This window comes from Trichosurus vulpecula, chromosome 6 (assembly GCF_011100635.1).
Source record: "Trichosurus vulpecula isolate mTriVul1 chromosome 6, mTriVul1.pri, whole genome shotgun sequence".
Taxonomy (NCBI): domain Eukaryota; kingdom Metazoa; phylum Chordata; class Mammalia; order Diprotodontia; family Phalangeridae; genus Trichosurus; species Trichosurus vulpecula.
This window is the reverse complement of record NC_050578.1, coordinates 264845589-264989767: the sequence shown is the minus strand read 5'-3', so window position 1 is coordinate 264989767 and position 144179 is coordinate 264845589. Positions and strand designations below refer to the sequence as shown.

Sequence of the window (144179 nt, the reverse complement as noted above, 5' to 3'; positions counted from 1 at the left end):
AAATGAACACAATGAGGAAACTAAGCCAAGAGGATTCCATCCTAGATAGAGACTAAGTTTGTCCTCCCAGCCTTTCCCCAGATGTACAAAGGAACACAATGGGAAGACTAAACCAAGAGGATCCCATCCTAGATAGAGACTAGGATTGTCCTCCCAGCCTTTCCCCAGATGTACAATCTTTCATCTGTTAATCACACAAGGTCACCTTCCCTCTGAGTGCCTTGTGGAAATTACCAGCATCAGCCATACCTGTGGAGTCCATGAATCTATTATTATAGCCCTATTCATGGTAAAATATATGGTTCAGGGGTACGATTTGTAATTATTTTCCCCTGAATAGACAACTGTTACAGTGTTGTCCTTCCCATGGGCTATGACTTCTGCAGCCTTTGGAATAACATCTGGCTTTCGTTTTACCCATACCTTAGCTCCCAACTTTATTCTATCAATGAAGCAAGACTCTTTTTCCCCTCTAGTAGTTCTTTTGGGAGGAGGGTTAGTTTTCACAAAGGGTATTTTTTCAAAGGGGATAATAATCTCCTATCATTTCAACAAAATTGTACAGTGTTTTTACCCAAATTCTGGAGTGTCACAACAATTTCTTCATGATAATTAGAATCTATCACTCCAGCCAATACATGTACTCCTTCAGCTGCTAATCCTGGTTTAGGTAATATCCATCCAAAATGATTCTTGGGGATTCTCATACATACTCCAGTAGGGAGTTTTCTTATCTCTTTCTTATTCAACCTAAAATTCTCTATACAACGTAAATCATATCCTGCCGAACCAGGTGTTCCTGGACATGGTAGTGGGACATCTTCCCTCACAGTCCAAAATTCAATATTTTGGATCTCACGTGTTTGCTGTTCTCTAATCTGCAGATTTGGTGTCATCATTCATGTACTCCCCCCTAAGGGCCTATTATTCAAATTACGTAAGGCAATAGACAAATTATCCTTCCAATGTCGATATGAATTATTAGAGCTTAATTTTCTCAGCTGTTCTTTCAACAATCCATTCATTCTTTCAATTAGCCCAGATGCTTGTGGGTAATATGGAATATGATATATCCATTCTATATTATTCAACACACAATATCTTTTCACTTCTTTGCCCTTGAAATGTGACCCACTGTCACTTTGAATCAGAATTGGGGTTCCATAGTATAAACTTACAATATCTAGGGTTTTACAGGTGTTTTTCCGCATTGCATCCTTATAAGGAGAAACCACTAGTACACCTGAATAGGTGTCAACACACGTACATACCTATTTACATCCTTTATCCTGGGGTAGTGGGCCAATATAATCTATCTGCCAAATTTGGGCTGCAACTTTTCCCCTCACTATTTCTCCAGTTAGTATCCTAGGAAGAGTTTGTTCTTTTTTAATTGGCATATACAACACTCCTCAATTATTTGTTTTAACAACGCATGAGAGATAATGATACCTCGATCCTGTGCACATCAATGAGTGGCCTGGACCCCTAAACGGATGGCGGTCTGGTGGACCCATCTTGCTAAGGCCGGGTCATCACTTGGAGTCAGAGTAGGGACAATACATTCAGTAGCAATCTTTGCTAGTTGATCCGCATGTGCATTGTACTCACGTTCTGGTGTGGTCAGGGTCGTGTGAGCATCAACATGAAAAACTGACAAATCCATAACCAAAGACATGTCCCACATATTTTCCCATAACTCTTTACCCCAAACTTGTTTGCCATGAATTTCTCAATTGTGATTCCTCCATATAGGCATCCACGTAGCTAATCCATTAGATACCACCCATGAGTCAGTAAATATATGACACTGTCCTCCTTTCTCCATTCTGATGGCCTGATGCACTGCATTCAGGTCAGCATATTGGCTACTTCCACCTATCCCAGAACTTTCCAAAGTTCACCTAGTACAGGGGTTATAGGCTACTGCTTTCCAATGTCTGTTCTGTCCCAAATATTTTGCTGTCCCATCAGTAAACCAAGCATGTTTCTTCTGTTCCTCATTTAGTCCATCATACCCGTTATTCCATTTCACTAAGGATGGTATCATCTGTTGCTTAGATTCAAGGGGTTTTTCATTCCCCTCAGTGTCAGTGTTCACCACAGATTCACATAGAGCAGAAACTCCACTTTTGCCTGCTCTGGACCTATTCTGAATATACCATTTGATTATGCTTGCCTCTTGTGCGTGTCCAATTCTGTGAGAAGCTGGGGTACTCATTACCCAAGTCATAATTGGAATTCCAGGCCCTAATACCACTTCATGACCCAGAGTTAGTTGCTCAGTTTCCACTAAAGCCCAATATGCAGCTACCAGCTGCTTCTCAAAAGGTGTATATTGCACTCCAGATGAGGGCAGTTTCTTTGACCAAAAGCCTAAAGGTACACTTCAGCTTTGTTGTTTTTGCCACAGACTCCAATTTGCATAGTCATCTTGTACAGTCACTCGTAACTCCACTGGCTCATTTTGCATAGGCCATAACTCCAGAGCTCATTGTATAGCAGCCTTTGCTTCCTCAAAAACTCTACTTTGTTCAAGTTCCCAATCAAATTCATATTTTTTTCTGTTGACTTTATACAAGGGTTTTAAAATCTGTCCCAAATGTGGGATGTGGTATCTTCACTAACCAAATTGCCCTATGAACTTTTGGGCCTCTTTCTTATTAGTAGGGGTGGGAAAACCTGGGATTTTTTGTCAAGCTTGTGGGAGAATTTCTCGCAATCCTCTATTCCACTGTATCCCCAAGAATTTTACAGTTTGAGCTGGCCCTTGAGCCTTTGCAGGGTTGATTTCCCATCCTTTGCTTTTCATATGGTCAATTAATAATGCTAAACTCTCCTCCACTTTTTTATATTCTTTCCCTGTATCATGATGTCATCTATGTAATGTGTAAGCTGTACACCAGGTAACTTTAATTCATCCAAATGCTTAGCTACAATTCTGTGGCAAATAGTTGTGCTATGAATATATCCTTACAGCAGGCATGTAAATGTATACTGTCAGCCTTGCCAAGTAAAAGCAACCTGTTTCCATTGTTTAGGCTCTATTGGGATCATAAAGAAGGCATTGGCCAAATCGATAAGTCCCTTCATGTTTTTGCATTCTCTCTGTTAAAGTAAACATGTCTGCAACAGCAGCATACAAGGCAGGAGTCACTTTGTTCAGCTGTCTATAATTTACTGTCATCCTCCACGTCCCATCTGACTTTCGGACTGGCCAGACAGGGTTGTTCCATTGAGTAGTTGTAGGGACTAACACTCCTGCTTCAACATATTCTCTTATGGTGTTGGCAATTTCATCTTGGCCACCTGGCACACGATATTGCCTCCAAGTAATTACTTCAGAAGGTTCGGGCAAAGTGATTGGATCCATCTTGTTTTTCCCCACTAAGACTGCATTAATGCCTATTTTCCTCACAACAAATTGGTATTTCCTTTAAGGCAAATTTAAGGTCATACCCTTCAATATGTCTATTCCAATGACGTATTCAGGAATAGGCACAATAACCACACTATAATCTTTCTTGGGCAACTGTCCAATTTTCATCATCAATTTAACTTGTCTGGCTGATATTTCAGTCCCTCCTAATCCTGTGATGGTAATAGGAGTTCCATGGCTGAACTTGCCTGGATTTCCATAAATAAGGGTGGCCTCAGCCCCAGTATCTATTAATGCCTCAGTTACCATACTTGACCCATTTTTCCAATATATGGTCAAGTTAATGTGAGGTCTGCAATCGAGCATGTGTATTTCCTTAATTTGGGCTGGGGCTCAGCCTGTTTCCTAGTATTCCCTAACATGTGATTCACTTGGGTATGAAGGTTCAACATCTGTAGCGTTTGCAGGAGCGGTTCTTATTTCCCTATCTCTTCTGTTATCGAGTCCTTTATCTTGGTACATTCTGTACAATTCATTGGTTGGAATGCCATCTATCATTTCAAAACCTACCCCTGCTCTCAATAGAGCAGTGAACATTTCTTTTCTTGTCACTCCATTCTGGTGCCAAATTTGCTGGCTATTCACCCTTCTCTCTCGAGGAGACCTATCCCTTCCCCAGTCTCCTAAGTCATGTAATGATAAAATCTTATTTATCACATCTGTAAGATGGCTCCCTACTTCCCCAAGTAACAGATTCAAACATAGCTGTTTATAAGCAGGGGGAGCTGTCCTAATATTAAATTCCTATAAGGGATTCCCATGGGATCATTGTAATATTTGTCTGCAGTTCCTATCATAATAGCAGTCTTCATTACCTCCTCCTTCGGTCTTGTGATACACTCTCTAAATGAATACCAGGGTCTATGCTCAGTGGGCCACATAGAATCAGTAGTATAGCTCTCATTGCATCCTGCAGCAGCTAACACCAACAGAGTAGTCCTGCTATCACCATCTCCTCACTGATGATGTTCCCTAAAAGCTTGCTGAACTAGAGGATCTTGGCTAAGAGGATACATATGAATCTCACACACTCTGTCCTGTCTACTGATATTGCACTGGCCCCTTGATCACTGAGTATTACCATCCAAGATATTAATGGTTCTGCTGTTCTTAGGTTGAATCTACTCAAAATATCTGTGACCTCTTGCTGTGAGAAATCTTCCTGAATTTCCCTCATAACTGAATTGTCAGCTTGGGTTTCTGTCTTCCTCCTTTGTACGGGATGAACCCTTGTCTGAGTATTTAACCATCTCCCATTCTCTATGCGAGGGACATCCTGAGCCCTAATAGCGTTTTGTGCCTCAGCCCCTAACATTGTCTCATTTTCCCCCCACTCACTTCCCCTGCCACCATGGCAAGGACAAAGCAGGCAGTCAGGCTTGGTCTGGGCTGAGTTGGAATGCACTCTTGGCTTATTTGGCCTCCTGTTGCTCCTAGCCACATTAATAGAAAAGTTCTCATTTGAGTCAGTTTGTTCTCCTGCTATCTGAGATTCCCCTTCTTGCCATGGGGTACGAGTGCCCCCATCTCTTTCACTTCATCTCAGTCTTTCATATACTAGCAGGTAGGCTGATAACACTATCCAGCTTTGCCTAGATAGTGATGCCCCTGAGTGAATCCCAACCTCATGTAAACACCTTTCCAAATCCCTAGGATCTCCTCTCCGTAGCCTTGGTTCCCTGTTTTCACAGGGTCAGGCTTTTTTAGCCAATTCCTTTGCTAGGGAGGAATAAAATGGATCCCCCCAACCTGGGATATTCATCTCTTCCTCTGAAGTGCTTCTGCTTCTAAATAGAGATCTTATACCTAATGATCCCATCCTCATCACCAAATGTATTATGAAGGCAGATTTTATAATTTCAAAGAGAATCATATATATGTCTGAAAAGTTTGGAACTGCAGGATATAAGGAATTCTCAAGGTAGGAGGCAGAAGAATTAAAGCATGTATTTAAGCTCCAGAGTAACAGACCCACAAACCAGCATCCCCATTTTGATATTTTGATCAAAAGCCTCTAGGCCCAATAAGTCCACCTCACAAGAGTAACCAGGAGGCCACAGAGAAGCATGATGGTATAAATATAATTCTGATGCTCTGATTTTACACAAAAAATTTCCTCATCCCTCAAGTTGGAATAAATCTTTATTACACCTAGTTTTACAGATTATTTGTCTTTTATGTGCTTAGTACATTTTATTTTCTATTTGATCTAAAAGTATAAAAACCTTATATCTCCTGGTGGATTCTCTGTTCCCTTTCCAATAGTTAGGTCAGTTGCCAAAAACAATGGTGCTCTTAAAGTGATTGTATGTATTTCCATTGAAACAGACTGATATTAAAGTTATGTAAAATATAGTGGTTGGTTCTAGTCCAGGGGGAATATCTGGTGTGAAATTGAAAAATACAACCACCTCAGGGGAATATTTATTTATACTCATTAAGACTTAGCTATCTCTTTCATGACAAACACCATTTCATTTTTGCTTTTATGCCTATAGCACAGGTTTTTTTTTGCATACAGTAGGTGCTTCAAAAATTATTTTGTATTAAATACAAGCTTCATGAGAACAGAAGCCTTCCTTCTTTTAACTTTATATTCATCTAACTGCTAGCATAGTATGTCTTTCTTAGGAAGCAAATTTATAAAAAAAACTTGTTCACTTGAATATCTGAAGAGAGAGATAGAGAGAGAGAGAGATTTTAATATGAATAAAAGGAGGAAAGATTTTACAGAGAAAAAGCATTCCTTACATACTCATTTTTATGCATTTTAAAGTGCTAGAGATTGCTAAAGATAGATGGCAAAGTAAAGACAGAAACTCACCTGAGCTCTTCCAAATTCCCTTCCTAAGAAACTTAAAAAGATGTGTAAAATTGAATTCTAGATTGGCATAATCATCAAAAGGTCAGGATAAGAGAATTTTCCTGTCCAAGATAATTTAGGAGGTAGGCAGTAAATGCCTGTTTTATCAGGGTGATGGTCAGGCCTAGAATGCAGTGCAGTGTAGGCTACATCCTGGAAAGCCAGCAGTGGACCATCAGAGTGGCTGCATTGTTTCTAGGTTTTGGGACAAGAAATCACTATTTAACAAGAATTTCTGGGAAAACTGGAAAGCATTTGCTCAGAAACTAGGTGTAGAGGAACATCTCACATCATATACCAAAATAAAGTGAAAATGAGTACAAGGTTAAGACATAAAGGCTGATATCATAAGTGAATTTTGGGAGCATGGAATATTTCACCTGTCAAATCTTTGGATAAGGAAAGAATTTATGAATAAATGAGGTACAGAGCATAATAGAATGCAAAATGAATAATTTTAATTGCATCACAATAAAAAATATCTGTCCAATTAGAACCAACATAGCTAAGATTAGAAAGGAAGCAAGAAAGTGGGTGAAAAATTACTGCAAATTTCTCTGTTAAAGGCCTCATTTCACAAAATACGTAGAATCAAATTTAAAGTAAGTGAAGTCATTCCCTACTTGATAAATGTTCACTATTGATTAATGAAAGCAACTCTGAACTCATAACTGTCAGATTTATATCTATGATAGAAAAGGAAAATGATAAATGTTGCAGTGGTTATGGAAAAAATATGACACTTATGCACTGTTGGGTGAAGCTGTGATCTAGTCCTACCATGTTAGAGAACAATTTGGAACTATGCCCAAAGGGACTTAAAAGTGTGCTTGTTTTTGCCCCACCATCCTGCTATAAGACATGATGAGCAGGAGGATTTCAGAGAAACTTGTGAAGGCTTATATGAACTGCTACAAAGTGAAGTAAGCAGAAGCATAACATTTTACTCAGTAATAGCAACACCGTAAGATGATCCACTGTGAATTATTTACTATTCTCAGCCATCCAATGACTACGAATTAAAAGGAAAAGTACTATCTACTTGCAGAGCAGAACTGATACAGTCCAAATGCAGACCAAACTCTACTTTTTTTTTTTTTTGCTTTCTTTATTTCTCTTGTTTTGTTTCCTTTTTGGTTGGGATTTTTGATGGTGTTTTATTTTGCAACATGGCTAATATGGAAAGAAATTTTGCCCTACTGAACATGTATAATCTATGTCAAATTGCTTACCTTTCCAAGGTGGAGCTGAAGATGGATGGAGAAAGTGAGAGAATTTGGAACAAATTTTTTTAAATGTTAAAAATTATTCTTACAATTATTTTGAGAGAAAGGTTGTGGCTGAATTTTATATGATGGGGTGATTCTAAAAAAACAAAATCATGTATGAAAGGGTAAATAGGAGCAATTATCTCATAAAATGGAACATGAAAGGAAAAATTAAATCAGTGGAAGCAGACGGGGTGGGGGGCTGATAGTAGTGGAACCTTATTCTCCTCTGTGTTGAAGATGAAACAGAGTGTACATATGAAGAGGTTTAGAAGTCTTGTGAACTTATAGAGAGGTTAGAAATTGGGGGATAGGGTGAGAGAGGAACTTTTAAGTGGTTGTTTAGAATAAGATTAGAAGGGGAAAAGGTAAAGGGAGGGATTCTAAAGGGGTGGGTAAAATAAGGAGTAAGAGGGTAAGAGGAAAAGATAAGGTAACAGTGATAGGGTAAAAAGAGGCTGAGATGGAAAAGAGTGAATAAAATGAGATGCAGAGAAATTCACAAAGGGTAATTTGAATTTTGACAAATCTATAAGAATACAAGGCATTCCCTAATGGATAAATGATCAAAGGAAATGAAGAGGCACTTTTCCAATGAAAAATCAAAATAAATTAGACTCATATAAAATACTCTGTATCATTATTGAATACAAAAATGTGGATTAAAACAACTTTGAGATATAATTTCACCGATTCCAGATTGGTTAAAATGATTGAAGGAGAAAGTGACAAATCTTGGAGAAGATATGTAAAAATTAGGAAAAGAATTTATTGTTTGTGGAATTGTCAAATGAGTCACCATTTTGGAGTGTAATCTGGAATTATGCTCAAAAAGTTATTAAAATAACTATAGTCTTTGGTGATAATAAGGGAACATTGTATACAGTAACAGCAATATTGTTTTAGGAATGACTTTGAGTGGAAAATTATTTTGTCTATTGTAAATACCGGAATTAACTATTAAGGGCTTATGAAGAAAGATGTTATCTGCATCCAGAGAACGAACTGGTAAATTGAAGTATGCATAAAATAATTTCACACATGCATTCACACAAGCACACACACCTATTTGTGTTTAATGGTAGCCATCTATGGGGTGAGTTGGGGTGGAAGGAAAAAAAAAGCAAAAAGATGATAATTTTTTTTTTATATTTGAAAGGAAAACCAATTTTACACAGTCGATTTTTAGTTTATGTACAATAGTCTTTAATTATACTGCTTTGGAAATGCTTGTTTTTATCCACAAATTAAAAATAAAATTTAAAAATGCATATTAAATTTAAAAATGTTACTACATGTAATTGGAAAAATAAAACATAGAATTTATCATTTATAAAAATAAAAATCTAGAGCTACAAACAAACTCAATCCAGCCATCTCTAGGGTATTTCATTCTAATAAAAAAGTCAAAATATAAAGGAAACTAAAAGAGTGGTTGTCTAAAAGGGCAATGATGATAGTAAGAAGCTAATGAAGTCCAGGGAATGAGTTGACCCCATAGTGAAGTCAGCATTACCGGGGTCCCTCATTAAATAATTGTTCCTTTTCCTCCTCATAGCCTTTTCTCTGAGATGTTAAAAGAACTTAGTTTTTCAATCTCAAATGCATCCATACACTCTCATTTTTCATGATATTTGTTGTGTAATTCATCATGTAAGTCATGGTGATGCCAAGATGCCAGCACATTATCTTTGGGCAGCTGTTGTCTCATCATCCATGCCCTGAGCAACCAGAGTGTCACAGTTGCCATTGCCAAGATAATTCAGAGGACCTTTTTCCAAAGAAATAATGTCCATCCTTAAAGCTATAACAAAGCTAAGAAATATAGGTTTGGATTGTGCATGATGACACAAGAGTTGCTTAAAATGGTTACATATAGCAGCAAAATAGTGCTCCCCAGAAAAACACCCCCTCAGACATAATATTCCATTGAATAGAGTAAATCAATCATGTATTATAACACAATGTAGACCCATCCTACAAGTGATTATTATTTACATTCTAATTATCATGACACCAGCCCATTTACATTAGGCAACGTTGCCATCAGAGGAATGGATGGAGCACTAATTGATCCCCTGAGCAACAATAAATAAGTTTAACCAAACGCTGCCATCAGAATGATTGTGTTGTTTCTCTACCAAGACATATAGATAATTCACACTTTCATGTCTTTGCTTCCACTCATCATTATGATGGCCATGTCCTTCGGCCAAGTGTGCCATAGCAACAATTCATAGACTGCTGCAAAGGCAGTCCTTGGTTTGAATCTACAAAGTATTTATGTTTCCCTGGGTAAGTAAAAGTGGTTTAATCTCTTTTGACCTAAGAGTCCCCATTTTTAAATGAGGAAGTTGGACATGGTGACGTCTAGGGTCTAAAGCATTTTATGTCAGTCAATTTTCCCCAAAACAGTAAGTCAGCCTGAAATCACATTCCACCCAGAAAGGAGTACAAAAATGATATCAGTCCATTAAGGTTAAGGAATGCTCACTCTGTCACTCAGTAAACATTCTTTAACCACAAATTGTGCCACAAGTTATGTGCTAAGCCCTGAGAATTAAAAGAAAGGCCAAAGACAGTCATGGTTCTCTAGAGTCTCATAGTCCAGTGGGGAAGACAATAGATATAGATAAACAGATAGATAGATAGATAGATAGACAGACAGACAGGTAGAGTGCTCTCTCCTCCAAAAAAATAACAAAGTTCCTAAACTCAGGGAGCTTACTTTATAATAGAGGAACAAAAAATATGAAGGGGTAGAAATATGGTCACCATATCTTGTACAGCCATTACCCGATTCATGGGGCTTAAATTGGGAAAGAAATGAGTAGCATGGCTGAGACACCCTCAGAAATTATAATCTTGCCCAATCATTCACCAATTAAAAGAACAGGATTCAGAGCAACATCACCCCAAAGAAGGTAGGCAAGAAATCTGGTCAGAAGTCATAGTAGACTAGAGAGACAACTACATAGAGTCAAGTAACTTGACTAGAACTTCCTCATGAACTAGAGCTTTGAGAAAAGTACTTTGGATATTATAAAGTGAAAATGAATCAAAATTACCTGATGCAAAAAAGAATCTGGAAAAATTCAGAGATTATATAATTAAAAACATGACCTTACAGGTATTAAAAAAAAGAATTATGTAATTAATTTACCTTTTCATTGGCCACAAAATTCTTTATTTGGTAAAATCATTACCCATTAAACATTACCAATAAGTTATCTCTCATGCATATGTTCAATTCATCTAATGAGATTGGCAAACGGAATGACTGCTATAACATAGATGCAAAAATTGTAGAAAGAAACTGTAAAAATGATTGTAATTTCAACTTTGCAAAAGAGAAATCCTTGAGTCAGAATCCTAGATGGACTTATCCAGGGACAGAAATTTGATAAATGCTAAATCAGGAATTGGAAACACAATCATCCTATTGTAAAATTTATTTATTTTTTCCATATTACAATGTAGTCTTTATTCAATACATATGCATGTATGTAGGTATGTATGTATTTATGAAACCTCAACACAACAATTTTTGAAATTCTACCTCCACTCAGAAATTCCCCAATGTGACTGCCTTCACAAGGATAATAGATTTAAATGAAAAATAAAGAGATGATGAAAACTGAAAATACATGCTACTAGTGATAGACACATTTGAAAAACTTTTTAAGACTACAGGAGGTCAGGAGTTACCTCTGTGACTAAGTGGGCTGAGAACACCTTAAGCCCCCAGAATTAGCTTTACTTTTCAGTATCTCCAGGGTATTTCTGTCTGCCCTCAGAAGGATCACATAGCACTTGGGAGCAAAGATGCAAGTTAGAATCCCAGCACTGGAGGTCAAGATGGAAAAGACTTCCACAGCCACCATGGCCTTGCCCTTGGTGCTCTGATATGTGGGCAGAAAGGATATCCAGACACTGCAGAATACAAGCATGCTGAAGGTCAGGTACTTGGCTTCATTGAAAATGTCTGGTAGGTTCCTTGCCAAGAAAGCTGTTGTGAAGCTCCCCAAGGCCAGAAAGCCCATATAGCCCAGGACACAGTAGAAGGCAAGGATGGAGCCTTCATTACACTGAATGACAATGTGACCAAGCTCAGAGTGCATATCCATCTCCAGGAATGGGGGATATGTCCCAAGCCAGATGCCACAGAGACACATTTGGAGTAGAATACAAGTAAGGATGAGAGAAAAAGATGCTGTGGAACTCAGGTACCTCCTCAGGTTACTTCCTGGCTTTGTGGCCTTGAAGGCCAGGACTACAGTGATGGTTTTTGCTAAAATGGATGCAATGGCACATGTAAACACAATTGCAAAAGTGGTTTGTCGCAGCAGGCAGGTGGCTGTGGTAGGACGACCAATGAAGAGCAAGGAACAGAGGAAGCAGAGGGTGAGGGAGATGAGCAGAGTGTAGCTGAGACCTCGGTTATTTGCTTTGACTATGGGAGTGTCTCTGTGCTTCACAAAGACTCCAAGGACCAGAGCAGTGAGGAAGGAGAAGCAGATAGCAGTACAGGTCAGAGTCATTCCAAGAGGTTCTTCAAAGGCCAGGAAGATCACATTCTTGGAGAGGCATCGATCTCTCTCCCTGCTTGGGAACTGATCTTCAGAGCATTTCAGACACACTTCTGCATCTATGGAGAGTGATAGAGAGAGAGAGACAGAGAGAGAGAGAGAGAGAGAGAGAGAGAGAGAGAGAGAGAGAGAGAGAGAGAGAGAGAGAGAGAGAGAGAATCTCAGTATATCCCATAATATACTCATAATATAATCAACATAACGTTTAATCTTTCTATGAAGGTAATTAATTTTTCAGCAAGTGGTCCTCAAGTTCTTGTTTTTTGCCAGGCACTGAGCCTGGTTTTAGAAATAGTGGGGAAAAAAGACAAAAGTGCTACTCTTATAATTCTTCCACTCAGTTTTGTAGCATGTAGTTACTGATGATAATAATAACTGAAATTGGCATAGTGCCTTAAGGTATCCAAATGTCTTTAAATATACTAGGATATTTGATTGTCTCAAAACCCCTGGAAGCAAAATTCGAGCTGATATATCAGTACTGCAAGATTCATGATATCAATTTTGACCATGAATCTACCTGTATAGTTTGGAATTACAAAATATAAGAGACTCTCTATATAGAAAGCAGAAGTCAAATGTTTATTCGGACACCAAAGGGTCAAATCCTAAAACCAATAATTCCAAATTGACATAGCAACAGTTGTATCCCAAAGCCAGTAAGTCCACTTAAATGTAACAGCAAGGAAATTAGAACATAATACCACAGCAAGGAAGTAAGCAATCCTGAAACTTCCCTCTGTTAGGGCCTTCCCTTAAAACACTGACTCATGAATTCTGTCTGCTTGCCTGCATCCTCTCTTCCTGAAGTTCTGAGAACTTGCAGGTCTGAGAGCCCTTGCAGTCCTCTGTCTCTTTCTCTGTGTCTCTCAGTCTCTTTGTCTCTGTTTCTGTGTCTGTCCTCTTTTAAAAATTTATTTTATATATTAAGTTTTCAGCATTGATTTTCACAAGAGTTTGAATTATGAATTTTCTCCCCATTTCTACCCTCCCACCCAATCCAAGATGATTCTGGTTGCCCCATTCCCCAGTCAGCCTTCCCTTTGGTCAACCCACTCCCCTCCCATCCCCTTTTCTCTCACTTTCTTGTTGGGCAAGATAAATTTCTATGCCCCATTGCCTCTGTATCTTATTTCCTACTTGCATGCAAAAACGTTTTCTTTTTGTTTTTTTTTTTGTTTTTGAACATCTGTTTTTAAAACTTGGAGTTGCAAATTCTCTGCCCTCTTCCATCCCCACCCATACTCCCTAAGAAGGCAAGCAATTCAGCATAGGCTAAATGCGTATCATTGTGTATAACCATTCCACAGTACTCATGTTGTGAAAGACTAACTATATTTTGCTCCTTCCTAAACTATCCCCCTTTACTGAATTATCTCCCTTGACCCTGTCCCTTTTCAAAAGTGTTTGTTTTTGATTACATCCTCCCCATCTTCTCTCCCTTCTGTCATCCCTGCATTTTTTAATCTTTTTCTTGCTTATTTCCTGCGTGTGAAGAAACCCAACTGGGTGTGTATATTATTCCCTCCTCATGTCAAATTCGATGAGAACAAGATACACTCATTCCTTCTCACCTGCTCCCTCTTCTCTTCTTACAGAACTGCTTCTTATTGCCACTTTTATGCGAGATTATTTACCCCATTTTGTGTCTCCCTTTCTGCATCTATCAATGTATTCCTCTCTCATCCCTTAATTCGATCTATTTTTATAGATATCATCTCTTCTTTTTCAACTCACACACACACACACACACACACACGTATATATTCCCTTCAGCTACCCTAATACTTAGGTGTCATGAATGCTACACATCATCTTTCCATGTAGGAATGTAAACAAAACAGTTCAACTTTAGTAAGTCCCTTGTGAATTCTCTTTCTTGTTTACCTTCTAATGCTTCTCTTGATTCTTGTGTTTGAAAGTCAAATTTTTGTATTCGGTTCTGGTCTTTTCACTGACAAAGCTTGAAAGTCCTTTATTTTATTGAACACCCATATTTTGCCCTGGAGCATGATACTCAGTTTTGCTGGGTAGGTGATTCTAAGTTTTAATCCTAGCTCCATTGACCTCTGGAATGTTGTATTCCAAGCCCTTTGATCCTTTAAAGGAGAAGTTGCCAGATCTTGTATTATTCTGATTGTGTTTCCACAATACTCAAATCGTTTCTTTCTGACTGCTTGCAGTATTTTCTCATAGATCAGGGAGCTCTGGAATTTGGCGACACTATTCCTGAGAGCATTCTTTTTGGAATCTTTTTGAGGAAGCCATCAGTGGAGTCTCTCAATTTCTATTTTACTCTCTGGCTCTAGATTATTAGGGCAGTTCTTCTTGATAATTTCTTGAAAGATGATGTCTAGGCTCTTTTTTTGATCATGGCTTTCATGTAGTCCAGTAATTTTTAAATTATATCTCCTGGATCTCTTTTCCAGGTCAGTGGTTTTTCCAATGAGATACTTCACATTGTCTTCTGCTTTTTCATTCCTTTGGTTCTGTTTTGTAATATCTTGATTTCTCATAAAGTCACAAGGTTCCACTTGCTCCAATCTCATTTTTAAGGTAGTATTTTCTTCAGTGGTCTTTTGGACCACCTTTTCCATTTGGCTAATTCTGCCTTTCAAGGAACGCTTCTCCTCAGTGGCTTTTTGGAGCTCTTTTGCCATTTGAGTTTATTTTTGAGGTGTTGTTTTCTTCAGTATATTTTTGTGTCTTATTTAGCAAGTCAGTGACTTATTTTTCATGGTTTTCTCACACCACTCTCATTTCTCTTCCCTGTTTTTCCTCTACTTCTCTAATGTGCTTTTCCAAATCCTTTTTGAATTCTTCCACGGCCTGACACCAGTTCACGTTTTTTTGGAGGCTTTTGATGTATGCTCTTTGACTTTGTTGACATCTACTGGCTGTCTGCTTTGGTCTTCTTTGTCACCAAAGGAATACTCCAAAGTCTGAGTTTGAATCTGAGTCCATTTTCGCTGCCTGGCCATGTTCACAGCCAAGTACTTCACCCCCGAGTTTTTCGTCGGGGTATGACTGCTTGCAGAGTAGAGAGTACTTTGTTCCAAACTTGAGGACATGTGCTATTGTTTTCAGAGCTATTTCTATACAACCAGCTCTGCCACACCAGCACTCCTCTTCTCCCAAGAACTGCCAACCCAGACTAGACTCAGGTCTTAAGCAGGCCCTGCACTCCTGCTCTGATCCACCACTTAATTCCTGCCACCAGGTGGGCCTGGAGCCAAAAGAAACTGCAGCTGTAATTCTGTAGCTGCACCTCCCCCACTGCTGCCGGGGCAGTGGCCAAACTGCAAGCTCCTTCATTCTGTCCCCTGCAGCTTTTCCCACTAATGTTCTCTATTATCTTTGTTGTTTGTGGGTTGAGAAGTCTGGTAACTGCCACAGATCACAGATCCAGGGTGCTGGGGCCTTTCTGCCCAGCTCCTGGTCTGGTTGGTCCAGGTGCAGCGTACACTGGGCTCTGCTCCTTCCACTCCCCGCTTCATGCATGATAGATCTTACCCAGTGACCATCCAGGCTATCCTGTGTTAGAACCCTGCTTCCCTCTGCTATTTTTTGGGTTCTGCAGTTCTATAATTGGTTCAGAGCCTTTTTTATATGTTTTTAGAGGGACGAGGCATGGGAGCTCACACAAGTCCCTCCTTTCCAACCGTCATCTTTGCTCCACCCCTGTGCATCACCTCTTTGTCTCTTTCTCTTTGCCATTCTCATGTTGTGCCAAAAAAAAGCAAGCAAGACCCAGATATAAATTTTGATGTGGATTCATTCAATTGCAGGACTGTTAAGAGTAAAGATTCAAGTTGAACAGCCCTGAGCAGGGGTAGGGTCAGATTATTTAAAGGGAAAAAAACACAAACTGATTTCAGTGGAGATGGGAACACTAACAGTGAGACAAGCTGGTGCAGAATTATTTCCGTGGAGAAGGGAACACAAACAGTGGGGTCCATGGAGATGAGAGCACAAACACTGGGGTGATCTGGGGCAAGATGGAGGGTAAACTGGGGGGAGGGAGGGCAGGGCACAACATTCTCAGCCATTCCAGTTCTCTTTCTCTCCATCTCTGTGGCTTTTCCAGTTATCTGTCTCTCAACTTAATGGCTACTCTCGGGATACATACATATATAAATACACACGCATATGGTTGCACGCATGCACACACACACACACACACACACACACACACCCACACACACACGCACACACACACACACAGCCTGAAGGCTTCAAACCTAATCAACAAAAGACTGTGGGCTTGGGGCTTCACATCTAATCAGCGAAAGGTTGGGGGCCTTCCTACAAACAAGCCTCCCATAACAAATCTTTCCTAAACTATCTACACTTGAGGCCTACTAACTGGGTGGGAGAGATAATTAATCACATTAATATCACAGATGCGTCTTCAAAAAACCTTCATGAAGAATAATTGAGATGGCAGATGACTCCTGGAATGAGGTACAGTATATACGGAGGGACAGAGTCAGGCTATACACTGTTGAATGTGAGAAAGGTTCATAATTAAGTACAGAGTCAAGGATATCAGAAAATCCCTACCATATGTCAATATTTATCCCCTCCATACAGCTCTTGGAACTGGCATTTCTAACAATGAAGCACCACAAGGAAAGGGGTCTGTAGACAAGATTTAGAAGGTAATTACATGGACAATATTTAAAAGGGAAAATCTAAAATAGATATCTTGAAATCTAAAGATTCCATGAGGAATACAGAGACTAATGAAGTTAAGTTAAAGAATCAAGAATCAAAGAAAAAAAGTCTAAAAAACACAGAAAGGGAAGATAAATAATGAAAAAAGGAAGGAATTTGAGACTCCATTAAAAGTATAGAAAAGATAATTTAAAAACTAACAATCAATAAAAATTACAAAACAGGAGAATATTTCACTTGACTTACTAAGAGAAAAAAAGGGGGAAGGAATAAATAAGTAGATAAAATAAAGGAAAAGAAACTAATAAATTAAGCAATATTACAAAAACAATGAAAGCCTTCACAAGTAGGAGAGGAGAGGAGAGTAAGTGGAAGAAAACAGGTATTGACTTAAATTACCTCAAGCTAAAATATTGGAGACAAAGTACTTTGTTTAAAAAGGAAAATAAAAAGGGGGAGTATCCAATTATGGCGGAGGCAAATAACAGATAAAAATGAAGAAAAAATATAATTCAAAATCTCATAAAAGTAAAAAAGTCAGATTCAATTGGAAAATAAAACAATACTAATTTGCATAAAATAAAATGAGTCAAATTCAATAGGTAAATAAAACAATGTTCATTTGCATAAAATAAAAACTTCTAAAAATGAAATTGTACACACAATGACAGTCCGGAAAAAAAATTACTCTGCATCAAATGTGTTCTGACAAAGTCACATTGCAATCATGAATGCAGATATAATAAAAAACATCATTCACAAGAAAACAGGGACTAACAAGGAAACTACCTTATTTTGAAGAGAATCATAGAGTATGAAATAATGATATTATTATACATATGTGCTCTACTTGCCTTAGCCTCTAAATTAATAAAAGAAAAAAAAAACAAGTACTAGAAAAATAGACATTAAAATAGTTCTAGGAGACGTAGATGTTCCTCCATAATTTTTAAAGAAGACTAAAATAACATCTAAATATAAATGAAACAAAATATGGATTTGAGGAAAGTAAGGAAGTATCAGAACTTAATGGCTTATGATGTCTTCTAAATGGAACTATTAAAGAAATATCTGTTAGGACAGTATGAAACTTTTAAAAATAAGAAGTTTAAAGACCATATCATTCAAAATAGCAATAGTGTAGACGGTTTGGGGATGAGAAATAAAAGACATGACATCAAATAATGATTTAGCAATAAAATCCTAAATGTCAAATAAAAATATAGAAACAGTTAATAATTATGTGATACAAAGTGACAATCCTGATAAAATACTGCAAGATTTCTAAGATGAGGCTAAAGCACTACCTGAGGGAAAACAATGTTCTTACTAACACAGATTCACCAAAGGAAAAAAAAAAAGATTAGTGAAATAAAAATAAAAAACACCTAACAAATGAGCAAACATAAATAATATAAAAACATTAAATATAAGAGAAATTGATCAATTGAAAAGAAAACAACCTACAGAAATGATAAATAAATGTACCAAGTGGTTTCTTGAAAAGAGTAATAAAATTGGTAAGGATTTCACTAATCTGATAAAAAAAGAACAAAATATTCAAATCAGCAAAAAGCATAGAAACAATGAAATCACACTTATACTAGAGTGGACATTATTTTCAGAATATATTTTGAAAAATTATATTATTTGAACCAAAACTGTAAACATACATGATATGAAAGCACAATCAAACCAAAATATTAAATATTCTAACAGAAGATGAAATAGACATCTTAAATAATCTACTATCCAGAAAAAGATAAAATTATTTGTAAGGGAATTACAAAGGAAGGGAATTCATGCTCCTGAAATAATCATTGGAAAATTTTTGTGAACAACTGAAGAACAATTAGTAACATTGTTGAACAAATAATTCTTGAAAATGGAGAAATCTCCCAGTAAATACCTTTTGTGAAGCATATGTAGTCCAATACTTAAACCAAGGGAAAACTAACTCTGAAAAGGACCAATACACTATTATTATTTATAAGTCAACATAGATTTTAAATAATATCCTTATCCCTCATAAATCAAGTTGGATTTTTGTCAGTGATCCAAAGTTGGTTCACCATTACAAAAAACAATCACTATTAAATAGTATTAAAATAAAAAATCTAAAACCATATGATTATCTTAGTAGATTTTCTACAAAAGCTGTTGTCATAGTGTCACTTATTTATGTAGAAAATATACAGAGTCTTGACACAGAGGGATTTATTTATCTAGTCTAGCCTTGTGTTGTCCAGCTACTTCCCACCTTTGATCTCATCAAAATCCCATTCTCTTTTTCCTAGAGTCTTCACCTCTAGTCACCCCAGTCCCATAAAGATCCTCCTTAGACCCCTCCTCAACACCCTCCCTAAACTCCTCCTCTAGTCAGCCCAGACTACTTGACTACCCCTCAATCCTTCCCACAATCTTTCTGTATGTAAGCTCCATCTTGCCTCCATGAAGGTGCTAAGTGCTAGACTTTTGCGCCTCGTCGACCTTATTCGAATGCTGGCCCATACTCATATTGTTCACTTCAGTTCTGGACAGTGTCAGGATATTGCTCTGCTTACCCGAGAATATACTGCAGGGATGGCAGGTCTGCAGACAAAAGGCAAGGCCATAGTCAAAAACAGGCATTTGGACTGCACTGAACCAGATAGTTCAGAAGTATCCAGACGAAGATAGCCAGCCCCACTCAATGGGACACAAACTGCTGCTTTCGCTAAGTTTCCTGGTGCGGGCATTGCTTAACTATTGCAATGGCATACCCCTGTTCTTCATTTGCCCTGCTACAGCCACCAGAGACAAAACCATTTCTTCCACTACACCATCTAGTCCCCTTTCAGGAATTATATGAGGGATCCACATGGTAAAAAATGCATACTCTGTTTCTGACTCCTCTGCCCCCTAAAAGTTAAGACACGGTGAATTATATGATTATTGGGACTATTCCTGTTCCTCATTGAATATTCAAGAGCCAGGCCAAGATTGAGTTGGGAGATCCCTTATGTTATTTCTGAGTACAATTTTTCTATTTGGGGATCAGGAAAACTCAGTCAGGAAACTCCTTCAAAGAAGAGAATGCCTTTAATCACCAATGAACTTTTCACTGAAGAATTAGCAGGGAGCTCTTGGTTTTAATGAGGGAGGGAGATGCCAAAACTTCACACAGTTTCTCTCACTGTGCCGGCAGGGTTAAGTGGAATGATATGAACAATTCTCCAGCCAAAATATTGTTACTAGTTTACAAATAATTTTGTATTAAAATATTTTCTGTAAATCCTTCTCAAAATTACATGTGATCTGAAGTGTAACCTGTAAATACTATCCTCAGCACGTCCAGAGAGAGAAGCACTGCAGAAAGTTGGAGACATTGGTCCAGTCTGAGCTCTGCCCTGGACTGTATGATCCTGGACTCAGACTCCTCCCCAGGAGAATGGTGGGGCTGCACCAGAGTGAAATTTTGATTTGTACCTCATCTTTTCACTGATGACATTGCAGCTTATTGACTTAGAATAATGGCTTTTATTTCTATGGCACTTTAAAATTGACAAAACATTCTCCTTACTACAACCCTGTGAGGAAAATTGTGTCTGGAATATTATCTCCATTTTATAGTTGAGGAAACTGTCTTAAGGCCAAGCAATTTTCAAATAGTCTCCGAGCTAGACAGTCAGCATCTGAAAAACCAGGTCTTATTGCTTACTCAGTTGACCAAGATTCTTACCCCATCCTGCCTCCTCATACAGGTCCTTACTCAATGAGCTCCTTAATTAAGTTAGTTAGAGGAATAAGGACCAAAAATAGGAAATTTGGGCCAGCAGAGAAGAAAAGAGAAGGAAGAAGGATGATTTGAATGACATATCAGGACAACATATGCCCTGATGAGCTGCAATGTGATATGTGCGTAGATTTAAGATCACATAATAAGAGGAGGAAGGAACAAATTAGATGTTGGACATGTAGATAGAGGAAGAATTCATAAACAAGTGACTGAGTGGGTCACAGAACATTACTTGGACAATTTTGATTATATAAAATTAAACAATTTTTGTACAAAGAAATCAGATGTTAAATTAGAAAGCAAGTATGTAAGTGGGGGAGAAATTTTGAGCTTTTTTCTGGTAAAAAGTCTCATATTCAAGGCATATATGAAACTGATTCAAAATTATAAAGCAACTAAGCTAGGGGATGCTACAGTGTACAGAACATTGAACCTGGAGTCAGGAAGACCTGAGTTCAAATCCAGTCTCTGACATTCTAACTGTGTGACCCTGGGCAAGTTACTTCACCTCTATTTCAGTTTCCTTATCTGTAAAATGGGGAAAGTAGTAGCATGTAACTTACAGGGTTGTTGTGAGGATCAAATGAGATAAAATATATAGGATGTCTTGTTAACCTGCTATATAATAGTTACTTTAAGACTAGGATTCATTACCCAATAGATGAATGATCAAATACATGAAAATAATCATATGAAAGAAAATATCTGAAATTACTAATGGAGAAATGAAAATTAAACAGCTGAGGTCCTACCTCACACTCTTCAGACTGGCACAGATGATGAACAAAATGACAGATGTTAAAAGGGCTATGAGAAAACAAGCACATTAGTGCACTGCAGAGAGCTTAGTAATGGTGCAAGTACACTGGAAAGTTACCAGACTGCATACATGCCCTTTGACCCAGTTACCCCAGTAGGCCTATACCATAAAGAGATCAAAAACAGAGAATGACCTATATGTACAAAAATGGAGCAGTTCTTTTTGTTGTAGCCCCAAATCAGAATCTATGGAGGTATTCTGTGGGGGAATGGCTATGCAGATGAAGGAGCATTGATGTAATGGAATTACTGTATCAGAAGAAAGGACAAAATGGACAGTTTCTCAGAAAACTGGGAAAACCTTTGAAGTAATGCAGAATGAAGTGAGCAGAAGTAGAACCATTTCTATTGCGACATTGAGAAAAGCAGCTCTAGAAAACTTCAGGACTGATCAATTCATTGATAAAGCAAGAGTCCAAAAGATTGAAGACGTGACTTTCCATTCATCTGTTGTAAGAGAAATGATGAACTTTAAATGCATTGGCATAGCCAATGTGGGCATTTGTCATGCTGGACTCAGCATGTTTATGATGAGGGTATTTTTATTGCAATTTTTTATTCAATGGAAGGGGCAGAGGGAATGGATTAAAATGAATGCAAAAATAAATTTATCTTTTTACAAAATGCAAATGCATAGATCATAGAGGATTATTGGATAAAATTCTGGTCAACTGAAAGGAACCATATAACACTAAGTTAACAAACTTATTGGAATAAAGACAGTATAAATAATTAACATTGTAAGAATTTTAGCCAAGACTCTGCTCTTTCATTATGAATCCTGTAAAAATAGAATTTTTGCATATTTGTTTCACACAATTATTATTAATCAACAAACATGGGTCACTCGTTGACACTTACAGAGGAAAAAAAAACATTAAGTAATGACCTGCATTACTTCTCTAAGCTGTAGTATATGAGGTATGTCTGTTAAGTAATGTGATTTTTTAACTGATCAAGACTATTGTGTTTACATTATTGAAACCACCAAAATAGGCTTTAACTTGACCACTGATAGTGAAGCATCCATATTGGGGTATCAGGAATTTTGAAAGTGGATTCCAAAAACCACCTGTCTGTCCTGGGGAGATTTGAACAGATAGAAGAGACAATGTGGTATCTAAAGGGCTACCTTTAGACTTAGAAAGATTAGGTCCTGTCTGACAGCCAACTATGTGCACAAATCTCTTAACCTCTCAGTCCCCCAGGCATCTAGGACTAGAAGCTGAAAGTATGGCAACACTGGAGAGTTCCCTATACTGATCAAATCATAGGTCTGGACCAAAAGTGAAAAAACCCAGATCTTGAGTCAGGAGACCTGGGTCTGAAGTCCGGTGTGACAATCTATGGGACCTTGGGCCAGACCCTTCCCCTTTCTGAGCCTGTTTGCTCATCTAAAATGGCGGAGTTGGACCAGGCAGTCCCCAGACATGAAGGCCATCCCTAGAGATGCTGGATATCAGTTCATGGCTGTCATTGCTCAAACCATTTCAGAAATTCCCCTCAAAAGAGTGCATTTGATTTTTCAGAAACAGCCTAAAGTTATTTGAATTCAAATTTGGTAAAATTCCTTTTTTTTCTTGATCATTTGCGTACTTATACACTAACTTGGTAGGCAATATGAAAAGACCTCCCAAACATGTTTGGAGTAGTGACTATAGCATTTAGAGTACTTACAGTAGCCTCCTACTGTCAGACCTGTAGGTAAAGCACTTATTTTGGTGTATTAGTTCAGACTTCTTGAGAAAAAAAAGTCACTAGTTTGTGGACACACTTAAGAATTGAAATGATTGTGCAAGGGAAAGGATTCTGTCACTTCCCAAGCAGAATTCAGTTCTTGGAAAGATCTTTAGTCCAACTTTATTATTCCATTATCTTTTTGAGTTGATTATATTTTTAGAATCATAACATTGCCTTGCTGACAAATTTTATAAAATGATCAGGCAGTCATTTTTTTAAAACACACTCCTGCAAAGCTCTCCATGTCTGTGTCCTAGCAGTCATCACCCAGTCATCCTGATCAGCAGGGTGCCTGAAGAATTAGGGTAATTGTTACACGAATACATACTTCCACTTAAATACTTTTAACTTTCTGTAACCTATTTTCTTTTTTTTCTTTTCAAGTCCTGAGCCTTGGAAGATGTCACGTAGGACAATGAACAAAATTGCATTTGGCCACTAGGGGGAGATGAGCCTTGGTGATCACTAAGAATTTAGCACCTGGTCTCATGGCTCCTTGTCTAGTAGTGGACATGATTTGAATTTCCCACGGAGGTTCAAGAACTTTGTTATTGGCATTAATAAATGCTTTTACCCAGGGTGATTGTGATTCTCTCCCAGAGAATCATCATGGTCTTTTGAACTTAATAATGTGTCAAGGTACGAAAAAGGTTGTGTCAATGTTCTATATTTCTGTAATTGATTATCGGTATCTGAAACAAATTGAGTATGCTTGAAAAAAATACATGACAGGTAATTGAACTGGTGCATATTTTAACTTATAGAAAAGATAGGTAGCTGTTCTTGGGCAAGAGTCATTTTGGGTTTTCACTATGTCCATTTCCCCTAACACGATGATATCAGAATAGTGTCACAATACACATTTAATAAAAGTGATTGAATGCAGTTTGTTTTTATTATTAAGAAAATAATAGGGGCAGGAAAAGTGCACAAGGTGTAAGATTCCTAAAAAAGCAAATAAAAAAACATACTAGTCTATTGTCTTCTCTATTTGGGGAGAAGGAGTGTTTCTCTTTAGGCACCCACCAGTGTGGTTGGAAATCTTTCCATCAGGGCATGGAGTACAGTCAAAGCAGCAGATGGGCTCATTCTCACGGGCTGTCTTCCTGAATCCAGGGACACAGCTCACACTGCAAATGGAACTGGGGGTCTGAGCATACCAAGGAAGGGGAAAGAATATCTTTGTAAGAGTGTCTGTTAAAAGATATGTTCTCTAAGAAAATAGGAAGCTCAATTCTCATTTATTGAAACATTTAGAAAAAGATATTAGAATTTCTTCAAGGGCAATCATGGCATATTTCTCAATATAGAGCTTTTCTTTAATATCTTCCTTTTCCACTCTAGATTATCTATTTTTCAACTTAAGAAACTGCTCACATTCTTTACTGGGTATAATCAAGCTCATTGATTTTTTTAAAATTGTAATCTATTCTCAGAACATTTTTCTTCCTTAAGTACCTCACACTGCTTAATCTCTAAGTTGCATTCTTGCACTTTAAGCAATACCAATGTTATTCATTGATCACATAATGGGAAATATTTCTGACTTAAAAAAATAATCCCCTCTATCCATTCCAATTCTTTGTATTTTAATTTGTGACCATGAATGATTCAGCCAGTCATGAAAATAGAGGATTTTAACTGAAATGAACTGATGAAATAGAGGGAATTGTACCAGATCTGAATAAGAATTAGAGGATTTGATTGATTGATTTTAATAGGATGAAAATCATACTTACATTTTAAGATAGTGCAGGATAAACTCACAATATTAAAGTAAGAAAACCTGAAAGCACTGAAGTTCTTGGGAAAACAAACTCATGAGATGAAAAGATTCTGTGGTAGTAGGATTAGATGAGTTAGGTAGCCTTTCGCCACAGTTTGCTTTTAGGAGAAGCATTCTCCACTCTCCACTCTATTCTTGTTCCAGAAACTTGGCTACAAATTGTGAGACATTCTGACTTCCTCATGATCTGCAGAATCCTGATCATTATATAGCTTACTTGCAAGGAACTTGAAAGTGGTACTGAAGAAAGGAAATCAAAATTCTCTCCCACTTGGAGCAAAAGTGAAGAGTAATTAGATGTTGCCACCATGTCATAGCTATTGCTGTTTTCTATGCTGAGCTCCTTGGAGCAAATGAAGAGACAAGAGTATCCACGGTCTAGACTCCAGACTTCTAAAAGGCTGATTTACATCACTCATATTATTCATGTGTCCCTTACCTGAGCAAAATCTTCTGGCCATTCAATGTCTTCTTCATTAATCCTGAATCCCTGGCCATTAGGCAACTCAGGGGTCACTTTCCCAACTTTCACCAATGTGTCCATTCGACCAGGAACATAATTAAAATTCAGGATATCATATGTCTCAATAGGCATCCTGCTTCTATCCCCACATGTCTCATCACTGATATTACTGACAGGGTTGATGCACTTCAGGAAATGGTGGAGCTAAATGGAATGAATGAAGTTTGTTACTCTTTAGAGAAAGAAAGATTTATGGAAATACCATCAGCATTAATTATCAGATTTCAACAAGCTCTGAATTCATGCTTGCATGTATTGTTCATCTCCTTAGGAGTTTTAACTCTTTTTTTTTTCTTCTTGCTATGAAATTATAAACCCGAAAAGGGAAAATAAGGTCAGGATGCAATCATTTATCTTATATAATGGTATTTCAGAATTCATCTAATTATTCCCCAGATACATCATAAATTTCTTCTAAGTATCAATAATGTCTGGTATTCTAAGCTCTGTTGAAAAATCTGTAGCCATTTCAGAAGCCAAAATGGTAGAGTAAAAACAGGGACTCACCTGAGGTCTCTCAAAGTCCCCTCCAAACAACTTTAAAACAGTTCCTAAAAATGAATTCTGGAGGGCAGGAACAATAGAAGTCAGGGCGAAATGATTTTCCAGTGTAAAACAACTTAGAAGATTGGCAGAAATGACCTGTCTCACCAGTGTGAGAGTGGAACATAGTACAGCAAGCCAGTAGCAGGCCTTAAGGTTGATTGCTTCACAGCGTGCAACAACCTGAGCTTTCAGGTTGTAGAAAATTGGGTCAGATAACTGATCACAAGGAGGTTATAGGAGGTCCTTTTCTGGCAATGAGTGCAGGAATTTGTTGCTTCATCCATAAAAATAGGAGTACAAGCACATTTGTTCTTGTAGTACAGGGGAGCAGTGATCTTGGTCAAAGTTCCAGGGGAGAAAAGAATGCTTGTGGTTGATCACAGACAAGAGCACAGGCAGAGTAGTGACCAGATCCCTCCTTAGATCATATCACCTTGGAAGAATCAAAAACTTACAGACCCCTGAAACTAGCTGTGAAAACAGCAGAACACACAAAAATATAAAAAACATCCTAAAGTAGTGCTGCTTCGACCCAGAATTTAAAATAAGGTAAAAAGTAAAGAAATAGACTTGCAAAGGAGAAAATGATGAAGAAAGTACAGGAATGTAGAAAGTTACTTGGATGAAAGGGTAAAGTTCGACAAAATCTCAAAAGGAAAAAAAAAAGTAAAAAGTGCTCAATCCAAGGCCTCAAAGAAAAATGTAAATTTGTCTCAGAGTCAAACAAAATACATAGAAGAGCCATAATGGATGTTAAAAGTCAAATTAAAGAGGAAAAATTGGCAAAAGAAATCAGAGTGACATAAGAAAATAATGGAAAAAAAGATCAACGATTTGGTAAAGAAGGCAAAAATGTTGAAGAAAATAATGCCTTAAAACAGAAGTCAAATGGTAAAAACAAACAAACAAACAAACTTACCAACATATAATGAAGAGAAGAACAACTTAATAGTAGAAATGGCCACATGGAAAAAAAAGCTACAAATTTTCACTAAAGGAAAAACAACTCCTTAAAAGAAAAATTAGCCAAATGGAAAAAGGTACACAAGTACAATGAAGAAAACTATGTCTTAAAAATTAGAACTGGACAAATGGAAGCTAGTGACTCCATGAGATGTCAACAATAAAAATAAAAACTTAAATCAAAAGGATGATAAAAATAGGAGAAAACATGAAATGTCTCCCGGGTGAGAGGTTGAAAAAGAAAGGACTGAAAAAAAAATTCTAAAAGACATAATTTAACAATTACTGGACTAACTAAAGCCATGACTCCAAAAAAGAGCCCAAACATTACATTTCAAGAAATTATCAGGCGGAGCCAAGATGGCGGCTGGTAAGCAGGGACTAGAGTGAGCTCCGTACGAGTCCCTCCAAAAACCTATACAAAATGGCTCTAAACCAGTTCTAGAATGGCAGAACCCACAGAACAGCAAAGGGAAGCAGGGCTCCAGCCCAGGACAGCCTGGATGGTCTCTGGGTGAGGTGATTCCACACGGAGCTGGGCACTGGGAGCTGGGAACAGAGTGGAGCAGAGCCCAGCTTGAGCGGCGTGGAACAACCAAACTTGAAGTCAGGCGGATGGGGCCCCTAGCGCCCTGAATATGTGAGCTGCGGCAGATAACAGACTCCTCAACCCACAAACACCAAAGACTGCGGAGAACGTTAGTGGGAAAAGCTGTGGGAGTGGAAGGAGTTCACGGTTCCGCTTCCAGCCCCGGGGGCAGCGGAGGTGGGGCAGCTACATTTGCTGCTGCTTCTGGCCCCAGGCCCACCTGGTGGGAGGAATTAAGTGGCATATCAGAGCAGGAGTGCAAAGCCTGCTGAAGATCTAAGCCCAGCCCGGGCTGGGGGTTCTTGGGGAAGGAGTAGTGCTGGTGTGACATAGCTGGCACCTCCCCCCCTAACGTGGAACATAGAACTCGTTAGTCTACAAGCAGTCATACCCCAGTGAAAAACTCAAGGGTCAAGTTAGTTGGTTGGGAATATGGCCAGGAAGCGAAAGCACACCCACATTCAGTGTCAGACTTTGGATTTTTTCTTTGCTGACAAAGAAGACCAAAACATACAGCCTAAAGAAGACAACAAAGTCATAGAGCCTACAACAAATGCCTCCAAGAAAAACATGAACTGGTCCCAGGGCACGGAAGAGCTCAAAAAGGATTTGGAAAAGCAAGTTAGAGAAGTAGAGGAAAAATTGGGAAGAGAAATGAGAAGGATGAGAGAAAACCATGAAAAACAAGTTAATGACTTGCTAAAGGAGACCCTAAAAAATACTGAAAAATACACTGAAGAAAACAACACCTTAAAAAATAGATTAACTCAAATGGCAAAAGAGCTCCAAAAAGCCAATGAGGAGAAGAATGCCTTGAAAGGCAGAATTAGCCAAATGGAAAAGGAGGTCCAAAAGAGCACTGAAGAAAATACTACTTTAAAAATTAGATTGGAGCAAGTGGAAGCTAGTGACTTTATGAGAAATCAGGATATTATAAAACAGAACCAAAGCAATGAAAAAATGGAAGACAATGTGAAATATCTCCTTGGAAAAACTACTGACCTGGAAAATAGATCCAGGAGAGATAATTTAAAAATTATTGGACTACCTGAAAGCCATGAACAAAAAAAGAGCCTAGATACCATCTTTCAAGAAATTATCAAGGAGAACTGCCCTGATATTCTAGAGCCACAGGGCAAAATAGAAATTGAAAAAATCCATCGATTGCCTCCTCAAATAGATCCCAAAAAGAAATCTCCTAGGAATATTGTTGCCAAATTCCAGAGCTCCCAGATCAAGGAGAAAATACTGCAAGCAGCCAGAAAGAAACAATTTGAATATTGTGGACACCCAATCAGAATAACCCAAGATCTGGTAGCTTCTACATTAAGAGATCGAAGGGTTTGGAATGCGATATTCCAGAGGTCAATGGAGCTAGGATTAAAACCTAGAATCAGCTACCCAGCAAAACTGAGTATCATGTTCCAAGGCAAAATATGGATTTTCAATAAAATAGAGGACTTTCAAGCTTTCTCAGTGAAAAGGCCAAAACTGAATAGAAAATTTGACTTTCAAACAGAAGAATCAAGAGAAGCATGAAAAGGTAATGAAGAAACGGAAATTGCAAGGGACTTACTAAAGTTGAACTGTTTTGTTTACATTCCTACATGGAAAGATGATGTGAATGACTTCATGAGACCTCAGTATTAGGGTAGTTGAAGGGAATATGCATATATATATATATATATGTTTATGTATATATATATAAGTGAATGTGTATGTATGTATGTATCTATGTGTATATGTAGGCATGTGTATGTATGTATATATATATATGTGTGTATATATATATATATATACATACATATGTAAAAGAGAGAGAGCAGACACAGGGTGAGTTGAAGATGAAGGGAAGATATCTAAAAGAAATAAAATGAAATTAAGGGATGTGAGAGCAACATACTGAGAGAAGGAGATAGGGAGAGATAGAATGGGGTGGATTATCTTGCATAAAGGTGGCAAGAGGAAGCAGTTCTGTGGGAGGAGGGGAGAGGGCAGGTGAGGGGGGAATGAGTGAACCTTGCTCTCATCAGAATTGGCCTGAGAGGGAATACCATACATACTCAGTTGGGTATCTTACCACACAGGAAAGAAGAGGGAGGAAGATAAAAAAAAATAAAAGGGGGGGATGATGGAGGGGAGGACAGATGGGGGTGGAGGTAATCAAAACAAACACTTTGGAAAGGGGACAGGGTCAAGGCAGAATATTCAATAAAGCAGGATGGGTTGAAAAGGAGCAAAATGTAGTTAGCCTTTCACAACATGAGTATTGTGGAAGGGTTATACATAATGATACATGTGTGGCCTAGGATGAATTGCTCGACTTCTTAGGGAGGGTGGGTGGGAAGGGAAGAGGGGAGAGAATTTGGAACTCAAAGTTTTAAAATCAGTTGTTCAAAAAAAAAGTTATTGCATGCAACTAAAAAATAAGATACACAGGCAATGGGGCATAGAAATTTATCTTGCCCTACAGGAAAGGAAGAGAAAAGGGGATGAGAAGGGAGGGGGTGATAGAGGGGAGGGCTGACTGGGGAACAGGGCAACCAGAATATAAGCCATCTTGGAGTGGGGGGAGGGTAGAAATGGGGAGAAAATGTGTAATTCAAACTGTTGTGAAAATCAATGCTGAAAACCAAATATGTTAAATAAATAAATTTAAATTAAAAAAAAGAAAAAAAAATTAGATTGGAGCAAGTGGAAGCTAGTGAATTTATGAGAAATCAGGATACTATAAAACAGAACCAAAGCAATGAAAAAATGGAAGACAATGTGAAATATCTCATTGGAAAAACCACTGACCTGGAAAATAGATCCAGGAGAGATAATTTAAAAATTATTGGACTACCTGAAAACCATGATCAAAAAAAGAGCCTAGATACCATCTTTCAAGAAATTATCAAGCAGAACTGCCCTGATATTCTAGAGCCACAGGGCAAAATAGAAATTGAAAGAATCCATCGATCGCCTCCTCAAATAGATCGCAAAAAGTAATCTCCTAGGAATATTGTTGCCAAATTCCAGAACTCCCAGATCAAGGAGAAAATACTGCAAGCAGGCAGAAAGAAACAATTTGAGTATTGTGGAAACCCAATCAGAATAACCCAAGATCTGGCAGCTTCTACATTAAGAGATTGAAGGGCTTGGAATGCGATATTCCGGAGGTCAATGGAGCTAGGATTAAAACCTAGAATCAGCTACCCAGCAAAACTGAGTATCATGTTCCAAGGCAAAATATGGATTTTCAATAAAATAGAGGACTTTCAAGCTTTCTCAGTGAAAAGATCAGAACTGAATAGAAAATTTGACTTTCAAACAGAAGAATCAAGAGAAGCATGAAAAGGTAATCAAGAAACAGAAATTGCAAGGGACTTACTAAAGTGGATCTGTTTTGTTTACATTCCTACATGGAAAGATGATGTGTATCATTCATGATACCTCAGTATTAGGGTAGCTGAAGGGAATATGCATATATATATATATATATATGTATATATATATGTTTATGTATATATATAAGTGAATGTGTATGTATGTATATATCTATGTGTATATGTATGTATGTGTATGTATGTATACATCTATGTGTGTGTGTGTGTGTGTGTGTGTGTGTGTGTGTGTGTATATATATATACATATATATATATATATATATATATATATATATGTAAAAGAGAGAGAGCAGACACAGGGTGAGTTGAAGATGAAGGGAAGATATCTAAAAGAAATAAAATTAAATTAAGGGATGAGAGAGCAACATACTGAGAGAGGGAGATACAGAGAGATAGAATAGGGCAGATTATCTTGCATAAAGGTGCAAGAGGAAGCAGTTCTGTGGGAGGAGGGGAGAGGGCAGGTGAGGGGGAATGAGTGAACCTTGCTCTCATCAGATTTGGCCTGAGGAGGGAATACCATACATAGTCAGTTGGATATCTTAAGCCACAGGAAAGAAGAGGGAGGAAGATAAAAAAAAATAAAAGGGGGGGGATGATGGAGGGGAGGGCAGATGGGGGTGGAGTAATCAAAACAAACACTTTTGAAATGGGACAGGGTCAAGGGAGAAAATTCAATAAAGCGGGATGGGTTGGGAAGGAGCAAAATGTAGTTAGTCTTTCACAACATGAGTATTGTGGAAGGGTTATACATAATGATACACGTGTGGCCTAGGTTGAATTGCTCAACTTCTTAGGGAGCATGGATGGGAAGGGAAGAGGGGAGAGAATTTCGAACTCAAAGTTTTAAAAACAGATGTTCAAAAACAAACAAAAATGTTTTTGCATGAAACTAAAAAATAAGATACACCGGCAATGGGGCATAGAAATTTATCTTTCCCTGCAAGAAAGGAAGGGAAAAGGGGATGAGAGGTAAGTGGGCATGATAGAGGGGAGGGCTGACTGGGCAAGCAGAATATATGCCATCTTGGAGTAGGGGGGAAGGTAGAAATGGGGAGAAAATTTGTAATTCAAACTGTTGTGAAAATCAATGCTGAAAACCAAATATGTTAAATAAATAAATTTAAATTAAAAAAAAGAGAAAAAAAGAAATTATCAAAGAAAACTGGCCTGATATCTTATAACTAAAGTGTAAAATAAAAATTAATCTCTTGATCTCCTCTTGAAAAAGATCTCACATTGAAACCTCTCGGGAATATTAGCCAAATTCCACAACTGCCATGTCGAGGAGAAAATATTGCAAGTAGCCAGAAACTAATAATTTAAAAATTGTTGAGTCACACTTAGATAACAAAAGACTTAGCGTTTCCTGTATTAGTGGGTCAGAGGGTATTTTTTATGATAATCTGGAGGGTGAAGGAGCTAGAAGTACAGCCAAGAATAACCTACCCAGCTAAACTAAGAATGATCCTTCAGGGATAAAAAAATGGATCTTCAAAGAAAAAGAAGATTATGAAGCATTCTTGATGAAAAGACTAGAGCTGAATACAAAATGTAACTTTCAAATACAGGACTCAAGGAAAGCAAAAACAAAAGGTGAACAGGAAAGATAAATTGGAAGCGATTCAATAAGGGCGATCTTTTTGTATTCCTATGTGGGAAGATGATACATGTAACTCCTCAGAACTTTACTATTATTCATAAAAACATAGAAGTAGGCATATACAGAGGGTACAAGTGTGTATTGACTAAGATAGGGGGACATTAAAAAAATAAGGGGTGATAAAAAGGAATGCACTGGGAGATGAGGGAAAGGAATGGTAGAGTTGAGAAATTATCTCACGTAAATGAAGCATGACCAAAAGGGCTTCTGGTAGGTAGAGCTTGAACCTCATTTGCATCAGAAGTGGTTCAGAGAAGGAATCTTATACAAATTGGTTTGGTTATAGAGATGCTATCCTGCAGGAAATTAGGAGAAAAGTTTAGGGATAACAGAAGGTAGTCTTGATACAAGGGAGAGCAGATTGGGCAGAAGCTACTTAGAAGGAAAATACTTTTGAGGAGGGACAACACAAAAAGTGAAAGGAGGATAAATAGGGTAAAAATTAAGAAAGAGGGAAAATATACATGTGAATGTTAATGTGATGAACTCACCCATAAAATGGAAATGGATAACAGCATGGTTTAAAAACTAGAGTCCTAAAATGTTATTTGCAAGACACATACTTTAATCAGAGAGATGCACAAAGTAAAGATGAAGGATTGGAGCAGAATCTATTATGATTTGGCTGAAATAAAATAAAAACCAGAGATATTAATCACAATGTTAGACAAAGCAAAAGACAAAACAGATCTAATTAAAAGAGATAAGCAGGGAAACTACATATTTCAAAATAGTACCTTGGAAAATGAAATAAACAAATATTCACCAAACTGTATAGTGCTTACTACTTAAAGAAAAAGCTAATTGAGTTAGAGGACAAAATAGAAAATGTAAATTATAGTCCTGGTGGATCCCAAATTTCCCCTCTAAGAACTAGATAAACCCAGCCTAAAAATAAACAAGAAAGAAGTTAAGGAGAGGAATAAAATACTACAGAATCTAGATATGTTGGACTTCTGGAGAAAATTGAATGGGGATAACAAGGAATATACCTTTTTCTCATTGGTACATGGAGCCTATACAACAATTTACCATATATTAAGGCATAAAACCTCAGAAACAAATGCAGAAAAGAAGTATTAAATGCATGCTTTCCAGATCATTCTACAATAAGAATCACATTCAACAAAAATTAATGGGAAACTAAATGATTTTAATAATGAATGGGTGAAAGAATACCATAGAACACCATAAAAGCAATAATTTCATCAAAGAGAATGACAACAGTGAGACAACATTTGAGAATTTATAGGAGGCTGCAAGGTTAATGGTGTATAAGATCTTCCCTATCCATTAATAGGCCTCATGTGGAGCCCATTAAGGAAAGCTTGCATAGGAGAGCTTTGCTTGTAGGAATGCTTTCACATTTTTTGTTTCTCAGTTGATTAGGCACTGAGTCACAAGGGTTGTGATGCCTTCTGGCTCTGAGAAGTGCATATATACTCTGAATTGGTATTTTGCTTTGGGGGTTTGCTTATGAGAGGGATTTTTTGATTCCCTGTTCAAGACTCTGAGTAGCCATATGTTCAGAGCTCCTTGACTGCTCAAATGTAAAGGCTCTTTCAAAGCAGTAGAGTATGTAAAGTGTATAGCAATATTGCTTTGGTTCATGCAGTTAAGAGCCCTGTCAGTTGTTCTTTATGCTGATTTTTCTGCTTGTGTTTTCTCTGACATACTGGGTGTTGACACTTCCACTAAACTAGTGAATGTAATTAAAAGTAGGATTGTTACCCCTATTTGAACAGTCTTTCCTAGAAAATCAGATTGAAGAAGCTGTGCTAGCCGGCCATCCTTGGTATGCTTAGGTTCTTGCTATTACAAATGCAACCAAAAAATACTATGGGAAAACGTATATCTCTAAAATTAAATAGTGAAGGAATAGACCAATGAATAGGGAATGCAACTAAAAAACACCTAGAAAAAACATTAAAATCACAATTAAACTCAAAATTAGAAATCCTAAATATTAAAGAGAAATTAATAAAGTTGAAGGTAAGAAAACCATTGAAGTAATTAATAAAGCAAGGAACTAGTTTTATGGAAAAAAAACAGATAAACTATGGGTTAATTTGATTAAAAAAGAAAGAAAATAAAATTACCAATACCAAAATTAAAAGGATAAATTAAAAACCAATGAAGACAGAATTAAAGAAAAACATTATTACATATATCAATAAATCTAACAAACTAAGTAAAATGGTTGAAAATTTGCATAAATATTAATTGTCCAGATTAATAGAAAAGGAAATGTAATACTTACATGACTCTATCTTAGAAAAGATATTGAACAAGTCATTAATGAGCTTACTAAGCAAAAATCCCCAAGATGAGACAGAGTCACAAGGGAATTCTACCAGATATTTAGCAATACATAGCTCCAATTATCTGTAAATTATTTGGAAAAAAATAGGCAAAGGAGTCCTAACAAATTCTTTTTATGAGAGAAATATTGTGCTTGTGCCTAAACCAGGAAGTGCAAAATTTGAGAAAGAAAGCTATAGACCAACTTCCTTAATGAATATGGAAGCCAAAATTTTGAATAAAATTCTAGGAAGGAGATTACAAGAGTGTATCACAAAATATTACACTATGACCAGGTGAGATTTATATTATAAATGTAGGATTTTTATGAGCATAACCAGAGAAAACCCTGTACGAAGTAGCAGTAACGTTGTATGACAATCAACAATAAATTACTTTGCTCTTCTCAGCAATAAAATAATCGAACACAATTACAAAGGATTTTTGATGGAAAATGCTATCCACATGTAGATAAAGAACTGACAGACTCTAAATGCAGATCAAAGCATACTATTTCCACCTAATTTTGCATGTTTTTTCCCTTTTGGTCTATTTCTTCTTTCACAATTATGAGTAATATAGAAATGTTTTACATGATTGTACATACATAGCATACTAAACTGGAAGGAAATTTAGGGAAATCTCAGTTGCTTTCTCTGCCTCAACTTTTTGCCTCAATCTCTGTAATTTCTCAATTCCCTTCTTGAGAATTTCCTATCTATTCTGGGATGACTGCTTGCATAGAACTTCAGTCCATATCAATTAACCTTCTTAGAAAATTTTAAAATATACTTTCCAAAATCAAATTTGCATATCATTTCATGTAGAAATTTCCTTATCTATGTCAAAATTTTCTATGAGATCATTTCCTATTCCCCATGTTTCTCATTATTTCCATTTCAGCAACCAGTTTCTCAATGTCCTGTACAATCAGATGGGTAATAAATTTGAAAGGATAGATTCTTTGATCTTTTTTTTTAAAGAAAGGCACCATTAAAGCAAATGTACCTGTGCAAATATATCAATTTATTAGTAACAGCTGAGGGAAATTATAAAATATGTTTAAAAAGGTTTAAAAATATAATGACTTGCAATGCATTATTAGATGGGCAGGGCCTCAACCAAATCCACCTCAAATTCTCCAACTTGAAATGCATTCAGTGAAACTCTTCTAGTATATAGACACAATCACAGACCTAGGTGTCATCCTTCACTCCCTATCATTCACTCATATATTTTAAATTTCTTGTCAAAGAGGTTGGTTTTTATATTTATAACATCTCTGAAATATATCCTCCTCTCCCCTCTAACACTGTCAGTACCTTTTTACAAGTATTCATCACATCATGACAGAATTATTGCAATAGCCTATTGGTGAATTTGCCTGTCTCAATTGTCTTCCCCACTCCAATCCATCTGCCATTCAGCCAACAAAATTAATTTCCTAGTGTGCAGATCCAACCATATCCTCTCCTACCCAAAAAATCAAATCACTCCCTATATAGACTAGGACCAAATACAAAATCTTCTATTGTGAAAGCCCTTCATTCACCAGCCCCCTCCTGTCTTTCTGGTCTTATACCATTTTTCCTCCCCACTATGGTATTCTTTCATCCATGATATTGTCTTCCTGCTATTTCAGGCATAAGAAACTGCATCTCTTGGCTTCAATATTTTCTTTAGCTGGTTCTTTATGCGTAGAATGCTGTCCCTTTCCATCTCAACCTACATGTTTGTGCAGCTTTCATTTTACACTAAAATCCCACGTTCTTCATAAAGTATATTCTAAAGTATATTCTAACTCCTCTTCTAGTTCATTCCCTTATGAAATTACATCCTGGTTATCTTATAAATGATATATATATATACATATATATATATTTGTTTACTTGTTCTCCCATACATATTATGAATTCCTTTGGCATACAGACTGCCTTTTACCTCTTTTTAAAATCTCTACCAGTAAGCATAGTGCCTTTTTATATTACAGGCACTTGCTAAATACTCATTGAATGATTAATTGATTTAATGTATAGAAACAATTTCACAAAGTTTACCAAATAAGTTTAGAGGATATGGTTATTACAATAGGGAATCTCTTTGTTTTTACTCAGAATAACACGTAGTTGTGTAAAAACAAAAAGGGAAAAATATCGTAGGAAAATTGGGAAAACTGCAGTATCAGTACTTTGTGATAATATCCACAGAACAGACAACTAGGTCTTGAAAGATAAAGAACTTCCTGTACTGAACCTAGGGACAGAATAAAAAATGTTACCTTCCATGAAATTTCTGGGATTGCTCCAAATTCTGATATTTCCTTTGACTGAGTCTGGAGGATTTCATGGAGAGCACGAGCTACAACATACACAGCACTATAGACATTAACACTTAGCTCAGACATGACCATGTCAAGAATATCAGGGTTAACATCACTCAAGGAATAATATTTGGGGCAAGCATAAAACTTCATATCTCCAGGTCTTTTTTCTGAAAGTGTACACCCAAAGGCTGTCTCCCAGAAAGTCTTTAAGAAAATGTCTTCAGGATTTTTTATGGGATTCACCGAGTTTAGGAAATCTGTGAAACCAGGAACCTCAGGTTTAACATGGGAAAATATTATCATACCATGAAAATTTTCATTTGTTTCAGTGCTAGAATGTACACCAAAATCACAGGAGGAAGTAGTGACCAGCAACTTCCCATATAATGGAAAATGATTGATTGCTGGAAAAAGTTCTCGTAGAGAATTGGTATCTCCATAGATGAAAATTACCTTTGACGATGATACAAGGATCCTATAAAGAAGTTTTGTTTCTTTATCAAATTTATACAGCAAGTTTTGAGGAACTATTTCTTTAATAGCCACACAAACACCATTCTTCACCATCTCCTCCTTCACATCTCTGAAGAAATTCTCCCCTCTGATGTCATCTGAAAGAATCAGCCCCACCCAAGTCCAGCCAAAGTGCAACATCAATTGGACTATTGCCACATGAAGAGTGGTGTCTCTGTTTGCTGACTGATAAACGTATGGAAGTTTGACCTTGTCAGACAGTATTGGATCAAAAGGACCATAGCTGATCTAAATGGATTGAAAGAAGAAATAACAGTAATGATAAGGGAAGCTGTTTTAGAGTTGGATTTTTTTCCTATTTAATATTTATATCTAAGGACTCTATTAGAGTTACTGGCCCATAGAAAACACTGAATTAATTTTCGTTTAATTAACTGATATTGGTGATGTTGGATCATAAATAACATCAATTTTGATGGGACTTTTCACATCATAAAATTATAATTTAAGGAATGTACTCTGAACTTGTACTCAATATAAAACACTTGGTAATCTACATACTGAGACAAACCCAGGGACAATGTTAACAGAATTACAAAATAAAACACTAGATAAACTTTTTACACAGATGAAGACAGATCAAATTAATGGGAAATACATTAATTGCTCATGAGTGAGTCATGTCAATATGATACAAATGAAAATTCTAATTAAGTTAATTTATTACTGCCATAATCCATCAACTACAAAAGAATTATTTTATACATGGAGAGAAAACAATAAGAAATTCCAACTGGAAAAAAGGAAGGTGGAGCATATGAAGGGAATAATGGAAAAAATGTGAGGGAAAAATGTCTACCAGGATGACATTTTAAAGTATATTATGATGTATTAATAATAAAAAAAACTATCTGGCACTGGCTAAGAAAGAGTATAGGAATAGTTGAAAATATCTGGTACCCAAAACTATTGCAAATGGCCATAATAATCTTGTGTTTGACAAATGTAATGTACATAATTGCAATATTTGATGGTGATCAACTGTATAAAACTAAGCTTCTAAAATCAACACAATATAGAAATACAATTTCAAAGGAAACATGATAAAATGTGCTGCAAACCTACAAAGAAAAGTGATGAATTTTGAGTACAAATTGAAGCATAATTTTCTAGTTTCTTTATTTTTTTCTAAATTTTCAGGTGTTTGGTTTTGTGACATGCTTAATATGGAAGAAAAATGTTTTACGTGAATTCATGTCAATGATTGATATCATATATTGGGTATTCTCAATGGAAAATGGAGCTTTTGGAGACAAGGAGAAAATTAGGAAATCAAAATTTTAATAAAATTCATGGAAAAATTTAAAATGAAATTTAAATATTTAACATATAAATTACATAACTGAAGTATATAATGATATAATACCAGATTGTTGTTTTTAGGACCAATTCCCTTGGGGCATGTGCAAATGGATGTAATGATGGACCACCATGATCTCTGATGGAAGAATATTGTTAGAAGCACAGAGAATAATGAAGATACCTTTCAGCAGCATGCATAAAGTATAGCAAAAGAGAAACAATGACTTTTTATAAGACATACATGTGGGTGTGTGTATGTGTGTATAATTTATGATTTCTTTAATGCATGGGCCAATTCTCTTGTCCCTTGAAGGAATAGACTTTTGCCAAGACAAAAAAATTGGCAAAATCTTTTGTATCTGTCTCTTCTTTATAACTCATTACCTGATTGTTTCACTAATTGGATTACAAAGAGAGGATGTATCATTCATCACAACATTTTTTGTGTGTCTACATATATGACACATGTTAGGTATCTCATAAAATTTTATTTTATGGCAATGAATTGAATTGAAAATATAAATAATGTGAATTATTAAGGCATAGAGTTGATTTGGAGGGGAAAATAATCCCAGACTTGGGAAGGAAATACCTAGTATTTGAAGGTCATATTAAACACAGAATTGGATGGAATTTTTAGCAGAGACTGGTAGAAGCAAATGCTAGGTGTTAATCCACAAATGAAAAATTAAAAATTCTCAAAATAACATAAGTCAGAGTCTGAATTTAATATTTGTTAAGGATATTTCATGTTGCAAGGCACTGTATTAAATGCCCAGGAATGAAAGCACACAAGATACAGGACAGTTCTTGCCCTTGAGATGCTCACAGTTTAATGGGGAAAGACAACAGGTAAAGAGAAGCTATAAAGGAGGGATGAGTCAGCAAGGTATCTGATGCTAGGGCACAATGAAGCGCTAAAGCCATGATGGGAAAAGATCTGAGGAACTGAGAGTTTCAGAGTTGATTTAATCTTGAAGAATAATGAGTTCGTGGAGATCACTAATCAAGAAAATCAGGTGGGAAATGTAGAAAAAATACAGAATAGTTTTCATGGGAGTGATTTGAGATGAGAGGAAGAGAGACATCCTTCTCACATCTGAAGTCTTGGGAATCTTATACAAAGATAACATCATGAAATCAGAGTCAATTGACCATTATTTTGGTAGATGTTTATGTGAGCCAAAATAACGAGCATGAAATAAAATAAACTAATAAATAAACTCATCTGCAGAACAGAATTAATACCTTGAGAAGGGCTGATTTTCACCCTTCTTTGTATTCCTCCTTTTTAGCACAGTACCTGACATAACTATTTGATAAATTCATGTTGTCTGAGTGATACCGCAAAATGAAAGATTCTAATACGTTTGATGCTATAAGGATAAAGTGCATAATGGAAAGCAAATGGGTAGCAGTGTTGGCCTCCTTACCTGTGGTATTTTATAGAGTTCTAGCACTTTGGCAAGTGGTATGGACAGAGAAGCAGCTAGCCCTCCAATGACAGCCACTGACTTTTGCTGCCTATCACAGCTGTAGTTAGGGATGGTCCTACCCTTCCCTGACAGCCATATCAAGGAGCTCTCCACAGCTAGAATGCTCTCATGGAAGTTATTGAGGAGTTGGTATCCCAGGGTAATGTTGGGCAGCAAATAGGGGTCTTTGTTGATCTCATCCACAGCAAATTGGAAAGCCAAGAAGTGTTGATAGTGTTTAATCATCTCCCTACATTAATGGTAATAAGTTAGAGAGTTAAGCAAAATACTTTATATACATAGAGGACATAATAGACTGAGTGATGAATATGGAGTCAAGAAAACTTAAGTTTAAATATTATGTCTTACATTGACTTGCTATGGGGCCCTGGAGTCTCCTATAATCTCTTGTATCCTCAGTACCTTGTCTTACATAATGTAGACTTTGATTGAACTAAATATTTCCTATCTTCCTTTCAATTTCAAAATGAATCATCTTCTGCTTCAGACTTTATCACAGTACTAGACATGAAATGAACATGAACACACCAAGTGTTCCAAGAAGTATTTTCTAACCAATGTCTCTGAAATTAAATTTGTGTCAAGTTAGAGGCAACTTCAGTTCTGAAGTTGATGTCCAGATCTTTTTTTTGACCCTCTGGAAATGTGAATACACCTGTGGATAGAAAACTTTCTTGATTACTTTGCACTGAGAAGCTTAATAGTGGTGTTTGAAATAAAAGGGTGGGAATTACACTACCTGTCTTTCAACAGAAGTATTTTCCTGTTCATGAGAGTGTTAAACTGAAATAGTTAAGCTTATCTCACTATTGCTGAAATACCTGAATGACAGAATAGAAAGTCTCAGAAATTAGGGCTTCAGAGAATATTTATTGTATTATTAATACGTGGTACCCATCTCTATTCAAATAAAAAACGTTGTTCCTGTCCTCTATGTGAGACTCTTGAAAGCTAAAGTCACGTTGTAGTAAATGGAAGGAAAGATACTGAAAAGGTCCCAGTGAATAAAGACAGAAATGATTAATCACCCAAATCTGTAAATCATCTAATAATAATTAGTGAAACATTTACTATATTGTAGTCATTGGCTAAACAGAAAGAGACAATAGGGAACAATCCCTGACATCAAGGAGATGTTGATACCATGTTCAGTAGCAGTACATTAAATCAGATACTAAAAATCAGATACTAAAACAACAACAGCAGCAAAATCACGATTATGGGGGAAAATCATTAGCAACTCAGAGTGAGTAGAAAAGGTCTTATGGCAAAAGTGGTCCTGGAGTGCTACCTTAAAGAAACTTAGAATTTTAGGAAGAGGAAGAAAGGAGAGAGTGGATTCAAGGTATGTATGTAGCCTTCTTAAAGCCTAGAGATGAGAGATGGGGTGTGGAATGACAGGAAAGTAAGAACGTCAGTTTAGTTGCATTAAAATAATCAAAAAAGAATGAATAAGAAATTTTTACTGACTATAATGTTTATATTTGACCAGAGAAGTAAGAGGAAGCCACTGGAATTTTGTAAGTAGGAAAGTATAATGTTAGGCCTGTGCTTTAGGAATATCCCTGTGACAGTTTTATGGAAAATGAGTGGAGTCAGTAAAAGTATGCAGCAGAACGTCAATTAGGTGACAGATGCAATAGTTTAGAAAAGCGGTAAGTAGGGACTGAATCTGAGTGGTCATTGAGTGAGTGCAAAAATGGAGCAGATATAAAACCTTATGTATACTTAGGAATTATGAGTGGGTAAGTGATAGGATACAGAGTGATTGAGAATTAGAAGTTGAGAATGACACATTTTTTAACGTTGGGGGATTTGAATGAAGTTTGTGCATTCAAGAAAAGTAGAAACCTCTAAATAGTGGTATGTTTATGCAGAAACATAGTGAGTTCTATTTGGGAAATGTCATGAGAAGTCTAAATGATCTTCAGGATGAACTTTGGAATAAGTGGATGATTATAATGGACTAGAAAAAAATAGACTACATATATATATATGTACATATATATATATATATATTATACATTTATGTGCACATTTGTGTGTACATATGCATATGTATGATGTATATATGATGTATGAACACATATAAAACATAGACAAATACGTATAAATATATTGATAGATACAAATTTATGCATAAAACATGATTCCTCTTAATAGAATTAATAATTAAGAGCATATGTACTGATATGTTCAACAGAGAGTTTATCAAAAACAGATAATGAAGAACAAGCCTGAGCAAATCTCTGTTTTATCCAGATAATGATCTATTCAAAGAGGCTGAGGAGAAGTGATCAGATAGAAGCAGAAGTGTGATAGCTCAGTTACAAGACAATTCAGTGGGGAGTGAATCCAGTACTACAATATAGGCAACACTTTTGTACTGTAAAAAGGTAAAAAAAAAATAGGATTGCAACTCAGTCATCAGATTTGGAAATTAAGTGCTTAGTATGAATGAACTGAAAAAAGTTTTTTTGTAAGTGAAGAGCTCAGCAATTGGATATCACAGATTTTAGAAGTATGTGATAGAGGTGGAAAGGAGTCAATGAGAAAAGTGCAACTTGTTATCCTTTGCAATGATATCTTTTATGTGACATTCTACCACTATGACTCAGCGATATGTCTGACTGCTTTTCACCCAATCAGAAGGAACAAAAACGATCACTTACCTTGTTGCTGATCTAGGCAAGATTGGTGGATCTTGGAAGGACGTTGGTCCATTGAAACCATAATACTGCTGGAACACAGAGAAAAAGGCTCCAATAACCAGATCCCCATCTTTGCTAAATGTAGGGTTGTAATCTCTTTCCAAGTGACAAGGATCCTGCACACTCTGGGGGAAGGAAAGAAAAAATTGCCAAAACAGGACTAGGCATACCTTAGATAACAAGAGCCACAGTTTGCCAGAATTTATAGCTAACATTGAATCTGTAGAGCACCAAGCAGAAATGGAAACTGACAAATCTGGATCTTTGTTCCAGCTTTTAGGAGCACATTTTCTGCAGCTAAAGGTTTTTTTTTTTTGTTTTCTTTACTCAAGATGCTCAGCTTCTCACAGCTGGGAAGATAGTCACTCTATCAAGATGAAAAGCAAAAACCAGGAAAGAACAAGGTCTATTTAGGGGAAATTTTTTTACCTCCTGGATATTATTCTAAGATTCCCTGTGGATAGATTTGGAAAAGTGGTCCATTTTCATGTCTCATGGATGCAAGGTAAACAAATATATTGCCTATAGTCAGTGATTTGAGAGCTCTGGGGATCACCTTTCCCAGCAGCTCTCCACCTGCATCCTTCTACCCAAATGAACAACAGAAATGAAAAATATTTTTTTAAATCTAATTCCCTACTTTGTGTTTCTGAAATCTTAACAAGTCTCAAAAATTCAGAGAGATCTACAATCCTCTGTTTTTTTTTAGCTCTTCTAGGCTAGGGGTACTATTACATTGTGTTATTTCCATTGCTGAAATAAAACAAAGAAACCACCAAATCTCTGCAGTGACTCTAGTTTGGTCATACTACAATATATTATTCCTGTTGCTGAAATAAAACGAGCAAAAACAAAACCAAATCTGTGTAGTGATTCTAGTTTGCCAGAGAATGCATCACACAGGGGCTTGGGTGTGATGAGAAGGCAAGAAAATGTTAACAATAATGACAGGGCACGGGTGCACAATATCACAGACTGAGACGAACTTGGCATATTTGTAGCCTTCATGATATCATCCACAGTGCTTTAGCCTGGAGAAGTGTGGAATAAACCTTTGTAGAATGAATGAATAATGGTAGTAACAATCAAAATCCATAATATTGTGAGTCTGATAAGCCTGATAAATCACAATAAGTACAATAGGGTGGTGTTCCAGCAGCTAACTGAGAAGGCTACCCCTAGAGTACGGAACAGAGTTCTGTGATGAGAACAGGTTCTACCATCTTTGATTTGTTTCACTTAATGTTCAGTGAGTGTGAGGATTGTCATGGTTTTTATTAATCAGTTTAAGCTGAAGCTGCATTGTGAGCTCTACTCCAGAGAGACAGCTCTTGAGATAACTAAATTTTTATTCATTAAAAATATCATAGTGATACATACAAAAATTATAAATTCCCTTCTTTTCTTTAATATAAGGATTGAAAACTATTCCAAAGTACTCATTATGAACAATGCTATCCACCTCCAGAGGAATGCCTGATGGAGTCTGTATGTAGATTGAAGCATATTTTTGCAAACATTGTTTTTCTTTTATTTTTCATTTGTGTTTTTTATTACAGCATGGCTAATATGGAAGCATTTGAACGACTGCACATGTGTTATCTCTTCTCTTAGCCCCATTCCCCTTTAATTATCCCTTCTTTCTCCTTCTTCCCTGTAGGGTAAGATAGTATTTTGTACCCAACTGAATGTCTTTATGATTCACTCTTTGAGCCAATTGCAGTGAGAGTAAGATTTTCCACAATCTTTATCTCCATTAAAAGACAAATCTCCCTTTCTCACATCTTTTATGTGAGATATTTCCCCCACTCTTTCTGTCCCGCTCCCCTTCTCCCAGTGCACTACTTTTTTTCAACTCTTCAATTCACATTTTTTTTAAACTATCCCATCGTGGTCAACTCACACTCCTGCCTTCTGTCTATGTTTACTCTTTTTTAACTTCCTTCATAATTATAAAATTCTTAAGAGTTACAATTATCATCTTCCCTTATAGGAATATAAATATTTTAATCTTGTCATTTCAATTATTATTTCCCTTTAATTTTTATTTTTTATAAGTGTATTGAATCTTATATTTGAAAGTCGAATTTTTAATTCAGCTTTTATCTTTTCATCAGCAATGCATGGAAGTCTCTTATTTCATTAAATATCCATGCTTTCCCCTGATGGGATATAGTCACCTTTGCTAGATAAGTTATTCTAGCTTTTTTTGCCTTCCAGTATATAATATACCGAGTCCTCTGATTCTTGAATATGGCAAGTGCTAAATTATGTGTGATTCTTTCTCTGGCTTCAAGATATTTGAGTTGTATATTTATGGTTACCTGCAGGATTTTCTTTTTGACCTGTGAGTTTTGGAATTTTACTATAATATTTTGGGAGCTTCCATATTGGAATTTCTTTCAGAAGATGAATGGTGTATCCTTTCAATTTATATTTTCCTTGTGCCTCCAGAATTTTAGATCAGTTTTCCTCGATAATTTCTTGAAATATGATGTCTAATGTCTTTTTTTTGATCATGGCTTTCAGGTAGTCCAATAATTCTTAAATTATTTTTCTTTGGTGTATTTTCCATTTTACATTTTTTTCCAATGACATATTTCATATTTTCTTCCTTTTTCTTCCAATTATTTTACGCTTTATTGGTATTTCATGGAGTTATTAGCTTTGATTTACCAATTTCTAATTTGTAAGGAACAATTTCATTCAGTGAAATTTCATACATCTTTTTCATTTGTCCAATTATATTTTTTGAAGTGTTGTTTTCAGTAGATTTTTGTGCTGATTTTTCGATTTAGTTAAATCCCTTTTTAAGGTGTTATTTTATGAGTATATTTGTGCCACTCTAACCCAACTGCTGACTCTGTTTTCTTAATTATCTTTTATCCTCCTCATTTCTTTTTCCAAAATTTCTTCTACCTCTCTTATTTAATTTTGAAATATTTTTGAGCATTTCCAAAGATACTTGTTGGGTCTCGATCCAATGAACATTTTTCTTTGAGGCTTTGCTTGTATGTGCTGTAACATTGTTGTCTTCTCTGTTTGTGTCTTGATCTTTCCCTTCACCCTTTCACCACAGTAACTTTTTATTATCAGGTTCTTTTGTTGTTGTTTGATCATTTCCCCGACTATTTCTTTACTTTTAACTTTATGTTTAAGTGAGTCTCTGATCTGAGTGGGGGAGGAGGCACTGTCCCAAGCTTCATGTTTTTTTTTTTTTATTCTTCCTGGTCTTTTCAGAGCTAGTTCTGTGGAGGCAGGTGTTAGGTTTTTTATGCTTTCACAGTGTTATGATCTAAGGAAAGGTGCAGTCAATGCTCTCCTAATCTGTTCTCTGGTTTTTAACCCAGAAGGAAATTTGTTACACTGAGAACATCAGCACTACAATGCCTCCTGCACCTGAGACTGTGACCAGGTTTCCCACTTGCCTGCTGCCCCAATTACTAGTGTTCCCCTCTGTTGTGGAATTGAGACCAAGATCCCTACTCCTCTCTGAATGACCACAAGTACTCCTCTTTTCCCTGACATTGCAGCTTGTGCCCCTAATTCCCTGAAGTAACAAGGGTTATCACTCCTTTTGGCCCTAAGACTGTGACTGGAAACTCCATAGGGACAATGCAAGAGCATCCTGAATACAGCATCATCGAAGAGTACCCTGTAATCTCTTTCTGACCATTTGTCTGAACCTCACTCTATCCATGGGCTGAGAGCTTTTAAATCTGATCTTGCAATACAGTAACTTACAAGGCCTTCTGCTGACTTGCGGGGCACAGGCTGTGTCGCTTTATCTGCCCTGTCTTCCAGGCCAGCCTCACTAACACTCTGATGAGACAGATTTTCCTGCCAGCCTTCTAATTTGTCTTCATCTTGAAAATTGTTTCACCTAATATTTTGCTTTCACTGGTGGTAGTAAAGTAAGATCTGTAAATGGGGGGCAGAGTCAAGATGGCTGCATGAAAACAGCGTCTTACTGCAGTTCTCTCACGAGGTCTGCCAGATTCCTATAAAAAAGCGATTTTGAGCAGATTTGAGAGAGTTAGAAACCGCTAGCAGTCTGAGTGGGGCAAATTTCCAACGTGGGAGAATCTGAAAGACCGAAGGCAAGAATCTGGAGGCTTGGAGAGTGCTTGGCTTGCAGAGCTGCTCCACACCAAAGCGGAAGTGACTGGCCAGAAAACCCATGTGGAAAACAGGCTGGGAGAAAGCTGGGCACCTGAAACCAGCGGAGATCCCCAGTCCTCCCAACACAGGATGACAGTCTGTGGAAGCGTCGAGAGGAAGCACAATGCCACCAGCCTTGAAACACCAACTCCCCAGCCCAGAAACTCGGCTTCTTGAACTTCTGGGAGACATACTGGTCAGGTAAAGAGCTGTAATCCCTCCCCTCCCCACCAAGAGAATTCCTCGGAGGACAAAAAAAAAGAACGCTGGAACTGAGGAGAAAGATGTGGGGCTTCAGTGGTCAAATAGTAGAAGTTCATTAGTCCCAGAGTGGCAGAGCCGGCAGGGGTCAACACCAGGAGCCCAGACATAATACTGCTCCCCCAGGAGAAGTGCCAGACATCAGCTCAAACAACAAACAGCTGAGACTATTGCTGAAGAGCAACAGTGCTAGAGAGCACCCCAAGGAGTGAGACATCAGGGGGCCAGACCCCTTCCCAACACCTCAGGAAACTGAAGGTTATAATTCTAGTCTCACAATCCCCAGAATAAGAAAGCTGGGACAGAGAGCCCTGAGCCCTAAAGGAAGATATTTGTTGTAAACCCAGGAAAAGGCTAACCAACATGAAGAAGAACACACATACACAAAAAAAACACAAAACCCGAGGACTATAGAGTCTTTTTATGGAGACAGGAATGATCAAAACACCAATTTTGAAGAGAACAGCAATGACACTATAGACCTGTCTGATACCTCAAAAGGTAATGTGAACTGGTCTCCAGCCCAAAAAGCATTGCTAGAAGAGCTAAAGGAAGATTTTATAAACAAATTAGGGAGCTAAAAGAAGATGAAATTAAGTCCCTGAAGAATAAGATTCGTGAAATGGCTACAGAGATACAGCATCTAAACAGAGAAAATGACACCCTGAAAGGTAAAATCAACCAATTGGAAAAGGACAGTCAAAAGCAAAATGAAAACACTAACTCATTAAAAATTACATTTGAGCAAGTGGACGCTAATGAATCTATGAGGCACCCACCAAGAAGTGGTAAAACAATATGTAAAGAATGAAAAAATAGAAAGAAATGTAAAATATCTGATTGGGAAAACACTTGACCTGGAAAATAGATGCAGGAGAGACAATTTAAGAGTTATTGGTTTACTGGAAATGCACGATGAAAAAAAGAGCCTTGACAGTATCTTCGAAGAAATTATCAGAGACAACTTCCCAGAGTACCTAGAACCAGAGGGCAAAATAGTCATTGAAAGAATTCACTGATCACCCCCTGAAAAAGATCCCAAACTGAAAACACCAAGAAACATTATAGCCAAATTTCAGAACTATAAACTCAAGGAGAAAATACTGCAAGCAGCCAAAAAGAAGCAATTCAAATATCGTGAAACTACAGTCAGGATCATGCAGGATCTCTCAGCTTCCAATTAAAAGACAGGAGAAATTGGAATATGATATTCTGAAGGGCAAAGGAGCTGGGACTACAACCAAGGATCAACTACCCAGCAAAACTAAGCATAATTTTTCAGTCAAGGAGATGGACATTCAATGAAATAAGGAAATTCCAGACCTTCCTGATGAAAAGGCCAGAAATCAATGGAAAATTAGATCTCCAAATACAAAACTCAAGAGAGACATAAAAAGGTAACCAGGGGGAAAAACCCCACAAACGTTATTAACCAATAAGGGCAGGTTGTTTGCATCTTTATGTGGGATTATATCATCTTATGTATGTTTTTATGTATATATATACATATATATATATATGTCAGTATTGAGAATGGTGCAGCTATTATGACAATTGAAAGGGATACACATAGATTGTGAATGCCTGTATAAATTAACTGATGTAAGGATAAAAAAAACATAAGTCAGAGATGTAAAGGGAGGGCTATGAAAGAAGAGGTAAGGAGGTAGTAGAAAAAGGTAAATTGCACTAAATGAAGTGGCACAAAAATATATTAGAGGGAAAGAAGGGAGGGAGAAGAGCAGTATTTGAGCTTTACTGTCAACTGATCTGGTTCAAGAAGGGAATTACATACCCTGATAAGTTTAGAAATCTAACTTGTCCTATGGGAAGTAGGATGAGAAGGGGGGAAAAGGGGGAGGGGGGTGGTCAGAAGGGAGGGGAGAAATAGCAAGTGGGAAACATTAAGATAAGGGAGGGGAATAAAGAGGGAGGGTAAACTGAGGAAGGTGGCACTCAAAAAAACTTTGTTGAGGAGGAGAAGGGGAGAGGGAGAAATAAAAGCATAAATAGGGGGCAAATATGATGGAGAAAAAGACACAGATAGAAATTGTAACTGTGAACGTGAATGGTATGAACTCTCCCATAAAACGGAAGCTGATAGCAGAATGGATTAAAAACCATAATCCTACAATATGCTGTTTACAAGAAATGCATTTGAAACAGGGGAATACACACAGGGTAAAGGTAAAAGGCTGGAGTAAAATATATTGTGCCTCAGCTAAAGTAAAAGAAAAGCAGGTGTAGAAATCCTAATCTCAGACAAAGCAAAAGTAAAGATAGATTTAATTAAAAGAGATAAGGAAGGACATTATATCCTCCTAAAAGGCACCATAAACAATGAAGCAATATCATTGTTTAACATCTACGCTCAGGTTAACAGAAAAGGAAGTAAAATTTCCAAACAACCCAATCTCAGAAAAAGAAATTGAGCATGACATCAATGAACTGCCTAGGAAAAAATCTCCAGTGCCAGATGGTCGTACATATGAATTCTATAAAACATTTAAAGAACAACTAATTCCAATACTTTGTAGACTATTTGGGAAAATAGGTGAAGAAGGAGTCCTATCAAATTCTTTTTATGAAACAAATATGGTACTAATACCCAAACCATGTAGAGTCAAAACAGAGAAAGAAAATTATAGACAAATTTCTCTAATGAATATTGATGCAAAAATTTTAAATAAAAAATTAGCAAAAAGATTGCACCAGCTTATCACGAGAATAATAAAGTATGACAAGGTAGGATTTATTCCAGGAATGCATGGCTGGTTCAATATTAGGAAAACTATTAGCATAATTTACCATATAAACAACAAAACTAGCATTAACCATATGATCATCTCAATAGATGCAGAAAAAGCCTTTGACAAAATACAACACCCATTCCTATTAAAAACACTAGAAAGCATAGGAATAAATGGAACCTTCCTTAAAATTATAAATAGCATCTACCTAAAACCATCAACAAGCATTATTCGTAATGAGGATAAACTAGATGCATTCCCAATAAGATCAGGGGTGAAACAAGGATGTCCATTATTACTCCTACTATTCAATTTGGTGCTAGAAACGTTAACTGTAGAAATGAGAGAATAAAAAGAAATTGAAGGAATTAGAATAGGAAAAGAAGAAACTAAATTATCACTTTTTGCAGATGATATGATTATTTATTTAGGGAATCCTAGAGAATCAAGTAAAAAACTACTTGAAATAATAAACAACTTTAGCAAAGTTGCAGGATATATAATAAACCCACATAAATCCTCAGCATTCTTATACATTACTGACAAAGCCCAACTGCAAGAGATAGAAAGAGAAATTCCATTCAAAGTTATTGAAGACACTATAAAATATTTGGGAGTCTATTTTCCAAGACAAACCCAGGACCTATATGAATATAAATATGACACACCTTTCATGTGAATAAAGTCAGATCTAAATAAATGGAAAAATATCAGTTGCTCATGGTTAGGCTGAGCTAATATAATAAAAATGACAATTTTACCTAAATTAATCTATCTATTCCATACCATACCAATTGAACTACCAAAAACTTATTTTACTGAGCTGGACAAAATTATAACAAAACTCATCTGGAACAACAAGAGGTCTAGAATATGTAGGGTATTAATGAAAAGAAATGCTAGACAAGGTGGCTTAGCCATACCAGATATTAAACTGTACTACAAAGTAGCAGTAATCAAAACTACCTGGTACTGGCTAAGAAACAGAGGTGTGGATCAGTGGAATAGGATAGGAATACAAGATGGAGAAGTCAACAGCTATAGCAATCTACTCTTTGATAAAACCAAAGAGGCCAGCTTGTGAGCTAAGAATTCACTATTTCACAAAAACTGTTGGGAAAGTTGGAAAATAGTATGGCAGAAAGTGGGCATAGACCAATATCTTCCACCATATGCCAAAATAAAGTCAAAATGGATTCATGATTTAGGAGTAAAGGCTGATACTATCAGTAATTTGGGAGAGGAAGGAATAGTCTATTTATCAGATTTATGGAAAAGAAAAGAATTCATGAACCAACAAAGATAGAGAGTATTAACAAAATGCAAAATGGATAATTTTGATTATGTCAAATTGAAAGGTTTTTGTAAAGAAAAAGCCAATGCAACAAAAATTAGGAGGGAAGCAGAAAATTGGGAGAAAATCTTTACAACTAGTATCTCTGATAAAGGTCTCATTTCTAAAATATACAGGGAACTGAGCTAAATATATAGGAATACAAGCCATTCCCCAATTGAGAAATGGTCAAAGGATATGAACAGGCAGTTTTCAGAGGAAGAAATTAAAGCTATCTATAGGCATATGAAAAAATGCTCTAAATCACTACTGATTAGAGAAATGCAAATCAAAACAACTCTTAGATACCACATGTCTCCTGTCAGATTGGCTAAAATAACAAATCAGAAAAATGATAAATGCTGGAGAGGATGTGGGTAAATTGAAATATTGTTACATTGCTGGTGGAGTTGTGAGACGATCCAGCCATTTTGGAGAGAAATTTGGAGCTATGCCCAAAGGACCATAGGAATATTCATACCCTTTGACCCAGCAATACTACTTCTAGGGTTGTTTCCCAAAGAAATCACACAAGCAGGAAAAGGACCCATATGTACAAGGATATTTATAGTGGCTCTTTTTGTGGTAACCAAGAACTGAAAATCAAAGGGATGTCCATCAATTGGGGAATGGCTGAATGAGCTGTGGTATATGAAGGTAATGGAATACTATTGTGCCATAAGAAATGGGGGTGATACGGACTTCATAACAACCTGGAAAAACCTACATGACATAATGCTGAGTGAACAGAGCAGAGTCAAGAGAACATTATACACAACCACAGATGTATGGATTCCGCGAGGACCAACCCTGACAGACTTTGCTCTTCTCAGCAACACAAGGTACAAAGACAACTCCAAAGGACTCACGATGGAGAATGTTATCTACATCCAGAGAAAGAACTATGAAGTTTGAATGCAGATTGAGACACACTTCATTCTCGCCTTTTTTTCTTCTCTTTTGTTTTTGATTTTTTTTTTTTGGTTCTGTTTCTTCTTTCTCATGATTCATGCCATTGGTCATAATTCTTCTCCACAACTTGACTAGTGTATAAATTAATTCAATGTGAAAAAAAGATCTGTAAAAAAAAATACCATCTACACAATACTATCCTGCTGCTATTCTCAAAACTTGCAGAAGACACACATGGAGATGCTGAGTTCCATGTTGTTGAATGTAGTATTCTGAGTAGATTTTGATTGACTCTAATACAAAGTCTCTGGATTAAAGAAGGCTTAGTCACTGGGGGTAATCAGGATTTGGTGTTCGGCAAGGCTCAAACTATTTTGGGAGTCATGGAATCACATAATTTCCACTGTGGAAGAGACCAGCAATTGGGCCATTTTCAGCTGTTTTTTGTCATTTGTTTATTCATTAAATGCATATTTACTAAATATTTTTATGTTCCAATCACTATTCTAGATGCTAAGGATCAAAATATAAAAAATAAATAATCCTGTGTGTTTGTAGTTTATATTTGGTTGTTGAGACCTTAAACTGTAGACATAGATAGAATATGAAATACAAAATATATACACAAAAATACATAAAACAAAATTCTTGGAGTTTGGTTATAGTAACAGGACGGATCTGAATAAACTCCTTGTAGCAAGTGGCACTTGGCATCAGTTTTGACGTAAGTAAAGGATTTTCAGTAGTTGAATACCCATGTTAGCATCTTCCAGACATGGGTAATGGCCTGACCAAAGATACCATTTTGGATATAGGAGTTATGATTTCATGTATGAGGTGCAGACACTAAATCAATTTAGATGTAGATTACTTAAAGGGAAATGTTATGTAATAAGGCTACAAAAGGAGATGAGGCATGTGTCAGAGACTGAAAGGTTACCAAGCCCCAAAAATGAGCTCCTATTTCTTTGTTCCCGTAGGAGTGGAGGGGCATGTGCACATGTGTTTTCAATACTATCCTGGCAGCCCTGTGAAGACCCAAACTATATTTCCTAAGGTTAATATCTACAAAATATATGGAAACAGGTTTTCTTCTCTTTGATTTCAGATCATTGCAGAGGACTCCACAATTTCCTAAGGAATCCCATTTCATATTTAGATAATGTTAACCATTAGTATGTATTTCCTTCCATTTCCAGTTTCTCTCATTATAAATTCTAACCAATTCTCCTAGTATCTCCTAAACTGGAGATACAAAAATGATATGGGTCTTCCAAATCAATAGCCTTTCACCAATGAAAACATGTTTCCCATGAGTTTTTGGAAGCACTATGATTCATTCTAACTGATTTGTAGGTAACATTAACTCAAAGCCCTTCACCATATTTCTTGTCCTTTCTGACCATGTTTCCAACTTGTTTCCCACATTTTTCACACTTCAATGCCCATAAAGTACAACAATACAACAAAAGTGGTCTTATTACAGTTGTGTACTGAAAAACCATCACATGTTTCATACTAGGAGAAAATTCTTCTTTTTAAATGATTTAACATTTTACTACAATTCTCAAAATTTTTTTTCTTACATAATAACCACACCAAAATGGTGATGTTCTTATATGATTAATTTTGACAGTATTCAGTTGTATTAAACATCTTACTTAATTAAAAAAACTTATAGTTAATTGTTTTAAGATATGCTTTTCTCATGACAAAACATAGCATGATTGCTGCAGTATTTTTTCTGTCCTCAGAATAGACATACAGTGAGCATAAAAATAACAAGATGAAAAAATTCTGGCAGAAGGGAAGAAACTTTTTCAGGATGTCTAATTGGAAGAAGTGATGAGAAGGACTTTGAGGGAGGAATATGAGAAGTTGTAATATCTTTCCATGCAGAATTGGAAAGAATTAAATAAGAATAAGGGAAATAGAACCAGGGGTTAAAATAGTCATTAAAAATAGTCATCAAAAAAACCCACCGACCACTGCATGAAAATGATACCAAATTGAAAACTCCAAGGAATATTGTAGCCAAATTCCAGAATTATCAGGTCAAGGAGAAAATATTGCAAGCAGCCAGAAAGAAACAATTCAAATATTGTGAAACTACAGTCAGGATCACACAGGGCCTAATAGCTTCTACATTAAAAGACAGGAAGGATTGGAATATGTTATTCTGTAACACAAAGGAGCTTAGACTATAACTAAGTATCAACTACCCAGCAAAATTGAGCATAATTTTTCAGTCAATTAGATGGACATTTGATGAAATAAGGGAATTGCAGACTTCCTGATGAAAAGACAACACTCAATGGAAAAGTTGATCTTTAAATAAAAAACTGAAGAGAGACATAAAAATGCAAACAGAGAGGAAAAAAACCTAATTATTCAATAAGGATAAAACGTTTACATCCTTATATAGGATGTTTCATATATGATATATATATATATATATATATATATATATATATATCATATATGTGTGTGTGTGTGTGCTAATCTTGAGAATGGCATGGTTATTATGACAATCTATACATAGACAGAGACTGTGAGTATAAATTTCAACTGATGTGATGATAAAAAAGACAATAAAGGGGTGCAAATGAATTGGTCTGGGAGAAGTAAGAAAAGTGTAAATTGCATCACCTGAAGAGGCACAAAAACATATAATAATAGAGGGAAAGAAGGGAGGGAGAAGAGCAGTGTTTGAGCTTTACTCTCATTGGATTTGGTTCAAGGAGGGAATAACTTACTCTCATAAGTACAGAAATCAAACTTGTCCCACAGGCAGTAGGAGGGGATAAATGAAAGAAAAGGGGAGGATGGTTAAAAGGGAGGAATGAAGCAGAAAGTGAAAAAGGGTAAGATAAGAGGGGGCTGAAAGTGCAGGAATATGGAGGGAGGGGATGGTCAAAAGGAAAACTGTTTTGAGAAGGGGCAGGGAGAAGGGAGACATAAAAACATAAACGGGAGGGGGGAAATAGGATGGAAAGAAAGAAACAGATAGTAATCATTACGGTTAATATGAATGGTACAAACTTTCCCATAAAACAGAGGAAGATAGCAGAATGAATTAAAAACCATAATCCCACAATATGTTGTTTACAAGAAACAGATTTGAAATAGGGGGATACACACAGGGTAAAGGTAAATGGCTTGAGTAGAATATATAATGCTTCAACTGAAGTTAAAAAAGCAGGAGTTTGAACCAAGGCTGGTTCAATATTAGGGAAACTAATCTCAGATAAAGCAAAAGCAAAGATAGATCTAATTAAAAGACATAAGGAAAGAAACTATATCCTGCTAAAAGGCAAAATAGACAATGAAATAACATTATTATTTAACATCTATGTGCCAAGTGGTACAGCATCCAAATACATAGAGAAAAAGTTAAGAGAGATACAGGAAGAAACAGACAACAAAACTATACTATTGGGGGACCTCAACCACCCCCTCTCTAAACTTGATGAATATAACCTCAAAATAAACAAGAAAGAAGTTAAGCAAGTGAATAAAATTTTAGAAAAGATAGATGTGATTGACCTCTGGAGAAAACTGAATGGGGATAAAAAGGAATATACATTTTTCTGAGCAGTATATGGCACATACTCAAAAACTGACTATGTACTAGGGCATAAAATCTCACAATCCAGTGCAGAAAAGCAGAAATAATCAATTTATCCTTTCCAGATCATGATGCAATAAAGAAAAAAAAATATTTGTAATAAAGGACCATGGAAAGATAAACTAAAAATTAATTGGATACTAAATAATCTAATCCCATAGAATGAGTGGGTTAAAGAACAAATCATAGAAGCAATAACTTCACTCAAGAGAATGACAATAATGAGACAACATACCAAAATTTATGGGATGCATCAAAAACAGTTCTTAACGGAAGTTTTATATCTCTAAATGCTTATATGAATAAAAGAGATAAAAAGGAGATTAATGAAATGGGCATACAACTGAAAAAGTTAGAAGGAAAACTAATTGAAAATCCCCAATTAAATACTGAATTAGATATACAGAAAACCAAAGGAGAGATTACTAAAATTGAAATCAAGATAACTACTGAACTAATAAATAAAACTATAAGCTCATTTTATGAAAAAAAAAACAATAAAATTAACCTTTGGTCAATTTGATTTTAAAAAAGAACGAAGAAAACCAAATTACCAGTATCAAAGTGAAAATGGTGAATTCACCTGTAATGAAGAAGAAAATAAAACAATAATTAGGAATTATTTTGCCCAATTGTGTGTCCATAAATTTGACAACGTGAGGGAAATGGATGAATATTTACAAAAAATATGAGTTGCCCAGGTTAACAAAAGAGGAAGTAAAATTTCTAAATTATCCCATCTCAGAAAAAAGAAATTGAGCAAGCCATCAATGAACTCCCTAGGAAAAAATATCCAGAGATAGATGATTTTACATGTTTGTTCTATCAAACATTTAAAGAAAAATTAATTCCCGTAGTTTATAAAGTACTTGGGAAAGTAGGTGAAGAAGGAATCCTACCCAATTCTTTTTATGATACAAATATCATATGAATACCTAAACCAGGAAGAGTCAAAACAGGGAAAGAAAATTATAGACCAATTTCCTTAATGAATATTGATGCAAAATTTTTAAATAAAATATTAGCAAAAAGATCACAACAAATTTTCTCGAGAATAATACACTATGACAGGTAGAATTTATTCCAGGAATGAAAGGCTAGTTCAATATTAGGAAAACTATCAGTATAATTGATCACATCGACAACAAAACTATCAGAAACTATATGATTATCTTAACAGATGCAGAGAAAGCTTTTGACAAATACAACACCCATTCACATAGAAATCCTAGGAATAAACAGAATCTTCCTTAAAATTATAAGTAGACTCCACCTAAAACCATCAGCAAGTATTATATGTAAAGGGGATAAGCTAGATTCATTCTCAATAAGACCAGGGGGTGAAACAAGGATGTCCATTATCATCACTATTATTCAATTTGGTACTAGGAATGTTAGTTTTAACAATAACAGAAAAAAAGAAATTGAAGGAATTAGAATAGGAAAAGAAGAAACTAAGTTATCAGTTTTTGTAGATGATGTGATTTTTTGCTTAGAGTATCCTAGAGAATCAAGTAAAAAGTACTTGAAACAACAAATAACTTTAGCAAATTTGCAGGATATAAAATAAACCCACATAAATCCTTGGCATTCCTATATATTGCTAACAAAGCCCAATAGCAAGAGATAGAAAGAGAAATTCCTTTTAAAGTTCCTTTTGACACTGTAAAATATTTGGGAGTCTACCTGCCAAGACAAACCCAGGACCTATATGAATACAATGATACAATTCTTAAGGCTAGAGTCAATTAAAATTATTAGTCCCCTAATTCATAGCCTACACTTGGTATTTGGTATCAAATTGTTCAGTTAGTGTAATTGTCCTATAGTTGATATTGACTAGACATAGAAGGGGTATAAACAGTGCAATCAGTGAACCTTATCAATGATCTGATATAGATGGCAGCTGTGGTCATTGTAAACTTTATATTTTTCTTTTTTTAATTTATTTATTTAACATATTTAGTTTTCAGCATTGGTTTTCACAAGAGTTTGAATTACAAATTTTCTCCCCATTTCTACCCTCCCCCCACTCCAAGATGGCTGATATTATGGTTGCCCTGTTCCCCAGTCAGCCCTCCCTTCTGTCACCCCACTCTCCTCCCATCCCCTTTTCCCTTCCTTTTTTGTAGGGCAAGCTAAATTTCTACTCCCCATTGCCTGTGTATCTTATTTCCTAGTTGCATGCAAAAAACTTTTTTTTGTTTTTGAACATCTGTTTTTAAAAACTTTGAGTTCCAAATTCTCCCCCCTCCTCCCTTCCCACCTACCCTCCCCAAGAAGTCAAGCAATTCAACATAGGCCACATGTGTATCATTATGTATAACCCTTCCACTAATAGGTACAGTTTAATGTTCTATTTATACTGATAGGACGACAATATGGAGTCACTTACACGAAGTGGACCTAAATCCAATAAAAACTTTTAAGCAAGACAACATTTTTTACTTTTCCATGGTTAATGCCCTGTCAGGTAGATGAGGCTTGAAGTTTTGATTGAATGAAATTCTGGAGTGACTGCAGTATTCTGAATGAGTTACTTTCTGGTGTCTTAGACAGATAGTGTTAGGTTATTTTCCCAGTTTGTGGTCTGAAGTTACAGAAACTCCCCCTACCCATACCTCACTCAGGCCTTTCATTGATAAATGTCCCAGAGAATTGCAACATGTATAGGTTTGGTAAGTAATAATCTTTCCTTACATTGGCAGCAATAACATGTTTTCCACCAAGTCTACTCTTGGGGAATAGTTTTACTACCTGAATTCCACCTTTGAGTGTATTTTCTCCCTGAAATATTTTTTAACACTTGTCCTGGGTGACTATCCTGCATTTGTAGGGATAAATCTCTGGCTGATTATGTTGCCAAATAGGCAGATATGGAAATGGTTCTATTTGGCTGCTGGTTGTACTGAACTGAATAAAGCCTTTGATTTTATCTGCTTTCTGAGTAATATTTTTTGGAAATTTCCAAACCCAGATCTTTACTTCAACCAGAGCTGTGGGACGAAATAAAACATAACTCTACCTACAATGCTAGTTAGTTAGAAATGTGGACGAGTGTATTTCACTCAATGAGGAAAAAATAGAAATAACTGCTTCCAATGGTTCTCCACCACCAGTCCAGGTTGGAACTGTTTCAAAAAATTCCTTCTCAGTGCATATCTCTGTCTTCTGAAACAGAGAAAAGAAGCTTCCTATGACTACGTCCCTTTCCTTTCTGTATGTGGGAATATAATCTCTTTTTAAGTGACAAGGATGCTTGATTATCTGGTACTCAGAAAGAGAAAAATTCCAAAGCAGTATCATAAGTAATATGGAGAATGACAGTCCCAGTTTACCCAGCCCATGGCCACTATCCAAAATCTCTTTCAAAAAAATACCCAACAAAAGAAAACGAGGAGCAGGAGAGTTTAAGATGATTAAGGCACTCTTTCTTCATCAAGCCTGAGCACACCTTCTCATACTAAAGACTTTTATTTCCTAATAGATGCACAAGCTTTGAAGAGTGTCTCTCAAATGCGAAAGCAGAATGTGACACATTTCAAGTTTTTTTTTAAATATGAATGAATCTTGTATTTTGGTTTTTTTTAACTTAGTTTTATTTATGGAGGGGGGAAAGCAGGGCAATTGGGTTTAAGTGACTTGCCCAAGGTCACACAGCTAGTAAGTGTGTCCAGTGCCTGAGGCTGGATTTGAACTCAGGTCCTGCTGACTCCAGGGCCAGTGCTCTACTCACTGTGCCACCTAGCTTCCCCGAATCTTGTATTTTCTTAAATACTTTTATGAATATTTGAGATAATCGTGCTTTTTCTTCTTTTTGTCATTGACATGCTTAATTTTGCACCTACTTTTCCTAATATTTAAACAGCTTTTTATCCATGTGAAGAATCACATCGGTCACAAGATATGATCTTTGCAATACATTACTGTAATCTCTTTACTCATATTTAATTTACATTTTTTCATCAACATTCATTAAGGAAATTAATCTGTAGTTTTCAATTCTTCTTCAGACTCACCTTAAGATGTTCCCTTTGTTTAAACTCTAAGAGCAGCAATATCTTTCCTGTAATCAATTTCCTACTGTTACCAATGTCAGATTGCATTACAACACCTTTTTGACTAAGAAACGTTGTGATATCTAGGAATTCTGAAATAACTAGAAACTTTGTTTATTATAATACTATGGAATTTGTGTCACTTGAGGATTTTGTTTTGTACCAACTTAGTAAAGCTTTATAAACAATGATACAAATGCATGCCAGTCACTTAGGGCTTGCTTTGTAAATGTTCCTTAACATAACATGACTAAAAAGTTAAGGTTCTATATGCATTGTGTTAAAAATTGACTATTTAATGTATTTACATATGTACTGAAGCCTGTTATTAATTCTTTAAGTGAGAGGGGCGAAGCCAAGATGGGGGCTGGAAAGTAGGGACTAGCATGAGCTCCCTGCCGAGTCCCTCCAAAAGCCTATAAAAAATGGCTCAGAACCAATTCTAGAACTTCAGAACCCACAAAACAGCAGAGGGAAGCAGGGCTCCAGCCCAGGACAGCCTGGATGGTCTCTGGGTGAGGCCTATAACACACGGAGCTGGGAGCTGGGAGCTGGGAGCTGGGAGCTGGGAGCTGGGAGGGAGTGGAGCAGCCCGGACCAACCAGACCAGGAGCCAGGCAGAATGTGCCCTACCACCCTGAATCAGTGAGCTGCGGCAGTTACCTGATTTCTCAACTCAAAAACACCAAAGACAGCGGAGAAGGTTAGACGGGAAAGCTGCAGGAGTGGAAGAAGTTCAGGGTTCTACTACCAGCCCCGGGGGCAGCGGAGGTGGGGCAGCTACAGCTGCAGATGCTTCAGGCCCCAGGGCCATCTGGTGGGAGGAAGTAAGTGGCAGATAGGAGCAGGAGTGCACAGCCTGCTGAAGATTTAAGACTAGTACAGGTTGGGGGTTCTTGGGGAAGGAGCAGTGCTTGTGTGGCAGAGCTGGCACATCCCCCCCCAAACGTGGAACATAGAACTCTTTAGTGTACAAGCAGTCATACCTCACTGAAAAACTCCAGGATCAAGTAAGTTGGTTGGGAGTATGGCCAGGCAGCGAAAATGCAACCAGATTCAGGCTCAGGCTTTGGATTCCTTTTTGGTGACAAAGAAGACCAAAACATACAGACAGAAGAAGTTAACAAAGTCAAAGAGCCTACAACAGAAACCTCCAAGAAAAAACATGAACTGGTCCTAGGCCATGGAAGAGCTGAAAAAGGATTTGGAAAAGCAAGTTAGAGAAGTAGAGGAAAAATTGGGAAGAGAAAAGAGAAGGATGCGGGAAAACCATGAAAAACAAGTCAATGACTTGCTAAAGGAGAGCCCAAAAAATATTGAAAAATACACTGAAGAAAACAACACCTTAAAAAATAGACTAACTCAAATGGCAAAAGAGCTCCAAAAAGCCAATGAGGAGAAGATGTCTTGAAAGGCAGAATTAGCCAAATGGAAAAGGAGGTCCAAAAGACCACTGAAGAAAATACTACTTTAAAAATTAGATTGGAGCAAGCGGAAGCTAGTGACTTTATGAGAAATCAAGATTTTATGAAACAGAACAAAAGGAATGAAAAAATGGAAGACAATGTGAAATATCTCCTTGGAAAAACCAGTGACCCAGAAAATAGATCCAGGAGAGATAATTTAAAAATTATTGGACTACCTGAAAGCCATGATCAAAAAAAGAGCCTAGATATCGTCTTTCAAGAAATTATCAAGGAGAACGGCCCTGATATTCTAGAGCCACAGGGCAAAATAGAAATTGAAAGAATCCATCGATCGCCTCCTCAAATAGATCCCAAAAAGATATATCCTGGGAATATTGTCGCCAAATTCCAGAGCTCCCAGATGAAGGAGAAAATACTGCAAGCAGGCAGAAAGAAACAATTTGAGTATTGTGGAAACCCAATCAGAATAACCCAAGATCTGGCAGCTTCTACCTCAAGAGATCGAAGAGCTTGGAATACGAAATTCCAGAGGTCAATGGAGCTAGGATTAAAACCTAGAATCACCTACCCAGCAAAACTGAGTATCATGCTCCAAGGCAAAATATGGATTTTCAATAAAATAGAGGACTTTCAAGGTTTCTCAGTGAAAAGACCAGAGCTGATTAGAAAATTTGACTTTCAAACACAAGAATCAAGAGAAGCTTGAAAAGGTAATCAAGAAAAAGAAATTGCAAGGGACTTACTAAAGTTGAACTGTTTTGTTTACATTCCTACATGGAAAGATGATGTGTATGATTCATGAGACCTCAGTATTAGGGCAGCTGAAGGGAATATGCATATATATATATATGTATATATATATATATGTATATGTATATATGTATATATATAAGTGAATGTGTATGTATGTATATATCTATGTGTGTGTGTGTATATATATATATATATACATACATATATATGGAGAGAGAGAGAGAGAGAGAGAGAGACAGAGACAGAGACAGAGAGAGAGAGAGAGAGAGAGAGAGAGAGAGAGAGCGCAGACACAGGGTGAGTTGAAGATGAAGGGAAGATATCTAAAAGAAATAAAATCAAATTAAGGGATGAGAGAGGAACATACAGAGAGAGGGAGATAGGGAGAGATAGAATGGGGTGAATTATCTCGCATAAAGGTGGCAAGAGAAAGGAGTTGGAAGAGGGGAGAGGGCAGATGAGGGGGGAATGAGTGAACCTTGCTCTCATCAGATTTGGCCTGAGGAGGGAATACCATACATACCCAATTGGGTATCTTTTTTTTTTAAAATGCAATTTATTTATTTAACATATTTGGTTTTCAGCATTGATTTTCACAACATTTTGAATTACAAATTTTCTCCCGATTTCTACCCTCCCCCCCACTCCAAGATGCCTTATATTCTGGTTGCCCTGTTCCCCAGTCAGCCCTCCCCTCTATCACCCCCCTCCCCTCTCATCCCCTTTTCCCTTCCTTTCTTGTAGGGCAAGATAAATTTCTACGCCCCATTGCCTGTGTATCTTATTTTTTTAGTTGCATACAAAAACTTTTTTTGTTTTTGAACATCTGATTTTAAAACTTTGAGTTCCAAATTCTCTTCCCTCTTCCCTTCCCACCCACCCTCCCTAAGAAGTTGAGCAATTCAACCTAGGCCACACATGTATTATTATGTATAACCCTTCTACAATAGTCATGTTGTGAAAGGCTAACTACATTTTGCTCCTTCCCAACCCATCCCGCTTTATTGAATTTTCTCCCTTGACCCTGTCCCCTTTCCAAAGTGTTTGTTTTGATTACCTCCACCCCCATCTGCCCTCCCCTCCATCATCCCCCCGCCTTTTATTTTTTTTTTATCTTCCTCCCTCTTCTTTCCTGTGGGGTAAGATACCCAACTGAGTATGTATGGTATTCCCCCTCAGGCCAAATCTGATGAGAGCAAGGTTCACTCATTCCCCCCTCACCTGCCCTCTCCCCTCCTCCCATAGAACTGCTTCCTCTTGCCACCTTTATACAAGATAATCCACCCCATTCTATCTCTCCCTATCTCCCTCTCTCAGTATGTTACTCTCTAATCCCTTAATTTCATTTTATTTCTTTTAGCTATCTTCCCTTCATCTTCAACTCACCCTGTGTCTGCTCTCTCTCTTTTACATATATATATATATACATATATATATAAACACATATATATATACACATACATACACATACATACATATACACATAGATATATACATACATACACATTCACTTATATATACATAAACATATATATATGTGTGTATATATATATATACACACATATATATATAAATATATATATATATACACATATATATATATATATAAATATATATATATGCATATTCCCTTCAACTACCCTAATACTGAGGTCTCATGAATCATACTCATCATCTTTCCATGTAGGAATGTAAACAAAACAGTTCAACTTTAGTAAGTCCCTTGCAATTTCTGTTTCTTGATTACCTTTTCATGCTTCTCTTGATTCTTGTGTTTGAAAGTCAAATTTTCTATTCAGTTCTGGTCTTTTCACTGAGAAAGCTTGAAAGTCCTCTATTTTATTGAAACTCCATATTTTGCCTTGGAACATGATACTCAGTTTTGCTGGGTAGCTGATTCTAGGTTTTAATCCTAGCTCCATTGACCTCCGGAATATCGCACTCCAAGCCCTTCGATCTCTTAATGTAGAAGCTGCCAGATCTTGGGTTATTCTGATTGGGTTTCCACAATACTCAAATTGTTTCTTTCTGGCTGCTTGCAGTATTTTCTCCTTGATCTGGGAGCTCTGGAATTTGGCGACAATATTCCTAAGAGATTTCTTTTTGGGATCTATTTGAGGAGGCGATCGATGGATTCTTTCAATGTCTATTTTGCCCTGTGGCTCTAGAATATCAGGGCAGTTCTCCTTGATAATTTCCTGAAAGATGGTATCTAGGCTCTTTTTTTGATCATGGCTTTCAGGTAGTCCAATAATTTTTAAATTATCTCTCCTGGATCTATTTTCCAGGTCAGTGGTTTTTCCAAGGAGATATTTCACATTGTCTTCCATTTTTTCATTCCTCTGGTTCTGTTTTATAATATCCTGATTTCTCATAAAGTCACTAGCTTCCACTTGCTCCAATCTAATTTTTAAAGTAGTATTTTCTTCAGTGGTCTTTTGGACCTCCTTTTCCATTTGGCTAATTCTGCCTTTCAAGGCATTCTTCTCCTCATTGGCTTTTTGGAGCTCTTTTGCCATTTGAGTTAGTCTGTTTTTTAAGGTGTTGTTTTCTTCAGTGTATTTTTCAGTATTTTTTTGGGTCTCCTTTAGCAAGTCATTGACTTGTTTTTCATGGTTTTCTCGCATCCTTCTCATTTCTCTTCCCAATTTTTCCTCTACTTCTCTAACTTGCTTTTCGAAATCCTTTTTGAGTTCTTCTATGGCCTGGGGCCAGTTCATGTTTTTCTTGGAGGCTTTGGTTGTAGGCTCTATGACTTTGTTGTCTTCTTTAGGCTGTATGTTTTGGTCTTCTTTGTCACCAAAGAAAGAATCCAAAGTCTGAGACTGAATCTGGGCGTGTTTTCGCTGCCTGGCCATATTCCCAACCAACTAACTTGACCCTTGAGTTTTTCAGTGGGGTATGACTGCTTGTAGACTAATGAGTTCTATGTTCTACGTTTGGTGGGGAGGTGCCAGCTCTGTCAGAGCTGCACTCCTCCTTCCCCAAGGACCCCCAGTCCAGACTGGGCTTAGATCTTCAGCAGGCTGTTGCACTCCTGCTCTGATCTGCCACTTAATTCCTCCCACCAGGTGGGCCTGGAGCCGGAAGTAACAACAGCTGTAGCTGCCCCACCTCTGCTACCCCCAGGGCTGGAAGCTGAACAGTGAACTCCTTCCACTCCCGCAGCTTTTCCCACTAACCTTCTCCGCAGTTTTTGGTGTTTGTTGGTTCGAGGGGTCTGGTAACTGCCGCAGCTCACATATTCAGGGCGCTAGGGCCCCCTCCGCCCAGCTTCTGGTCTGGATGGTCCACGCCGTTCAGGCTGGGTTCTGCTCCACTCCGTTCCCAGCTCCCAGCTCTCAGCTCCCAGCTCCCAGCTCTGTGCGGGATAGACCTCACCCAGAGACCATTCAGGCTGTCCTGGGCTGGAGCCCTGCTTCCCTCTGCTGTTTTGTGGGTTCTGCCATTCTAGAATTGGTTCAGAGCCATTTTTTAAAGGTTTTTGGAGGGACTCAGTATGGAGCTCACACTAGTTCCTGCTTACCTGCTGCCATCTTGGCTCCGCCCCTCTGTTCAAAAATATTTTAAAAGTTCTATTCACTCATTCTAAAACCATCCAGTATCTCCAGTTACATCAAAGGAAAGGGGGAGGTGTAGAAGCCTGGAGCTGAGTCTGATCTTGACATGAACTCTTCATGTTTTGAAAAAGGGCTCCAAGGGATGCTCCAAGCAGGGCCTCCCTGCTCCCAGACTGAGACAAAACATGGAGATATGGTGTGGAGAAAAATGAGGTCTGGTGTGAGAAAAAACTAAGTTATAATATTGGAAAACCACAGGCAACATTCCTGACATATGAACCACACATAGGGTTCAAAGCAGTAGAAACACTATATAAGAACTTGTGTGGCTTTCGATAAACGAGCTGTGTTTCAGTACCCACCTGACCCATGTCTTCATTTTCTGGCAACTGATTGGGTTCTGCTGGTCGGACCCCAGCACAAACTACCAAAGATTTACTTACAGAGCTGAATAATGCCACAAAATAAGCAAATTAATTGAAAGATTATTTCATTTGATTATATTAGATTGGCCCTAACCATGAGCAATTGATATTTAACCATTTCTTTAGCTCTTTCTCTATTTGTATGAAAGGCTTTCTAACAATGTCCATATAGTTTATGCATTTTGTCAGATAGACTCTCAAATATTTTATACCATCTGTAATCACGTTACAAGGAATTTCTCTTTCTAGGGCTTTCTACTTCATTTTGTTGGGAATAAACAATAGTCCTAATAACTTGTGTGGGTTTATCGTATATCCTGCCTCTTTACTAAAGTTACTCATTATTCCAATTTTTTTTTAAGGTTCCCTTGGTATAATATCATATCATCAGCAAAAGTGATAGCCATATCTTGTCTTCTTCTTGGTCCTCAGGATGACTGATTTGTTGTCCTTAAATCACTCACATGGGGATGGGGAATAGCACGGGCTTAAGTGAGACACTTAAATTTGTCCCAAGCTCATGGCTTTGTAGAATTTGCTGTCCTAGAACAGGGAATTTGGAACAGGAGAAAACAGGAGTGTAGCCATATGGTATGACATATCCTCCACTTACCATGGCAATAAGGAGATATTCTCACCTGGCACTCACCCCCTGCGAAAGAAATTGGAAAGGACTGAGCCCCAAAGTTTCTAACTTTGTAGGAGCCAAAGGGCTCGTAGACTTGTGGCATTCTTGTGAATGCATTGTGAGAGCAGAGGAAAGCCAGGAACTGTGAGAATGATGGGAGAGCTGGGTTGGTGACATTAGCTTCAGATACACTATCTCCAAGAATTACCTAGGGGCCAGTTCTTGAGTTTTTGTCCTTGTATTTGGATTTTTGTTACTTATCCTTTCTATACTTTGCTCTGGAAGTGAGCTACCCTTGCAAATATCACTACTATCATACTGCAGTTTCTCTTCCTGTCTTGGGACTGAACATCCTTAAAAAAGGAAAAGAAAAGACCAGAGCTGTGGTATTTTTCTCCATTTCTTAATTGCAGAAACATTAATGCATTCTCAAAATAAAAAAGTAAACATCCAGTACCCAGGCTATTTCCTAGAGAAGGCCTCAGAATTTCATCAATCAATTTTTTTTCCTCAAAGTATTCGGTGATGAGAAACATTTTATAAAGTCACAAAAAACAAAGGAAATGGCAGGATGCTGCCCTACAAAAGGTAGGAGGAGTGAGGTGAATAAATAATATGACATCAAAAACATCTCTATTAAAGTAGATTACTGAAAAAAGAAAGAAAGAATAACTAGTAAAACATGGCTACTTTCTCGTTTTTATTTTATCAAATGACATCAACTGCTGATATATCCAAGGTACCATTGCTAAAATTATTAGAAGGAACAATGAGGCTTTGCAAAAGTTTCCTAAACTAGATTATGACTTTACAAAAACATAATTGATGGAAAGGAATGAAAGGCATAATAACTTCTGGTACATGTTAATTGGTGAGAAGTCACCTTACTCAGCAAATTGTTTAGGTCTTAAACATTCTCCAACAAATCTTCTCTCATAGATATATTCAAATCATCCAAAATAATTGATAAATGTAATGACTGATATAAGTGAGATACACAACCTAGGGAAAACTATATTTCAAATTTTACAAATAAGAAATTATTGACTCAGAATGCTAGCTGGACTTGTCAAAAGTTAACATTTAAAACCAAGCACTCATATCTTTAAATTCATTCTCCCTCCCCACTATTATTTTAAATCATCATTATTCCAGCACAACAATTGATCTAATTCTACCTCTATTCAGAAATCAGGCATAGGACTGATTTCAAAATGCTATTAGATTCAAATGAAAAGAGGGAAAATGTTAACCAATAATACAAGGCATATAAGTTATATACATTTAAGATATTTTATTAAGACTGGAGGAGGCAAGGAGCTACTGTATTTGGTGAGGAAGAACCTGAGGGGACATGGCTTCTCAGGGATTAGTTTTCTTTTTCACTATCTCTGGTGAATTTCTGTCTGACCTCAGAAGAATCACATAGCACTTGGGAGCAAAGATGCAAATGAGAATCCCAGCACTGGAAGCCAAGATAGAAAAGACTTCCACAGCCACCATGGTCTTGCCCTTGGTGCTCTGATATGTGGGCAGAAAGGATATCCAGACACTACAGAACACAAGCATGCTGAATGTGAGGAATTTGGCTTCATTGAAAGTGTCTGGCAGATTTCTGGCCAAGAAAGCCATGGTGAAACTCCCCAAGGCCAACAAGGCCATGTAGCCCAGGACAAAGTAGAAGGTAAGGATGGAGCCCTCATTACACTGAATGACAATGAAGCCAGGCTCAGCATATATGTCTATCTCCAGGAATGGGGGATAGGTCCCAAGCCAGATCCCACAGAGACACATTTGGATTAGAGTACAGATCAAAATGAGAGAATAAGATGTTGTGGAACCTATCCACCTCCTGAGCTTGCTCCCTGGCTTTGTGGCCTTGAAGGCCAGAACCACAGTGAAGGTTTTAGCTAAAATAGAGGCAATGGCCACTGTGAACACAATTGCAAATGTGATTTGTCGCAGGAGACAAGTGGCAGTGTTAGGACGACCAAGGAAGAGCAAGGAGCAGAGGAAGCAGAAGCTGAGGGAGACCAGAAGAGTGTAGCTAAGGCTGCGGTTATTGGCTTTGACTATGGGGGTGTGTCTGTGCTTCACAAAGATTCCAAGGACCAGAGCAGTCAGGATAGAGAAGCAGAGAGCAGCACAGGCCAGAGTCATTCCAAGAGGTTCCTCATAGGCCAGGAAAGTCACAGTCTTAGGGAGACATTGATCTCTCTCCTTCCTTGGGTACTGATTTTCAGGGCACTGCAGACACTGCTCTTCATCTGTGAAAAGAAATAAATAAAAGAATTTGTATGCCATGGAACTCAAGTTTTCTATCTCCAAAAAAGCACAGTTTTTAGTCATTCTACATCAAATTCAATCTCACTTTGTACTCCTCCTTCTAAGTCTGAAGGACAAAATTCTAGAGGCAGAATAAGATAAACACATATTTCAGTATGTTCCTATCTCCATATGTGGATAAAATAATGTGGTGAAAATATTGATTCCCTATTTTATGTCTACTAATCAAAAAATTAAACTCTCTCTTATCCACTCCATTATCAAATCATGTACAATGATTCTTAAAGGGTTATTTTATAGACAATTCTATGTTTTCAGAATAGAAATGACACATTGAAATTGAAAATTCTGTCATTTTTAGCTGAATATCAAGAAAAAAAACAGGTTAGATGAAAAAAATACTTTTGAATGTGTTTCTTTTAATACAAGGTCATAACTACTAATCTGGGTTCTTATAGTATATGATTCTTGTTATGCAAATCAAACATTCTTCAAGTAGAGCAATTTAATTAATGACTTTGATTTTTTTTTTAAATCAGAAAATATATTGTGCATAAAAGACACTGGTTCCTTAGTTTCCACAGTATTATAAATGAGGATTATGAAAGTATTTCCTTCATGTTTTAAATTCATCAGTGTTATAAATTTACTAGGTATGTATGCATTATTGCATCCTCAAGGACTATTGCTTTCATAGGATCTGTTTCTTATATTTTGTACATATATGTATATTTTATCATTAGCTGAACCAATAATAAATTGTACAATCATTAATTTTGGGGTTTATTTAATCATTAGATTCTCCCAAAGAGAGAAATACAGAGAGATACTAATTAAAACTTATGGAAAAGTATGTTTTTCTGAGTTATTTAATAAATAACTTTTAATCAAATGGTAAAGTGTCTTTGAGATAATTCATTACTCAATAAGAGGGATGCTGCAAATTTACTTATTACTATGGTAACATTAAAGAAAATATAGCTTTCTTTCAGTAGATTCACTGAGTCTGTGAAATGTGAAGAAGACTTTCAAATATATTAAATACACAGAGTACCAGAAGACCAAATAGAGATCTTAAATAATCCAATATAGGATGAGGAAACTGAACTAAATGTAAAGGAACTACCCAAGAAGGGGGCAAGTCTTGTTTCTGATGGATTCACAGGGGAATTTTATAAATCTTTTTTTTCCTACAAAATGGCACCAATACTACAGTCATTATTCTCAAGAATATATACCAAAAATATTTTATGAGGCAAATAAAACCCAATTCCCAAACTAGAGAATCACAAAACACAGGTGATATCTTTTAATATAATTAATAAGTATCTATTCAAAATGTTAAATAAACTTTTGTCAAATATTCTACAGTGATTCATCCAACATACAATTCACCCTTGGTAAGCTGGATTTGCATTAGAGATATAAGAATATTTAAACATTAGAAAAAAAATGACATCTGAATTAAAGTTTCCCAAACCAAAATGTTTTTTCTCATCACATGCAGAAAACCCTTTAAGAAAAAATGAAATACTTATTCTGAAAACAATTTTAAAATAAATGTAAAGAGACATTTTTTATATCATAATAATATATCTTTTAAAAGCAAAGATTGCATACAAAGACATTCACTAGCATCTTTCCAAATACATATAGGAATATAGTTAAGATGGCAAATCTCCTCCTTATTAATCAGTATAGTACCTGTAATGGTATTAGACGTTTTAAAGTGAGAGAAATTAACATATGAAGATAGAAAAAGAAGAGGTAAAAGTATCCCTATTATTGAATGACATGAAGGCTTACTTAAAAAAATTGCAGGGAATCAGGAAAGATACTAACTGGACAATTATAGTAGTATCCTCAAGTAAACTACATAATGAATCTCTTAAACTTCTACATTTTTATATAATGAATAATCCAAGAAGCTATATAAGAAAAAGAAAATCCATTTTTTGTGCAGGGCAATTGGGGTTGAGTGACTTGCCCAATGTCGCACAGCTAGTATATGTGTCATGTCTGAGGCCATATTTGAACACAGGTCCTCCTGACTCCAGGGCTGGTGCTCTAGTCACCTAGCTGCCCCGATCCCATTTCAAATAACAGTGAAAGTTCATCGAATAATCAAACTATCTACGGAACTATTCAGAATTTTCTATTGATTCTGAAAGAAATAAATGTCAACTTAAATAAAATGCAAAAGGGTCTATGCTCCTGGCATGAAAATAATGATATAATAAAAATGAAAATAAAAATCCAGGGACGTAAGAGGTAGAAGTAAGGAGTGACTGCAATAGAAGACTGGGAGAGAGCTAAGAAATGTAGACAGGACTTTGGGTTCAATGAAAAATGAACTGGCTGAAAAGAAAGGTAAGCTGAAGCTTTTGAACATAGTGATTTACTAAACAATGAATGCCAATTACATAACAAATCAAGACCAGACTTCATCAGTTTTTCCACAGGATCTCAAACACAGAGGAATGGGGAGGAGGTGAGGTTATTAGGTTTTTATACAGTTTTTTTTTTGTGAGCCAAGCATGGTTGACTCAGGACACCAAGAACTAGGAACAGAGCTTTTCAAAAAACCTCTCTGGTACTCTGGTTGTACTCTGGTTGATCTTTCACCAAGGGATGTTTTCATGAAGACTAACTCCAGGGGCCAGACTCTTACTCTCAATCTGAATTCATCTGTGCTTAGATTATGTTTAGATATTAAGTTTTGGAATATTAATATTTCCCTTAGGAGCAGGAAGCTTGGGATCAAATTTTAGCTTAAGCTTTCCTGAAAGCAGGAGTATGGAAGTTTATAATTAAACAATAAGGGTGATGAAAGATTATGAATTCTGGTAGCAGTAAAATGCTGATGGGTTCTCCTTGGATAGATGTTTGGTATCTTGAACCAGGGGATGCTCTTAATAGTTACAGGAATGACCAAAAAGCACAGTGAATGAAAGTGTTGGAATAAATTCATCATTATATTATCTCAGAATCTATTATTTTCATAAGTTAAAGTCACCCCACGTTAAGATTCCCCCCAAAAAGCATACCAATAACGTCTATTACTTAGAGAGAGAAGGTCTATTTATCTTTAGGAACCCACCTGTCTGGTTGGAAATCTGCCCTTCAGGGCATGGTGTGCAATCAAAGCAGCAGATGGGCTGTCTTTCACGGACTGTCTTCTTGAATCCAGGGCTGCAGCTGAGACTGCACCTGGAAGTCGGAGTCTGTGTTTCCACCATAGAAAGGGAGAAAATGTCACTGTAAGAATGACTGCTGAAAGATAGATGTCCTGAGGTGATGATGATTTCAGACCTCTCCTATGGGCATTTAGGAGAAAGTGTCTGCCATTCTGCAGGGAAAGGATGGTCTAATTCTCGACAGAGATTTTCTTCCTATATTTCTACTACAGATCATTTTTTCCTCCAATGAACTTGTACATATTTTCCACTAGGCAGAATAAAATTGCTTGATTTTTTTTTAAAGCTGTAATATCTTGCTGGCACATCTTTTCCCAATGTACTAGTATAACTATAAACTGCACTCCAGTTTTGGACATGGAATGCTGAAATAATTAATTGACTAAATAAAGGGAAATATTTTAGTCCCCCCCAAGTTCATTTTTTTGTGTGTTTCTGCATGTTTCTAAGTAAGAAATAGATAATTTGATTAGGTTATTATTCTTGGGCCAACATTCAGGGAATTCTCTGAGGACCATTGTGAAGGGTGGAGTGGGATTTATCAAGTCGCACTAACAAATGAAACTGCATTTGATACATATGTTCAGTAACAGCAGAAGACAGAACCACAACCTTTAAATTAAGAATCTTTAAAAGTCATTTTCCTTCTCAGAGACAGAAACTCAGGAAATTTTATTTAAGTTTCTTTAGGATTCCAGATGTTGGATGGTGTTTGTTGTAATAGGTCCCTTTGGGAAAATTTTTTTTCACCAATCTCCACCTTACTGTTATTCTTTAAACTTGACCTCTTCATCTGGGATACTTAAGATTCTTTTAGTTTCAACAATTTTCAGATCATTATGTAACTTAGCTGGAACAGAATTTGAAAGTAGGATTCAAAAAAGGAAATCAATACTCTAACAGAGCAAAAAAGAAGAGAAAATAGGTGCTAGTATTCTATCACAGTCATTTTTTGTGTCTTTGGGGAATTTCCTGGTGCCAATAATGGAAAAACAATGTGCAATACTCTAAAAAGACAAAATGATAAAGCTAATATTATTCACTGGGCCCTTACCTGAAGGAAATCTTCTGGCCAATCTATGTATTCTTCATGAATTCTGAATCCCTGACCATGAGGCATCATTTCACCCACTTTCACCAGTGTGTCAATCTGACCGGGGAAGGATTTAAAATTCAGGATATCATATGTCTCAGCAGCTGTCCTGCCTCCATCCCTGCATGACTCATCATTGGAGCTACTTACAGGATTGGTGCACTTCAGGAAGTGGTGAAGCTGAAGGCAAGGACAGGAATTTTTTACTCCTTGGGGTAAGAAGGATTCATGCCCATGTCCCAGGCCTGACTATCAACATAAAATAGGATCTCAATTTGGAACTTCCAAATATTGTCATTCTCTCTTTTTTTTTCAAATTCTCTTTCTTGAGCTCCTTTTAGAGCTCTGCACTCTTTTTCTCCTTTTCCACAGCAAACTATGGACAATGGAAGAATAATAAAAAAAGAACAGTATATAGCTGTGTGTCATATTGAACTTACCTCAAAAGCCATTTCATCTTTTTTCACTAAATCAGAAATTCCTTCCAAATATCTATAGCCACTCCAAGTTATTTTCTAAAACCTGTGGTCACAGAGAACTCAGTACCTTTTATAACCAGAAGTTTACCATCTCTTCACCATTAGATTGTGAGATACTCAAAAACTGGCACTCTCTTTGCCTTTCCTGGACCCCAGAACTTAGCACATTTTCTCACACATAATGGGTGCTTAAGAAATGTGTATAGATGGAATTTTTTCTAGAGAAAATCTTACTCCTTTTACAGAAGTCTCTTAAATAAAAAAGTCCATTATAGGTACCTGGAGTGGTTAATAATGTAAACTTACAAATAAAAGACAATTTGACATTCATATTTATGTAATTAAAAGTAGAGAAGGAAAAGTAATTACAACCAATTAAGAGACCAGGCAATTTTGAAATTCAAAATACATAGGAAGAACAATAATTTCAATGGAAAAATTATGAAAGTAACTGCATAATGATAAACTGTAAGAAATGATACATTAACACAATGTTAGGAAAATTTGAGAAGCAGAGGTTTCAATAAAAGGTGGAAAATTATTTTGGATACACATGTTCTGGATGTCATTGTTCAAAGAAAAATATCCAAGAAAATTTCCCAGGGAGACTGAAAGTGTAGAATGAGAAGGATGAAAGGGAAATGAAGTCTACATTCTTATCACTGAGAAATGCTGTGATAAGAATTCAATATCTGAGGGAAAAAAGAAAGACTCTAACAGGCCAAAAATAATAACGCATATTTTGATTTCATTGAGTCCTGCCCAACTTTGCATGACTCCATGGACTACAGCATGCCTGGCACTTCTATCCTCCACTATACCTCTAAGTCTGTCCAAGTTGTTTAGGTCATGGCTTCCATCACACTGTCTATCCTTCTCATCCTTTTACCTCTATTCTTCCTTTTACCCTCAGTCTTTTTCAATATCAGTTTCCTTTCCAATCTCCTCTTCTTTTTACCTTCAGTCTTCTCCAATATCAGGTTCTTTTCCAGTGACTCTTGTCTTCTCATTATATAGCCAAAGTATTTAAGCTTCAGCTTCAGGATTTGACTTTCCAGTGAACAGTCTGAATTAATTTCTTTAAGAACTGACTGATTGAACTTCTTGCTATCCAAGACATTCCTAAAAGTCTTCTCCAACTCCACAATTAAAAAAAAAACATCTTTTTGCAGCACTCAGCTTTCCTTATATTCCAAATATTACAGCCATACATTGCTACTGAAAAAAATAGATTTGATTATACAGACCCTTGTCAACAAAGTCTAAATCAGGTAATCACCACATATTCTTCTATGGGCAAGAATCTTTTAGAAGAAGTGGAGTAGTCTTTCTAGTAAATAAAAGGTTGAGAAAAGCAGTACAGGGGTATCATCTCAAAAATGACAGAAAGGCTATCTGTTTTAATCCAAGGCAAACAACTCAACATCATAAGAATGCAAGTCTATGCTTCAACTACTCATGCCAAAGAGCCCAAAGTTCCTCAGTTCTATGAAGACCTGCAACATATACAAATAACACTCAACAATAAGTCATTCATCATAGGAGATTAGAAAATCAAAAAAGAAATGGAATAACAAGGAAGTTAGCCTACAAAAGGAAGAAGTACATATATGTTTTAACAATCTGGCTAGCAGCTACTGTTGGGGGTGAAAGACCAACACAAGCCCCACAACAAGAATGCTGCCAGCACACTGCAAAAGCCCAGGTTCTTTTGATCTGCTCTACTAAGGAAAGCAATGTTAAGGGGTTAACAAGTTTACTTTAACTCAGCATACAAATACCATTCACTTAGTTCAGGGGAAAAAGCCAGCACCCTGAACTTCAGAGCAAATACAAACAAATTACAAACATAGATGGACATACTTTGTCTGATTCAAATCCCAATACATAGTTACCAGAGTTTAACAAAGTCCCAGCATCCAGGCTTACCACCTGGAGGGCTCTTAGCTACAACTGCTCAGAGTATCCGCAACAGCGTTCCACCAAAAATGAGAGTCCTGAGCAAATAGCCCTGTGTCCTCTTCTTATACGGTCTCAGACATCATCAAACGTCATCTGAATGACCAGAACTTAGGCTCTTATGATTGGCTCTTGAGTTAGCACCTTCCCTTAGTACCCTGGAAGCTTCACACCCACATAGGCTTAGCACTTAATAGGGGTTTGGGCCTGGGATCAGCACCTAGTAAGATTCAATGAAATACACTGAATTAATCAAAGGAAACAAAAAGGGAACTTGGTTGAACTGAGTGCTAAGAGCCCATTTTGCTTACGAACACAATATAAGAAAGCCTACTTTTATCATAAAAATTTTATACTCTAGAAAAGTAAACAAGAAAAACAAATAAAATAGGAAATAGGAAACATCAGACAAACTTAACATTCAGTGCCAAATTTCCTATCTAGCAAACTATATTATGTGAGTGTATTTTTGTACACTGATGTTTTCATGTGTGTTTTGTACATATATATGTAAGTATATAAACCTTGAGGATTTTTAAAATTTCAGAAACTGGGGAAAAATTTACAAAAAGACCAAAAAAACTTGGGTATTACTGAGACAAAGTACCCTTAGTAAATTTCATGAAAGTGGAAAATCAAGGGATGAACAAGTCACTTGTAGGGGAAATTTACTTTGTTCATTTTAAGGTAGCAGAGAAATATAGAGAACTGATCAGTGCATCTGACAAGAAGAAATAAAAAGAACCTTGAAGAGAAAAGAAGGAACCATGGCTGAGAATATTTACTGCATCCTGTAAAGGAGTATCACAAGCAAAGTACAAACCAATGAAGAAATGAGGAAAGGGGTACAGGAGACAATCCTTAATTCTCCTGGATAAATAAAAGAAAGTCATTGAAATTATCTCACTAAAATTTATTTAAAAAGCAGAAGCAAGATGACAGACTAGAGGCAGCAACTCAGGTGAATTCTCTCAATGTTCTCCAAACTTTCATCAGATAAAATTCTGGAGCATCATAGTCAATAAAAGGTCATAATGAGGCACTTTCTCAGTCCAAGACGACTTACAAGATTTGATGGAGAGGCCTGTGCGGAAAGGCCTTGTTGGGGACTAAACTAGAACGGACATTGCAAAAGTAAATCAGAGGGCCATGGAGGCAGCTGCAACAGCTTCAGGAACTCAGCCTAAAGACTTTCTAAAGAAGAGAGTGGCATTAGCCCTTGAAGCTGTAGAGAAGCAGGGGACCTGGACACAATTAAAAGGAATAGGGGGTTGTTTCCCCTTGCAATTATGGAAGAGCAGAGCTGCTTCCTGGTTAAAGACCAGAAACTAAACAAAGGGAACAATCACAACACTTCTCCCTGGAGAACAACCCCTTAGAAGCACCAATAATTTGTAGATGCCCCAGAACTAGCTCTTAAGAGAACTGCATGAAAAGTCCTAGCACTTGAGACAGTGTCCTCCACCCCCAAACCAAGGCCACAGCCCAACTTGAAAGTTCAAACTAAAGAAACAGTCTGGAAAAATGAGCAAACAACAAAGATATTCGGATCATAAAAAGCTCCTATGGTGGCAAAAATAATGAAGGCAAACTCCAAAGAAGACAAAAATGTCCAAACAGCAATAAGCAAAGCCTCAAATGAAAGCTAAAATTAGACTCAACCATTACAAAAATTGCTGAAAAAGCTAAAGAAAAAGATAAGAGTGTTAGAGGAAAACCTGGGAAGGGAAACATGTGTGATACAAGAAACACAGCTTGGTGAAAGAGGCACAAAATGTAATAAAGGGAAAATCACCTTTAAAAACTTAGGAGGTGGGAGCAGAGCCAAGATGGCTACTGGAATGCAGGGACTTGTATGAGCTGCCTACCAGGACCTTCCAAAAACCTATAAAGAATGGCTCTGAAGAAATTCTAGAACTGGAGAACCCACAAAATATCAAAGGGAAGCAGGGCTCCAGCACAGGACAACCTGGATAATTGCTGGGTGAGGTCTATCATGCATGGAGCTGGGAGTGGAGGGGAGCAGAGGGGAGCTGAGCCCAGCATGGGCAGCGGCAGGACCAACCAGAGCAGGAGTTGGGCGGAACAGGCCCTAGAGCCTTGAATCAGTGAGCTGTGGCTGTTACCAGGCTTCTCAAACCACAAACACCAAAGACAACAGAGAAGGTTAGTGGGAAAATCTGTGGGGTACAGAGTGGAAGGAGTTCCTTGTTTGGCCACCACCCTGGGGGCAGCTGGAATGGTGCAGCTACAGAACTATAGCTGCAGTTGCTTCTGGCCCCAGGCCCACCTGGTGGGAGGAATTAAGTGACAGATCAGAGCAGGAGTGCAGAGCCTGCTGAAGACCCCAGTGACATCCTGCCTGGCAGTTCTTGGGGAAGAGTGCTGGTGTGGCAGAGCTGACTGTATAGAAATAGCACTGAAAACAACAGCACATCCCCTCAAGCTTGGAACAAAGTACTCTTTACTCTACAAGCAGTCATACCTCAACAAAAAACTCAAGGGTCAAGTAAGTTGGCTGGGAACATGGCCAGGCAGCGAAAACTGACTCAGATTCAGTCTCAGACTTTGGAATCTTTCTTTGGTGACAAAGAAGACCAAAACATACAGCCAGAATAAGTCAAGAAAGCCAAAGACCTTATATCAAAAGCCTCCAAGAAAAACATGAATGAGTCTCAGGCCACAGAAGAGCTCAAAAAGGACTTGGAAAAGCAACTTAGAGAAGCAAAGGAAAAATTGGGAAGAGAAATGAGAATGACCTGAGAAAACAATGAAAAACAAGTCAATGACTTGCTAAAGGAGAACCCAAAAAATAATCGAAAAAGATATTGAAGAAAACAACACCTTAAAAATAGGCTAACTCAAATGGCAAAAGAGCTCCAAAAAGCCAATGAGGAGAAGAATGCCTTGAAAGGCAGAATTAGCCAAAATGGAAAAGGAGGTCCAAAAGACCACTGAAGAAAATAATACCTTAAAAATTAGATTGGGGCAAGTGGAAGCTAGTGACTTTATGAGAAATCAAGATACTATAAAGCAGAACCAAAGGAATGAAAAAGTGGAAGACAATGTGAAATATGTCATTGGAAAAACCACTGACCTGGAAAATAGATCCAGGAGAGATAATTTAAAAATTATTGGACTACCTGAAAGCTATGACCAAAAAAAGAGTGTAGATATCATCTTACAAGAAATCATCAAGGAGAATTGCCCTGATATTCTAGAGCCAGAGGGCAAAATAGAAATTGAAAGAATCCACAGGATGCCTCCTCAAAAAGATCCCAAAAAGAAAACTCCTAGGAATATTGTTGCTAAATTCCAGAGCTCCCAGATAAAGGAAGAAATACTGCAAGCAGTCAGAAAGAAACAATTTGAGTATTGTGGAAACACAATCAGAATAATACAAGATCTGACCGCTTCCACATTAAGGGATCAAAGGACTCGGAATATGATATTCTGGAGGTCAATGGAGCTAGGATTAAAACCAAGAATCACCTACCCAGCAAGACTGAGTATCATGCTCCAAAGCAAAATTTGGATTTTCAATAAAATAGAGGACTTTCAAGCTTTGTCAGTGAAAAGACCAGAGCTAAATAGAAAATTTGACTTTCAAACACAAGAATCAAGAGAAGCATGAAAAGGCAAACAAGAAAGAGAAATCACAAGGGAGTTACTAAAGTTGATCTGTTTTCTTTACATTCTTACTTGGAAAGAGGAAGTGTATGATTCGTGAGACTTCAGTGTTAGGGTAGCTGAAGGGAATATGCATGTGTGTGTGTGTGTGTGTGTGTGTGTACACATATATATGTGTGTGTGTATGTAAGAGTATATGTATGTGTATATATATAGGCAGAGGGCACAGGGTGAGTTGAATATGAAGGGATGATATCTAAAAAACAAAATGAAATTAAAATTAAGGGATAAGAGAGGAATATATTGAGAGAGGGAGAAAGGGAGAGACAGAGAGACAGAATGGGGTAAATTATCTCGCATAAAAGTGGCAAGAAAAAGCAGTTCTGTAAGAAGGGAAGAGGGGGCAGGTGAGGGGGAATAAGTGAATCTTGCTGTCATCAGATTTGTCCTGAGGAGGGAATACCATACAGACTCAGTTGGTTATTTTACCCCACAGGAAAGAAGGAGGAAGAAGATAAAAAAGGTGGCATGATAGAAGGGAAGGCAGATAGGGGGAGGAGATAATCCAAGCCAAACACTTTCAAAAAGGGACAGGGTCAAGGAAGAAAATTCAATAAAGGAGGATAGGTTAAGAAGGAGCAAAATACAGTTAGTCTTTCACAACAGGAGTGTTGTGGAAAGGTTATACATAATGATACGCATGTGGTCTATGTTGAATGGCTTGCCTTCTCAGGGAGGGTGGGTGGAGAGGCCAAAGGGTACAGAATTCGGAACTTAAAGTTTTAAAAACAGATGTTCGAAAACAAAAAAAAAGAAAAGTTTTTGCATGCAATTAGGAAATAAGATACATAGGCAATGGGGTATAGAAATTTATCTTGCCCCACAAGAAAGGAAGGAAAGGGAGGATGGGAGGGGAGTGGGGTGACAGAAGGGAGGGCTGACTGGGGAATGGGCCAACCATAATGTACACCATCTTGAAGTAGGCAGGAGAGTCGAAATGAGGAGAAAATTCACAATTCAAACTCTTGTGAAAATCACTGCTGAAAACTAAATATAGTAAATAAATTAAATAAAATAAAAAAATAGCTTCTGAAGTTCAAAAAAAAGTTAGGAGGAGAACAAAGATGACACAGTAAAGGCAAGGAATTGTCTGACCTATCTGAAATTTCCCTCAAAATGACATAAAAATGCATCAAAACAAATTCTGGAGTGGCAGAACCATCAATTGGAAGGGGTGAAACAATTTTCCAGCCAAAAACAATGTAAAAGATCAGGAGGAAAGGTCTGTTTCAATTGAGTAGAAGTGTAGTGTGGTCCAGAAAAGGTCATGCTTGCAAGAGCTAGAAGTTCTCCCCCGAAAGTCAGTATCCATGACATACTCCTAAATTTAATCTGCATTATAAACAATTTTTACCATCACTTTGCATAATTTTTCTTCTTTAAAATAAACAAAACAATAAATAAAGCCTTGATTTATAGCAAAAAATAATCAATTCTGAAAGTGTGTCAAGAATCAAAGACGAGTCTGTAATCCTACGGTTAATATTAGAAGTAGTCATAATAGTAGTACTTATAGTTGTTGCCTTGGAGGTAGTTGTAGAAGTGGTGATGGAAGCAGTAGTAGTAGTAGTAGTAGTAGCAGCAGCAGTAAATAGAAGTAGTAGAAATACTCATATTTGTATTGTTATTAATGTTATAGCATTGCATATTTTATCATGTATTTTACATGATATATGAAATATAATTTACGTGGCATTATACAATTAGGAATTATTTTATAAATTATAACTATCATAACTATTTTCTTTTTAGAAATATAATCATTTATATAGTAATTACTATGTGCTATATTCTGTGCTAAGTAATTTACAAATATAATTTCCTTTTATCCTAGTAAAAAACCTCAGAGGTAGGTACAATTATTGTCATGTTATAGTATAGGAAAATGAGACAAATAGGGATAAGTGACTTGACCAAGATTACACAACTATTAAATACTTGAGGTCTTCTTGACTGTAAACCCAGCGCAAAGTGAATTATCAGAGTTTCTGGTTCTTAAAAGAGAAAAACAAACAAACCAAAAAAAACATTAAAAAATAAAACAAGTTCACAAAAGGCTAGAACTTCCCCTCTTATTTATGAGCACAGACATGAGATCTCAAATGCCCTTAGAAATTATACTAGTTGTTTCTATTCTTGGTCCTTGGGCTACATTAATCTTTGCCCTGGTCTGAGTATCCTCTAAAGGTCCATTTATGGAGCTAATTTTGCCAGAAGAGAGACTGGTTACACAGATCTCCTCTCAGCCACACCCAGAACAAACAACTCCATATGTAGAGTTTTATTTGTGTTTCTTGTATTCTACTGGAAAACTCATTTTGAACAAAGGTAAATCAAGGAAAAAGTAATTGAGCAGACATTTTTATATTGCCAATTTACATTTTCCCACCCACCCAGAGCTGTGTTCTCAACAATTCTTCAGTCATGGTCTTTGAAGCAATCTAAAAACTGCAAAAAGTAACAATAGTATTTTTTTTGGTTAAGCCTATTTCCTTACCAGAACCAGATAATACTGATCTTTGGGCCTCTTGGAAATATCCTAACAGGACTATTTCATCTTTTTTCTTGGTTATCTGTTATATTCCCATTTTTCCTTCTCTTGTGTATATGATGTCCACATTAGTTAATCACTGAAATTTTGGTACTTCATCATTGGCCTATACAAGCAAGTCCTTTTTTCTTCCTCATTGGTATCATTTCTCTTTTTGACTACTGATTTACTATCTTGGAACTTTCTATCAATGTTGGGATACCTGATCTCATGCAACTTCAGACCACAGAAATATTCTCATTGAGATCTTTGAAATATGCTTTCTCCATATCTAGACTGCTAATTATGCTCTACCCAGATGTCCTCTCTTATATTATAAACTCTACTAGACTAAGATCACTCCCTATGTTCCCACCTTCCCAACATTTCTACCTCAGCAACTAGTTCCATCAAGCACTAAGCATCATATCTAGGATAAAATTTCCAAGAACGAGTTACTCTATATTCAAAAAAAATGCATTATTCAAGCGAAAGTGTACATATACAGGTATCAAGTATTCTGCTCAGCTGTATATGTTGATAGAAGTTAAAATAAAATTGATTAATAAGAAATCCCACAAAGCACCTTGGTATTTGAAGTGTCATGACCTAGGCCACAATAAAGATCCTAAATTGAAACATTTAATGAACCTCTCCCGCCACCTAGATTAATACACAGAAAGATGTTTAAAAGGAAGAACATCAACAACTTCACCAAGGTTGGTATATCAGAGTTAAAATAAATGCATATTGTCTGATGTAATTTCATTATTTGCATGCAGAATTCAGTGTAATCACAAATGAAAACAAAAGACAGGACAAAATATTGGGGAATAAGAGATAGTATTGAAGTCTCAGGTCACTGCTGCATCATCTATACACCAGATATTTAACAATTGAAAATTGTGAGTTCTCTATGTTAAGTCCAGGAGTGAGAGAGAAATGTTACCTTCCAAGAAACATCTGGGTTCCTTCTGAGTTCTGATATCTCTTTTGCCTCAGACTGGAGCATTTCATGGAGAGCATGGGCCACTAAATACACTGCTTTGTAAACATTAGAACTCCGTTCCATGATTCTGTCAAAATTTATAGAAATTGTATCTGACAAGGAAACACCTTCTGGGCACAAAGAATATAACATTTCTACTTGACTTTTTTCTGAAAGTCTACAATCAAAGACTGCCTCCCAGATTGTCTTTAGGAAAATATCCTCAGGGTTCATACTGGGATTCAGGCTTCTAAAAAAATCTGTGAAACCAGGAATTTCCATCTGGGTTTTAGAAAATAGTATTGTGCCATGAAAATCAGCAAGCAGTTCAAAATTAGAGTCGAAAGGAAAATCCCAAGAAGAGGTGGTGATCAACATCTTCCCATAAATTCCATAAAGAAGCAATACGGTAGACAATTCTTGAAGGGAGTCTGTATCTCCATATATAAAAATCACATTTGATGATGATGCAATGATCCTAGAAGAGAGTTGAAAACCTTCACCTGCTCTAAAGTTTGGAGGGACTCTTTCTTTAAATGCCACACACAGACCATTCCTGTCCATCTCGTCTTTTAGATCACTGAAGAAATTTTCTCCTTTCATGTTATCTGAAAGAACCAGTCCCACCCAAGTCCAGCCAAAATGGAGCATCAGTTGGATGAATGCGAGGTGAAGAGTGGATTCCCTGTTGCCCATCTGATAGATATATGGATACTCGACCTTATCAGTCAGGAGAAGATCATATAGGCCATAGGCAACCTAAAGGAAAAATAAAGAGGACTGAGATGGTGATTTAACTTCCTTCAGAGTAGGAATTTTTCCTTCTTTACAATTGTAACTGACAAGCAACTGACATTGACTTACACAGAGCAGGTAATGAATAAATGCTTGTTAATTTTAATTTATAGTTTCAGGTCACAAATTTACCCTATTATGGGATGTAACAATTAGAAGGAAATTCTAACATTGTACCTGACCAATAGTTCTTTCTCCAATGTACCCATGAAATAATTACTCAGTCTTTGCTTGAACCTTTCCAATGAGGGAAAACTCAGATGCCTCCAAAGAAACCATTCCTATTTTAGACAATTCTACTTATTATGACCTTTTTTCTTAACTTTGTCACTAAATCAGCTTCTTTGGAACATTGACTCATTGTTTTTATTTTTTCATCTTGATTCAAATAGAACATTTTAGTACCTTCTATTATGAACCTGTTAATTAGAGTAGAGTTACATGTCCTCTTTAACTCATTTTAAATCTTTTTTAACTCAAAAATCAACAATTCTTTTATCCAGTCCACTCCTCTCATGATTTTAGGGAGAATGATATTTCCCTGATACCAATAATTGTGCCCCAGAGCTTGCTCTAGGAGGAAAACTTCTCTAGCCAAACCCAACCAGAAATGGGAGATGTCAACCTCCTCACACTGAAATCAACTTCTATGTTTGGCATTACACATTACCCCTACCATATTAGTAAGAACTCTTTCACATAAGTAAAGTTTCTCTCCTCCATATTCACTGAGCAGCTAAATTCTTGACCTCTAAAAAAGTCTACCAGTATCAGACTTTAAGTCTTCAGATTTGACCTGGAGGCAAGAGAAAATTTCTTCTGCAGAGTGTCTTTGTTGTACTCTTCTTCCATGATTTTCTAAGAATGAGATAAAGTACCTACTGGCAAACTCAATGATAACTCAAAATGAGTTCAGAGTTGGCAGAACCAAGAAGGGAAATGGGTCAAATAATTGTCCAACCCAAAACAACTCAGAAAGTTGTCAAGAAAGGTCTCTCTCTCTCTAGGGTCAAAGGGGAGAATACTTAAGCCTAAGTGGTTTCCAGGCAAGCCAAAAGGAGTCCTTATGCAGGCAAGCCAGCAGCAAGGGCCCAAACCTCAGGACAGACCAGCAGTCAGGTCCTACAGACCCAGCACAGAAAGCTTGAAACAGTGCCCTAGCATGCCAAAACCAAAGCCCAACATTAACATAAAGGTAGAATTTTAAAAAATGAATGCAAAATGAATACATACAAAAAAGGAAAACTTGACTATAGAAAGCTACTATGGTGACAGGGAAGATTAAAACCCAAACACAGAAAAAGATAACAATGTCAAAACAGCTAGATTTGAAGATTTAAAGGAAAATTTTAAATTGGTTTTGGAGCCAAAAAGAATTCCTTGAGGAACTCAGAAAGGATTTTGAAAATGAAATAGGAGCGATATAAGGAAAAAAAATTGGGAAAGAAATAAATGAGAGGGAAGCAAGAAAATCACAAAAAAGAGGAAACAGGTTGGCAAAGGGAGCACTTACAGAGTGGAGCCAAATGGTGGCTGGAAAGCAGGGACTTGCTTAAGCTGCCCCCCAAATCCCTCAAAAACACTTGTAAAAATGGCTCTGAACAAATTATAGACCTATGGAACCCACAGAATGTCAGAGTGAAGCAGGTCTCCAGCCCAGGAGAGCCTGGATGGTTGCCCAGTGTGGGTATGCCAGGACAGACCATATGGGGAGTCAACTGGAACAGACCTTAAGGCCATGATACATTGAGCTTTGACAGTTACCAGACTTCTCAACCCACAAATGCCACTAACCACTGAACAGGTTAGTGGGTAAACTACTAGAAGGGGTTAGAGAGTGGTCCAGCCCCAGCCCTGGGGGTGGCAGAGCTGGTACACAATTGGAAGATCCTGCAGCTGCTTCCAGAGCTCCAGTGTCAGCTGCTTCTAGAGTTTCTGGCTCAGACAGTGGGAGGAATCAAGTGAAAACCAATGCCAGAGTGCAGAACTTGCTTAGCCTTGCTTGGATCTGGGTTCCAATCCTGGCTGGCAGTTCTTGGGGGAGGAGGAGTGCTGCAGTGACAGAGCTTGTGGTGACAGTGGAGTAGAAGTAGCTCTGAAAACAGCAGTGGAGGCCCTAAACCTTGGGACAAAGCACTATCTACACCTACAAGCAGTCATGCCCTGACAAAAATCCCAAAGGTCAAATATTTGGCTAGGAACATGTCCAGGCAGCAAAAAAGGACACAGACCTGAATTCAAGCTCAGACTCGAGAATATTTTTTGGTGACAAAGAAGATCAAAACATAAAGCCAGAAGAAGTCAACAAAGTCAAAGAGCCTACATCAAAAGCCTCCAAAAAATATGAATAGGTCTCTGGTGATGGAAGAGCTCAAATAGCATTTGGAAAATCAAGTAAGAAAATTAGAGGAAAAATTGGGAAGAGAAATGAGAGTGATGCAAGAAAATCATGAAAAATAAGTCAATGACTTCCTAAAGGAGACCGAAAAAATACTGAAAAAAATAATACCTTAAAAATAGAGTAACTCAACTGGCAAAAAGGTCCACAAAGCCAATGAGGAGAAGAAACCCTTAAAGGGCAGAATTAGCCAAATGGAAAAGAAGGTCCAAAAGATGAATGAAGAAAATATCAACTTAAAAATTAGATTATAGAGGCAGCTAGGTGGCACAGTGAGTAGAGCACCAGCCCTTGAGTCAAGAGGACCTGACTTCAAATCCAGCCTCAGACATTTGACACATGGACTAGCTGTATGACCTCGTACAAGTCACTTAACCCCAATTGCCCTGCCGAAAAGAAATTACATTTGAGCAAGTGGAAGCTAGTGACTTTATGAGAAATCAAGATATCATAAAACAGAAGCAAAAGAATGAGAAAATGGAAGACAATGTGAAATATTTCATTGGAAAAACCACTGACCTGGAAAGTACATGCAGGAGAGACAATTTAAAAATTATTGGGCTACCTGAAAGCCATGATCAAAAAAGAGCCTAGACATCATCTTTCAAGAAATTGTCAAGGAAATCTGTCTGATATTCTAGAACCAGAGTGTAAAATAGAAATTGAAAGAATCCAGCAATCGCCTCTTGAAAAATATCCCCAAAAGAAAATTCCTAGGAATATTGTCACCAAATTGCAGAGCTCCCAGGTAAAGGAGAAAATAATGCAAGCAGCCAAAGAAACAATTTGAGTATTTTGGAAACACAATCAGGATAATACAAGATCTAGCAGCTTCTACATTAAGGGACTGAAGGGCTTGGAATATGATATTCCGGAGCTCAAAGGAGCTAGGTTCAAAACCAAGAATCACTTACCCAGAAAAATTGCATATGATGCTCCCAGGAAAAATATGGATTTTCAGTAAAATAGAGGGTTTTCAAGCTTTCTCAAGAAAAAGACCAGAGCTGAATAGAAAATTTAACTTTCAAACACAAGAATCAAGAGAAGGATGAAAAAGTAAACAAGAAAGAGAAATCACAAGAGACTTACTAAAGTTGAACTGTTTTGTTTACATTCCTACATGGAAAGATGATGTGTGTAATTCATGAGACCTTACTCAGTACTAAAGTAGTTGAAGGGAATATATATATATATATAGACAGAGGGTACATGGTGAGTTGAATATGAACATTAAGGGATGAGAGAGGAATATATTGAGAGAGGGAGAAAGGGAGAGATAGAGTGGGGTAAATTGTCACATAAAAGTGGCAAGAAAAAGCAGTTGTATAAGAAGGGAAGAGGGGACAGGTGAGTGGGAATCAGTTAATCTTGCTCTCATCAAATTTAATTTGAAGAGGGAATAACATACACACTCAGTTGTGTATCTTACACCACAGGAAAGTGGGGGAAGGAGAACAAAAAGGGGTGATGATAGAAGGGAGGGCAGATAGGTGGAGGAAGTAATCGAAGGGAATCACTTGAACAGGGACAGGGTCAAGGGAGAAAATAAATAATATATAAATATAATATATATATATAATGTAATATAATATAACATATGATATGATGTGATGATATGATGTGATGTGATATGATATGATATAACATGATATAACATAGTATAATATAATATAATAATAAAATAAAGTAAATAAAAAAATGAAGGCAGACAGGATAGGATGGAGGGAAATATAGTTAGTCTTTCACAAAATGAGTATTGTGGAAGTGTTTTACATAATCATACATGTTTGACCTGGGTTGAAGTACTTGCCTTTTGTTAAAAGCTTTAAAATCATATGCTCAAAATGAAAAGTTGTTTTTGCATGCAACTGAGAAAAAAATTTATAGGGATTGGGGCATGTCCTTCCCTACAAGAAAGTAATGGGAAAAGGGATGGCAGGGAATGGGGTGAGGGAAGGGAGAGCTGACTGGGGAATGGGGCAATCAGAATATATGCCATCTTGGTGTGGGAGGGAGGGTAGAAATGGTGGTGGGGGGGGAAATTTGTAACTCACAATCTTCTGGAAATCAATGTTAAAAACTAAAATAATAAATGAATAATAAAAACAAGAAGAAAGGGGAAAAAAAGAAATTCACTGAAGAAAATAACTCCTTAACACTAGAACTGACAAAATGGAAAAGGTGGTACAAAAGCTCAGTAAAGAAAAAAAAGTTCTTTAGTAATAGAATTGGTCAAGGGAAAGCTAATGATGTCATGAGACTTTAAGAAATTATCAAATAAATTCAAGAAATAAAAATGAAAACTATTTCATTGTAAAAAATAACTCACCTGTAAGATAGATCCAGGAGGGATAATTTAAAAATTATTTGACTACATGAAATCCGTGATAAAAAAAAAGCAAAAAAAGAACACTTGTCCACAGTAATTCAAGAAATTATCCAGAAAAACTTCCCTGAATTCTAGAAACAGAGAGTTAAATGGAAATTGAACAAATCCAAAAATCACCCCCTAAAAGAGACCCCAAAGTGAAAATCCCCAGGAATATTACAGCCCAATTCCTAAGCTCCCTGTTCAAAGAGAAGGCTGCCTCAATATGTGAAATCATGGATGAAACATAAATGGTGGAGAGAAGCTTGGAATTTGCCTGATCTGTGCCGAGTTTGTCTTTGAAACAATGTTAAATCAAGCCTCTAAACAGATTCTGGACTGACAGAACCCACAAAAAGATCAAGGGAAAAAAAAAATTTCCATTAAGGTAACTTAGGAACATTTGAGAAAAAGTTTGTTTCCCTTAAGTAAAAGGGGAGTGCAGCCCAGTATAGGCAGTGTCTGGGCAAACCAGGAGGAGGATCTTAGCCACAGCACAAATGAACAACCAAAGCCCGTATGTCATGGCTCAGCAAGCCAGCTGTTAGGCCTCCAGTATCGTTGAAAAAGACAAATTGTGAGCCATGGTACCCATGCACAATAAGCTTGACTAGGCCAGGCCATCAAAACACAGTAGGCAAGTCACAAACACCTGAGGCCCTGGTGTGGAAAGTCAAAAGCCAGCCCCCTGGCCCCAAGTATAAATAGCTTGGGACAGTGCTCCCTGACCCCAGGAACAGAGCTCAACCTCAAAAAACCAAGGAAGAGTCTGAAAATCAGTAAGAAAGCTATTCTGCTGACATGGAAGATTAAAATACAAACTTGAAAGAGGACAACAGTGCCTACAAGTGAAGCCTCAAAGGGAAATATGAATTGGTCTCAAGCTTAAAACTCCTTTTAGAAGAGCTCAGAAAGGATTTTAAAATCAAGAAAAAGAGGTAGAAAAATTGGGAAAAGAAATGAGAGTTAAGCAGGGGAATTGTTTTTAAAAATGGGGAATAGTTTGGAAAAGGAAGAAAAAAATTGAAGAAAAAAGCTCCTTTAAAAATAGAATGATCAAATAGGAAAAAAAAATGCACTGAAGAAAAGAGCTCTTTAAAAGGAGATTTGGCAAAATGGAAAAGGAACTATAAAAGCTAATTGAAGAATTTTTTTGGAGTGGGGAAGGCAGAGAAATTGGGCTTAAGTGACTTGCCCAAGGTCATACAGCTAGTAAGTGTGTTAAATGTCTGAAGCTGGATTTGACCTCAGGTTCTCCTGACTACAGGGCCAGGGATGTACACACTGCACCACCTATCTGCCATGAAGAAAATAAATAAATTTTAATAAAATATTACCCAAGAGATTGCAAAAATTTATCACGAGAATAATACACTATGACCAGGAAGGATATTTCCAGGAATGCAAGATTGGTTCAATATTAGGAACACTATCAGCATAATTGATCATATCAACAACAAAACTAGCAGAAACCATATGATCATCTCAATAGGAGTAAAAAAAAAGCCTTTGACAAAATACAACATCCATTCCTATTAAAAACACTAGAAAGGACAAGAATAAATGGAGCCTTCCTTAAAATTATAAATGGCATTTACCTAAAACCATCAACAAACATTATTTGTAATGGGGATAAGGTAGATGCATTCCCAATAAGATCAGGGGTAAAACAAGGATGTCCATTATCACCCCCATTATTCAATTTGGTTCTAGAAATGTTAGCTGTAGCAATAAGAGAAGAAAAAGAAATTGAAGGAATTGGAACAGACAAAGAAGAAACTAAATTATCACTTTTTGCAGATGATATGATGATTTACTTAGGGAATCCTAGAGAATCAAGTAAAAAAAGCTACTTGAAATAATAAACAAATTGTGTAATTTTGCAGGATATAAAATAAGCCCACTTAAATCCTCGGTATTCCTCTACATTACTAACAAAGCCCAACAGCAAGAGATGGAAAGAGAAATTCCATTTAAAGTTACTGTAGACACAATAAAATATTTGGGAATCTATCTGCCAAGACAAATCCAGGACCTATATGAACACAATTGTGAAACACTTTTCACACAAATAAAGTCAGATCTAAATAAATGGAGAAATATCAGTTGGTCATGTTTAGGCTGAGCTAATATAATAAAAATGACAATTTTACCTAAATTAATTTATTTATTCAATGCCATACCAACCGAACTACCAAAAAAATATTTTACAAAGCTCAATAAAACAATAACAAAATTTATCTGGAAGAGCAAGAGGTCTAGAGTATCTAGTGAATTAATGAAAAAAAAATCCTAGGGAAGGTACCCTAGACATACCAGATATTAAACTGTGCTATAAAGCAGTGGTCATCAAAACTGCCTGGTAGTGCCTAAGAAACAGAGTCATGGATCAGTGGAATGGGTTAGTTACACAAGACACAGTAGCCAATGACTACAGAAATATACTCTTTGACAAACCCAAAGAAGCCAGATTTTGGGTAAGAATTCACTATTTCATAAAAACTGCTGAGAAATTGAAAGATAGTAGGGCAGAAACTGGGCATAGACCAACACCTTACACCACATACCAAAATAATGTCAAAATGGGTTCATGATTTAGGAATAAAGAATGATATTATAAACAATTTGGGAGCACAAGGAATAGTTTACCTATCAGGTTTATGGGAAAGCAAGGAATTTATGGCACAAGAGGTAGAGAAAATTACAAAATGCAAAACAGATAATTTTGATTATGTTAAATTGAAAAGTTTTGTATAAAAAAGGCAATGCAACAAAGATTAGGAGGGAAGCAGAAAATTTGGAGAAAATCTTTACAACTAGTGTCCTTGATAAAGGCTTCATCTCTAAAATATTTAGGGAACTGAGCCAAAGTTATAGGAATAAAAGTCATTCCCCAATTGTGAAATGATCAAAGGATATGGCCAGGCAGTTTTCAGAGGAAGAAATTAAAGATATCTATAGGCATATGAAAAAATGCTCAAAATCACTAATGAATAGAGAAATGCAAACCAAAACAACTTTTAGGTACCACATTTCTCCCGTCAGATTGGTTAAAAAGACAAAACAGGAAAATGATAAATGCTGGAGAGGATGTGGGAATATTGGAAAACTCTTACATTGCTGGTGGAGTCATGAACTGATCCAGCCACTTTGGAGAGCAATTTGGAACTATGCCCAAAGGGCTATAAAAGTGTGCATACCCTTTGATCCAGCAATACAATTTCTAAGGTTGTATCCCAAAGAGATCACACAAGTGGGAAAAAGACCCATATGTACAAAAATACTTATAGCTGCTCTTTTTGTAGTAGCAAAGAATTGGAAATCAAGGGGATGCCCTTAAATTGGGGAATGGTTGAACAAGTTGTGGTATATGAAGGTAATGGAATACTACTGTGCTATAAGAAATGGGGAAGATACAGACTTCAGAATAACCTAGAAAAACCTACACAATATAATACTGAGCGAACGGAGCAGAACTAGGAGAACATTATCCACAACCACAGATGTATGGATTCTGTGATGACTAACCTTGATAGACCTCACTCTTTATAGCAATACAAGGTTCAAAGACACCTCCAAAGGACTCATGAGGGAGAAAGCTATCTATATCCAGATAAAGAACCAGGCACTAACTAATCGTAATGCAGATTGAGGCAAACTGTTTGCTCTCCTTGTTTTTTTTATTCTTTTGTTTCTTTTTTTTTGTTTTTTGTTTTTTTTCTTTCCCATGATTCATTTCATTGTTCATGGTTCTTCTTCACAACTTGAAAATTGCATAAATAAGTTCATTGAGAAGTTATATGTAAAAGACAGATCGGATCCCATCCCATCTTCGGGGAGGAGGGAGTCTGGCGGGGAAGAAAATATGGAACTCAAAATCGTGTGGAATTGAGTGTTGCAAACTAAAAATAAAAACATTAATTAAAAAAGAATATAATTTCTTGAAAATTAGAATTGTTCAAGTGGAAGTGAATGATTTTATGAGATATCAAGAATCAGTCAAGCAAAATCAAAAGAAAGAAAAAAATATTAGAAAATATAAAATACTTCATTGGAAAAACAACTGACCTGGAAAAATAAGAATCAGGGCATTATTTGGATACCAAAAGTCATGATTAAAAAAAAAAGCCTAGACAACATCTTTAAAGAGATTATGAAGGAAAACTACTCTGACAACGAATAACCAGAGGGTAAAATAGTCACTGAAAGAATCCACCGATCACCTCATGAAAGAGAACACGAAATAAAAAAGTCTGATTAATACTTTAGTCAAATTTCACAATTTTCATGTCAAGGAAAAAATACAACAAGCAGCCAGAAAGAAACAATTCAACTATTAAGGAGTCACAGTCAGGATTGCAAGGACTTAGCAACTTCCACCTTAAAGTTTAGGAGAGCAAGACATATGATATTAGAGAAGTTAAAAAAGCTTGTATTACAAACACGAATCAACTAACCAAGAAACGGAGCATGATTTTTCTGGGGAAAGATTGGTATTAAATGAAATAGTGAACTTTTTTTAAATGTATTTATTTAATTTAATTTATATATTTAGTTTTCAGCATTGATTTTCACAAGAGTTTGAATTACGAATTTTCTCCCCATTTCTACCCTCCTGCCCACTCCAAGATGGCGTATATTCTGGTTGCCCCATCACCAAGTCAGTCCTCCCTTCTCTGACCCCACTCCCTTCCTGTCCCTTGCTTTCTTGTAGGGCAAGATGTATTTTTACACCCCATAGCCTGTGTATCTTATTTCCTAGTGGCATGCAAAAAACTTTTTTTTTTCTTTTTGAACACCTGTTTCTAAAACTTTGAGCTCCAAATTCTCTCCCCTCTTCCCTCCCCACCCACCCTCCCTAAGAAGGCAAGCAATTCAACATAGGCCACATGTGGATCATTATGTAAAACCATTCCACAATACTCATATTGTGAAAGACTAACCAAATTTTGCTCCTTCCTGACCTATCCCCCTTTATTGAATTTTCTCCCTTGACCCTGTCCCTTTTCGAACATGTTTGTTTTTAATTACCTCCTCCCCCTATCTACCTTCCCTTCTTTCATCCCTGCCCCACTTTTATGTTCTGCCTCCTTCTTTCCTGTGGGGTAAGATACCCAATTGAGTGTGTATATTATTCCCTCCCCAAGTCAAATCTGATAAGAGCAAGATTCACTCATTCCCCCTCTTCTCTTCTACAGAACTGCTTTGTCTTGCCACTTTTATGCAACATAATTTACTCCACTCTATCTCTCCCTTTCTCACTCTCTCAATATATTCCTCTCTCATCCCTTAATTTGATTTTATTTTTTTAGATATCATCCCTTCATATTCAACTCACCCTGTGCCCTCTATCTATATCTATACACATACATATATACATACATACACACACATACGCACATACACACACACACACACACACATATATATATATATATATGCATACTCCTTTCAGCTACCCTATTACTGAGGTCTCATGAATCATACATACCATCTTCCATGTAGGAATGTAAACAAAACAGTTCAACTTTAGTAAGTCCCTTGTGATTTCTCTTTCTTGTCTACTTTTTCATGCTTGTCTTGATTCTTATGTTTGAAAGTCAAATTTTCTATTCAGCTCTGGTCTTTTCACTGAGAAAGCTTAAAAGTTCCCTATTTTATTGAAAGTCCGTATTTTCCTTGGAGCATTATACTCAGTTTTGCTGGGTAGGTGATTCTTCATTTTAATCCTAGCCCCATTGACCTCTGGAATATCATATTCCAAGCCCTTTGATCCCTTAAAGCAGAAGCTACTTGATCTTGTATTAATCTGATTGTGTTTCCACAATATTCAAATTGTTTCTTTCTGGTTGCTTGCAGTATTTTCTCCTTGATCTGGGAGCTGTGGAATTTGGCGACATCATTCCTAAGAGTTTTTTTTTTGGGGGGGGGATCTTTTTGAAGAGGTATCTTGTGGATTCTTTCAATTTCTATTTTACGCTCTGGCTCTACAATATCAGGGCAGTTCTCCTTGATATTTTCTTGAAAGATGATATCTAAGCTCCTTTTTTGGTCATGGCTTTCAGGTAGTCCAATAATTTATATATAATCTCTCCTAGATCTATTTTCCAGGTCAGTGGTTTTTCCAATGAGATATTTCACATTGTCTTCCACTTTTTCATTCCTTTGCTTCTTTTTTACAATAGCTTGATTTCTCGTAAAGCGACTGGCTTCCACTTGCTGCAATCTAATTTATAAGGTAGTATTTTCTTCAGTGGTCTTTTGGATCTCCTTTTCCATTTGGCCAATTCTGCCTTTCGAGACATTCTTCTCCTCATTGACTATTTGGTGCTCTTTTGCCATTTGAGGTAGTCTATTTTTTAAGGTGTTATTTTCTTCAATATTTTAGGGGGTCTCCTTTAGCAAGTCATTGACTTGTTTTTCATAATTTTCCCATATAACTCTCATTTCTCTTCCCTATTTTTCCTCTACTTTTCTAATTTGGTTTTCCAAATCCTTTTTGAGCTCTTCCTGAGCTCATAATTTTCTTGGAGGCTTTTGATATAGGCTCTTGGACTTTATCGACTTCTTATGGGTATATGTTTTGGTCTTCTTTGTCACCAAAGAAAGATTCCAAAGTTTGAGACTGAATCTGAGTCCGTTTTCACTCCCTCACCATGTTCCTGGCCAACTTACTTGACCCTTGAGTTTTTCGTCCGGGTATGACAGCTTGTAAAGAGTTCTTTGTTCCACGCTTGAGGGGATGTGCTGTTGTTTTCAGAGCTCTTTCTATACAGCCAGCTCTGCCACATCAGCACTCCTCCTCCCCCAAAAACACCAACCTGTACCTGACTCAGCTCTTAAGGAGGCTTTTCACTCCTGCTGTGATCTGCCACTTAATTCCTCCCATCACGTGGGCCTGGGGCTGGAAGCAACTGCAGCTCTAGTCCTGTAGCTGCATCACGCCTGCAGTTCCCAGGGTGGTGGCTGAACTGTGAATTCCTTTTATTCTGGACCCCTACAGCTTTTCCCACTAACCTTCTCTGTTGTCTTTGGTGTTTGTGGGTTGAGAAGTCTGTTAACTGCCACAGCTCACTGATTCAGGGTTCTAGGGCCTGTTCTGCCTGACTCCTGGTCTGGTTCGTCCTGCCACCACCCATGCTGGGCTCCTCTCCCAGGTCTGTTCCCACTAGACCTCACCCAGTGACCATCCAGGCTGTCCTGGGATGGAGCCCTTCTTCCTTCTTCTCTTTTGTGGGTTCTGCAGTTCCAAAGTTTGTTCAGAGACGTTTTTTATAGGTCTTTGGAGGGACCTGGCAGGCAGCTCATGCAAGTCCCTGCTTTCCAGTTGCAATCTTGGCACCACCCCACCCCCAACCCCCAGAAATACTGAACTTTTAAATTTTTCTGACGAAAAGACTAGAGCTGAATTGAAAATTCAATATTCAAATACAAGACTCAAGAGAAGCAAAAAAAAGTAGTAAACAGGAAAAAAAAACATGCTATTCAATGTGATTAAACTGCTTACATCTCTATGTGGGAAGACGATACATTTTACCTCTTCAGTACTGTGTCTTTATTAGGATGGTTAGAAATCATATACAAAGACCAAGGGTGTTAGTATAACTTGACTTTGATGTAATGATCTAAAAATAAGATGTGGGGGAAAAAGATTGTCTTGGGAGAAGAAAGAAGAATGAAGAAAAGGGTAAATTGCATCCCATGAAGTGCCACAGAAGAACTCCTACACTAGAGAGGATAAAAGGAGGGCATGAGTATTGTTTGAACCTTACTAATTGGATTTCAGCTCAAATAGGGAACAAAAGTTTCATTCAGTTGGCTATAGAAATTTATCTTAACTGATAGCAAGTAGGAAGGGAAAAGGGAATGAAAAGGGAAGATGATAGAAGGGAGGACACATTGAAGGAAGCTGTGGTCAGAAGCAAAACACTGGTGAGGAAACGGTGAAAGGAAAGAGAAAAATATAAAAGGGGGAAAATAGGATGGAGAGAAATATGCAGTTGGTAATTATGACTGTGTATGTGAATGGGCTGAACTCTCTCATAAAATGGAAATGAATAGAAAAGTGGATTAAAAACCAAAGGCTGCATTATTTTGTTTACAAGAAACATATTTGAAGCGGGGAGATATATACAGGGTATAGGTAAAAAGTTTGTGTTAAATACATATGCTTCAGATGAATGAAAAAAAAGCAGGATAATGATACTCCTTTTAGACAAAGGAAAAGGAAAAAAAATAGATCTAATTAAAAGAGATAAGGAAACTACATCGAGCAAAGACATACCAGAGACAATGAATTACTATCATAGTAAACACATGTGTACCAAGTGCTAAAGCATCCAAATTCTTGTAGAAGAAGTTAATTGACTTACAGGAAGAAATAGAACACAAAATCAAAATAGTGGAGAAACACAACTCAACTCCCCATCTTAAAAATAAAGAAATCTAAGCACAGAAGAAACATAAAAGAAGTTAAGGAGGTGGATATAGTTGTAGAAAAGTTAGATATGATAGACCTCTGGAAAAAAGGAATGTACCTTTTTTCTCAGAAGTACATGACACCTACACAAAAATTGTATTAAGTTATAAAAACCCAATAATCAAATGCATAAAGGCAGAAATGTTAAATGCATCCTTTTCAGATCATGCTGCAATGAAAATTATGTGTAATAAAAGTCCATGGAAAGATAGACCAAAAGGTAATTGGAAACACAATCTAATATTAAAGAATAAGTATGTCAAGAAACAAATCAAAGGAACATCAACAATTTCATCAAAGAGAGTGACAATAATGACACAACATACCAACACTTCTGGGACACATTAAAAGCAATTCTTAATGAAAATTTCATATCTCTAAATGCATACATCAACTAAAAAATGAGGAAAAAAAGGAAATCAAATAGCTGTGCACACAATTAAAACAGCTAGAAAAAGAACAAATTCAAAAATCCACAATTAAGTAGCAAATTAGGAATTCAGATTTAATTAATTAATTCATTTAATATTTTAGTTTTCAGCATTGATTTTCACAAGAGTTTGAATTACAAATTTCCTCCCTATTTCTACCCTCCCCCCACTCCTAGATGGTATATATTCTAATTGCCCCATTCCCCAGTCAGCCCTCCCTTATGTCACCCCACTCAGCCCCCATTCCCTTTTCCCTTACTTTCTTGTGGGATAAGATAGATTTCTTTCCCCCATTGCCTGCATGTATTATTTCCCAGTTGCATGTAAAAACTGTGTTTTTGAACATCTGCTTTTAAAACTTTGAGTTCCAAATTCTCTGCCCCCTTCCCTCTGCACCCACCCTCCCTAACAAGGCAAGACATTTTACATAGGCCACATGTGTATCATTATGTAAAACCCTTCCACAATACTCATGTTGTGAAAGACTAACTATCCTATCCTATCCCAATTTGTGCAGTTTTCTCCCTTGACCCTGTTCTTTTTGAAAGTGCTTGGTTTTGATTACCACTCCCCCTATCTGCCCTCCCTTCTATCATCCCCAGTTTTTTAACTCCTTCCTCCTTCTTTCCTGTGGGGTATGATAGACAATTGACTGTGTATGGTATTCCCTACTCTGGTCAAATCCGATGAGAGCAAGATTCATTCATTCCCCCTCACCTACCCCCTCTTCCCTTCCAACAGAACTGCTTTTTCTTGACATATTTATTTGAGATAATTTACCCCATTCTGTCTCTCCCTTTCTCCCTCTCACAATATATTCCTCTCTCATACCTTAATTTGATTTATTTTTTTTAAATATCATCCCTTCATATTCAACTCACCCTGTGCCCTATATATACATATATATATATATATATATAAAACACATATATACATACATATATATGCATATATACAAACACATATATATGTGCATGTGTTTGTGTGTGTCTGTGTGTGTATACAAATTTATGTATGTATATATGTACCTATTCTCTTCAGCTACTCTAATACTGAGGTTTTATGAATTATCCACATCATCTTTCCATGTAGGAATGTAAACACAACAATTCAACTTTAGTAAGTCCATCGTGATTTCTCTTTCTTGTTTACCTTTTTGTGCTTTTCTTGATTTTTGTGCTTCAAAGTCAAATTTTCTATTTAGCTCTGGTCTTTTCACTGAGGAAGCTTGAAAGTCCTCCATTTTTTTTGAAAGTCCATATTTTTCCTTGGAGCATGATATTCAGTTTTGCTCGGTAGGTGATTCTTGGTTCTAATCCTAGCTCCATTGACTTCCAGAATATCATATTCCAAGCCCTTTGATCCCTTATTGTAGATGCTGCTAGATCTTGTGTTAATCAGACTGTGTTTCCACAATATTCAAATTGTTTCTTTCTGGCTGTTTGCAGTTTTTTCTGCATGATCTGGGCCCTCTGGAATTTGGCAACAATATTCCTAGGATTCTTCTTTTTGTGGTCTTTTTGAGGAGGCATCCTGTGGATTCTTTCAATTTCTATTTCACCTTCTGGCTCTAGAATATCAGAGCAGTTCTCCTTGATAATTTCTTGAAAGATGATATCTAGGCTCTGTTTTTGATTGTGGCTTTCAGGTAGTCCAATAATTTTTAAATTATCTCCCCTGGATCTATTTTCCAGGTCAGTGGTTTTTCCAAGGAGATATTTCACATTGTCTTCCACTTTTTGGTTTCTTTGGTTCTGTTTTATAACATCTTGATTTCTCATCAAGTCACTAGCTTCCACTTGCTCCAAAGTAATTTTTTTGCGTTTTGTTTTGTTTTGCTTTTTGGCAGGGCAATTGGGGTTAAGTCACTTGCCCAAGGTCACACAGCTAGCACATGTGTCAAGTGTCTGAGTCCAGATTTGAACTCAGGTCCTCCTGACTCCAGGGCTGGTGCTCTACTCACTGCGCCACCTAGCTGCCCCCAATCTAATTTTTAAGGTAGTATTTTCTTCAGTGGTCTTTTGGACCTCCTTTCCCATTTGGCTAATTCTGCCTTTCAAGGCATTCTTCTCCTCATTGGCTTTTTGGAGCTCTTTTGCCAACTTGAGTTAGTCTATTTTTAAAGTGTTCTTTTCTTCAGTGTTTTTTGGATCCTTTTTAGAAAGTCATTGACTTATTTTACATGGTTTTCTCACATCACTCTCATTTCTATTCCCAATTTCTCCTCTACTTCTCTAATTTGCTTTTCTAAATCCTTTTTGAGCTCTTTGATGGCATGAGACGATTTCAAGTTTTTCTTGGAGGCTTTTTGTGTAGTCTATTTCGCTTTTTGACTTCTTCTGACTGTATCTTTTGGTCTTCTTTGTCACAAAAGAAAGATTCCAAAGTCTAAATCTGAATCTGTGTCTGTTTTCACTGCCTGGCCATGTTCTCAGCCAATTACTTGACCCTTGAGTTTTTCTTCTGTGTGTGACTGCTTGAGGAGCTGTGCTATTGTTTTCAGAGTTTTTTCTATACAGCAAGCTTTGCCACACAAGTGCACCTCCTCCCCCGAGTACCTTCAACCCTGAGAGGAAATCAGATCTCAGCAGGCCCTGCATTCCCACTTGGATCCACCACTTAATTGATCCCACCAGGTGAGCCTGGGGCCAGACCAACTGCAGCTGTAGTTCTGTATCTGCACCACCCCTGCTGCCCTGGCAGCATTGGCCAAACTGTGAACTCCTTTCACTCTGTCCCTGAAGTTTTTTTTTTTTTCCCAGTGACCTTCTCTGTTATCTTTGGTGTTTGTGGATTGAGACATCTGGTAACTGCCACAGCTCACTGATTCAGGGTGCTAGGGCCTGTTCTGCTCAGCTGCTGGTCTGGATGGTCCCAGTACAGCCCACTGTGGCCTCTGTTCTGCTCTTCTCCCAGTTCCATGAGATAGATCTTACCCACTGAACATCCAGGCTCTCCTTGCCTGGAGCCCTGCTTCACTTTGCAATTTAATGTGTTCTGCAGTTCTAGAATTTTTTCAGAGCCATTTTTATAGGTTTTTGGAGGGTCCTGGGGGAGAGCTTCAGGTGTCCCTGTTTTCCAGTGGCCTTCTTGGTTCTGTCCCCCAACCCAAATTAGCAATTATGAAAGGAAAGAAGAGATTAGCAAAATTGAAATTAAGAAAATTATTAAACTAATAAATAAAACTAAGAGATATTTTTTAAAAACCACACCAATAAAACATATAAAACTTTGGTTAATTTGATCTCAAAAAAGAAAGAAGAAAACCCTATTACCAGTATCAAAAATGAAAGGGGTTATTTCACCAACAATTAAAAGGAAATTAAAATAATCATCAGGACCTATTTGGCCCAGCTGTAGGCCAAAAAAAAAATCTGACAATCTAAATGAAATGGAGGAATATTTACAAAAATGCATATTTCACAGATTAGCAGGAAAGGAAATGAAATACTTAAAGAACCACATTTTATTAATTCTTTTAATTAAGTTTTCATTTTTAGTTTACAATACTCAGTTCCATAAATTTTTGAGTGCCAAATTTTCTCTCTCTCCCTCTTCTCCTCCCCCTCCCACCAAGACAGCATGTAATCTGATATAGGTTCTACATATACCTTTGCATTGAAGTTATTTACATAATATTCCAGTTTTTTTTTAAAATAATTATAACCAATGGAATGAATCTTGACAAAGAAGAAAAGAAACCAAAAAAGAAGCAGGAAAATTTTTTAAAAAGAGTGAAGAGTTTGCCTCAATCTGCATTCAGACTCCATAATTCTTTACCTGGATGTGCATAGCTTTTTACCTCATGACTCTGTTGGAGCTATCTTTGAACCTTACATTGATGAGAAAAGCCATGTCTATCAAAGTTAGTCCCTATAGATATTGGGTGTCTGAAATCATATGTAACGATCTCCTGTTTCTGCTCACTCACTCAGCATCAATTCATGTAAGTCTTTCCAAGTTATAATGAAGTCCATCTGCTCCATATTTCTTGTACTACAATAGTATTCCACGACATTCATATATCACAGTTTGTTTAGCCATTCCCCAATTGATGGGCATCCTCTTGATTTACAGTTCTTTGCCACTACAAAATGAGCTGCGATAAATATTTTTGTACATAATGGTCCATTTTATAATTGCAGGATTTCTGTGGGATACAACCCTAGATGCGTTACTGCTGAGTCAAAGGGTATGCACATTTTTGTAGCCCTTTGGGCATAGGTCCAAATTGCTCTCCAGAATGGCTGGATCAGTTCACAATTCCACCAATAATGTAACTATTTTCCAATTTTCCCACATCCTTTCCAGGGTTTATCATTTTCCTGTTTTGTCATGTTAGCCAATCTGATAGGAGAAATGTGGTACCTAAGAGTTGTTTTGATTTGCATTTCTCTAATGATTAGTGATTTAGAACATTTTTTCATATGCCTATAGATATCTTTAATTCCTTCCTCTGAAAACTGACTGTACATATCCTTTGACCATTTCACAATTAGGGAATGACTTGTCTTCCTATAAATTTGACTCAGCTCCCTGTGTATTTTAGAGATGAGGCCTTTGTCAGAGTCACTGGTTGTAAAGATACTTTCCCAGTTTTCTGCTTCCCTCTAATCTTTGTTGCATTAGCTTTGTTTGTACAAAAAACTTTTCAATTTAACATAATCAAAATTATTCATTTTGCATGTTGTAGTGGTCTCTATCTCTTGTTATGTCATAAATTCTTCCCTTTCCCCTAAATCTGACAGTTCAAGTATTCCTTGCTCTCCCAAATTGCTTGTAGTATTAGCCTTCATTCCTAAATTAAGAACCTATTTTGACTTTATTTTGGTATATGGTGTAAGATATTGTTCTATGCCCAGTTTCTTCCATATTATTTTCCAGTTTGCCCTGTAGTTTTTGTGAAATAGTGAATTTTTAACCCAGAAGTTGGATTCTTTGGGTTTATCAAAGAGTAGATTGCTATAGTCATTCACTACTGCATCTTGTGTACCTAACTTATTCCACTAATACACCACTGTGTTTCTTAGCCAATAACCTCACTTTAGTAAAAGAAATTGAGAAAGAACTAAATAACTCTCTAGGAAAAAAATCTCCAGGTCACATGGATTTACAAGGGAATTCTACCCAATATTTAAAGCACAATTTCTTCCACTACTATATAAACTATTTTGAAAAATAGGAAAGAAGGAGTCTTACCAACTTTCTTTATGAAACAAATATGGTGCTAATACTTAATCATAGTATAGTGAAAATGCAGAAAGAAAATTATAGATCAATTTCCCTAAGCAATATTGATGCAAAAATTTTCAATAAAATCTTTGCAAAGACATTACAGAAACTTATAATGAAGATAAAACACTATAATCATGGGGAAGTTATATCAGGAATTCAGGGCTGGATAAATATTAGGAAAATATTAGCGTAATTTTTCCATATAAATAACAAAACTGATCAAAATTTTATTATTATCTCCATAGATGCAATTAAAGCTTGTGACAAAACACAGCACAAGTCCTATTAAAAACAGTAGAGGGCATAGGAATAAATGCAATTTTCCTTAAAATGATAAGCAGTATCTTTCTAAAACCATTCATCGGCATTATGTGTAATGGGGACCAGCAAGAAGTATTCCACATAAGATCAGGAGTGAAAACAAGGATTACTATGCATAATGAAGTAATATCATTACTAAACATATATATATACCAAATGATATAGCATCCAAATTTTTAAAGAAAATTTTTTATGACTTTCTGGAATAAATAGACAATAAAACCATACTGGGGGTGGATACTTCAACTTTTCACTCTCCAAACTAGATTAATCTAACCACAAAATAAACAAGAAAGATATTTAGAAGGTGAATAGAATTTCAGAAAAGTTAAACATGATAGATGTGTGGGGAAAACTGAATGTCAAACAAAAGATTAAAATACTTTTTTTTCTTCTCAGGCACCTACACAATAATTGACCATGTGTTAGGGCATAAAAACTCAAATCAAATGCAGAAAAATAGAAATGGTGAATGCATCCCTTTCATATCATAATTCAATAAAATCACATTAAATAAAGGGCCATGCAAAGATAGAATAAATTAATTTGAAATTAAGTTATCTAATAATAAAGATGTGGGTTAAAGACCAAAAAAATCATTTGATTAAAAAGAATGACAACAATGAGAAAACAAATTAAATTTTACATATTGTGGACAAATCAGTACTTAGGAGAAAAATGCTATCTCTAAATACTTTCATGAATATCTTAGAGAAGGAGCAAATCAATGAACTGAGCATGAAACTAAAGCAAAACCAAATAAAACAAGAAAAACGATGAATTAAAAATTATTAATTCAGCTCCAAACTGGAAATCTTGAAAAATGAAATGGAAATTAATAAAATGGAAAATAAGAAAATCATTAAATAAATAAATGAAACATTTTATGAAAAAATCAACCATTGTTCAATTTTATTTTTTTTAAAAAGAAAACCAAATTACTAGTATGAAAAATGAAAACTGTGGGTTCAACAACAAATAAGTGACAATTATAGCAATTATTAGAAAATTATTTGCCCAAAATACATGCCAAAAAATCTGAAAATCCAACTGAAATGGATAAATATTTACAAAAACATTAATTGCCCAGATTATTAAGAGGAAATAGAATAATTAGATAACTTCATCCTGGAAAAATACATTCAATAAGCCATCAATTCACTCCATAAGAAAATAAAAATCAGGGCAAGGTGGATTCATAAGTGAATTTTCCCAACCTTTTGAAGAATTAATTTCAATACTTTATAAATTATTTGGAAAAATCATTTGGAAAAAGAGTGGGTACTATGACATTTATTTGGTACATAAATATTGTGCCAATACCTAAAACAGGAAGAGTGCAAAGAGAAAACTATTTTGTGATAGAGAAAAGCAGAGTAAGAGGTTTGCTATATAAGGAAAAATGTGTATAATAGAGGAAGACAATCCCTAACAATGCATGGAAAGATGGGGGTATGTTCTAGGTTGTTGGGCACAATGAAGAAATTCAGAAATTCAGAAGCAGAGATGATACAAAGTATGGTTTCCTTGGAAACCTTTCTCAAAGTGAGGGTCTGGTGGGAACTTTCCAATGGCCAAGAGGACTCTAAGTTTTGTGGGACGTTCTGGGATAAAAAGTCCACTTTGTGCTGAAAAGCATTTTTCTAAAGGGGTGAGGAGAATGTTTCTGGATACAAAAGACTTCTGGATTGGTTACTCCCCTACTTAGCTCAGCTGACTCTTTGAAGAGGATTTTATGGTTAACAGGTCAAACCACTGCTGGATTAGCTCCAAGATGTGACTTGGTTACTCTTGTCTCTGCTACCAAAGCTAGGTAATAAAGGGACCAATGATGGAACTTTCAACCTTCTGGTATTTAAAAGATCACAAACTATTCAATCCTATGTCTAGATACTTATACACAAGTGTTACAAAAGAAAAATTACAAAGTACAAAATATTTAGGTGAATAAAGAATTGAGAACTAAGTACAAGACAGGCTTCCTGGTTCTCCTTTGACAATACAAGTTTCAAGAAATGACTTTGTTGCATGCCTGAGTTTAACGGGGGTGAAGAGGAGTGGCCAATGAAATTAGGTCCATCCCTGCCTGCTGCTTATTCAACCTGTGAAACTTTGGAAGACAGTTTGGGCTTTAATGATTCAGAACTTCCTAGGATGTGGTTCACATTGGGGGCCAGAATTTCTCTGTCCCAGCTCTTCCTGGCATTTTGGCTAGAACTCTATTGAACCCATAGTAATGGTCTCCTTTTATCCTCCCAACTGGATACCTTGTGGACCTAAACAGGGGGCCTCCCACTATAACTCATCCTAGGAGGTCATTTTGTCTCTGGAATCACTTCCACTGATTGATCAGTTCCTCCTAGAACCTTTTACACTTAACTTTCCAGAATTCTTCTCCACTGTTTCCCTCACAAGTAACTACATCTTATGCCAAATCCCCATGTATAAGCTTCTTTTGATGTGTTATCTCTCCATATGAGGACGCAAGCTTTTTGAGGTGAAGAACATCAACTATTTTAGATATATCTCTATACCCTGTATGTCCCACAGTTAGCACCCAAGGAAAACTTACTAAAAGCTGGCTGACATGATTGTCCTGTTGTTTTTCTTCTGTAATTTTGATGGGAGTATCTAAAAATGTAAGCAATGAGATTGGAAAGATTGCAAGAGTTATCAGAAACCTACTCTACACACAGATACATGAGCAGAATTTATAGAAGGAGCAAACAATTCAGAGCAGAATTCAAATGAGCAGCTCCTCTTTGAGCTACCCCGGCAAAAGTTTCACATGTCAACCACAACAATGACCGGCAAGAAGCCTGTCCAGAGGAAGCAATGAGCAGTTACCAAGCCTTTTAGATGCAAAGAAATTTCTTGCTCCTCAGCTGATTAAAACACTCTCACCACAAAGCAAGTCAGAAGCCATGATGATCTTTGTCATAGATACAATGTACCTTTCTGAACTAATTTTGCTTTATATCCCTGGAGTGGGGCTGCCAGGTGACATTTACTAGCTATGTGACACTGGGCACATCACGTAATCTTGTTTGCCTGAGTTTCCTTATCTGTAAAACAAGATAGAGAAGGAAATGGCAAGACATTCCACTGTCTTTGCAAAGAAAATTCCACATGGGTTCACCAAGACTGGTATATCACTGAAACAACTCACCTACCACAACACATCCCCAAAATGTAAATCCTCCGTATTTGAGGTGAATTGGACCGGATATTGAGTGGAAATGAAATTTTGCATTCTGCCTCTTTGTCTTAGAACAAGTTTTCTTTCTTGACTTCTCATTCCTATCTCTTGAAATCCCTAAGGCATGCAAGTTCTAATTCAAGCAACTATCTCTTTTGCATGATAAAACAAGTGCCAGTGATTCCTTCAGAATGTCATTGTATTGAGTAAATACAGAGATGGAGATAAAAATAGATGCATATTTATATATTAGCATAATCCCGGAATGTAATTTATTCTTTGTACACACTGTGACCAAAGAGAACAACAAAAACTACATGAATGAATTCTGGTGATTTGATGTCTTTGGAATTTCATTCATCTCAAACCCTAGCTTTGACTACAGTGTACATCACATAACACTGCTAAATAAATGTATTTTGAATTGAATTGCACTGGATGACATTTGGATAATTACATAAGAATTTCACCGATCCTAGCTGCTCCTAGAAAAACAAAAGCTTTGTAATCAACTGATATTCATAGGATATTGATAAAAATATGATATTGGATGATTATGATCTTTGAAAAACTAAAATTGTGGTAAGTCCAAAGGATAATGTAGAAAAACTTTGACATATAGAAGCATCAATTAATTTACCATCAGAAATTCTGTGAAACATGTAATTTCTGACTTCTCTGATCCATGTATTTATCCTCTTTGCTCAGACGATTGAGTGGGGCACACATAAGAAAATGTCATCTTGACTTTGCAGTTAATCAACTTTTTTTCTCTTACATTGTACTGTGGCTTCCCCTAGTAGGTCACACAAAGTCTGTCATTTCTCCATCATAATGTTCTGTGAGTGTACAATTAGAAAAAAAAAAACACAATAAACCCTTGATAAAAATGTATTTCTTAGAAGTAACATAAATTGAACATATAAATGATTTCTGTTCTGAGGGGATAGATCGTATATTTGGCAAATTAGGTACAGATGTAGGAAAGAGGCAAATTCTAAACCCAAACTGGAAGATAACTCTAATTACAGATTTGGATGGCTGCTCGTTAGAACAGACTGTTGAAAGTAAATACTACAGGTTCACCCTTGCAGGAAAATACATAAATCAATTTCAAAATGAAAAGAAACATAGCCCTTTCCCTGGGAAATTTCTGACCTGAAGAAAAAAGAAATCTTCCATCTAAAGTTTTTGCAGTTCCATACAAATATAAAAAGATGAGCTAGGAGTGTAATGATCATTAGTTGGGCATAATTTTTACTTGGTTAAAGACCATTGGAGTTAAACCAATATAGCATCTTAGGGACAGAGTGAGTTGTCCAACAGAAGGGACTTTTCCCCCCTTTTTTATATCTCCTGCTGTCATAACAGTGACTAAAACTTCTTGATAACTGTTCATTGATTCACTTACATGGCACCAGAGCATGTCGTAAAGGATTTGCTCTTTTTAAATAAAAAGAACATATTGGATGAAAATGAGTGACTATATCTGGCTTCCTTACCTGTGGAACTTTATAAAGTTTGAGAATTGTGGCCATGGCCATGGACAGCGTAGCTGACATCCCTCCAATGACAGCTACTGGATTGTTCTGCCTGCCACAGTTATAGTTAGGGATGGTTGGACCCCTCCCTGACAGCCATATCAAGGAGCTCTCCACAGCTAGGTGGTTGTGAAGGAAGTTATTGAGCAACTGGTATCCCAAGGTTATGTTTGGCAGCAAATGGGGGTTTCTGTTGATCTCATCCACAGCAAATTGGAAAATGACCAAATGTTGGTAAAGTTTGAGCATTGACCTAAAGTGAGAGGAAAAATATAAAGAACCAGGCAAAACTCTATATGCACAGAAAGAACAAGGTGCCATAGCGGATGAAGTGTTTGAGATGTAATCAAGAGCTCCTGTCTTACATCTTGTCCCTAACATTTACTAACAGTGTGATCCCAGGCAAATATTCTCACCACTGTGAGCATCAGTAGTCCCATCTATAAATAAGGGACTACACTAAACATCTCCTAAGATCCTTTCAAGTATACACACACACACACACACACACACACACACACACAAACACAATATAAAGAAATGATGATGTGCTTTAGACATTAGAATAGGTCTAGTCTCAAAGTGGAACTGAACAAACCAGGCTGTCTATTTTTCTATCCTGTGCAAATATAGAAAGAGGACTTTCTAATACTTTACTTGCAATTTGGGAATATTTTAGTGGCCCCCTTAACCATGTAAAACATCTTAGTAACAACAGAGAAATATTTTGATATCATAGCTTCTAGATGTATTGTAACAATTTTTAAGATTATATGTTGGGGTAAAAATAGGATACATATATTTCAAAAGTAGGATTTTCATGAAAATGTAATGGGTAACATTGAAGCTGAAGTTCTCATCTCACTCTTGCTGAAATACCTACCTGAGCTAAAGCAAGAAGATTCTCAAACTTTACAATTTCATAGCACATTTATTGGCCTTGCAGTTCATCCCCCTGCCTTATTGAGGCAAGGAAACATTGTACCTCTCTTTGAAGCTAGATACCTGAGAACCAGGAAATCAATCAATCAACACTTACCAAGCGACCACTTCTGTATCCAGGTACTGTGCTAAGCAATGAGGACAGAAAAAGCAGCAAAATAAAGTCTTGTCCACAAGGAGATTACATTTTAAAGGAAAGATGGGGAGAGAGAGAGAGAGAGAGAGAGAGAGAGAGAGAGAGAGAGAGAGAGAGAGAGAGAGAGAGAGAGAGAGAGAGAGTGACAGGAGGAGGGAAAGAGGGAGAGAGAGACTCAGAGACACAACAGAGAGACAAAGAGAGAGACAGAGCAGAGAAAGAGACAGACAGGGAGCTATATATTCAAGAGACATTTTCAAGCTGAAATTGGCATGTTTTGGGAACTCCTAGGATATGCGAGTGAAATAAAAATTGAACATTTCCCTTTAAATTAATAAGATCATTCAAATAAATAGGTTCAGTTCAATTCTCGGCCATAACCGTTCCATAACCCCTGCGTGTTCTTGGCTTAGCATTCCAGGAACTAGCCATTCCTAGGTTACGTTGACCTCGGAGGGTTGGCTTCCCTCCCTGGGAAACGTGATGTTACTAAAGAAAACAAATGCCAAGCCTCAGGCGGATGGGAAGGCTGGGCCAGATGTGTATTGGACGAACCATGAATAACGGCACGCGCCAAAAACCTCCTGGCTCCAAGCCTTCTTTGTTTAGGACAGTATAAAATATTTACGTCCTGTAAGCCCGCTGAGCCTCACCGGCGGGAAGGACGCTTCGCCCGGGAAAACTGTTTACACAATTCAAGTTTGCATGGGCTGTAACGGGGCTCCCAGCCGCTGATCTACTCTGGAGGTTCCCTTGAATTGGTGATGTATTCTCTTCCTTTACCAATTATCTTGATTGGTGCTGTGTTATTGGTTATTCTCATTATTGTATGTTTTCTATGCAAATTTAAGCTATCTGTGCCTTGCCTTTTCTAAATAAATTTCTATTTTCTATTTTCCTGGTGTGTTGGGGAGCGTCATTTATAGGAGCGAATCCGAACCTCATTAAATCGTATTAACACAGCGAGGTAGGGGATAAAGAATAATTTAGTATCATTCCAAGTTTGGGAACTAGAGGGCATTAGAGGATAATGTTGCACTCTACTGTAACAGGCAAAGTGGGAAGGGGGAGAGTTAGCGGCAACCAATAATAATTTCTCCCTTTTGGATATATTGAAATTAAGCTGTCCACTGGACATTTAGTTCAAGATATCTGCTAGACAGTTGGTGATATGATGTGTGGGATCAGCAGAGAGTTTCGGCCAGGATAGGTAAATCTGAGAATTATCAGCATAGAGAAGCTATGTAAATCATGGGAGCTGATAAGATAACGAAATGAAGTAGAAGAATGGGTAACAGACAGATCCCTGAGGGACACCTACAGTTACACAATGTGATCTGAAAAAGATCCAGCAAAGGAGGCAGAGAAGGAGCAGTAAGAAAAGGAAGAGAACAAGGGAAACCTAGTCCATTATACTTAGAGAGAAGAGAGCACCAAAGAGGAGAGATTGATCATCAGTGTCAAAGATTGCGAAAAGGACAAGACGAATGAGGAAGATAAGTTAAATGAAAGCTCTGAGACTCACAATGTAGTAAACTGAAAGACAAAAACTGAATTTACCAATGAGCAGGGACTGAAATGATTAACAAGAGATTTCAGTCGGCTTACAAGTGTTCATGAGGTCCCTACAAGAGTTCAGAAATTTTCAAGTCATGGGTATTTAGAGAAAAAAGAGGAAAAGAAAACCTGTCCTCAAAGAGGTTACATTCTAGCCAGCAGAGCCCTTATAGCAAGCAGTACATTAAATTAGAAACAAACGTGTCTAAATATGATTTGGAGGGAGTCTCTAAGAAGTCAGGAGTAGGGGGGGCAGAGCCAACATGGCTATGCGAAAACAATGTCTTACCAGAGCTCTCTCACAAGATCTGTCAGATACCTCTAAAAAAGTGAATCTGAGCAGATCTGAGACAGTTAGAAGCCAATAGTAGATTGAATGGGACAAATTTCCAAACCAGGAAAGTCCGCAAAGTCAACAGGTTGGATCAGTAGGCTGAGAGAGTCCCTGGCAAGAGGAGCTTCGTCAGACCACATCAAAGCAGAAGCAGCTGCAGAAACAAGACATGGATCTAAGCTCAGAGAAAGCTGGGAGCCCTAAACTGTTGAGATTGCCAGGCCTCCCAATACAGGATGGGAGTCTGTTGAAGTGATAGGAGGCAGCAGTGCCTGCAGCCATGAGACACCCACTCCTGAGGCTTGCAGTTCAAAAGTTTGAAACTCACCTTCTTGAAATTCCAGGAGACATAATGACCAGGTAAACAGCTCTCATCCCTCCCTCTCTGACCCTGAGAATACCTTGGGAAAACCCCTGGAACAGAGGAGCCAGAAGGCAGGATTCAGTAGCCAAACTGGGAATTTTTGAGTTCCAGAAGGGTAGAGCCAGCAAGGGTCAACCCCAGGAACCCAGATGTGCCTTTGCACACCAAGAGGAAGTGGCAGACACCAGCACAGATAAAAGCCGAGACCACTGGTACTGGCGAGCATTCCCAGGTGAAGAGGAGACTTCCAGCAGCCTGAGGGCACCTCCCACACACCTCAGGAAATTGTAGGCCATAACATACAAAGCCAGTAACTAGGCTCACAATTCCCAGAACAAGAAACCTGGAATTTGCTCCCTGAGCCCCAAAAGCAGAAATCCACTTTAAAGCCAGGAAAAGGGGGGAGGAGCAAAGATGGCACTGTGAAAGGAAGGAACTACTGGAGCTCTCTCACAAATTCTGTCAGATATATCTAAAAAAAAGTGAATCTGAGCAGATTTGAGAGAGCTAGAAGCTACTAGTAGACTGAGAGGGGCAGGATCGCTGGGCACAAGCAAGGGCACCAGACCAAACCAACTAGGAACAGCAGAGGAATCCAGCAAATGCACCAGTCTGGGAGAGCACTAGGAAAGGGAAACGTTTCAGCAGGAACAGGCCTAGGTCGGAAGTACCTGCTATGGCCCTGATCAGAGTCCCAGGCTTCTCAGCCCTGGAAGCGAGTCTGTCAGAGCTACGGGAGACACAGCACAGAGCCCATGATGGTTGGTGCAGCTAGCCCAGAGGCCTGCAACCAGTAGTCTAAAGGTTTGAAACTCACCTTTTCTAACTGCCATGAGCTATGATGGCCAGATAAAAAGGTTCTCATCCCACCCTTGAAGAATCCCAGAGAATGCTACCTCAGGACAGACAGAGGAGCTAGAAGGGGAGGCTTCAGTAGCGAGAGAAGTTGGGGAGAAGGACCTTGTTATGGTGGTGGAAGGAGACTAGTGCAGGAAGAGAGGTGTCCCTGCAGCCCTCACCTCAACAGAACAAGAGTAACTCAGAAGGGGGGGGGTGGAGCTACCAAACTTCAATGCCAGGACCCCAGACATGGCTTTGCACAGCCAAGGTAAGTGGCAGACACCAGCTGAGACTACCGATGTTGTAGAGCTGTCCTGGGGTAGAGAAGACTGCAGGCAGGCAGACCACCCCTCCCCCACACCTCATGAAATCAGAGGCCATAGCACATAAAGCTAAATCCCAACACAAGAAACTTTGGACAGAAGCCCCTGAGACCCAGCAGCAGGGATCCACTTTAGAAACCAGGAGGAAAAAAAACACACTAAAAAGCTTTCAAAGACAATTGATTTTTCTTATGGAGACAAAGAAAATAAAAATACCAATTCAGAAGAGGACAGCATGGACACTACATGCACATCAGAAACCTCAAAAGGGAAAGTGAACTGGTCTCCAGACCAAAACAAAATTCCTGGAAGAACTCAAGCAGGACGTTAAAAACCAAATTAGGGAAGTAAAAGAAAAAATGGAAAAAATTCTTGGATGAAAACAAATCTTTGAAAAGCAAAATTGGTGAAATGGTTAAGGAGAATAAGAATATAAACAGAGAAAATGTCTCATTGAAAAGAAAAATTAAGCAAATGGAAAAGGAGATAGAGGAGTTAAAGGAAGAAAACAATACATTAAAATTAGAATGGGGCAAGTAGAAGCTAATGACTCTGAGATATCAAGAATCAGTCAAACAAAATCTAAAGAATGGAAAACAATAGAATAAAATGTGAAATACATAATTGGAAAAAAAAACTGACCTGGAAAAGAGATCTGGGAGAGACAATATTAAAATTATTGGTCTACCTGAAAGCCATGAGGAAGAAAAGGGCCTGGACAGAATTTTCTGAGAAATCCTGAAGGAAAACTGCCCTGAGGGTAAAATCATCATAGATAGAATCCACAAATCATGCCCTAAAAGAGATCTCAAAATGAAAAATTCAAGAAATATTACAGCCAAATTCCAGAAATACCAGGTCAAGGAGCAAATACCTCAAGCACCTAGAAAGAAACAATTCAAATATCACAGAACTACACTCAGTATCATGCAGGATCTTTCAGCTTCTACATTAAATGACAGGAGCAACTGGAACATGATATTCGGAAAGGCAAAAGAGCTTGGACTATAACCAAGGATCAATTACCCAGCAAAATTGAGCATAATTGTCCAAGCAAGGAGATGGACATTGAATGAATTAAGGGAATTCCATATCTTTCTGATGAAAAGGTCAGAGCTCAGTGGAAAATCTGATCTTGAAAAACAAAATTCAACAGGGACCTAAAAAGTTAAATTGTGGAAAAATTGAAAAAAACAACATAGTTAATGAATAAAGCAAATTAGTTACATACCTATACAGGATTATTTTGTTTTATATATGATTTGTACATGTACTACTCTTAAGAATAGTACAGTTATTATGACAATTGAAAGGGATATATGTAGACTGCGGGTGTCAGTATAAAATAACTGATATAATGATAAAATATTATTAAGAGATATAAAGGGGGGGCAGAGCCAAGATGGCGGCTGGTAAGCAGGGACTAGAGTGAGCTCCATACCGAGTCCCTCCAAAAACCTATAAAAATGGCTATGAACCAATTCTAGAACGGCAGAACCCACAGAACAGCAGAGGGAAGCAGGGCTCCAGCGCAGAACAGCCTGGATGGTCTCTGGGTGAGGTCTATTCCACACAGAGCTGGGAGCTGAGAATGGAGTGGAGCAGAGCCCAGCCTGAGCGGTGTGGAACAACCAAACTTGGAGTCGGGCGGATGGGGCCCCTAGCGCCCTGAATATGTGAGCTGCGGCAGTTACCAGACCCCTCGACCCACAAACACCAAAGCCTGCGGAGAAGGTTAGTGGGAAAAGCTGCGGGAGTGGAAGGAGTTCTCGGTTCAGCTTCCAGCCCCGGGGGCAGCGGAGGTGGGGTAGGTACAGTTGCTGCTGATTCTGGCCCCAGGCCCACCTGATGGGAGGAATTAAGTGGCAGATCAGAGCAGGAGTGCAACAGCCTGCTGAAGATCTAAGCCCAGCCCAGGCTGGGGGTTCTTGGGGAAGGAGTAGTGCGGGTCTGACAGAGCTGGCACCTCCTCCCCAAACGTGAAACATAGAACTCGTTAGTCTACAAGCAGTCATACCCCACTGAAGAACTCAAGGGTCAAGTTAGTTGGTTGGGAATATGCCCAGGCAGCGAAAGTACACCCAGATTCAGTGTCAGACTTTGGATTCTTTCTTTGGTGACAAAGAAGACCAAAACATACAGCCTAAAGAAGACAACAAAGTCATAGAGCCTACAACAAAAGCCTCCAAGAAAAACATGAACTGGTCCTAGGCCATAGAAGAACTCAAAAAGGATTTGGAAAAGCAAATTAGAGAAGTAGAGGAAAAATTGGGAAGAGAAATGAGAAGGATGCGAGAAAACCATGAAAAACAAGTCAATGACTTGCTAAAGTAGACCCAAAAAAATACTGAAAAATACACTGAAGAAAACAACACCTTAAAAAACAGACTAACTCAAATGGCAAAAGAGCTCCAAAAAGCCAATGAGAAGAATGCCTTGAAAGGCAGAATTAGCCAAATGGAAAAGGAGGTCCAAAAGACCACTGAAGAAAATACTACTTTAAAAATTAGATTGGAGCAAGTGGAAGCTAGTGATTTTATGAGAAATCAGGATATTGTAAAACAGAACCAAAGGAATGAAAAAATGGAAGACAATGTGAAATATCTCCTTGAAAAAACCACTGACCTGGAAAATAGATCCAGGAGAGATAATTTAAAAATTATTGGACTACCTGAAAGCCATGATCAAAAAAAGAGCCTAGATACCATCTTTCAAGAAATTATCAAGGAGAACTGCCCTCATATTCTAGAGCCACAGGGCAAAATAGAAATTGAAAGAATCCATCAATCGCCTCCTCAAATAGATCCCAAAAAGAAATCTCCTAGGAATATTGTCGCCAAATTCCAGAGCTCCCAGATCAAGGAGAAAATACTGCAAGCAGCCAGAAAGAAACAATTTGAGTATTGTGGAAACCCAATCAGAATAACCCAAGATCTGGCAGCTTCTACTTTAAGAGATTGAAGGGCTTGGAATGCGATATTCCAGAGGTCAATGGAGCTAGGATTAAAACCTAGAATCAGCTACCCAGCAAAACTGAGTATCATGTTCCAAGGCAAAATGTGGATTTTCAATAAAATAGAGGACTTTCAAGCTTTCTCAGTGAAAAGACCAGAACTGAATAGAAAATTTGACTTTCAAACAGAAGAATCAAGAGAAGCATGAAAAGGTAATCAAGAAATGGAAATTGCAAGGCACTTACTAAAGTTGAACTGTTTTGTTTACATTCCTACATGGAAAGATGATGTGTATGATTCATGAGACCTCAGTATTAGGGTAGTTGAAGGGAATATGCATATATATACATACATACATACATACATACATACATATATATATGTATATGTATATGTTTATGTATATATATAAGTGAATGTGTATGTATATATCTATGTGTATATGTATGTATGTGTATATATGTGTGTTTATATATATGTATATATATGCATATATATATGCATATATATATATATTATATATGTAAAAGAGAGAGAGCAGACACAGGGTGAGTTGAAGATGAAGGGAAGATATCTAAAAGAAATAAAATGAAATTAAAGGACGAAACAGGAATATATTGAGTGAGGGAGATAGGGAGAGATAGAATGGGGTGGATTATCTCGCATAAAGGTGACAAGAGGAAGCAGTTCTGTGGGAGGAGGGGAGAGGGCAGGTGAGGGGGTAATGAGTGAACCTGGCTCTCATCAGATTTGGCCTGAGGGGGAATACCATACATACTCAGTTGGGTATCTTACCCCACAGGAAAGAAGAGGGAGGAAGATAAAAAAAAATAAAAGGGGGGGATGATGGAGGGGAGGGCAGATGGGGGTGGAGGTAATCAAAACAAACACTTTGGAAAGGGGACAGGGTCAAGTGAGAAAATTCAATAAAGCGGGATGGGTTGGGAAGGAGCAAAATGTAGTTAGCCTTTCACAACATAAGTATTATGGAAGGGTTATACATAATGATACATGTGTGGCCTAGGTTGAATTGCTCAACTTCTTAGGGAGGGTGGGTGTGAAGGGAAGAGGGGAGAGAATGTGGAACTCAAAGTTTTAAAAACAGATGTTCAAAAACAAATAAAAGTTTTTGCATGCAACTAAAAAATAAGATACACAGGCAATGGGGCGTGGAAATTTATCTTGCTCTACAAGAAAGGAAGGGAAAAGGGGATGAGAGGGGAGTTGGGTGATAGAGGGGAGGGCTGATTGGGGAACAGGGCAACCAGAATATATGCCATCTTGGAGTGGGGGGGAGGGTAGAAATGGGGAGAAAATTTGTAATTCAAACTGTTGTGAAAATCAATGCTGAAAACCCAATATGTTAAATAATTAAATTTAAACTAAAAAAAAGAGATATAAAGGGATGGTTCTGGGAGAAGAGGTAAGGAGATAGTAAAAAAAGTAAATCATATCACATGAAGATGCACAAAAATATATAGTAGGGGGAAAGAATGGAGGGAGAAGGGTTGTATTTGAGCTCTACTGTCATTGGATTTGGTTCAAGAAGGGAATAACATACCCTGATAAGTATAGAAATCTAACTTGTCCTACAGGCATCAGGAAGGTAAAGGGGAAAGAAAAGGGAGGGGGGTGGTCAGAAGGGAGGGAAGAAGTAGCAAGAGGAAAAGGTAAGATAAGGGAGGGGAATCAAGAGGGAGGGTAACCTGAGGAAGAGCAAAACTCTGTTGAGGAGTGAAAGGAGAAAGGGAGAAATAAAAGCATAAAGAGGGGGAAATAGGATGGAGAAAAAGACACAGATAGAAATCATAACTGTGAATGTGAATGGGATGAACTCTCCCATAAAAATGAAAGCAGATAGCAGAATGTATTAAAAACCATAATCCTACAATATGCCGTTTACAAGAAACACACTTGAAACAGGGGGATATACACCGGGTCAAGGTAAAAGGCGGGAGTGGAATATATTGTGCTTCAGGTAAAGTAAAAAAGGAGAGGTAGAAATCCTAATCTCAGACAAAGCAAAAGCAAAGATAAATCTAATTTTAAAAGATAAGGAAGGATACTACATCCTACTAATATGCACCAAAACAATGGAGCAATATCATTATTGAACTTGTATGCCTGTGTTGGTAAGCAAAATGGGCTCTTAGCTTTTGTTTCCTTTGAGTAATTTAGTGTATTTCATTGAGTTTTACTAGGTGCTAAGTCCCAGGCCCAAAACCCTATTAGGTGTGGAACCTATGTGGCTGTGGATTGGTGACTGGGGTGGGGCCCAAGGTGGGGCTGGCTAAGGGATGTTGCTAACTCCAGAGCCATACCCTTCTTGAGTCTTACTAAGTGCTAAGCCCCAAGCTCTAACCCCTATTAGGCGTTAACCTAATCTATGTGGATGTGAACCTCCCAGGGTCCTAAGGAGAGGGGCTAACACAAGAGCCAATCATAACAGCCTAAGTTCTGATCATTCAGATGATGTTTGCTGACGTCTGAAGCCCTATAAGAAGAGAGGAAAGAGCCATTTGTGGAAGAGCTCTCACTCAAGATGGTGTTGATGTGGAGACTCCAGGCAGCTGTAGCTAGGGGCCCTCCAGTTTGTAACCTGGATGCTGAGACTTTGTTAAACTCTGGTAACTATGTATTGGGATTTGAATCAGACAAGGTCTGTCTGTTGATGTTTGTAATTTGTTTGTATTTGTTTTGAAGTTCAGGCTGCTGGCTTTTTCCCCTGAACTAAGTGAATGATATTTGTATGCTGAATTAAAGTAAGCTTGTCAACCCCTTTAAACTTACTTTCCTTATTAAAGCAGATCAAAAGAACCTGTGCTTTTGCAGCGTGCTGGAAGCTTTCTGGTTGCTGGCTGTTGGTGGATCTTACACCCCCACAGAAGCTGCTAGCTGGATTGTTGAAACAATGCCCCAAGTGGTATACCATACAAATTCTGAGAAGAGAAGTTAAGGGAGTTACAGAAAGAGATAGACGGGAATATTAGAATAGTGGGGGACCTCAACATGCCCCTCTCTGAACGTGATAAACTTAACCTCAAAATAAACAAGAAAGAAGTTCAGGAAAAGAATAGAATTTTGCAAAAGGCAGATATGGTAGACCTCTGGAGAAGACTGAATGGGGATAAAAAGGAACATACTTTTTTCTCAGTGATACATGCCACATACTCAAAAATTGATCATTTACTCGGACATAAAAAATTTCACAATTCAGTGCAGAAAGGAAAAAGTGGTCAAAGCATTCTTTTCAGATCATGATGCAATAAAACTTATTTGTAATGAAGAACTATGGAAAAATAAACTAAAAATTAATAGGAAACTAAATATTCTAATTTTAAGAATGAGTGGGCCAAAAAAAAATCGTAGAAGCAATTAATAACTTCATTCAAGAGAAGTACATTAATGAGATATCATATCAAAACTTATGGGATGCAGCAAAAACCATTCTAAGGGGAAGTTTTGTATCTCCAAATGCCAACATGAGTAAAATAGAGGAAGGAGAGATCAATGAATTCATCATGTGACTAAAAAAAACTAGAAAAATAGCATATTGAAAATCCCCAATTAAATACCAAATTAGAAATACTGGAACTCAAAGAAGAAATTAATAAAATTAAAATCAAGAAAACTATTAAATTAATTAATAAAACCAAGAGCTGGTTTTATGAAAAATAAAAACAATAAAATTGACAAACTTTTGGTCAATTTGATTTTAAAAAAAAGAAGAAAATCAAATTACCAGCATGAAAAATGAAACGGGTGAGTTCACCTCCAATAAAGAGAAAATCAAAACAACAATTAGGGATTATTTTGCCCAATTGTACACCCATAAATTTCACAACTTTAGGGACATGCATGAAAATTGACAAAAATATAAATTGCCCAGGTTAACAGAAGAGGAAGTAAATTACGTAAATAACCCCATCTCAGAAAAAGAAATTGAGCAAGTCATCAATAAACTCCCTAGGAAAAAATCTCCAGGGCTAGATGGTTTTATATGTGAATCTATCAAACATTTAAAGCATAATTAATTCCAAAACTTTATAGATTATTTGGAAAAATAGGTGAAGAAAGAGTCTTACCAAATTTTTTTTTGTGACACAAGTATGGTATTAATACCTAAACCAAGAAAAGTCAAAATAGAGAAAGAAAGTTACAGACCAATTCCCCAATGAATGTTGATGCAAAAATATTTTAAATAAAATGTTAGAAAAACATTGCATCCACTTACCAGGAGAATAATACACTATGACCAGGTAGGATTTATTTCAGGAATGTATGAAAACTATCAGCATAAATGATCATATCAATAAGAAAACTAGCAGAAACCATATGATTATCTCAACAGATGAAGAAAACGCCTTTGACATATTACAACATCCTTCCTACTAAAAACACTAGAAAGCATAGGAATAAATGGAGTTTTCCTAAAAATTATAAATAGCGTCTACCTAAAACCATCAACAAGTATTATTTCTATTGGGGATAAGTTAGATGCATTCCCAATAAGATCAGGGGTGACACAAGGATGGCCAGCATCACCCCTATTATGCAATTTGATACTAGAAATGTTAGCTGTAGAAATAAGAGCACAAAAGAAATTAACGGCATTAGAATAGGCAAAAAAAAACTAAATTATCACTTTTTTCAGACAATATGATGATCTACTTAGAGAATTCTAGAAAATCAAGTAAAAAACTACTTGAAATAATAAACAACTTGAGCAAAGTTACAGGATATAAAATAAACCCACATAAATCCTTGGCATTCCTATACATTACTAACAAAGCCCAACAAAAAAGAGGTAGGAAGAGGAGTTCCATTTAAAGTTGCTGTAGATAGTATAAAATATTTGGGAGTCTACCTGCTTAGACAAACCCAGGGCCTCTATGAATATAATTATGAAAATTTTTTCACGCAAATAAAGTCAGATCTAAATAAATGGAAAACATCTGTTTCTCATTCTTAGGCCAAGCTGATATAATAAAAATGACAATTGTACCTAAATTAGTTAACTTATTCAGCACGATACCAATCAAATTACCAAAACATCATTTTGCAGACTTGGTTAAAATGATAACAAATTTCATCTGGAAGAACAAGAGGTCCAGAATATCTAGTGAATTAATGAAAAGAAATGTTATGGAAGGTGGCCTAGCCATACCAGATATCAAACCCTAATATAAGGCAGCAGTCATCAAAACTGCTTGGTACTGGCTAAGAAACAGACTGGTGGATCAGTGGAATAGTTTAGGAAAACAAGATGCAGAAATCAGCCACTATAGCTATCTACTCTTTCATAAACCCAAGGACTCCAGCTTCTGGGCTAAGAGGTCACTATTTCACCAAAACTGCTGGGAAAATTGGAAAATAGTACGACAGAAATTGGGCATAGATCGATATCTTATTCCATACAGCAAAATAAAATTGATCATGTACTAGGACATAAAAATCTCACTATTCAATGCAGAAAGGCAGAAGTAGTCAAAGCATCCTTTTCGGATCATGATGAAATAAAAATTATTTGTAATAAAGAACAACAGAAAAATAAGGAAAAAAAAATTAATTGGAAACCAAATAATCTAATTGTAAGAATGAGTGGGCCAAAGAACAAATCATAGAAACAATTAATAACTTCATTCAAGAGAATGATATTAATGAGACATCATACCAAAACTTATTGGACGCAGAAAAAACAGTTCTTAGGGGAAGTTTTATATCTCTAAATGCTTACATGAGTAAAATAGAGAAAAAAGAGATCAATGAATTCAGCAAGCAACTGAAAAATCTACAAAAAGAAAAAATTGAAAATCCCCAATTAAATACCAAATTAAAAACACTGAAAATCAAAGGAGAAATTAATAAAATTGAAATCAAGAAAACTATTAAATTAATAAATAAAACCAAGAACTGGTTTTAGGAAAAACAAACAAACAAACACTAAAACTGATAAACCTTTGGTCAATTTGATTTAAAAAAAAGAAAGAAAAAAACCAAATTACCAGTACAAAAATGGAAAGGGTGAATTTACCTCCAATGAAGAGGAAATTAAAATAATAATTAGGAATTATTTTGCCCAATTGTACGCCATTAAATTTGACAACCTTAGGCAAATGGATGAATATGTAGAAAACTATAAATTGACCAGGTTATCAGAAATGGAAATAAAATTCCTAAATAACCCCATCTCAGAAAATAAAATTGAGTCATCAATGAACTCACTAGGAAAAAATCCCCAGGGTGAGATCGTTTTACATGTGAGTTCTATCAAACATTTAAAGCATAATTAATTCCTATACTTTATAGACTATTTGGGAAAATAGGTGAAAAAAGAGTCCTACCAAATTCTTTTTCTGACACAAGTATGCTACTAATACCTAAACCAGGAAGAGGCAAGACAGAGAAAGAAAATTATAGACCAATTTCCATAATGAATATTGACGCAAAAATTTTAAATAAAATGTCAGAAAAAGATGACAGCAACTTATCAGGAGAATAATACAATATGACCAGATAGGATTTATTTCAGGTATGCAAGGCTGGTTCAATATTATGAAACCTATCAGCATAAATGATCATATCAATAAGACATATTACATATTACATATGACATATTAGAACACCCATTCCTATTAAAAAAAAAACACTAGAAAGCACAGGAATAAATGGAGCCTTCCTTAAAATTATAATTAGCATCTACCTAAAAATATCAACAAGTAATATTTTTACTGGGTATAAGTTAGATGTATTCAAAATAAGATGAGGGGTGAAACAAGGATGTGCATTAGCACCCCTATGATTCAATTTGGTATTGCAAGTTTAGCTGTAGAAATAAGAACAGAGGGGGTGGAGCCAAGATAGAGGCTGGAAAGCAGGGACTTGCCTAAAGTTCGCCCCCAGGACCTTGCAAACACCTATAAAAATGCCTCTGAACAAAATCTAGACCTGCAGAATCCACAAAACAGCAGAGGGAAGCAGGGCTCCAATCTCAGACAGCCTGGATGGTCGCTGGGTAAGGTCTATCTCATGGAGCTGTGAGCAGAGCAGAGGAGAGCCCAGCATGGGCTGCGCCCAGACCAACCAGAGCAGGAACCTGGCAGAACAAGCCCTACAGCCCTGAATCAGTAAGCTGTAGCTGTTACCAGACTTCTCAAGCCACAAACACCAAAGACAACAGAGAAAGTTAGTGGGGAAAACAACTTCAGGGACAGAGTGAAAGGAATTCATGGTTCAGCCACTGCCCCAGGGCCACAGGGAGCTGCAGCTACAGAACTACAGCTGCAGTTACTTCCAGCCCCAGGCTGACGTGGTGGGAGAAATTAAGTGGCGGATAAGAGCAGGAGTACAGAGCCTGCTGAAGATTTGCATCAGGTCCGGGTTGGTGGTTCTTGAGGAAGGAGGAGTGCTGGTGTTGCAGAGCTGGCCATATAGAAATCAATGGCGCATCCCCTCAAGCTTGGAACAATGTACTCTTTGCTCTACAAGCAGTCATACCCCAACGAAAAACTCAAGGGTCAAGTAAGTTGGCTGGGAACATGGCCAGGCAGCGAAAACACACCCAGATTCAGTCTCAGACTTTGGAATCTTTCTTTGGTGACAAAGAAGACCAAAACATACGACCTGAAGAAGTCAACAAAGTCAAAGAGCCTGCAACAAAAGCCTCCAAGAAAAACATGAACTGGTCTCAGGCCATGGAAAACTCAAAAAGGAGTTGGAAAAGCAAGTTAGAGAAGTAGAGGGAAAATTGGGAAGAGAAATGAGAATGATGCAAGAAAACTATGAAAAACAAATCAATGACTTACTAAAAGAGACCCAAAAAATACTGAAAAAAATATCGAAGAAAACAACACTTTAAAAAATAGACTAACTCAAATGTCAAAAGAGCTCCAAAAAGCCAACGAGGAGAAGAATGCCTTGAAAGGAACAATTACCCAAATGGGGAACGAGGTCCAAAAGACCACTGAAGAAAATATTACCTTAAAAATGAGATTGGAGCAAGTGGAAGCTAGTGACTTTATGAGAAATCAAGATATTATAAAACAGAACCAAAGGAATGAAAAAAATGAAAGACAATCTCAAATATCTCATTGGAAAAACCAGTGACCTAGAAAATAGATCCAGGAGAGATAATTTAAAAATTATTGGACTGCATGAAAGCCATGATCACAGAAAGAGTGTAGATATCATCTTTCAAGAAATTATCAAGGAGAATTGCCCTGATATTCTAGAGCCAGAGGGTAAAATAGAAATTGAAAGAATCCACAGATTGCTTCCTCAAATAGATCCCAAGAAGAAAACTCCTAGGAACATTGTCTCCAAATTCCAGAGCTCCCAGATCAAGGAGAAAATACTGCAAGCAGCCAGAAAGAAACAATTTGAATATGGTGGAAAAACAATCAGGATAATACAGGATCTGACAGCTTCCACATTAAGGGACCGAAGGGCTTGGAATACAATATTCCGGAGGTCAATGGAGCTAGGATTAAAACCAAGAATCATCTACCCAATAAAACTGAATATCATGCTGCAAGGCAAAATATGGATTTTCAATAAAATAGAGGACGTTCAAGCTTTCTCAGTGAAAAGACCAGAGCTGAATAGAAAATTTCACTTTCAAACACAAGAATCAAGAGAAGCATGAAAAAGTAAACAAGAAAGAAATCATAAGGGATTTATTAAAGTTGAACTGTTTTTTTCACATGTCTACATAGAAAGATGATGTGTATGATGCATGAGACCTCAATATCATAGTAGCTGAAAGGTATATGCATATATATAAATACATATATATATATATATATGTGTGTATGTGTGTATGTATACATATATATATACATGTGTGTGTCTATGTATGTATATATGTAGGTATATATAAATACACACACACACACACAAAGGGCACAGTTGAATACGAAGGGATGATATCTAAAAAAATAAAATCAATTTAAGGGAGAAGAGAGGAACCTATTGAGAGAGGGAGAAAGGGAGAGATAGAATGGGGTAAATTATCTCACACAAAAGTGGCAAAAAGGGGTTCTGAAGGAAGGGAACAGGGGGCAGGTGAGGGGGAATGAGTAAATCTTGCTCTCATTGGATTTCACCTGAGGAGGGAATACCATACACATTTAATTGGGTATCTTACCCCACAGGAAAGAAGGAGGAAGAAGATAAAAAAGGGGAGATGATAGAAGGGAGGGCAGACGGGTGGAGGAGGTAATCAAAAACAAACACTTCGTAAAAGGGACAGGGTCAAGGGAGAAAATTCAATAAAGTGGGATAGGTTAGGAAGGAGCAAAATATAGTTAATCTTTCACAACGTGAATATTGTGGAAGGGTTTTACGTAATGATACGCATGTGGCCTATGTTGAATTGCTTGCCTTCTTAGGGAGGGTGGGTGGGGAGGGAAGAGGGGAGAGAATTTGGAACTCAAAGTTTTAAAAACAGATGTTCAAAAACCACCACCACCACAACAAAAAGTTTTTTCATGCGACCAGGAAATAAGATACACAGGCAATGGGGCATAGAAATTTATCTTGCCCTACAAGAGAAGAAGGGAAAGGGGGATGGGAGGGAAGTGGGGTGACAGATGGGAGGGCTGACTGGGGCATGGGGCAACCAGAATATATACCATCTTGTAGTGGGGGGAGTGTAGAAACGGGGAAAAATTTGTAATCCAAACATTTGTGAAAATCAAAGCTGAAAACTAAATATATTAAATAAATTAAAAATAAATAAATAAAAGAATGCTTCATTCCAGAGTCATTTTTCATTTGCTAATATCTTGATCATGGTCTGTGGCAGGTAGTCCTATTGTTTGTTTCAGGGAAATTGCCATATAGTTTATTTTTCATAGACATAAAATTATTTTATCAGTGCTATTAAAAAACCTTGTCAGTGGTCTTATACAGATGGCATTTGTGGTCATTGTAAATTTTATAGTTTTGATGTTTTATATACATTTTAATTTTATTCTTCTGATGATCACACTCCAATACAGAGTCACTTAGATCAATTGGTTCTAAAGCCCATCAAAGTTTATAAGCAAAGACAGACAGTTTGTACTTTTCCACCCGTAACTCTCTCAGGATGATGAGGTTTGAAGCTTTGGATTGGATGAAGCTCTGGACTGTCTGGAGTATTCTGAATTTTTTCTCTTTTCTGGTGCCTAAGACAGTAGATGTTTTATTCTTCCTTCAGGTTGTAGTATAAAGATGTAGAAATTCCCTCTATCCAAACTTCACCTAAGCCTAGCATTGATAAGTGACCTTGAGAACTTCTTTGTCATGCATGCGCCTGATTAAAAATATTTCCTTCCATATTTGGCACCAATAACTGGTTCACAGCCAAGCACATTCTTAGAAGATGTAGTTTTACCTCCTGAACCCCAACTTTGAGTGTATTTCCTCTCTGATTTGTCTCCCTCATCCTTTCCCTGGTTGAGTTTTTTCATCTGTGAGGATGAATCTCTGACTGTTTATAATACCATATAGGGTGTGTATGGATAGTATGGATAGTGCTTGTTGCACTGCACGTTAATAAAACTTTTAATTTATCAACTTCCTGGGTACCAGATTTCTAGAAATTTTCAAACTCAGGTCTTTGCTTTTACCAAAGATATGAGATTAAATAAAGCTCTACCAATAAAGCAAGTCAGTCAGAAATACGGATGACTATTTCATCAATCAGAAAAATAAAAACAACACTTACTTTGGTTCTATAGCAGTCCAGATGGGAGAAGTTTTGAAGGCAGACCTGTGCATTTGATCATCTATCTTCAGAAATAAGGAGAAGAAGCCCCCTATGACTAGGTCCCCTTCTTTTTTATATGTGGGACTGTATGCTCTTTCTATATAACAAGGACTCTTCTGCATGTGGTACTCAGAGACGCAAAACTGCAAAAACAAGAAAACTAATAATTGAGAAAAATTCAGCCTCAGTTTCCCTAGGTCCATGGGCAATATCCCAAATCTCTCAAGAGCTAAGGAGTAGGGAAATATAAGGTTATTGGACATTGTTGTTCCCACACTTATAGGCACGTTCTCCAATTGCTATTCTTTCTGAATGGATACTCAGACTTTAAGAGTCTCTGTCACTTGGAAAAGCAGAATGTGAGACAAGCAGCAGGCCTCTGTTTAGGACAAAGGCAAAAGCTAGAAAGAGCATGACACATTTATGGGATATTTTTGCCTCCTGGATATTATTCTCTTTGTTCCCCGTGGATGGATAAGGAAAAGTAATCCATCTTCAGGTCTCTTGGGTGCAAGTCAAACAAATATGTTGACCAGAGTTTGAGAGTAAGGGTCTCTTGGGACTGTCCTGCCCAGAAACTCTGCACCTGCATCCTTAATGTTGGAAAGTTAAAGAATTCAAACAAAAATAAATAAAGATATTTGGTAATCTCCTTCTCTCCTGGAGCCTTCTCACCTTCCATGGGTTCTGAGATGTCCATGGGACCCTCTGATCTCTCTCAAACTAAGTTTCAGGGACTTCCCAGGGTACTTCCATACTCCCCAAGCCAAATTTCTGCATTGGCTACATCTACAAGATGTAGCATCAGTCAGAGGACAATGTGACATGAAAAGGGCAGAAAGTGTGAATGATAGCGATGAGGCCTAGGCCCACAAGTTCCCAGACTGAGAGGAATTTTACATTTTTCTCACCCTGATAACATTAACCAGAATGCTTTGGTCATTGGAAGTACACATTAAACTGCTGGTGAATTAATGAATAATAATAATAATGATAAAAATATAATTCTCAGTAACATTTTAGGTTGATAAATTATATTCCTCACAAGTCTGCCTGTCACCTCACTAATGGAAACCATGAGGTCAGTAAGGCAATTACCTCCCACAGACCATTGAGAAGGATTGTAGGAGGTGAGATGAACTAAAAGCCATAGAGACAGTTTCTAAGTAATTAATAATGAATTTAATTAATCTAGGAGGTAATCAATAAAATGATGATCAATGGTCTTTCTATGTAACAAAAAATAAAACCATGGAGATCACCGAATGCTTAAATACCTTTGGGAAAACAGGTGCCCATGACAGGTGAAAATGAATGCTAATAATTAATGAGGGGATAGACTTTTGCACATGAGGAGATGGATTTAAAGCCCTCAACCCCTCCTGCTGAGAATGCAATTTGATCATGAGACTCAGCCACCTCCCCAAATGGGGTCATACAGACTCAGACATAACTGAAATGACTGAAAAAACAACAAGAAATACTGTTGATGCAGTTGCGAAATGGCCTACCAATTTTGGAGATTAATTTGGAAATTTGTCCAAAGATTTCTAAAATTGAACATACCTTTTGACCCAGCAATACCACTGCTAGATATGTATCCCAAAGAGATGAGAGGAAAGCAAAAAGGACCTATTAGTTTATATACATAGATATAGATACAGATATAGATATAGATATGTGTGTACACACACACACATACACACACATATAACTTTGAGCTGGAAAATTGAAATTTAAAGGATGGCCACCAATTTGGGAATCACTGAACAAGTTTTGATATATGATTGTGATAGAATATTACCATATTTCCCGTGTATAAGACGCACCTTAATTTTGGGGCCTAAAGTTTGAAAAAAATGCATTACATAAAGTTATTGAACTCAAGTTTTTTTTCATGTGCTCATAGTTTTCAGACATTTTTTGGGCAAGTCTGGTGCGTGTACTCATGCTTAGTCCATTCCATTTCATGAACCTGAAGCACCAATTGTGTCCTCCTTTGAAATCAGTGACTTCTTTTTTATCAGCAATTCTTCTTGCCTCATGCTGAACCATCTTTGTGGACACAGGAATTCCAATTGCCCTTTGCTCTTCAATCCACATCTTCAGTTCCCTCTCTAAATCAGGCCATTTTGCTGACTTGACTCTCATGGTGTTCTTCTGCTGTGGCATTTCTGGTAGGATTTCTTCTTCCTGTAGCCAGTCTCAGATTGTTTTCTCAGTTGGAGGAGGACTAAACTTATGTTCAGCAGCACGATTTTCGCCCACTTTTGCAAATTGGATCACTTTTACCCTGAATTTGGCTCTGTATGAAAATCTTTTCTGAGCCATTTCTGGGTAGAATGTGGCAAAACATAACCTAATATACAGGTACCAAATGTGAAACAATGAACACAAAGACAATAAGTGTGAAAAAGTGGGAAATGCAAGTAAAAAAAATCTACAACCACTGTATAAGACACACCCAGTTTGTAGACCCCGATTTTCTTGAAAAAGGGTGCGTCTTACACATGGGGAAACATGGTATTTTGCTAATAAGAAATGACAAGTAGAAAGTTTTCTGAAACATTTGGAAACCCTCCTTCAGCTTGTGTCCAATGAGTATTTTTTCTTTAAAGTTTTGTTTATGTGTACTTTATTCCATAGTCTTTTTTTTTTTGCTTGTTTGTGTCTTGGTCTTCCCTGACACCATAGTTCCTTTCAATTATTTCATTCTTTTTTTTTGTTTTTGTTTTTGTTTTTTTGGTTCATTTTTCAGGCTGTTTCTTAATTTTGCCCTTTATGTTAAAGTTAGACTTTACTCACCTGGAGAGTGTGGATCACTGTCTATGCTATACTCTTTCCTGTGCATTTGTTTTCAGAGCTACTTCTGGGTGTTTGAGGGATTTTTGTGGTTCCAACTGCAGTGATGCTGAGGTCACAGCATCCTCCCATTCTCACAACTGGTATTGCTCTTCTCTGCGACAGCCCCAACACAGAATTTCAGACTTCTATTTCCCACCTCCTAATTTGTCCTTGGCTGGGATAATGTTTTAATGTGACTTTTTGGCTATGCCAATGCATAATTTGATTTAGAAAATATTTTCAAGTTGTTGAGAAGGGGATATTGAAGTATCTTAACCGTACTCAGAGACCTTCTGATCAACATATCTTTTATGTGAATTGAAGAAAAATAAAGATGGACTGCCTTTCCTTATCCATCCACAGGGAAGAAGGAAACTAATATATAGAGGACAAAAATGTCCCATAAATATTCCTTGCTCTATCTAGCTTTTGCCTTTGTCCTAAAAAGAGGACTACTTCATGTCACACATTCTGCTTTCCCAATGAAAGGGACCGTTCCAAACCTGAGTATCTAATAAGAAAGGAAAATTTTTAGCAACATGGAATGTGCCTACTTTTGTTCTTAAAAGAACTGTATGAAAAGGACAAACACTTGAGATAATGTCCCCCACCCCTGCACCGACACACACACCCGAATGCTGCAGCGTAACTTTCAGATAAATTATAAAATCAAGAAATATTGTGGGAAAATGAGCAAAGAACAAAAAAAGATTTGACCATTAAAAAGCTCCTTTGATGGCAGAAAAGATCAAGACACAAACTCAAAAGAAGACAAAAATGGCAAAAGAGCAAGAAGCAAAGATTCAAATAAAAACTCAAATTAGACGTAACAAGAATTCTTAAAAAAGGCAAAAAAGAGATGAGTGGAAGAAGGCAATTTTGGAAAAGAAATGATTGTGATACAAAAAAACAGCTTGGTAGAAGAGGCAAAAATATAATAAAGGAAATATCTAAAAAATAGAGTTAGGAGCAGAACTAAGAGACAAAGTAAAGGCAGGGAATGTTCTGAACTATGCCTCAAAATGAAATCTGCCATGGTAGAAGCAACAAAAGGAGAAAGTGAAATAATTTTCCAGCCCAGGACAACTTAGAAGATAAGCAAGAAAGTTCGGTCTTACTAAAGTTGGAGTGGAGTACAGTCCAGAAAAGGCCAACCTTGCACAATCCAGCAACTCTCCCCAAAAGTCAGTACGCATGAAACACTCCCAAGTTTAATATGCATTGTTAACACTTTTTCTATCCCTTTGTTTCTAGACAATCTATTTTTTTCTTTCTAGACAATGAACAAAACAGTAAATCAAATTCAGATTTATAGGGAAAAAAAGAATTTATTCTGTTGTGCCAGGACACAAATGCCAGTATTCTATTTCACAGTTAATATTTGTGGTGGTTGTCATAGTAGTACCTGTACTACATGACTTGATGATGGTAGTAGTAGTAATAGTAGTAGCAGTAGTAGCAGTAGTAGTAGAAAAAGAAGGAGGAGGAGGAGGAGGAGGAGGAGGAGGAGGAGGAGGAGGAGGAGGAGGAGGAGGAGAAGGAGAAGGAGAAGGAGAAGGAGAAGGAGAAGAAGAAGAAGAGGCAGAACCAAGATGGCAGTGTGAAAACAATGACTTACTGGAGCTCTCTCACCAATTCTGTCAGATACCTCTAGAAAAGTGAATCTGGGAGTGGAGCCAAGACGGCACTGTGAAAGGAAGGAACCACTAGATGTCTCACAAAAATTCTGTCCAATAAGCTAAAAAACTGAATCTGAGCAGATTTAAGAGAATTAGAAGCCACTAGTAGACTAAGAGGGGCAGGAGCGCAGGGCACCAAACCACACCAACCAAGAACAGCAGAGGAACCGTGGATCTGGGAGAGCACTGAGAGACTGAAATGTGGGAACAGAAGCAGCCCCAGGGCAGAAGTGCTGGCTACAGCAACAATCAACCCCCAAGCCCCAGGCCACTCAGCCAAGGACGGGAGTCTGTCAAAGATACAGGAGACACCAGTGCACAGCATGTGGCTGCAGGAACAGCTACCCTGGAGGCCTCCAGCCCACACACAGTCTAAAGGTTTGAAACATGCCTGCTTGAAATTGCTGGAGCAATAATGGCCAGGTAAATTGACTCTCCTTCCCTTTCCCCCTCACTCAGAGAACACTACCTCAGGAGAAACAGAGGAGCTAGAACTGGGGCTTCAGTAGCCATATAGCAAGAGAAGTTGGGGGAGAGCCCTTCTTGTTGTGGCAGAAGGAGACTAGTGCAGGAAAAGAGGTGTCCCAGCAGCCTTCACCTCAGCAGAACAACAAGAGTAAATGAGACTCGGGAGGCAAGCTAACAAATGTCCATGCCAGGAACCCAGATGGGGCTTTGCACATCCATGGGAAGTAGCAGACACCAGCATAGACAACAGCTGAGATGACCTGTGCTGTAGAGCAGTCTTGGGGAAGAAGGGACTCCCAGCAGCCACAGCACCCCAACCCCATACCTCACGAAACCTGAGGCCATAGAACATAAAGCCGGTGAGCAGGTCCACAGGTCCCAACACAAGAAACTTGGGACAGAGCCCCCTGAGCCCCAGAATCAAAGACCCACTTTAGAAGCCAGGAGGAAAAAAAAAACACCCTGAAAAAGCACTCTAAAAAGCTTTCAAAGATGATTGATTCCTATTAGGGAGACAGGGAGGATCAAAATACCAATTCAGAAGAGGACAACATGGACACTATACCCTTATCTGAAACCTCAAAAAGGGAAAGCGAACTGGTCTCCAGACCAAAAAAAAAACATTCCTGGAAGAACTCAGGGAGGACATTAAAAACCAAATTAGGTAGGTAAATGAAAAAAAAATTGAAAAAATGGAAAAAAAATCACTGATGAAAAGATATTTTTAAAAAGTAAAATAGGTGAAATGGTTAAAGAGAATCAGAATATACATGGAGAAAATGTCTCATTGAAAAGTAAAATCAACCAAATGGAAAAGGAGATAGAGAAACTAAAGAAAGAATGCAGTGTATTAAAAATTAGAATTGGGCAGGAAGAAACTAATGAATCTATAAGACATCAAGAACCAGTTAAAATCTAAAGAATGAAAAAAAAATAGAAGAAAACATGAAATATCTGATTGGACAAATAACTGACCTGGAAAATAGATCCAGGAGAGACGATCTAAGAACTATTGGTCTACCTGAAAGCCATGATGAATAAAAGAGTCTGGACAGTATCTTCCAAGAAATCATTAAGGAATACTTCCCCGAGGTCCTAGAATAAGGGGGTAAAATCGTCATTGAAAGAATCCACCCATCACCCCGTGTAAGAGATCCCAAATTGTCATTTAAAGTTACTGTAGATACCATAAAATACTTGGGAGTGTACCTGCCTAGACAAACCCAGGGCCTATATGAACAAAATTACCAATGACTTTTCACAAAAATAAGGTCAGATCTAAATAAATGGAAAAAAAGAAAACATCAGTTGCTCACGGTTAGGCTGAGCTAATATAATAAAAATGACAATTTTATCTAAAGCAATTTACTTATTCAGTGCCATATCAATCGAATTACCAAAAATTATTTCACAGAGTTGGATAAAACCATAACAAAATTCATCTGGAAGAACAAAAGGTCCGGAATATCAAGGGAATTAATGAAAAGAAAGGTTAAGGAGGATAGTCTAGCCATACCAGATATTACACTATCCTATAAAGCAACAATCATTCAAACTACTTGGTATTGGTTAAGAAACAGAATGGTGGATCAGTGCAATAGGTTAGGTACACAAGACGCAGTAGTCAATGACTATAGCTAATCTACTCTTTGATAAACCCACAGAATCGAGGTTCTGGGTAAGAATTCACCATTTCACAAAAACTGGTTGGAAAATGGTATGGCAGAAATGCAAATCAAAACAACTCTTATATACCACATCTCTCCTGTCAGACTGGCTAACATGATAAAACAGGAAAATGATGAATGTTGGAGAGTATGTGGGAAAACTGGAACATAGTAACATTGCTGGTGGAGTTGTGAAGTGATCCACCCATTCTGCAGAGCAATTTGGATCTATGCCCAAAGGGCTACAAATATATGCATACCCTTTGACCCAGCAACACCACTTCCAGGCCTGTATCCCAAAGAGATCACACAGGTGGGAAAGGGGCCCATATATACAAAAATATTTATAGCAGCTCTTTTTTTGCAGCAAAGAATTGGAAATCAAGGGGATGCTCACCAATTGTGGAATGGCTAAATAAGCTGTGGTATATGAATGTAATGGGATACCATTGTGCTATAAGAAATGGTGAAGATACAGATTTCATAACATCTTGGAAGGACCTATATAATATGATGCTGAATGAGTGGAGCAGAACCAGAACTTTACACACAACCACAGATATATTGCTTCTGTGATGACTAACTTTGATAGACTTGGATCTTCTTGGGAATACAAGGTCAAAGACAACTCCAAAGGACTCGTGATGGAAAGAGATATGTACATCCAGAGAAAGAACTATGGAGTTTGAATGCAGATTGAGGCAAACTATTTGCTGTCTTTTTATTCTCTTTTTTTGTTCTTCTTTTCTTCTTTCTCATGATTCATTCCATTTGTCATAATTCTTCTTTACAACTTGACTATTGTGTAAATAAATTTAATGCAAAAGTATATGTAAAACATATATCTGATTCTATGCCATCTTGGGTGGGAGGGAGAGGGAAAGGAGGGGAGGACAATTTGGAACTCAAAAACAAGAGATAACTAATCTCAGAGAACTTCAGATCGCAGAAATTTTTCCATTGGGATGTTTGAAATATGCTCTCTCCAAATCCAGGCTGCTGATCATTCTGTACCCAGATGTTTTCTCTTGTTTTATAAACTCTACTGGGCTATGGTCAGTCCCTATATGCCCAGTTTGCCAACATTTCCACTACAGAATCCAGTTCCTCCAAGCATTAAGAATCATATCTAGGATACAGTTGCCAATAAATGGTTTCTCTATATTTAAAAAAATGAATGCCTCATTGAAGCAAGTGTATGCCTTTATATATGTATCAGGTGTGCTGCTCTGCTATAGATGCTCATAGATGTTAGAATAAAATGGATTAGAATCCAACAAAGAAATGCAGTTGTAATTTCATGAACAAGGCCATTGTAAAGGCCCTAAATTGGAAGATTCAAGGAAGCTCTCCTGCCACGTAGGCATACCCAGCAAGATGTGTAAAAGGAAGAACACCAACAACTTCACCAAGGTTTCTATATGGGAGTCAAATAAATGCCTATTACTTGAGGTAACTTCATGTTTTCCCCCAGAATTAAATGTAAACACAAATAAAAGCAGGAAAATATTGGGGAATAAGAGGTAATATTGTAGAACAGAAAACTAATTATTGGATGTTGTGAGTAGGCTGCACTAAGTCCAAGAGTGGAAGAAAAATGTTTCCTTCCAAGATGGATCTGGGTTTCTTCCAAGTTGTGATGTCTATTTTGCCTCAGACTGGGGCATTCCATGGAGATCATGGGCCCCTCAATACGCTAAGTTTTAAACGTTAGAACTCAGTTTCATTATGATCAGGTTAAAACTTAGAGAATGGAAATCTGTTAAAGAAACACCTTCTTGGTACCAAGGATATAACTTTTCTCCATGACTTTCTTCTTTTGTAAGTTTTTAGAATTTTTTATTTAATATTTCAAATTTTCAACATTGATTTCCACACAATTTTGTGCTATAAATTTGCTCCCCATTTTTCCCTTTACCCACAGTAGGATGGTATAAATTCTGATTGACTCTTTACCCAGTCTGCCCTCCCTACCATCGACCCACTCCCCCACCCCTTGTCCCCTTTCCTCTTACTTTCTTTCAGGGCAAGATTGATTTCTATACCCCATTGCCTGTATATCTTATTTCCCAGTTGCATGTAAAAAGAACTTTTTAAACATTTTTTAGAACTTTAACTTCCAAATTCTCTCCCTTCTTCCCTCCCCACCCACCCTCTTTGAGAAGGTAAGAAATTCAACATAGTCCACACGTGTCACTATGCAAAACACTTCCATAATAGTCATGTTGTGAAAGACTGACTATATTTCCCTCCATCCTATTTTGTCCCCCTTTATTCAATTTTCTCCCTTGACCTAGTCCCTTTTCAAAAGTGTTTGTTTTTCACTACCTTCTTCCCCAATCTGCCCTCCCTTACATCACCCCCCCATCCCCTTCCCCACTACTTTCCTGTAGGGTAAGATACGCAATTGAGTTTCCCTCCTTAAGCCAAATCTGATGAGAGCAAGATTTACTCATTCCCTTTCACCTACCCCCTCTTCCCTTCCATTACAACAGCTTTTTCTTGCCACTTTTATGTGAGATAATTTTCCTCATTCTATCTTTCCCGTTCTACTTCTCCCAATATATTCCTTTCACCCCTTAATTTTATTTTTTAGATATAATCCTGTTATATTCAACTCACCCTGTGCCCTCTGTCTGTATATATGTATGTTCCTTTCAACTACCCTAATACTGAGAAAGGTCTCATAAGTTACAAAGATTAACTTTCCATGTAGGAATGTAAACAAAACAGTTCAACTTTAGTAAATCCCTTATGATTTCTCTTTCCTGTTTAATTTTTATACTTCTCTAACTTCTTGTATTGGAAAGTCAAATTTTCTATTCAGCTATGTTCATCTCATTGAGAATGCTTGAAAGTCCTCTATTTTGTTGAGAATCCATATTTTGTCCTTGAGTATTATACTCAATTTTGCTGGGTAGGTGATTCTTGGTGTTAATCCCAGTTCCTTTGACCTCCAAAATATCATATTACAAGCTCTTTGATACCTTGATGTACAAGCTGCTAGATCTTGTGGTATCCTGCTTATGTTTCCACGGTACTCAAATTGTTTTCTTTCTGGCTGCTTGCAGTATTTTCTCCTTGACCTGGGAACTCGGGAATTTGGTGACAATATTCCTAGTTTTCTTTTTGGGATCTTTTTCAAGAGGTGATTGGTGGATTCTTTCAATTTCTATTTTACCCTCTGGTTGTAGAATATCAAGGCAGTTTACCTTTATAGTTTATGGAAGGCAATATCTAGGCTCTTTTTTGATCATGGCTTTCAGGTAGTCCAATAATTTTTAAATTATCTCTCCTGGATCTATTGTCCAGGTCAGCAGTTTTTCAAATGAGATATTTCACATTGTCTTCCATTTTTTCATTCTTTTGGTTCTGTTTTATAATTTCTTGATTTCTCATAAAGTCACTAGCCTTCACTTGCCCCATTCTAATTTTTAAGGCATTCTTCTCCTCATTGGATTTTTGGAGTTCTTTTGCCATTTGAGTTAGTCTATTTTTAAGGTGTTATTTTCTTCAGTACTTTTGGGTCTCTTTTAGCATAACACATTTTTCATTATTTTCTTGCATCACTCTCATTTCTCTTCCCAATTTTTCCTCTATTTCTCTTACTTGATTTTCCTGAATCCTTTTTGAGCTCTTCCATGGCCTGAGACCAATTCATATTTTTCTTGGAGGCTTTTGATGTAGGCTCTTTGACTTTGTTGATATATTCTGGCTGTATGTTTTGATCTTGTTTGTCACCAAGAAAGGAATCTAGAGTTTGAGTTTGAGTCTGAGTTCGTTTTAGCTTCCTGTCATGTTTCCAGCCAACTACTTGACCCTTGAGCTTTTTGTCAGGGTATGACTGCTTGTAGAGTATAGAGTACTTTGTCCCAAGATTTAGGGTCCAAGCTGCTCCCCCCTGTCTATTCTGGCCTGTAGTGTCCCGGCCCAGCCCATGTTGGGCTGTGCTCCACTCCTAGCATGGTGCGATGACCTTCTCAGCGACTGTCCAGGCCATCTTGGGCTGGAGACTTGTTTCCCTCTGTTATTTCGTGGGTTCTGTAGATCTAGAATTTCTTTAGAGTCCTTTTTCACAGGTGTTTGGAGGGATTATGGGAAAAGCTTAAGTGAATCCCTATTTTCAAGCTGACTTCTTGGTTTTGCCACCTCTGCATGACTTTCTTTCAAAATTTGTCACTCCAAGGCTAACTCCCGGAGAGTCTTTAGGAAAATGTCCTCAGGCTTCACATTGGTACTCAGGTTTCTTACAAAATCCGTGAAAACAGGAATCTCCATCTTGGTATCAGATAATAGTATTGTACCATGGAAATGGCTATTCATTTCATAATTTGAATCATAAGAAACATCCCAAGAGGAGGTGGTGACCAACGTTTTCGCATAAAGCAAATGATCAATCAATATAGTAGAAAGTTCTTGAAGGAGGTCTGTATCTCAATAGATGAAAATCACATTTGATGATGATGCAATAATACCAGAAAACAATTTTTTTTTTACTATCCCTAAAGTTTTGGGGTACCCTTCCCTTAAAAGACACACACAGACCATTCCTGACCATCTCATCTTTTAGATCACTGAAGAATTTTTCCCCATTCCTGTTATCTGAAAGAACTAGTTCCACCCAAGTCCTGCCAAAAAGTAGTATCAATTGGAAGAATGTTAAGTGAAGATTGAATTCCTTTCTGGCTATCTGATAGTCATATGGATACTGGATCTTATCCATCAGAGAGCCATAGGTGATCTAAATGAAAAATAAATGATCATTAAAGAATGATCATTAAAGTTTCTTCAGAATATGAATTTATCCTCCATTAAATTTGTATGTGAAACAACTATCAGTGACTTACAGAAAGAAGGTAATTAATGAACACATTGATTTTAATTTATAGTTTTAGGTCACAAAATTAAATTACTATGCAATATAACAATTTGAAGGGCATTCTGAAACTGTACCTGATCAAAAACTACACCAACCCTATTAGTAAGAACTTTGGGAGACAAGCAATTATTTACTCTTCCAAATCCACTGAGCACCAATATGTTGGATATATAACTAAAAAATATCCTCAGTATCAGACCTTCAGTCATCAGATTCATCCCGGATGCAAAAGAAAATTTTATCTACAGAGAGTCTTTGTTGTACCTTTCATCCCCAATTTTCAAGGAATAAGATAATATCTTATTATCTTAAATTCAATTCTGATTTTAATCATGTCCCCAGTAACCCAATAAGCAGGGATATCCTGATCCAGATTCCTAAACTGATCTCCTTGTTAGGTGAACCCCCTATGACCAATGCTTTAGAGTATATAGTCCCATTCCAACATTATATTGTTCCAAATAAAAATCTTTCTCAGATATTGACCTTCTGGTATGAGGAGTAAGGGAGGAAGGAAGAGATACAACATAGAACTCAAAATGTAAAAAAAAAATTAAAAAATAATAAAATATCCTCTCTCATGTGTGGGTACCTGAGATGTTTTGAGAACTTATGCTGCAAACAAGGGGACACTATAAAATGGAAGACAGGAACAGCGCTATGTGTTTATGTGAAATAATATTAAATGGAGGAAATGTGTCTTTAAGAACAACAGCAACAAATCTTGCAACAGACATAATAGAAGGGAAGTCACACTTGATTGATTGTGTCAATGAAAACCAGTCCAAATATTCTACAGCGTATATCACATGTACATTTCTCAGTGGTGCATGAAAATACATTAAATAGAAGAAAATAGTGATAGAAATGATAACAATGGAAAACTTACTAAATGATGTAACAGGTGATGCAGTAAAATAAGCAAGATACATAATCAAAAGCTACTACAAAACAGGCATAATGCCAGTACAAAGGAGAGACATCATGAAAATTAAAGATTCTCTTATTACGTATCTCTTACGAATATCTTCAGTTATACTTAAGACACACATTACCTTAAATATCATGAGTTAGACTAGAAAGTGGACAGATATTTCTAACCTTCTTGTGGCCTGCAGATTTTCCCCCTACACTTGAGGTAATCAATGTTATAGGAAAATAATAATCCTTATCACAATGATAATCTTTAAGACCTAAATCTGTCCTGATAAGAGGCCTTCCTGAGGAGTTTTCCTTCTGTGTTCTGAGGGAATTGTCTATCCACAAAGAATTTCTGTGTCTAAAGTATTATGCTGAAGTGGTGTTTCCACTGGATTAAGTCAACTGTTCTTGATTTTTTTGATGGGGTACAGGCTTTGCCTTTAATTTTAATTTTACTTTTTTTCTAAATTATATATAGGCAAAACTTGCTAAATTTCAAAATAATTTTAGTTTCAAATTTTCTTACTCCCTAATTCCTCCTTGAAATCACAAGCAAGTTGATATAGATTATACATGGATAGTCATTCAAAACATTTTTATATTAACCTTGTTGCAAAAGAAAATGCAGAACAAAACCAAAACCAAACCCAAGAATAATAAAATAGAAACAAAAATGCTTCAATCTATATTCAGACTCCATCACTTCTTTCTCTGGAGTTTGATAACATTTATTGTAAATCCTCTGGAATTGTCTTCAATCATTATATTGCTGAGAAACACTAAATCATTCACAGTTGATCATTATATATTATTGCTCTTACTGTGGATAATGTTCTCCTGATTTTATCCTTTCACTTTGGACCAGTACCTGTAAGTCTTCCCAGGTTTTTCTGCGAGAAGCCTCTTCATCATTTCTCTTATGGAAAAATAGTATTCAATCAAAACAATAAAACACAACTTTTTCAAATATTTCCCGATTGAAGGGCATCCTCTCAATTTCCAATTCTTTGCCAACCCTGAAAGAGCCACTATAAATATTTTTGTGCATATAGGACCTGTTCCTTTTCCTTTTATTTCTTTTGGATATAGACCAAGTAGTGGTATTGCTGAATCAAATGATAGGCACAGTTTCATATCCATAATTACATAGTTCTGAATTGCTCTCCAGAATTGTTGGATCAGTTCATACTCCACCAATAGTGTTATTGTGTCACTGTTTTTAATGGTATTTTGTTTTTCTGTTACATAGAAAGATATCCTTAATATTCATTTCCTCAGAAGGTTTTGAGCTCCAAATTTTACTCCTCCTTCCATTACCTTCCACCTCCCCAAGACAGCCAGCAACTTGATATAGGTTATATATGTGCAATCATGCAAAACATAACTCTGAATTAGTCTCATTGTGAAAGAAGACACATAATAAAAGAAAAACTACAAAAATGAAGAACGTGAAAATAGTATGCTTCAATCTGCATTCAGCCTTCATCAGCTCCCTCTATGGATGTAGATAGCATTTTCTATCATGAGTCTTTTGAACTCGTCTTGGATCACTATATTGCTGAGAAGAGCTAAGTGAATCATAGTTAGTAATCACATAATGTTCTTGTTAATATATACAATGTTTTCTTGGCTCTAGTCACCTGATTCAGCATCAGTTCATCTAAGTCTATCAAAGGTTTTCTGAAATCTACATGCTAGTCATTTCTTACAGCAAAATAATATTCAATCACCATCATATGATACAACTTGTTGAATTATTCCCCAATTGTAGGAAGCCTACTCAGTTTTTTTTGTTTTTTTTTTCTTTTTTGTGAGGGGAAGGCATTTTATTACGCTCCCCGGGAGAGCGGGTGTAGTGCTCGCAGGAACACTCACACCGATACAGCTGCAGGAGCAGGAGTAACCATTCCCTCTACTCCTGCTAGAGTCATGGTTAGTTTATAGTCTTTGTTTTTTTGCATAGTTTTCCTAGGTTATACAGTTTATATAAATAGGATAATAAGGATACAGAAGCAAAAGTGAAGTTAACTAGATTTTCCTAGTCCTAGTTTAGGATTAAACTATATTCTTTTACTTCCCCTACTTTCCCTCTTTAACATATGCAAATGATGCAAATCAGTAGGCCTGGATTCTTGACCAAGACCAGACCCTAGATAAGCTTGAACAGGTTCAAGTGGGTTTGGCCTCTCTAATTCCCCAGACTGCCTTCTCAAAAAGTATGCACATGCATACAAGCCTCTGACCTCACCTGACCGACCTTGAGGCCTGGTCTCTGCTAAAGCTGGGGTGGGGGAGGGCAGGGAAGCACACCTTTAGTTCTGTGGAAACAAAACCCCTCCTCCCATTTCTTACAATTTCCCCCTCTTCTTTTATTCAAATTTTTGTTTCCACATTTTTAATATTCCCTTACTCTTTCTCATCTGAATTTCTCTCCTTAATCATCACCCCCTTAAATATGGGAAGGATTGATCGACGCATTGAAAAATCAAAGGGGGCAGTCCCCTTTGCAAATACAGATACAGAGACCCAAAAGAAAACGATAATGCAATTGTCCCTTTAAGATTCAAAAGTCTCTTCCCATAAGCTGTCTGGCAGGGAACATCAGTGAAGTCTTCTGGTCCTTGGTATTTGTTCCAGCCATCTCCAGCATCTTCTTCTTGCCTTCTTGTAGGAACCAGCTTTCTTTCCATTCTCTTACAAAAGTTACCTTGGCACAATTTTCTAATCCTTATACCCTGATCATTTTTACAAATTCAAAATTGGAACTTTGGCCAACTGCCATGTTTAAGAAATTTTACATCAGAACCCAGTTCCTCATACTTTACATTAACTCTTTACATACTTTACTTAACATGCTTTACATTAACATTTCCTCACCAGGAGGTTGATCAAAATATTCTCACAAGCCCTTGACCTAATTGTCTCCATACCATTTCCAAGAAAAAAAACCTAACTTAACACTAGTCCCAGTCCTAGAGTAATCTAAGATGTTCCATAATCAATTACTTTAATAGATTTACAAAACCTTCTGATTATAGAAATTTGCCACCAAGAGAGTAGGGACTTAGAGTAAGGGGACCATATTTTCCCCAGCTTCCTGTCAACTCCAGACAGAGGCTGTGTCAAACTGCAAGGTGCATTGAGCCAGGTCTAGTCTGCCAGGTTTCAGTTGAGGCATCAGGTCAAGACGGTCCCACCTCAGCACATGCTGAACAGTTGCCCCCTCACCTTTGCCAAGAAATCATACCTGCAGCTCATGCCTGCCCTCCCACAGGGCTGCTGCCGTCTTGGGTCAGCCTTCCTTGATACTCACACCTGGAGTTAGACTCAGAGAAACAGTCAGTTAACAGCCCCATTAGGTCTTTGAATGGCAAGTTCCAATAATTGGTGACTATAAAGTCAAATTGCTTCAGGAACATCCTTAAAGCTAGCTCTAAATAGCTTGCAAGCATTTCCTCCCTTTTTCATAAACTCTTCCCATTAAGATCATAAGTTACTGCTCTGATACATTTGCATCAGTTTCTCCTCTATTTCTCTATTCTTCTCTAATTATACCTGATCTGAAAGAATCAGTGAGTGAGACAAAGTATTTAGTGCTGAACTCTAATTTTAACCAAGTCCTCAGTAACCCTATCAGCAAGAATATCTTGACCCACATTCACAAACTGATATCCTTGTGAGATGAATCTCCTATGGCCTAGGGTTACAGAGAATATGGTCTCATCCGGCATCTTTCATCCCATTCAGTTGAAAGGTGAGAACCTAGGACAATGGTACTTCCTCATCTCATGACATGTAATAACAGGTTACTCTTTGGCTTGGATCTATGGCAAAAATATATAAAATATGGCCCCCAATCATGAGAATTTTGCTCTCTTAAAAAATAATTATGAAATGGCTCTCTCTTATACCACCCCCCCAGTGAGAAAGCACATCCCTTTTTTCAATGAGTTGAGGCCTTATGCCATATGCTAAGAAAGTATCCTCTCATTGATTAGAGAAATGCAAATTAAAACAACTATGAGATACTACCCCACACATACAAAATTGGCTGAGAGGAAAGAAAGAGAAAAGGACAAGTATGGGAGGGGATGTGGAAAAAAATTGGATACTAATATATTGTTGGTGGAATTGGGAACAGATCCAACCTTTTAAAGAGCAATTTGGAATTATACTCAAAGATGTATAAAACTATCTGTACAATTTTATGCAGCAGTACCACTATTCAATTTCCAACGGCAATCAAGGGAAAGAAAACAAATTTATGTCTTCTAAAATATTTATAGCATCTCTCTTAGGAGTGGCAAATAATTGAAATTGAATGAATGTCCATTTATTGGGGAATGGCTGAATATGTTGTGATATATAATTATAATGGAATATGACTGTGCTCAAAGAAATGACAAACAGGATGAGTTTAAAAGGACATGGATATATTACCATGAAATGATGCAGAGTGAAATGAGCAAAACCAGGATAACATTAGACACAGTACCAGCCATATGATTCAAATAATATCTCTGAATGACGAAGCTATTTTGAGTACTAAAACATTGAAATCAACTATGAAGAACTGATAAAGGAAAATTCCATTCACCATCAGATAAAAAACTGAGATATGGAAGAATACATTACATGGCTCAACATATAAATCTTTCTCACATATTGGTTTTCTGGAATAAGGACTAGGCAGCAAGAGAGAGACACAAGTTAGAACTCAAAGTGTAACAAATGAACCATTTAAAAAAATAAAGCACCATCTTTTCTTTGTGGGTCCTTGAAATATGAGAACTTAGGCTGCAAACAAGGGGCTACTATACAATAGAAGCCAGGAAGAGTACCATGTGTTTGTGTGAAATAATATTAAGTGGAGGAAATGTGTGTTTCAGAACAAGAAAAAAATCCCTTGCAACAGAAATTATACAAAGCCAAGACACACTTGATTGATTGTGTCAGTGACTACCAGTCCAAAAAATCTACAGTATATACCACATGCTCATTTCTCAGTGGCACATGAAAATACATTAAAGAAAAGCAAATAAGGATGGAAATAATAACCAGTAGGTTATTCTACCTACCAGTAGGTAAGCATTTATTCTTACCAATTTAACCTCAATATATAGTTTAACTCAATATATAGTTTTCTACATATTTGAGAAATGACACCTTTACTAGAGAAACTTTTTGAAAAGATTTTCCCCAGTTTCCTCCTTTTCTTCTTATCTTTTTCTCCATTTTTTGTTCATTTGTTTATGCGGTTTTTTTTGTATTATTTGGCAAAGAAATCAGGATTAAGTGACTTGCCCAAGGTCACACAGCTAAGTGGCAAGTATC

General features: G+C 37.1%; 2 protein-coding genes across 2 annotated transcripts; both read right to left on the bottom strand.

Annotated features, from left to right (window-relative positions):
- Nucleotides 1–11286: 11286 nt before the first annotated feature.
- On the bottom strand, nt 11287–43499 carry LOC118855094 (vomeronasal type-2 receptor 26-like). The gene is made up of 6 exons (XM_036765213.1): nt 43261–43499; nt 40526–40817; nt 37212–38018; nt 25399–25626; nt 24200–24323; nt 11287–12218 (listed from the first exon to the last, which is right to left on the bottom strand). The coding sequence occupies exons 2-6, from the start codon at nt 40811–40813 to the stop codon at nt 11287–11289; spliced, it is 2379 nt and encodes a 792-aa protein (XP_036621108.1). The 5' UTR covers nt 40814–40817; nt 43261–43499.
- Nucleotides 43500–68557: 25058 nt separating this feature from the next.
- On the bottom strand, nt 68558–126590 carry LOC118853908 (vomeronasal type-2 receptor 26-like). The gene is made up of 6 exons (XM_036764147.1): nt 126346–126590; nt 108146–108437; nt 83379–84176; nt 73733–73951; nt 72582–72705; nt 68558–69462 (listed from the first exon to the last, which is right to left on the bottom strand). The coding sequence occupies exons 1-6, from the start codon at nt 126588–126590 to the stop codon at nt 68558–68560; spliced, it is 2583 nt and encodes an 860-aa protein (XP_036620042.1).
- Nucleotides 126591–144179: the final 17589 nt, after the last annotated feature.

Excerpts from the sequence above, each read along its gene's own strand:
- LOC118855094 (XM_036765213.1), bottom strand. The coding sequence starts at position 40,813 with ATGATTAAACACTATCAACACTTCTTGGCTTTCCAATTTGCTGTGGAT. Across the intron at positions 38,019-40,525 it reads AACTCTATAAAATACCACAG|ATCAGCTATGGTCCTTTTGA; the intron begins GTAAGGAGGCCA and ends CAATCCATTTAG. Across the intron at positions 24,324-25,398 it reads GGCCAGAAGATTTTGCTCAG|ACCCCCAGTTCCATTTGCAG; the intron begins GTAAGGGACACA and ends TGGTATGCTCAG.
- LOC118853908 (XM_036764147.1), bottom strand. The coding sequence starts at position 126,590 with ATGGACCTAGGGAAACTGAGGCTGAATTTTTCTCAATTATTAGTTTTC. Across the intron at positions 84,177-108,145 it reads AACTTTATAAAGTTCCACAG|GTTGCCTATGGCCTATATGA; the intron begins GTAAGGAAGCCA and ends TTTTTCCTTTAG. Across the intron at positions 72,706-73,732 it reads GGCCAGAAGATTTCCTTCAG|ACTCCGACTTCCAGGTGCAG; the intron begins GTAAGGGCCCAG and ends GTGGAAACACAG.